General features: G+C 40.4%; 12 protein-coding genes and 1 long non-coding RNA gene across 15 annotated transcripts in view; 4 read left to right on the forward strand and 9 right to left on the reverse strand.

Moving 5' to 3' along the window:
- The window catches only part of pde11al (phosphodiesterase 11a, like), a 12,447-nt gene extending 5,796 nt beyond the window's left edge, over positions 1–6,651 (forward strand). The window contains exons 10-20 of the mRNA XM_041044704.1: positions 1,145–1,195; positions 1,377–1,523; positions 1,618–1,725; positions 2,657–2,766; positions 2,851–2,941; positions 3,696–3,796; positions 3,974–4,051; positions 4,153–4,216; positions 5,918–5,992; positions 6,117–6,200; positions 6,319–6,651. Coding sequence (XP_040900638.1) covers positions 1,145–1,195; positions 1,377–1,523; positions 1,618–1,725; positions 2,657–2,766; positions 2,851–2,941; positions 3,696–3,796; positions 3,974–4,051; positions 4,153–4,216; positions 5,918–5,992; positions 6,117–6,200; positions 6,319–6,651 — 1,242 coding nt within the window. The remainder of the gene's footprint in view (positions 1–1,144; positions 1,196–1,376; positions 1,524–1,617; positions 1,726–2,656; positions 2,767–2,850; positions 2,942–3,695; positions 3,797–3,973; positions 4,052–4,152; positions 4,217–5,917; positions 5,993–6,116; positions 6,201–6,318) is intronic.
- A 16,310-nt stretch (positions 6,652–22,961) lies between these two features.
- On the reverse strand, positions 22,962–24,939 carry LOC121186522. Its single transcript, XR_005894486.1, has 4 exons — positions 24,865–24,939; positions 24,477–24,528; positions 24,294–24,371; positions 22,962–23,442 (listed from the first exon to the last, which is right to left on the reverse strand). It is a non-coding gene; the product is annotated as an uncharacterized LOC121186522 (long non-coding RNA).
- Positions 23,403–27,639, forward strand: cbx3b (chromobox homolog 3b). Of its 2 annotated transcripts, XM_041045274.1 has the most exons (6): positions 23,403–23,625; positions 24,068–24,208; positions 24,296–24,452; positions 24,876–25,042; positions 26,315–26,436; positions 26,503–27,639. In XM_041045274.1, the coding sequence occupies exons 2-5, from the start codon at positions 24,069–24,071 to the stop codon at positions 26,433–26,435; spliced, it is 585 nt and encodes a 194-aa protein (XP_040901208.1). In that variant the 5' UTR covers positions 23,403–23,625; position 24,068; the 3' UTR covers position 26,436; positions 26,503–27,639. The 2 variants fall into 2 exon arrangements, with proteins under 2 accessions (XP_040901208.1, XP_040901207.1); XM_041045273.1 differs by having other exon boundaries at positions 23,404–23,625; positions 26,315–27,639.
- Positions 27,640–27,833: 194 nt separating this feature from the next.
- Positions 27,834–29,934, forward strand: snx10b (sorting nexin 10b). The gene is given in 7 exon segments (XM_041044721.1): positions 27,834–27,964; positions 28,283–28,369; positions 28,458–28,558; positions 28,677–28,778; positions 28,970–29,179; positions 29,409–29,511; positions 29,513–29,934. Coding segments are annotated over 7 exon segments (711 nt in total). The 5' UTR covers positions 27,834–27,931; the 3' UTR covers positions 29,588–29,934.
- A 9,121-nt stretch (positions 29,935–39,055) lies between these two features.
- skap2 (src kinase associated phosphoprotein 2) lies at positions 39,056–48,263 on the reverse strand. Of its 2 annotated transcripts, none has more exons than XM_041045232.1 (13): positions 48,126–48,263; positions 47,636–47,741; positions 47,466–47,491; positions 47,022–47,123; positions 46,157–46,237; positions 45,749–45,832; positions 45,471–45,595; positions 45,051–45,114; positions 44,760–44,876; positions 44,500–44,574; positions 43,006–43,118; positions 39,395–39,497; positions 39,056–39,269 (listed from the first exon to the last, which is right to left on the reverse strand). In XM_041045232.1, the coding sequence occupies exons 1-12, from the start codon at positions 48,163–48,165 to the stop codon at positions 39,408–39,410; spliced, it is 1,023 nt and encodes a 340-aa protein (XP_040901166.1). In that variant the 5' UTR covers positions 48,166–48,263; the 3' UTR covers positions 39,056–39,269; positions 39,395–39,407. The 2 variants fall into 2 exon arrangements, with proteins under 2 accessions (XP_040901166.1, XP_040901167.1); XM_041045233.1 differs by having other exon boundaries at positions 47,022–47,120; positions 48,126–48,180.
- A 3,517-nt stretch (positions 48,264–51,780) lies between these two features.
- Positions 51,781–53,674, reverse strand: hoxa2b (homeobox A2b). The gene is made up of 2 exons (XM_041044579.1): positions 53,157–53,674; positions 51,781–52,672 (listed from the first exon to the last, which is right to left on the reverse strand). The coding sequence occupies exons 1-2, from the start codon at positions 53,644–53,646 to the stop codon at positions 51,984–51,986; spliced, it is 1,179 nt and encodes a 392-aa protein (XP_040900513.1). The 5' UTR covers positions 53,647–53,674; the 3' UTR covers positions 51,781–51,983.
- Positions 53,675–60,080: 6,406 nt separating this feature from the next.
- Positions 60,081–61,341, reverse strand: hoxa9b (homeobox A9b). The gene is made up of 2 exons (XM_041044823.1): positions 60,825–61,341; positions 60,081–60,319 (listed from the first exon to the last, which is right to left on the reverse strand). Exons 1-2 carry the CDS (start codon positions 61,339–61,341, stop codon positions 60,081–60,083), a joined length of 756 nt encoding a protein of 251 aa, XP_040900757.1.
- Positions 61,342–63,940: 2,599 nt separating this feature from the next.
- hoxa10b (homeobox A10b) lies at positions 63,941–65,977 on the reverse strand. Its single transcript, XM_041044841.1, has 2 exons — positions 65,203–65,977; positions 63,941–64,215 (listed from the first exon to the last, which is right to left on the reverse strand). Exons 1-2 carry the CDS (start codon positions 65,975–65,977, stop codon positions 63,941–63,943), a joined length of 1,050 nt encoding a protein of 349 aa, XP_040900775.1.
- A 4,649-nt stretch (positions 65,978–70,626) lies between these two features.
- Positions 70,627–72,457, reverse strand: hoxa11b (homeobox A11b). The gene is made up of 2 exons (XM_041044815.1): positions 71,854–72,457; positions 70,627–70,859 (listed from the first exon to the last, which is right to left on the reverse strand). The coding sequence occupies exons 1-2, from the start codon at positions 72,455–72,457 to the stop codon at positions 70,627–70,629; spliced, it is 837 nt and encodes a 278-aa protein (XP_040900749.1).
- A 6,873-nt stretch (positions 72,458–79,330) lies between these two features.
- hoxa13b (homeobox A13b) lies at positions 79,331–80,648 on the reverse strand. Its single transcript, XM_041044785.1, has 2 exons — positions 79,810–80,648; positions 79,331–79,569 (listed from the first exon to the last, which is right to left on the reverse strand). Exons 1-2 carry the CDS (start codon positions 80,441–80,443, stop codon positions 79,331–79,333), a joined length of 873 nt encoding a protein of 290 aa, XP_040900719.1. The 5' UTR covers positions 80,444–80,648.
- A 3,676-nt stretch (positions 80,649–84,324) lies between these two features.
- Positions 84,325–91,587, reverse strand: hibadhb (3-hydroxyisobutyrate dehydrogenase b). The gene is made up of 8 exons (XM_041045409.1): positions 91,493–91,587; positions 90,340–90,500; positions 90,120–90,229; positions 89,909–90,030; positions 86,262–86,395; positions 85,942–86,018; positions 85,672–85,828; positions 84,325–85,102 (listed from the first exon to the last, which is right to left on the reverse strand). Exons 1-8 carry the CDS (start codon positions 91,560–91,562, stop codon positions 84,944–84,946), a joined length of 990 nt encoding a protein of 329 aa, XP_040901343.1. The 5' UTR covers positions 91,563–91,587; the 3' UTR covers positions 84,325–84,943.
- Positions 91,588–92,185: 598 nt separating this feature from the next.
- Positions 92,186–107,439, forward strand: tax1bp1b (Tax1 (human T-cell leukemia virus type I) binding protein 1b). Its single transcript, XM_041043527.1, has 18 exons — positions 92,186–92,292; positions 94,682–94,875; positions 97,988–98,090; positions 98,597–98,787; positions 98,901–99,059; positions 99,976–100,124; positions 100,487–100,577; positions 101,316–101,501; positions 101,668–101,919; positions 102,753–102,923; positions 103,490–103,562; positions 103,874–103,992; positions 104,131–104,256; positions 104,795–104,881; positions 105,391–105,592; positions 105,700–105,857; positions 105,990–106,075; positions 106,356–107,439. Exons 2-18 carry the CDS (start codon positions 94,699–94,701, stop codon positions 106,552–106,554), a joined length of 2,529 nt encoding a protein of 842 aa, XP_040899461.1. The 5' UTR covers positions 92,186–92,292; positions 94,682–94,698; the 3' UTR covers positions 106,555–107,439.
- Positions 107,440–107,502: 63 nt separating this feature from the next.
- On the reverse strand, positions 107,503–121,629 carry jazf1b (JAZF zinc finger 1b). The gene is made up of 5 exons (XM_041043533.1): positions 121,458–121,629; positions 112,628–112,700; positions 111,712–111,908; positions 110,431–110,600; positions 107,503–109,454 (listed from the first exon to the last, which is right to left on the reverse strand). Exons 1-5 carry the CDS (start codon positions 121,570–121,572, stop codon positions 109,278–109,280), a joined length of 732 nt encoding a protein of 243 aa, XP_040899467.1. The 5' UTR covers positions 121,573–121,629; the 3' UTR covers positions 107,503–109,277.
- Between the last annotated feature and the right edge of the window lie 267 nt (positions 121,630–121,896).

The following is a 121,896-nucleotide window of genomic DNA, read 5'->3' on the forward strand; positions in this document are numbered from 1 at the left end:
TAAACCAAACCAGGAACAGGTACATAAGTAGCAGGACTTCACACTAACACAGGAAATACAGAACTCAAGAAACCAAAACAAGAGGAATATGACTTCAACATTAAAAAAAAACAGGAATCCCAAAGCAAAACGCAGGAAACCAAACAAGAGTCCCCAAAAGTCCAAAATGAAAAAAAAAAAACAAAACCTCACCCAGGGGTTGATCATGCCAGAAATGTGAGTCCAAATTACCACAAGACTCCAACAAAGAGTCCAACAGAAGTTCAAGAAAGCTCAAAAGGAGTTTGACCAGTCCAGAAGGAATTCAAAACAGCTGCCCCATTGGCTGATCACAACACAATGACCATGTCATGTTGTGTGTATGCATGTATGTTGAAGTTTGGTATAAGCAAACCTATTTCTGCAAAAAAGTAAACTTAATAAATTCTTAATGAAACAGTCAGTGAGCCACAGATTAAGTTTGAATGAGATGTGCTGTTAAATGGACCCGTGATCCTGACACTGATATGAATGAACAGATGAATTTTCATAGCCTGGTGTATAGAAAATATTAGGTTTCCATTCTGTTTCATCTAAAACAAATTAAGACAACCTAAATTACTCTAAATCCAATACTCTAAACTTTTTATCACATCTATTCAAAATGAGTGTATAAGAAAATCTCAGTCGGAGAAGAGCGTGTTGTCACTGATTAATGCTAATCGTAACGGAGCCTCTTCACATTCATTAATGTCTGAGTCTGCGTTCTGCTCCACTGCCCGGTATCTAACCTGAGCAGTTATATTATCCTCAGCAAACATGGTTCTGCTTCTCCACCATAAATATTTCAGCTGCTTTCAATAATTCACGATAAATACATGTGCCAGTCTGCTCACCTCTCATCAAAGGCAACACACACACTCCTGTATTTCTGTCACATAATCTCTGCTGTTTCTTTAAACACCTGATGGATTTTTCTGTCAGGAGACCCAAAATGTAGCAACAAATTGATTTTAAGAGCAGATATGTACTTTGTTTGATCTTGATTACATAACAAATAGGAAAGATAGATTGCATAGAAATTCTCTGCAAATATTGATCACCTTCTGCTGAAATCTGGAGTTTTTGTTCGTCTCACGGTTTTGCGTGATTTCTGCTTTTTTAGATGTTGTCCTACCATGCTACCTGCTCCAAGGTAGAAGTTGACAGACTCAAGGTAGGAAGATTAAGAAAACAACATTCATAAATTCACATTATGACATTTTTATATTAGATGCATGTAGTCTGATGTCTGTAAATGGTCGACAGTGAAGTATAATCTGTTTGCAAAATTTCTTATTGCTCCACTTCTTTTTGCTGGCACTGTATGATTGACAGCACTGTCCTGTCCCCCTAAGGCAGCCAAGATCCCCCTGGGCAGTGAGTTGGGCATTGACGAGTTTCACTTCAACGACTTCTCTTTGGACAATGATGCCATGATCACAGCATCACTCCGAATGTTTCTGGAACTTGGTGTTGTGCAAAAGTTTAAAATTGACTATGAGGTTAGTTATGTCCTGTAATATGTGTGTGTGTATGTATATATGTATGTATGTATGTATGTATGTATGTATGTCACCTGTATGTGTCTCCTTGTAGGTTTTGTGCCGCTGGCTTCTGACTGTGAGGAAGAACTATCGAACTGTGGCGTATCATAACTGGAGGCATGCTTTCAATGTGTCCCAGTGCATGTTTGTTATGATCACAGTAAGTTTCAACATACATCAAGTCAAGTCAGATTTATGTGTACTGCTGTCAGTTAGGGTCTTTGTTCCTGCCCACAGAATTTCATTTTAAATCCTAGTAAATATCCCAAAAGTTTGAAAGATACCAAACATGTCAGGTTCAATTTTAGTGAATTGTGTTTAAAACAATGAATAAGCAATGTGGAATATTTCCTCTGGAGGAAAAGATCGAGTCCTGGGTTTGAATATTTCAGTCAGTATAAGCATCATAGAACAAGCTGATACAGAATATATACTATATACATGATGTTGAGAGACAGTGGCATGAGATGGTTTTTCTATCTTTAAAGCTACTTGAGTGGAAATAGAAGGGGTTAAAGTAACAGTCTAATTTGGTGCTCTCCATGCACCAAATTAGGCGGATATAAAATTAAAATGACCCGGCTTTCTAAAATGCGTATCTCCAGATTCCCTCAAACCAGAGTTTGGTGTCACATGTGGCCCCCTTCAATTTCTCTTCATGTTTGTTTTCAGTCTAATACGGTAAAAGCAAAATTCCACCAAAAGACGCCATCAAAACGTAGACCCTCAAAGAGGATGACACATCGTCTGGGTTATTTTTAAAACTGTCATGAGAAAAGTAGGTCTCAGTGGACTTAGCATTAAAGAAATAACAACAACAATGAGACACCAAACAAAACATTAAGAGAAAATGTCACTGGAGAAACATTCAGAGAAAATTCAAAGGAGGTAAAATTATTTGGGTAAAGCTTTAGAGAGATTGACCAACTTTCCATGGTGATCAGGTGTGTTGAGAGCTCGCAAACATCGAAAAACAAATTTCACTCTGTCAAAAATTTTCTTTCCTATCCTATCAAATGGTAATAGGTAATACATTATAAATAGAAATGAACAGAGATGGATGAGATGTCCATCTGCTTCGCTCTCGGCAGACAGCCAGTTTCCAGGACGTCCTGTCAGATGCAGAGATATTGGCCCTGATGGTCGGCTGTCTGTGTCATGATTTGGACCACCGAGGCACCAACAACGCATTTCAAGCCAAGTAAGTGACTCAGGCCTGAAGTATGATGATAAACAGGTATCCTAAAGGTGACTGAAAGTTTCCCTTCTCGGTTTTTCCCTGCAGGACAGGTTCTGCTCTGGCTTTGCTCTACGGGACGTCAGCCACTCTGGAGCATCATCACTTCAACCATGCAGTCATGATCCTACAAAGTGAGGTGAGGAGCTGCAAGTATTGGATTTGTTGTGATGTAACAAAATTGTTTGTAGTTGCTCCTGAATGAGATTTGAGTGAATGTTTGGAATAATCAATGAATTTGATCCTTTTTTACTGTCAGAGAAGCATCGACCACAACGTTGCCTGTTACAAATGCCACATGGTGTCAGCTACATAGCTTTCAGGGTTTTTGTAAGATTTTCTTCCTCCGTTCCTTCCTTTCTATTTATTGGGCATATGAAAATGACTTGAAAATATAGTGGTGGAGTCTGCAACATCTGTCCCTTAGATTGACCAAATACACAGAACTCAACAAGAAAACACATACAAAACAACACAAAACACAAATGAATACTATAAAAATGCCATGAAAGGCAAATAAAAAGCAGCTGAACATCCACTGTTTCACCATGCCATGTGTCTCAGGGGACAAGTCCACCAGACTGAGCTTTGGGACGGTACTGACCACAAACTCTCTGCTGGTAGGCGGCAGCAATGGTTACTGGTGATGCTATGAGTCTGCTTTATTTGATCATCAGGAACTGTGTTCTCTATTGATTTCTTAGAGGACAGAGAAAGTCTATACACATTGCTAATTAACATTGCTAATGGGAGCTTTATTTGACAGTGAGCGATGACTTTACCAATGCACTGGCTTAGAGGAGACATTTTAGTCACTATTACTCATCCCTGCTTGCTTTTGTGTGTGTGCCTACTGTATTCTATTGTTGTTTCTTTCTTTTTTTTTTACACAGGGTCACAATATCTTTGCAAACCTCTGCTCTAAAGAGTATAGCAACATGATGCAGCTACTGAAGCAGGCTATTCTGTCCACAGACCTTACTTTGCATTTTGAGTAAGTGATCAGTGATGACTTTTAAATAGCTTCATACAGATAATTGGATAAATTCTTACTAGTAATTAGAAGAGTTATCATTTAAATTTAACCAAATCCTTGTGTGGTAAAAACTGTCATGGAGTGTTTTTCCTTTTAAAATTTTGTGCATCCTTGACTGTCTCTTTGCATTGTAAGGCGCAGAACCAAGTTCTTTGAGTGTGTACTATCTGGAGAGTTCAGCTGGACAGATGAAGGACACAGAGAAGTTCTCAGGTTTCTAACTTCAAGAAAAATAAAATTGTTCTGAGCCAAAATCGCTTTAAATGTGAAGACCAAAACAAGCTGCTAGAAATGAGCTTTGATATCATCTGCAGGTCTATGCTGATGACAGCATGTGATCTGGGCGCCGTCACACGTCCTTGGAAGATTTCCAAACAGGTTAGAGTCCCAGTGACAAAGTTTCTCAAATCTGTGCTTTCATGTTGAGGGTTTGGAGGTTTAGAGATAGTTTTATGGTCCAGAAATTAGCATGTGCCACAGGATAATTTCCTGCCTTTCCCACAACGCATGCTTGGATAAGTACCTATTTCCTTGTGGCCATGAACCATAGATGTATTAATAAAGCCCTCATACATTCATGCTGTTTATATTAGGGATGCACCAAAATGAAAATTCTTGGCTGAAACCGAAAACCGAAAATGAGGAAACCAAGGCCAAAAACCGAAAACCGAAACACAGAAAGAAATTATTATGCCAATTATTAGTACCATTGCATTTATGGCTATGACTGTGTACTAACCTCACTAAAATTACAAGGCATTGCGATTACATAAATTAATATGAATGTTTCAAAGAATAAATCAATTTAAACAAGATTGTAAAATTAAATATGTTCTCTCAAAAAAACACAAAGTGCATATAAGTCAAGTGCATTTTAAAATTTTCGCTGTAGGACTACAACATAATAGTGTATCAAAACAAAGATTGCCATAGCCAATATGTTAACCGTAGGCCTTTAACAACAACAAATGCACCAAGAGTTGCAGCACTTTAAGTTTTAAACTTCCTTGCCTTTTCAAAAACGTCGGCCACAGACGGAGTGGGCGTGCTCGGAGGGATTTTCCTTTTCCGCGCTGCCTTCCTCTCATATTCAGCACAGCGATCGAGATGTTTGGATTTCAGGTGATAAATTAAACCCGGCGTGGAGAAATTCTTTGCAGTGTCTTTGTGTCTTTCTCAGATTTACTGAAATACGTCCACACCGCGGACATGTTGGCCTTTCCAGACACGCTCGTACTGACCGCGGTTTCCGCTTGCGTCATCACAACATCCTGTTTCGGCCATGTTGTTTCGGTGATAAAAGTCTTTCGGCCGGAAACCGAAAATGCCAATTTTGGACCATTTTCGGCCGAAGATTTTCGGTGGCCGAATATTCGGTGCAACCCTAGTCTCTCTCTCTCTCTCTCTCTCTCTCTCTCTCTCTCTCTCTCTCTCTCTCTCTCTCTAAAATCCAATAATCAAACAGAAAATATAATAAAGTAGAAAAATAGAATAAATAAATAAATAAATAAATAAATATCCATGCTGTGATATAATAAACACGTTTAGAAAATTCATCCATCAATCAAAGGCATCCAAGTTTGTGTCATAAACGTTGTTGTGGTTTTGTTAGAACTTATCTGCAGCCAAAAAGGAATAAAATTGCATGTCAAACAAAGATAAATACAAGAGGCAAGTGTTTAAAAATGTACTCGATTAAGTTCTCCCGTGCATGCCGAGGAGGCAAGCCTTCTAAAACTTTCAAAATAAACTTCAAATAAGCCAGTTTGGTTTGTTAGGAAGTGTTTGATTTATGTAAAATTGTGGTTTAGCTGCAAAGCTTTAAGAGGCATGTGCTGCTTTTTATGGTCTTTTGCCACAGTGTTTCCTGAATTACTACAGTGGAGGAGTTAGCATGACCCACAGTCAGAATGGCCACAAATATGAGAGCAATACCACAAAAATACCAGAACATCCTTTGCTAAATCCCTAAAACCAAATTTTGCACTAAAATATGACAAAATGCATGCAGCCTGTAGCTCAGAGCCCATGTTTTGAGTAAAATAATGAAATAATGGTAGTTTACGCTGATGTCTCAAGGTTGCAGAGCTGGTGACGAGTGAATTCTTTGAACAAGGTGACAGGGAGAGGTCTGAACTTAAGATGATCCCTGCGGTAAGTAGGCAAGCTTTCAAACTCTTTTCTATGGGCTGGATTTTTTTTTCTAGCGCACAGATGTCATATTGAGTTACCATCATGTATTGTTACAACAATTTGTTTTTTAATCACCACTCTGTAGGCCATATTTGACCGTAATCGGAAAGATGAACTACCTGCCCTGCAGCTGGAGTGGATAGATGGGATCTGTAAACCGCTCTATCAGGTAGGTAACCCTTAATATCTGAAGTTAAACTTTTACTGCGGGTTTCAATTTAAGTAAATGTAAATAAAAGCATTATTTGAGTTTGAATATCAACTATACTCCCCTGTGTGTCTTACAGACACTGCTAAAGCTTAACAGGAAGTTGCAGCCGATGGTCGATGGGATTGATGCTAATCGAAAGAAGTGGCAGGAACTCTGCTCGTCCTATCAGCAGACACGCAGGGTCTCAGTGTCCAATCAGAGTTCTGAGTCGGATCAGAGTCCCGAGTCCCATGAGGATGCAGAAACTGACCAACACCTCGAGTCCACAGAGACTGTAAAGCCAGTCGAAAAAGGCAAGTTTGGATCAAAGTCTAAGTGCAGTCAGAATCTGAAGTGCAGAGTGAACAAAGATCCCTGTGACAACCAACCAGCATCAGCTGGCAACACAACACCAGCAGGAAAGAAGTGAAACAAGTGTTAAGTATAGGCTTGTCCACTAAATGGCTCAAATGGGACTCTTCTAAGATGTACCCTGTGATTTTCTAACACATGCACTACCCTAAAATGATTTTTAAAGATCTGGGTAAATTCAATGCAGTTTTCATCTGCCGAACATATTGCTTCTCCCAAGTGTCACTGTGTTAAACTCAGGAGCAGGAATAATTCCTGTTTTAGCAAACTCTATTTAAAGGGCAGTTTCCCATTTCTTTCTTTCTTTCTTTCTTTCTTTCTTTCTAAAAGCTTTTCTTTGCTGAGATGTATAAGAATGAAAAAGAGAACTGTTGAAACCAAAGAGGGGCCACTTATTACTGTACTGTTTTGTAATGGGAACTGCCTCAAAAACACAAGCCCATTGGAATGCCTTTACAAAACAAAAAGGAATCACTGTGATTTCTCTCTGTCACATAGATTGTCATCATGAATGTAGACCGGAGCCTTGATCTCGTTCCTGAATGTTTCTTTCTGATAGGCTGTCTTACCTCAGTTGCAAATCTTTGGCTGCATGGCATTGTTTTCAGCGTTTGTAGGTTAACTGAACCTTCGGCCGTCGACTTGTTTTGTGATTTGCATGTTTGTATCATGTGTAGTAACCTCCTTGAAATTCCTTGAAAAATGACATGGAGGAATGCACATAGTTTTGTCTTATGGTCCTGAAAGTAACTTACTGTGAAGGAATAGTTGAACTTTTTTGGAATATTTATAGATTTTAATTATAGCAATTCTTTATTTTTCACCTGAGTGAGACAAATACATAACAATATGTCTGTCCATTAAAAAAAAAAAAGAAATTTGTATCAGATTTCTGATCTACTTTCTCTTTACATGTTTCCATGACTCCATAAATATGCATTAGCTGAGCAAAAATTGGCTAATTTCACTGTTCAGTATAATTGTTATTTGAGATATATCATCACTGTGTTTTGTAGTCCAGACTGAACAGCATGCTGATTATGTTGAAACTGCATGTATCATGTTTGATGTTGACAATGGACAGTATCTCGATGCCTTTGACTGCCCTATGAGATTTGCTTTGCATGAAGTTACTATAGGGGAAATACTAGGTGTTGTTTCGTAAGAACATTGTTTCTGCACTGTTGTTGTTGAGAACAGATAAAGATTTCTATTTTCGATCACAGACTGTACCAAAATTATACATTCATTATTTTTCATACACCGGACTCTATATTTATGCAAGATGTAGAATTGGCATTTTCTCCTGCTATTTATACACTGTCCTCTAAAAATAAATTCTTAGACAAGACAAGCAAGTGTTGCATTTCAGATAAATGGGAGTGAAATGAACTCTGGCTGGTTTTGTGAATAAAATGCTGTGTCATGGAAACTTGTTGCTTGGATTATTTTGTGGTTTTGCATTAATGTGTAACCAAAGTCATGTAACATTGCTGTGCTATTGTTCACAGTAACTGTGAACAATAGCCATGGAACACATAGTAGATTACAGTAAAATCTACTAACAAAACTGTGATACTCATACCGATGCACAAGGGAGGCATATACAATAGACTGTGACTTTAATCCACAATGGTGTTTATACACTGTAACTGTTACAAAATGACTGACCAAATTAATAAAATGCATGAATGAATATGATAATTAAGTACACAGAGAAAGCTACAGAATAATGGAACTGCACTATAAAGGACACAACCAAAGTTCACAGGAGGATTTCCTGGTACTTTACATACCAACAACATTGTTCATAATGTCAGATCCTTATTTCGTCATGTATGATCATGGCTGTTTGTAGTTTACTAATTACCACACACTGAAGTTGACATGTCAGTGTGAAAGTTTCTATTTCTAGCTTTTTGTGAGTGAGATAGATGAAGTATTTGCACTTCTGATGCTCCACAGTCCAGTGACTGCACCATCTGCTTGGAGAAGCTGAAGAACAGAGTGCAGAGCAAAAAAAAAAAAAATCTTTTCATCCTTTCTATTAGACAATGACCATTAAATTGTTAACTAGTACTTTTCAAAGCATCTCATCATGTCGCTCAAAGAACAAAGCTCATCTGTGAATAAAAGATTACCAGTGAGAAGAACGCTTGTACCCTGAAAAGTGATGCTAAAGGTTAAATCATCCACAAAGCAGAGAGTCCAACAAAACACAGCCACAGCCTCACAGAGAGCATATTGTGGAGAGAACTTTTACATATTCATACAGTCTCTTTTAAATCCTGTTATTCATCTGTGGAGAGCGTTTGATGTTGATTTTAATAAGGCAGCGAGGTGAGGCAACAGCAGCAGCAGCAGGAGTGTGTAAAACTCAGTGCAGCTCGAAGCACATGCAGCCGCCAGCTGCCAAGCCATAGCCAGAGCCGGGCCTTAATCTATAATTTAACATGGATTGAGTTTATTCTCCTCAGGGTCGATGATCAGGGGAGAGCCGGATGGAGAGAGGTGGGAGAGCCTTCCAACCTCATTTCTGATACAGGGCCTGGCTCTGCCATAGTCTTTGATCTCTCTTCTTCCCTCTCTTTCTCTTCTCCACTGCTTTTTTCCCCCTGTTTTATCTCCTTCACACACAGACACAATGTCTTTTACTCCCATTCAGTCTGACATACTGTACTATATGTACACGCTGACAAGCAGATGCAGAGCAGTAAAAGACTGGGTAAGAAAAAAAAAACACCCTGGAGAGACTTGTGTAATGTTTAATAACCTCTAAGATATTCATACACCTAGTTTGTATCTTGAGTCACTTCACATCAGACGGAGGCTGAGAATAGAAAGCAAACAACCTGCGATAACCTCAGAGAATGAGTTACAGTGAAGGTATTAAACACTGCATGTGTAAACATAATCACAGTAATGAAATCACTCCTTACTGCTGCTTTGTAAATCTAGAGGAAATGTCCTATATCCATTTTTAGAAACTAGATGGTAGCAAGCAAAGCCATACAAATGTAATAGTGTGAAGTAGACTATAAATATTAATACACACTCTCAATACTAATGGCAATGTACCAGGAATAGCTTTGTTTGCCTCATGATTATTTATTTTATTATATGCATGTATTTTTTATGATACGATTCTGAAATTCTATCATGAGCTTTAAAAAAAAAAGATACACTGGCACTGGCATGACACTGCTTGTATTAATCATGCAAGCAAACTTGAAAGCAGGAGTAGCTACTATTAGTAAAATTTAGTTAGTACTGACCTTGGAAACAGCGGCTGACAAAACAGTCTGATCTAAAGGCCCATTTTATAGCTGTTCTTATGGAGTTTGGACAGTTGTTATCAAACCGTACAAATTTCTTTTTTTTTTTTTTTCTGAACACTTTAAGGGCTTGGACTTGTCCATGTTGGCATATTAAGTGTAGTTTCATAGTTCACTTTTGATCTTGGAAACAATAGTGAAATGGAAAAAAAAAAAACAATCCAACTCTCATTTAGTGGTTGTTCTGAAGCTTCTCATCTTACATTTGATTTGAGCCTCACCACACTAGCAAAATTGTTCTTGCTATAAGTAAATTACTTGTGTGGTAAGACGTATGAAAAATATCTGCACAGTATGCAAACTAATTCTGTCTGTGCTATGTTTTGCTCATGCAAGATGTATGTGTATACATGGAGGAACAGATGATTTCCCATTGGCCTAATGAGGATCCACCATAGATCAAATCGTCAGTTTTTGTGCAATAAAACAGGTACATTAAGAGACTAAGGTGTGCAGGATGTACTGTTTGAAACAAGCCAGAACCAGCAGGGGGTTTTAATCATAGCTCCAGTGACAGAGGAATTAACCACTGTACCATCACTGGGACCCAGATGGTGTTTTGCAGAGCTCAGACTTAACACAAAATGGGGAAAATAAGTGAAGGACACAGTGTCACTGTGAAGAATGGAGAGTTGTAACCTCATGATTTACTGTGGACACAAATAGAGCTGTTCTTCATCTCTGCGTGCAGAGAGAAAGTCAGAACCATCCTAAAAACAAGCCTTTGAACATTTATAGCTCATCATTATTTCACTCTTTCTCTGACTTTGTGTCACTAGATAAGTTGTCCGGACCAGATGCTCACGGCTGATTATCCTGACAGATAAATTAAGACGTACTGAACTGTTTAACCTCTGAACTCATGACCATAGTCAACAGCACCTGTGATGATGAGGGTTAAAGGACGAGATGAAACACTTTGAACGAAAGAACATGCAGTATCTGTCCCCCTCTGTCCACCGTGTGGGGGGGACTTGACAGACATTCACTTGTGCCAAATAGGCTTATGCTGATATCCCCAACAGCCAAGGGCTGTTTTTAAAATCAAGCATTCACGCAGCCTTTGAGCGCAATGGAGAAACATGTCTCATTTGAAGGTGCTCTCTCTCTGCAGTCACATGACGAAGCCACAGACTCACAGCGGAGATTGGTGCGTGTTTTCTCTCTGCCATGTACTGCACTGCCTTGTCTGGCTGTCTGTCACAATCAAAGCATCCTCAGTCTTATGACATAGAGATGAATAATTGATTCATGCAGGCGGCTCACTGGTTATGTAATGGTATACCCACTGAAGCATCAGACAAGGTCCTAGTCTGACACTGTACTGCCAGTAAAGACAGAAATGTTACAGCAGCTTTTTGATATTTGTTATGCATGTGTATTTAAATGAGCAGAATTCACCACCTATATTGCAATCATAACACAGACTTAAAGGGATGTTAAAGACAGACCACCACAGCTTTTCTTTTGTTAGTGCAGCAACATCAGATATAACATCATGGTATATTTTTTCAGAACGCATAATGGAAGAGATTTAAGCAAACAACTGCCCAGCAACGGCACATCTCTCAGAAAAGAATTTGCTCAGGCATCTGATTGGAACTAGTGCTTTTTAAATTAACATTCCAAGAGCATTACTACTATAATACTGAAATGATCATTGATCAATCAAATAGCACAATTAATCTGCAATGATCTATTCATTTTTCCAAACAAAAATACCGCACACACTCTCATATTTATCTCCTCCTTTGCCATCATTTGCTGATTTTCTCTTCTTTTAAAACACTGTGAACTGAATATCTTTGGATTTCAACTGCTGGGACATTTGAAGACATCACCTCGGGCTCTGAAACATGTTTCATCATTTTCTGCCGTTTAATGGATCAGACAATTAATCAAAGCAGAAGAAATAATTTACAGTGAAGACGATTACTGTTAACTGTTGCTGCCATAAAAAAAAAAATCCTTATCACTTTTTAGGAGCTTCAATGAGTAAAGCTATCTGACTCTAGGAAATGGTAATGTGAAGAATTAACTAAGAAAATTAACTAAGTAAGATGATTAATAGGAAATTTCATGTCTGCTGACAAAGATCACTATCTGTACACAAAAAGACTTTGAACCTTAACCTATTTGATGGTTCAGTATTGTCAGGAGTGACACGTAATAACTTGAAAGTATAAAAATACAATATTTCTGAATAGACTTTTCAACAATGCTGCTCCTTGGCATTTTGTTTAGTTTTGCCTCCCTCAAGTGGTGAATAAGAGCACTGACATTACTGAGGAGCAAGTGAAGAGTATTTTCAGTCAAAGCACACGAGGAAATCAAAGAGAAATGGGAACTGACAATGATAAAGTCTTTCATGTAAACAGCAAAAGTTCAAAAAGCTGCGTGAGCCCTACAGCACAACTGAACTGCAAAGCTGACAACGACTGAATTAGATGACAAAGTGACTTTTCAGGGAAAAGAGAGGGAGAGAGAGAGAGAGAGAGAGAGAGAGAGGGAGGAGAAAGAGAGAGGGAGGAGCATGTGGTCTTGACCAATGCCATGGATTTGACCAGGGATTTCAAAAAAAAAAAAAAAAAGAAGAACATCGAGGGGAGGTACCCAGAGTATCCCCCGGTCCTGCTGACAGCTGGGACCGCCCCTCCCTGATGACAGGCCAGAGCTGGATTCCTTCATTGAAAAGCCCTTTGATTGTTGGCAGGAACTCCTCTGGTTTGGCTGAATGGCTGTCAGCTCTGTCAGGGTGATGGACGGGCTGGTGTTTCACCCCTGATAGAAACAAGCCCCCTCCAGCCAGCCTCTAACTCTCAGAGAGCAGGACCTCTGCCAGTCAACTTCTAACCTCTCCTCAAACAGATGGAAACAACCACAGCTGAGTTGGAGGAGTGCAAAAGTGATGCAAAGTCAGCCAATAATTACTAGTTACAGAAGCAAAAAAGAAAAAAATGGATCCCGCTCAGTTGAGAATTATATCAATGGCGTTTTCCTGAACTTTCTAATTTAGGTTTAAACTTTTGTAAACCTTTTAAACTTTAGCATTAAACTTTTGTATGTGTGTTTCTAGATCAGTATCATCAAATCAAATCAAGCCACAGGGATAGAGTTCTTTGGATTTCATTTGCAAACACTCGAAGTTACTTGTCGACTTTCCTACAGGCGATCCCTCCATTATTCATCATGGCTTAAAAATATTTATATGCTTGATTTTTTGAGTGTTTGAAGTTTTTCCTGAAAGGATGAGAAGCTGTTTCGTGGTTATAAGTAAGGGTAAAACAGTTTCTGTCTGACTCTGGCGTCACTCGTCTCTCAGAGCCCTATTGCTACTGCAGTGTTTAGCTTGAACCGCAGCCTCTTAATGCACCATTATCAATATGTGTTCCATGACCAGACACGTAAGTGCCAAAGCAGAGCAGAGCTCATGTTCTCCCAGCACTCACTCACCACTGTTTGCCTGGGAAAAGAAATTGTAAACACTGCAAAAACATGTACACCAGGTTCAAATCCCTGCTCAGTCAGACAGCAGTATTTCTCTTCTTGCTCTCTTCGTCCCACTGCAACTCCCATACACACACTCTGAATACATCAACTCAAGCTGTAATTGTTTACACTGACTCCAACTCAGCCCTGAGTTCCACACCATGAATCACTGCTCACCACCACTGGAGCAGGCCTTCACAATGGGGTGGTCCTTTACAGGAGAGAGGCAGCTCGGAGTTTGTGTGGGCATGCAGCCAGCTCTGACCTTCCAGCATGTGAACTCACACATGAAATCTCCGTCCACATGAGCCTCAGTCACCTGTCATATTCACTCCTCTCCGAGCAAATTGTTACTCTTAGATGTTCTGGCTTTTGAAAATGTGCTACTGTGGTTCCACATTGTGTGTAATTAAAGGATTTGTGTTTACATGTGCGTTGCTGGTTGGGCCACCACTTTGGTCTAGACTCGAATATGTCTCAGCAGCCTTTGGGTGGACACCACTGAGACTTTTACTCCAGCTGCATCATGAGGTTGACATTTGTGGTTTTTCTTAAGATTATATTTTAGCAGCTTTGCCCTCATTTGACAATTAAAGCTGCAGAGGCAGACAAGAAACTTAATTACAAAGGCTGTCATGAAAATTTGTACAATCATTTAAAGTTATTTATGAATTCTAATAATTTGGTGGCCTCCTGACTTGGTTTATGACCAAATAATTGCAAAACTGATGACACTCCCATCAGCCTCAGCTATGCTTTGTGTTTATTGCCATCATGGTAAACATTATACCTACTGAGCATCAGCGTGTTATTTTTATATTATCATTGCATTACCATTCTAACATTAGCATTTAGCTCTAAGCACCACTGTGCCTAAGTACTCTGAGCCACTAGCATGGCTGTGGACTCTTATTACATACATTCAGGTCCTATCACACTAACAGAGTGTGCACACATGTTTGAGCTTATGTATTCACAAAGGATTTCTAGAGAAGTCATTTTACCAGTTCTGAAAAAGAACATACCTCTGACTAATTTGCAGATAAAAGAAAGCATATTTTTCCCTGTAGATCGTCTTCACAGCAGACAGTGTGGTTTGTCATAGGAAGAGAAGCACAGGTCTAATTGATGACATTAAAAACAACTGAATTACGTTTCGGTGAGGTGCTGTGATTTTGCCGCGCTGGGACGCTTCATGGAGCTGAGCCGTCATTAACAAAATTTGTCTCACCTGTTCTTTCCCCACAATGACAAGTGAAAATGGCTGCTGTGGAAAAGGTCTATTGATTCTGAGTTCTCTAACCTGGCTTCTCTGTTTTCAGAAATCAACCCTTACATGAGCTCTGCTCTGTTTCAAAGCTGAAAATTCGGTGGAATGAACCTCAAACCAATGGTTTCTCCTCAGGTTTTCCATGTGACGTAATGAATACAGAAATTCTAATTTGTTGTAAAGCTTGCTCTAAGCTTGCACCATTCAAGCCTCAAATTTGACAACACAGACTGATTTTTCTGTGGTATGAGGATTATCTGATGTCAGAATTTCATACTCTTAAAGAATTCGGGTTCAGCCCAGGCTTGTCCAAAAATATGCGTTTTTGCTCTCTTTTTCCTGGCAGCTGTGCCAGCTTATTCATCGCTCTGAGTCCAGGTGACCATGACGCACACTGTCAGGGTACCAGCGTAACACTAGCCTTCATCCTTCAGCTCTTTGTAAAATATACACATTATCGCCTGTTTATTTTGCCTTCTTGGTTCTTCATGCAAGTGATTTATGTTTCGTGTCTGTCAGGAGCATATCTGGTGAACTGTGTGGGAGACTGTGCAATGCCAACTATTTTTTAAGAAAGAAAAAAGGATTCAGAGTATTTGTATACAAAATCATTCCATCATAAGCTGACAAAGTAACAGTATTCAAGAATTTAGACATTTTATCTAAAGGACATCTCCTCATTATGAGCAGAGCATGATTCACCCGTTCACCCGTTCCTCAGTTAATTCATCTAGAATCGTCCTTGGATAATAGTGAGCATCTCCAAATCCTGTTTTTAGTTTTAAAAGTACCCTGGTTATTGGTATCTTTCTTATTTGTGGGTTTTTAAAAAAATAGCAGGAGTCTGTGAGGGAGGGTAAAGAATGCACCATATGTGTGGTCAAAAATGTAAAATCTATTCTAAAGATATTTTTGAAATACTGCTAACATGCAGCCACACATTTGATCAGTAAAACACAAGTCAAGTGAAGTTTTTTCCCTCACTTGCACATAACGTCAAGCTCTTTCACATCATGAGCATTGACTCAGCTCCCCTTCAGAGACAGGGGGGAAGGTGGGAGGGAATCTGGAGGTCTGAGAAACTCAAGACCTCATGGCAACATACCACTCAGCCATCACAAGCACTTAAGGTCTTTTAAAAACGCTGCAGAGATGTTTACTATTGGCTCTGTGCGGACAAAAACTGGAGCCCTGGTGTCTCAGCGCTAACAAGGCCCTTCTGAAAGCAGGAGGGGAAATATAAGCCTGTCTGTGCTTGCCACTTCATTTCCTGGCTGGTAAGAGCTTGTTTCCTGTGCATCAGCCTAAACATGGCATTTCACCGGAGGGACTTTGCCACTTGTTCCCCTCCATGAGTCCCAGTCCACCTCCTCCATTTTTTGACTCTCAGCTGCAAACAATTTATTTTCAAGACACAGTGACTAACAGTTTCCAGATTAGCCCCTGATAGGATTCAAATTGGAAACGACATTTTGGAGGATGGACAATGTAAATCAGCTTCATGTTTTGTCAGGTCCAGGCAGTGCTTCAAACCAAAGGAGCGGTTGTGGTTTTTCAGCGCTCTATACCGATGTGTGGAAAACAACAAATTTTCACACCCAGCAACTATTTCATGGCAAGTATAAAGCTGTCTGCTTGAGGAAGAGCTGTCTTGCCTACAAACAGTGGTGGCTTTGATTTAAATGATCTCAGACTTGTGTGCTGCAAATGTGGGACAAATTTTACATTTTGTTTTTTTCCCCTGTAAATGCAAAAGGATTAAAGGAACAGTTTGACATTTTGGGAACTATACTCATGCTCTTTCTTGCCAAGAGTTTAATGAGAAGATAGATAATCAATCTCATTTCTGTGCACTAAATGTGCAGCCACAGCCAACAGCCACTTAAGGTTGGGGAATTGTTGAAAATAACTAACTTGTATGATGGAAGGCAAAAATGTAAAAAAGTATGGAAATGGAAAAAGCTATTATTATATTTACTGAACAGATATCAGTCTTCTCATCCAACTCTAACTGAGAAAAGCAAACAACAATTAAAATTTAAAAACAAAAGTCAAACTATTAATCTCGGTTTTACTTTCTGAGTAAGTATGAATGCGTTCCCTGTCTTATGAACCTGAAAATCAAAGCTCATACTGTGCATATAATTGTTACTCATAATACATATCATCAGAAGTGCTGGAGTTCAGATGTAGCCATGTGGCCACGTATCACTTTCAAGCCAAAAACAACAAACAAAGACACTAACTTTTGTATTTTTCCAGCTTTGGATCTTATTTCTCATTTTTCTTATTTTCAACTGTACCCCATCAAAAACAAATTTTCAAACCTGAAGTCATCGTCTTAAGCCAAAACTAGACTTTTCGATGCTTGAAATCAGTTGTTGTGACCTGTCTCCATCAATTATCCAGATTTCACCACAGTGTGTTCTGAGCCTTTGTTCAGAGTTTGCAGGGTAATTACTGGCAGGACCTGCTTAAAGCTGTTATTTTCCAGATGGTAGGCAGGCAAGACTGAAGAGCTGGTTAGTCCCAGCATGTGCTCACTCTGGAGCCTATACAGAGAGCACTTAGCCTTCAGATGGCACGGAGCTGCTATAGGCCTGGCTGAGCTGAAATGGGTCATGGTCAAAGTACTTTTGGCTGAAGAAGAAAAGCTTCAGATTCCCAGGACCCAGAAAGCAAATGCTCTTTATTCGAGGGAAAAGCCTTGCATCCAGACCCGTGCACATCAGACACGGGCTTTGATTGCAGATGGGCCGGTTCCCTGCAGCCAGAGCGGGGAAATATGGGGTTTTAGGGGTTGAATCCTGATTGGATGTGGAGCAAATTTAAAGTTAAAAGCATACAGCTGTGAGAGAGAGAGAAAGAGCAAAAGGTCAACAGACTGTATTCGGTGGTTTGCAGAGCTGGCCTCAATGAGAGTAGACAGTCAGCAGCTGCACAGTGACAAGGAGATTTACCAAGGCAAAGGTCTTCTCTCCACTCAAGGTTGTTCAGCTGTCTGCTTGCTGAAAAGTGCACTAAGAGTGTAGCCATTGTTTATAGCCCTCATATTTATGTGATAAATACATGGAAGAGATATTACATATTGTCAATCTGCATCCAGATCTAGACATGAGAGTGGTATCAATCTTCTCATCGAGTTCTGGATAAGAAAGCAAAGTCTGGAACTTATCCTTTGAGGCAGCTCCGTTGATGACTCCGTATGGTAACTATGAGGATTCAAATGAAGCTTTGACTTCACCCCTCCCATCAAGTTGAGCCAAGTCAAGGGAGAGTTCCTTGTTTGGGTTCATTGGCTGGTGATGGGCAGCTGTGAAAGGGAACACTTAACATCGGGAGAGATCGAGATGGAAGGGGATGTGTGACAAAGGCAGGCCACAAGAAAGCAAACAATCTCCTTGTAGACAGCAGCAGTCATTGCTTTGTGAGTAACCAGTGGAGAGCAATCCATCAAAAGTCAGTTAATGTGAGTGTTTGTCTCAAATTACATCACAAAAATAAATCATTATTATTATCCCCTATTTAAAAAATGAAATGAAATGATAACTTTTATGAAAAACAGCCTACCCGAAATTTGATCACAAGTAGGGAATCTTGGCCCTTGGGGGTCATGTTAACTGAATGTTAGCATACTGAAAGTTATCAATACTGGAGTTATACAATATTTGCTGAACAATATTAATTTCATGACATTCAAAGCAGTGAATAATAACTTTGTCTTTGTAAAAACTCCAGACAAAAGCTGACTGACACGTTCTCCTGTGTCGTTCTAAAAGGACTCATTTAGCTTTACTCGGTTTTTACTCTGCCCCGAGTCAACTTGCTCCATCAGCCACAAAACTAAGAAGAACAAAACACTGAGAAAAGAAAGAAAAGTCAGAAGAATGGCACATGGAGAGACTGGGAGAAAAGAAGATGCAGAGGTCTTTTTAGGTTCAAAGGCAATCTTTCTCCCTTCCACTTATCCATTCACTTTGTTGGGCCCTGAGGGAATTGGAGTTGCTTGTCATTGGTTACCATTCACCTGCCAATCAGACCGTTACAGGATACTATGGTCTCCATGTTGTGGAGCGGAAACCCCCAGCCAAGAGGGACATGAGATGAAGTCAGCACCCTGTTTATGCTGGTAACAAAACCGCCTCCACTGTCTGGCTAATACTAAAATTTCTCAGTAATATTTATCAGTAATAATAATAACAATAACAAAAAATAATACAGTTTTAAATAGTATAGAACATTCACAGGATCATTTTTGTGCATTACGAGTACATTTATTTAAGACAATTGATTAATCAATCTAATCTGTGCTTTTATGTTAGTAATGCAGTACTATATAGTACTTTGGTGATGCCAGCTAATTGTCACAGGCTTGATCAGTGTGTTTAGTTATCACGGAGGTGGATCTGTTGGCATGTGAGCTCAGTAGCAGTTCATATTTCATACATAGCACCTTTAGGACTTCTTGTTAGTGTTGGGTAAAAGGTTAATCATACACATTCATTCTTTACATTGGAAAATCTTCTAATGACATATAGTGAAATGAATACTCTGAGGATACTTTCCTACTGTATTCATTCCCTGTAACTCTATAGACACGAAGCATATAACTACTCCCCTCCAGCCCCCCTATGTCAGAACAAGGTATAGAATAACACAGAAAAAAGTATGTGGGGGTACTATAAGTGTTCTGAAACAAGAGACAGATTTCCGCAAGCAAATCCAGGTGGTCTGCTGTCCCATGTCCCCTGTTACTCATGAAAAGTCATTTTTCTGTCTGCCACTGCGGCATGCACACAGCGGACATAAACTGTGCCGGAGCCTGTCACACCAGAGCCAGATTGATTCAGTATGTGACTCTGAATATGATCTGAAGACAGCCTGTGGAGCTGATGAAGGTGCTGAGGGCTCCTGCGGTGGTGACAGAGTTGGTGACAGTAAAGCATTTCAGCTCTCATACAGCTGCCCTTACTCCTTGTGTGCTGTCATGTGTATGTCTGCATTAAATGTGGGAACGATCTCAAAGAAAGCACTTTGTAAATATGCAGTCAATCAATCAATCAATTGGTCCATAATTAGCTCACGTAAATCGCTTTCCCACCAGGCCAGCCATCAATATTACTGTTTCACTGAACACTACTCCCTATACAACCAGATTAACGCTCTGTAAGAATAACAGGACCGACGTCAATGTCCTTGCCCCGGCTGTAACCCGAGAGCTGCGGGGTGGTGCTGAGGGAACGCCAGAGGCCCTCCGTGTGAAAAGGGTCCAGTCAGGCTTGGCCTGAGCCACACAGACCACTACTCACTCCATCCACAGCCCCTCACAGCAGGATCCAGCCATCTGGACTCATTTCTGCTCTGACAGGGTGGCTCTCAAGGCCCATCTGTATGAGGGCTACGCACACAGTGGGCCCCTGGAATGTGCCTGTCTGGGAAGGAACTGAGCAGATTTAAGGGATGAGAGCACACCGCAATATATCTTTTCACCCTGCACTCTGGAGCATGTCATTTCATCAACATCTGTATTTCATTTTTAGTGCCCTGGTCAATCTTGGGTTCAGTCAGTTTGGTTTTAGGAACAAAAAGAGGCTTCAAATCATTTCATTATTGCCTGTTGTTGAGTCATTAAGACAACAAACACATGAAAGACATGTCAAATATTTCTCTAATTCCTTTCAACTCCATCTCCTAAAATCAAGGTTGTCATAAAAATGTTTCCATTGTTCTTTAATAGTTTTCAGAACGCAATTTAGAGTTTCTTGTGGAGTTGTTTGTGTTTGTAGAAATGGTTAGTTTTGGTTGTTGTAGTGATTAAGACCTATAACATATAACTTCAGTGTCCGAGGTTCAATTTCAGTTGCATGTCTTACCTCTCTCTCTTTCTCTGTTTACTGTTCATACCTTCATTGTCAGTTCATCCAATAAAGGTGATTTTGGTTAAAACACCAAAAAAAAATTAATCCTAAAAATAGTTTTGAATGTAGAAATTACTGGTTGGTGTTTCTGATCTTTGTCATGTTGTGCCCCCCGAGCCAAAATAATTCCTGGGTTTGGTTAAGAGAATCCAAACTGATCCATACTGTAGCAAGGCAATAAATCCAGACAGGACCTCACTGCATGCATTACTGCCATTCCTGTGCCTACACCGACAGCTCAACCCTATTAGCTGTTGGGTTACTATGGCAACTAGTACTAAAACCCCAAAAGAGCCGATGGGAAGGGGTTAGAGGGCAACAGCAGGTCACACAGCAGATAACCAGCACATGTCTTGCTTTGGTTTCTGGGTCTACTCATCCAGATAAAGATGTAATATAAGGTAGATGTTCCTGTTTGAAAACTGGAAAATAAAAATGCTACAACTTTCTAAAGACACTCTTTGCACACAGTTTCTAAGTTCTAACAGCAGCTTTATTAATGGTTATATAACAGGTTATTAATCATTTACTAGCAGATATATTTATCTATAACTACATACAAAGCTTGAGTCTATAATTTAATACCAATTAACAAAGACAACTTGTAAAGTTTTTATAAAGGCTGCCTTATTTCCAAACCTGTAGTTCTGGCACTGGCTGAAAATGTGTAGAAATTTTAATCCTAGAATGCAACAAAAAAAAAATAGACAGTTATCAAGTTTTTAATAAACCTGGGCAAACTAATCAGTGTTCAGGAGACAAGAAGCGAAAGCATCTGTAATGACTTATAAGGTGGTGTGGAAGGAGATGCACATTTGAAGTGAGAGCTGCTGCGAGCAAAGAAAGAAAGCAGTGTTTAGATGAGAGATCGTCTTCAACACAGAGTTAATAATTGATCACACATGAAAACAGCAACTCGGCTTTATCAATCGAGAACCTGCAATTCCTGTGGATCATACAACAGTCTGCCTCCATGCGTGAAGTTCCCACTGCACGCGGGAGTTGAATGGAACATATGTGGCAGGTCCAAATGACCAAACATTGATTTGCAACCTGCGTAGGACCTGTGTCCCATCTCCACTGAGACTGTGATCAATACGTTTTTTTTCTGGTAACGATGTACACCACATTCATCTTCTTTGCAGGCGCCTGGCAGCCTTTTTTTTCACTGAAACCACTTTTAATCACATCCCCGGGGGCCTCCCCAGTGTTTTCTCATTGAAAATGAAACTGAAGTACTAATTCTCAGGACTGTGACAGATCACTATGTCTTGCTTTTACTGTAGGCATCCCTGTATCTGTGCTATGTTCTTATAATGTTGCTGTGGTGCTCCATAAGTAAATTTCATGAACAAATGTGCCCGGTGTTACATAACCCTGCCTTGGGGATGAAATGGTATCAGACACAACAGTGCATCAGAGGTAGTTCCAATGTGAATCCACCTTCTGGTAAAACCTTTTGTTCTGCTGCCTTGTGCTACCAGCCTCCCAGCATAAATCCATTCTCATTAGTTAACTGGGTCGCAGGAGCACTGAGCTTTTGGCCCGCTGAACCTGGTAGTCCAATACAAGTGAGCAGCGTCTCCCAGTGGTGGGTTACAAAACAGTGTGGAATAACTGATGGGAAAAAAAAGGCAAACTTGGTCAAGTGGGAAGGCCTGTTAGTGGTGCTCATTTGGCCAATCAGCAGCTTTGGGGTTTCTCATTGGCTAAAAGGGAGCTGTCAATCAAATCCTCCAGAGGGTATTTTTCTGTGATCTCCTCAGTGTGGTTTAGGAGGTCCAGGAGAACAGATCCACTCCGTGAGAACACATGTTCCTGCAGGAGCATTTAGATCTTTGACTTAACATAGCCAGACCATAGTACGGAAATATCATTAGGACTGCAAGTATAAAAACAGACTAAAGTGAAAGTATTAGCAGCAAACTGTATTTGTACTGAGTATTAAAAGTAAAACTTCCCAGTAACATTATGGAAAATTGCACTATTTTGCAAAACACTATTTTCATAATATATTTATAGTTTTGGAATGTTGCCATAGTTGAGATGATTTAACTACAATATGGGGTTAGATAGATCTATAGCAATGAACGATATTTTATGATAATCATATGTTTCACATGTAAAACACTCAACTGGAAGGTTAATAGTGACTCAATATAGTTAATATATAGTTAATAGTGACAAAATAAATGTAGTTGACTAAAAAGTAAGAGAATAATATTTGCCACTGAAATATGGTGGAATAAAAGAATAAAATAGCATAACATGGAAATATTCAAGGAAAGTTAAAGTACGGTTTTAAGTACCTTAAAACTGTACTTTTAATATAATAATATAATACAAATAGTGAAGTCCATGCATTTAATATTTTTTTTTACAATTACAACGGCAATTTATCAATGATATTTCAAAATGCAGATTTCTGATAAGGTTTAGCTTTGGTTTGTTGGTTTAGTTTTTGGACATACGTGAATCTGCTTACACTCTGTTTAGCTTTTATTTATTTATTTATTTATATTCTCTAGTATTAAGCTTCCAAATGCACATGCAGCTCCGTATTTGCTTCCAATGACAACGATCCAAAAGATCAAAGAATCAAAAATCTGGAACAGTTTTTTTTTAATTCCAGCGAGATCCGCCAAGTGCACACTGTCCCCTGTCATAACCAGCTGACGCCCATGGGTGGCAGGGCTGTTCCGGACCACTGGACGGGGACGGACGAGCGGACTGCTCTCTGATTGGTCGGCGGCGTGCGCGTCCCCGTCGTCTCCTCCCGGTTTTCCTGGCATGACCTTTTCCCTTGGCAACCACTTCCTCCGAGCATCCACGGCCATCTTTAATTTTAAGTCATTCATGAAAAGTTGTTTCGCTCATGTAAACACGCCGAACGACACGTTTGCGCACAAAGCAGCATCGACGGCGCTGTGTGCATGTAGTTTTCAGCGACAAGCTCCAAAACAGAGCAGAGCAGCGCAGCGCAGCAGGCTGTCCGCCGAGATTAAGTAAACACCGAGAGCGTACGTGCATATTGTTCATTACAGCGTCTTGTGCATCAGTCGGACACGTTATTACTCATGTTTACAAGCCGCTGTCTGCACAATATCCTCTTAACTAAACTGTCTGAGTGCATAGTACGTGTGTGTGGACACTAACGTGTTGCGTTTTAGACTGAAGGAACAGTATGTTGTGCTCCCGAAACAAACAGCAGGTGGAGCGCTATAATAAGCGTACGGATCATTGTCTGAAGGGCACAGCAGAGTACTCACCACTGCCATGTTGTTCTGCAAATGTCCCAGCAGCAGGGAGATCAAAGGGTTTTATTTCTGACCTAAGTGTGGAGTTTCTAACCAAAAAAAAAAAAAAAATTCTGTTCTCATATGTTTTCGTTTTGCTTGTAAACGGCCTGAGACTGACATAGGGTGGCTGTCATTCATTTGCTGCTTCTTTTTAACATGGCAGAATGAGAAAGAAGCAGACTGCCAAACAGAGGAAGACTGAGGAGACCACAGTTGTCCAGGAGTTTGTGGTGGAAAAAATAATTCGCCGCAGAATCAATAATGGAAGAGTGGAGTACTTTCTGAAGTGGAAAGGCTTCACTGAGTGAGTGAGATGTTGCAGAATCGTACATTTGGTTGCTTATTTTGTTTAAGTGTGACATTAAAATGTATGTTATGATATAACTTACAGTGCAGAAAACACATGGGAACCTGAGGACAATCTGGACTGTCCTGAGCTCATTGAAGAGTTCCTGAGAACCACCCATCTGTCAGAGGAGAATGAGGAAGAGCAAACTGAACAAGAGTTTATTCCCAAAGAAGAAATGGCAGAGCAAGAGACGGAAATTGTGAGTATGTGAGAAGTGCAGTACCGGAATGTCTGGAAGGTTAGTTGTTTCCACGTTATTTACAGAACTTCTGCACCTAAATAAGTAAAAAGGAAAAAAACACATCATTAGTATCATATTCATATAGTGCATCGTGGTAGGTTAATAGTTACACTCAGAAAATTCAGGAAACTTTTTCTCTTCAAGCAAAAAGAAGCTGCTCTAGAGTCAAAGCATCTGGCCATGTTCGTAAATTTTGTCACTTCTTCAAACTAAATGGCATGCGAAGGTGGTTGGTTTTGCAATGCACCTGAAAGTGAAACCAATTATATTTCCTTATTTCACTATGGGCATATACAGTTAAAAAAAAAGCCACATCTAGACTGTCCTCTGATGCAGATGTTCCCTGAGCAGTTTCTTCTAACCACTGTACCTTTATCCTAGTCCTGTATGCAGTCTCAGCGGCAGGCTCACGCTTTGCAGAGCAACGTCCTCAAGCCAAATGATGAGCAGTCAACCGACGCCCCCGCTAACCTCAGCACTTACCTCGAGCCTGAATGCATCATCGGCTCCACAGACAGACAGGGAGAGCTCATGTTCCTCGTCAAATGGTAACTCCACTGCTTCCCTCTTTTCTGTCCTTCAGTGAATGCCAGTGGTTTGGTAAATGTGTGCATGGCAGTAAAAGTCACATAACGTGACTTTAAACGTGACTTTTACATAACGTGAATATATAATTTACTGAGGAGGCTAAGTTAAGACAACATTGGCATTTACAACCTGACAAGACATTTCCTGGATTAGTAACAGATTAGGAAGAGCATCTCTGACCACAGTAAATGTGCTCAAGGCTATTATCTTACTAAAACACATTCTTACAGGTCCATGTAATAACACTGTTTAGTTAGAAAAAAAAAAAAAACAGAACTGAATGGAGGATTGTAACTTTCAAATTTACCAGTCATGCAGAGTACTACACACCCTGTGAAAACAAGTCAGATGACGTGTTCTGTGGTTTTGGTGGAGCTTTGTTAAGTAAGTCTGAAAAAAATTACATCACTTGCGTAATAGTGGCTTGGCCTTGGAAACCAAAACCTTTAAACAGAGAGTCTGCATCACAAAGATGGAGTTTCTGCCAAAAACACTCAGGGTCATGTGGGAAAAAGAAATTGAACTTGGCTCAACTTTTGCCACAACGTAATTGTGACGCTATCTGCCAATCAAATACGTGCATCTTATAAATGTCTTTGTAACATGCATAGCAGTATTTCTACTGTTCAATTGGGAATCATTGCAAAGAAACTTAATATGACTGCACTGTGATAACTTTACAGCTATGTAAAAACCTCCCCTCATTATATTATAAACCACTGTGCAGTGTTTTGGTGTCTGATAAGCCTTCTGATCTGTTACTCACCCAGCACTAGAAACAACGTGTCCTCACCAACACAACACTTTGCCTTTTTTAAAAATTTATCACAGGGCTGTTTTTGTTCTGAACTCCCACAACTAAAAATGTGAGCTTTAGAGCTTGAGCCACACAAGCAGCTAAAAGTCAATGGAAATTTTCCTCTGCTCCTTCTGTTTTGAATATTCTTTCTTCAACATCCATCACGAGTCCCCAGACTTTATGGAAATAGAATACTGAATAGCTGTATTACCCCTTTACGTCAGAATAACTGTGATTAGATATTTCAGAACAGCAGTGCTGAGAGACTCGCTGTGCTTAAAAATATTTCTGTGAGTCAGTCCCCTCAGCCATTCCTTCACAATAACCTATTCAACCTGACAGGAGTGTGTGTTGCTGCAAAAACATTTTACATACATCAGAAGTGGGAGGCAGCCATTTTAATGTTTTCCTTCTGATGTGTGTTTCCCCACAGGAAGAACTCCGATGACGTGGCCCTACTGCCTGCCCGCGAAGCGAGCGCCAGGTGTCCCCAGGTGGTCATCGACTTCTACGAGCAGAAGCTAACCTGGCACTGTGGAGACGAGGAGCAGTGAAGTGTGTGTGTGTGTGTGTGTGTGTGTGTGTGTGTGTGTGTGTGTGTGTGTGTGTGTGTGTGTGTGTGTGTGTGTGTGTGTGTGTGTACCGAGGAGAACTGGTAAACAGCTGCGCTCTCACTTGAAGCTTAGTTTAACCTCCATCAAGTGTCCTCCTTCAGCTGACATTAGAGGCACACTGTGTGAAATTGCATCCCACTGCAGGTAGAGTTTCAGACTCTGGCAGGTGCAGGAACCTCAGCGGGGATGGATTTTAAGGGCTCTCAGTCCCGTGGTGCTCAATAAGGTCACTGTGCCTTTGTGGAGGCTGCGATGGAGACTAAAACTAACCTTTGTGTAGAGCAGCCGATCTGAGGTCAAACTTGTAGCAGCTTTGGTCCTGTGTCATCATGTAGCTGACACAATCACTGTGGACATGTGTTTTGTTTTTAAGATTTATTGTTATATAGTAATTTAGTATTAATTATCCTGTTTAGCCACAAGGGTCTTCCACTGGGAGGAGCCCTTGCTTGTTTTGTGTGTGGTTTATATCTTGTATAGCGACACTATGTCGGCAGAGTGAACTAACTTCTGTCCAGTCTGTACCTCCAGGCCATCTAGCTTTTGGTTAGAGCTGAAGATTGTAGAGATGTTGTTTGAACGTTTGTAGTTGTGTGAGGTGCTTATAGCCACAGCTTTCACTGTGTCTCACTGTGTCTCTGTATGGCCCTTGTGGTTGGTGTAAAATATTTAAAAAATGTGTAGCCCACCTGAAATTTCCCCAATCAGCTGCTATGTAAACCAAATGTTCTCATCTCATCTGTATTGAATTGTAATACATTTTTAAAAGAATAATTTGGTGCTTTTAAACAAAGTGGAGTCCTGGCAGAAAAACTCAAAAGATAATAGCATATTAAGTAAATCTATAAGATTTACACACATTGAAATATAACTTTTGTGCACCTAATGATGACTAACAAGATTGTTAAATGTAGCACTTTAGATATGAGACTGTCCAATTATGGAGGGCATTGTCTTCCAGAAATTATACAGGCCCATGTATATGATACCTGTATCCTGATGGCACTGTCCTGACTCGACATATCTCCCGTGACTGTTATGGGACACTGAGCTGAACCTTCAACCTCCTAAAACACACCTGCTACTGAACTACTGTAACTGTTGACCATTGATCTGTGAAGTCTCTGTGAATAAAAGAAGCCTTTTGTGACACTTTTCTCTTGATTTTCTTTTTTCATAATCATAATAATAATAATTGTAAATCATCAATCAATAAATGAGGTGGGAACATCAGTGAAAGACATGATCAGTTCCGACTTGGTAATTGCTGATTTAAAAATGGGGAGGAGCTTATCTCAGTCTTGTGACTTTATTTTGAAACACTTTGCTCCTGGACAATAAAACTGGAAATAAAAAGGCTCTGGCAAAATGCTAAGTACAGCATTATCTGGCTGACTCTCCACTACAGAGATTCAAACTTTAAGGAAATCTGAATTATGAGAGAAGAAACTGACAACTCTGTGAAACAGGTAGGTCTGAAGTTATGCTGTTTTTTTTTTTTTTTTTTTTTTTTTTTAAGTTTGACATTTCATAAAAAAAAAAAGCTGACCTTTTAAAATCTCATGTATTAGGTTCAGAAGATTTAAATCTGGTACAGTCTTGAACAATGAGCTGCTACTTTTTTTTTTTTGTCCTGAGCAACAAAGGATAGTTGGTGGGATTTTCCTGTCCTGATTCTAGTCGTGCTGGTCATAGCACTTCCTCTATCTGCCAATAAAAACTTCCCCTTTTTCATAACAGTGCATTCAGTTCAGTGTTTCAGTGTCTCTCCTGTCTTCTCCATGCAGCAGGTCATCAGTGTCTGGGTGCGGGACCCGCGGATACAAAAGAATGACTTTTGGCATGCCTACATAGACTATGAAATTTGTTTGCATGTAAGTAAAATGATAAGTTGTTTTAATTTCTACAATCAAATATTGGAGCTTACTGTAATCTGTATGTCATACTCATGTCCTGTTTTAGACCGACAGTGTGTGCTTCACCAAAAAGATCTCCAGTGTGAGAAGGAGATATAGTGAGTTTGTGTGGCTCAGGCAAAAACTACAAGCAAACTCACTGCTAATGTAAGTTCTGTATACTCTGTATTAAGAAATACTTTGAGTGAAAACAACAGAACACATCTACTTTCAGTGCTCATGTTAAAAGCAAAACATTTTTAGGGTGCATCTCTGTCTTTCTCAGGGTTCAACTACCAGGGCTTCCCCCAAAGAATCCCTTCTTCAGCCTGAACAATGCCCAGCAGATCACCGAGCGGATGAAAGGGCTCCAGAAGTTTTTGGAACAGTAAGAGTGATCTCACAGATCAATACACCTATGAACTTTGACATACTACAACAGAGGCAAAACAAAACTGGTGAATCAGAGTTTCCATAAACTCCAGGCTTCCTGAGCTCTAGTTTCACATCAACAAGAAATATAATATACAATTTTCTACATACAGTAACTTTAATTTGCTTACGGTCCCAATTCTCCAGGATCCTCCAGAGCCCTCTGCTGCTGTCCGACAGTTGCTTGCACCTTTTCTTGCAATCGGACCTCACTGTGTCCAAAATAGAGGCCTGTGCTGCTGGAAGGACCCACTACTCTGTGGCCCAGGCGGTCCAAGCCTGCGGCCTGAGAAGATTCCACTCCGAAGAAGATCTGCAAAAGGACCTCAGAATGTGCTGTGACTCTGACTCAGACAGGTACTGTAATGTCATGCTTTTGAGTCTTTCTCCACTCTAGAAATTTAGCAGTTTCCTAAAAAAAAAACATCAGTAGTGCTGAATGTCTTTTACCTCTAAGGACAGAGTTCTTTTAAGTCAACACTCAGTGATGTATTTTCAAGGACAGATCATATGAGAATTTGTTCCCTGAATTATAACACTGATTTTTTTTTCCTTTCCATACCTTATGTTCTCTTTGTCGTTCCAGCTCAGAGTGTAGAGATCCAGATCCTCAGATTAAAGATTTGGCAATAAACAAAACAGAGAGTACAGCTTCACTTGATCTCATGGGAACCAGCCAGGAGGAAACCCTCAGCTGCTCATCTGGTTCGACATGAAAACATTGTCTTCATGCTCAGCATCCCATTCAACCTTTCGGACCTGTGAAGAGGAAAATTGCCTGTTACCTACTCACACTGCACTTTTGGCTGCGTATTTGCTCCTAATTATTATGTTCTCATTCAGGCATTTCAGTTTGGAACATGTACAGTAAATACAGTAACAGTAACATAGTACCAAACATGAATGTGTCTATACAGTGATGTTTAACAGTATGTTCTGTCTGCAAAGCTATACAGTGGTAGCAACAATTTGCCTGAAGATGGCAGTGTTGTTACATCCATCTGTTTGTGTCTGCTGTGACTGTCTATATTTACTTTATAAACAAACTCAACAGAAGCATCACGAATTGTGGTCATTTATAATGTGAAATAGGCCAGACGCGCAGGTAACAATGTGATATCTTAAGCAGTGACAGCATGATGTCTCTCTGTGGCTTAGCTTCCCTTCTTAATAAAGTGTAAGGTGTGGGAAGCTTGTCATCCGGTGGCCACTGCAGTGCTTAGCAGTATGACATGTGTAATAGGGTCTCTGCAGAGTTTTCAGACAGCCCCCATGTCAGGTGTGTGGCTGGTAGGAAGTCCTGTGGGATCCCCGATGGACCCGCTCCTGTCTGAGGGGGCTATCAGACAGACAGGCTACATTGCTCCCTGTTGAACAAAATGCCAGCTGCACTGACAAGCCACCTTTTCTATCTGTCACTTTCTCTTTGTGTTTGTGTGAGCCTTTTCACTGCAGTCACCTATCTATGTGTGTCTGTGTGTGTGTGTGTGTGTGTGCTATGAACACATACATGTGCTCCCACAGTGAGTAGCACTGTGCATATGGTTCTTATATAAAGGTAATGACCACTAAAGAGAGTGACGGCAAATTCACATATCTGCACAGCTAATTAGATTAGCTTTGTCTCTCTGCAGCCTTTGTGATATTCATTATAAATTCAGCCCAGGAACAGACAAAAGGAGGATGGGGGGAGGGGGGTGACGTCACCTTGGATCTGCTCTGCTCTGAGCAGCAGAACAGTTTGGACAGTGAGAAAGCCCACAAACTCAAATTGGAGGGGTGGAACGTCTTTCCTGAAGATGTGTGGGTGTATATTTGAGCTCATGCGCATCCACGTATGTTAATCCCGTAAATGCATCTGTCTTCTCTGTCAGTGCTTAACGATGTGGGGCAGCATTACCCTGCACCTTCAAACACGTGCACCAAGGCTGTCAGTACTGCAGATGTTTGCTTTGGGTGGATATTCGGAGGGGTTTATGCCTCTAATACCCAAGCAAGTACCTTTACACCAATGTGTGTACATTGAAAGCCGTATTTCTCTCTCATTCTGTCTAATAATGTTCCAATAATTTCCATCATTAATGTGGTTTCTTGAATTCACATTTCTAGTCTTGTACAAAGATATTTGTCCTCCTGCATGAAACATTCTGAGAGTTTAGCAGTTGTGTCATCAGAGAAGCAACTCAGATTTGATCTATTCAGTCCAAACTGTTAGATTTCACTTTGCACTGGAACTGCAACACTGAGATGCTAAAAATGTACAGTCTGCAGAAAGTGATCTCACTGGGCTTTGAGATCAACATTTACATTGTTACACACATGAAGTAAATCACACTGTTTCTGCCATTAGGCCCAGCCCTTGTTAGCAGGTCTCTGTAACAGTGAAGTGTTGTTTGTTGTGTACAGTCCTGTGGACTGAAACGTTTACATTGCTAGTTTTAGTCTGACCTGTCCAGCAGTATTGACTCCTCTTTTAATGGTCTGTGACTCTAGTCCGCTGGCTTTTAACCTTGAGTCGCTGTAGCCTAGCCTGTCAGTGCGGCTCTGCTGCCATGACACCGACCATTTAAACCCATTGGATCGATTGGCTAACAGCTCTCTGCTCCATGTAGTGTGACCCCACAGAGGTCAAATGGAGTGAAAACACAGGGAGCAAGTAAAATCACTCCGATTTTAAAGTGGAGTTTAGGTGGAAAAGAAAAAAGTAGAAGAAAAAAAAATCAATTTTCATTATTTCCACAAATGCTTTAGCTCAGTTTAATCTAATTAGTATGCTTATTGTTTGACACATAAAACAGTAGAAGATAAGATGAAAGAAGATGACCCCTCTGGGAGATCCCCCCCATCTGCCTCAGATCAAGTCAGCATGTCTTTCTGCCACGACAGATCAAATAAACCCCACCTCATGTCTGTGAATGCCTGCTTGACGTATTATTCCCTCTGTTGTGTAATTAACAGAATCACGAAAAAAAAAGAAAAAAATCCACTTCGTGTGGTGGAAAGAATCAAACTGTCAAATTCAAATCTAACAATATGAAATCCCAATCAGGGTTCCTCGACTGAGCCAAAAACAAATGAAAGTATTGAGGGAGATATGCTCCAGTGGAGGCAAATTACAGATAAATCAGAGGCTTCTAATGCATTTTAAGTGCCACATTATACAGAATCCATTAGTAGCTAGAGGAGTTCAGCACCAGTTGAGATATTAAATCTCTGCGACTGCAACTATGTGGAACCAGGATGAGTCGATATCAGAGAGGCCCAGCTGCACTGCCAATAGATAGGGGATGAGAGCTACAGCAATGATGCCAGAGTTATATACCAACAACAGTCATACGATAATGGCACAGGCTGGTGATACTGATGTGCAGCTTGTTAAAAAGCAAGACAATCAGATTCACTAGGGGCAGATGAGGGAGCAAGGTAAACGACCTGGAAGCCTGGGATTAATTGAATTGTTAATAACATACGCCTCGGCTCTGAACATTTTTCAAGGTCTCCCACATTTCATGCCAATACTGAGTGCTGATTTACTGAGGGCCACAAAAATTCTGCAACCTGACAGCCAAAAAGGGATTTTTCAGACGCTACATCTGTCCTTGTAGCTGTCTGTGTCTCTCTTTCTGTGTGTGTGTATCCTAACACCTTCTTCAGTCTGGTGAAAAATACTTTTTCTCAAGGCTGAAATACTTTTCTCTGTCACTCATTTGTAGCAGATGGAAATGAGCTGAATTAAGAGCTATCCATCATTCATCAAACCTAACAGCCCCGGTACCTTTCCTCGGTTCTGCATGGCTTCTACCTGATATTTCCCCTCCACATGCTGTCGCCTTTTGGTGCATGGATGTAGCAATTACTGGGAATGGGCGTGATCATTGTACCAAGACGAGCAACAGCTTTTCCTCTCCTGGAATCAGGGCTGATCAGCGTGAAAGCAGCTTCTCTGCCTCGAACACATGGGCCTGAGGGGGGAGAAAGGAAGTTGAGATCACTGCTTCATAATTTCCTGTAATAATATGGTGTGTAAAATCAGACATGTTCCATTTGGAACATGCAGTCGAAAACAGATGGATGAGAGGGAAGGGTCTAGAGTTAAGATAACATGTCTGTATTCACTGGACATATTTATACGTATTCGCAGGGTTAGCAGGGTTCATTAATCAAAGCTAAAATAAATTTCTTCATAAAAAAGGAGTGTACACGTTTTACAAAAGTCCTAATGGCTGTAATGAACTCAGATGATGGAGCCCTGAAATGAAAGATGAGTGTTGCAAGATGCCTTCAGTGTCCATGATGCCTTAATTCTCATCCTTGTATGAATTTGTGCCTTGGCACAGGGGAACAGCCCCTCGGTGTGTCACAAGATCATGTGTGAATAACAACCCCTCTGGACTAATGTCTTGTTAGAGATGAGGAATGAGTAGAGGGGGAGCTTTTTGGTCAGACACCAGTTCGGCGAGTGGAGAGATGGCTGGTGGTGGCAGCGAGAGGAGAAACAAGAGGAGAAAAAAATAGAGGGGTAGAGGGCACCGTCTCTTGAGGCCTCTGTGCTTCGCTGCCAGTGTGTGTAAATCAGCAGGCAGCTCACGGCTGCAATGAGGTAGAAAATAAAAAAAACATAAAAATGTCCGAGTGAAATAAGAGGCAAGGAGAAATCTTTTATGATGAGCCTAAATTCTCCTTACTCTGCAGTAGATCCACTGGCCGGCTCAGCTTGTCTTCTCCAGACACCGTCCATCATCCCAGTGTCTGCATACAGCCACAAATTACTCAAATTACCCCACCTGCTATTCATTTAATACATATGTAATGAGTATCCTAAATTCACATGATTATCATTCATGGTATGTTAATAGGCCTAAGTCAAACTCATTAATATTCACACAAAATGATGTGAACTGCCAAAACCAGAAAGTTCTGCAGATCTGGTTTAACACACACAAAGTCCTGAACAGAAGTTTAAACTTTGGGTTTTGAATGTATGTTGCTATTTGAGCAGGGGAATTCATTCTTGACCTTTAGAAGTAGTATATCTAAGCAAAATACACTCAACTCAAAGGTCTACTTACAAGCTTTTGGAGCTTTCAAACTTCCTCTCATGGCCTTCTTCAGTGAATAGGGCTGGGTTAGATGCCATCATGTGTCCTAAATGTGGAAGTTTCCCTGCTGAAAGCTCAAAATGCTATGGCTCCCTTGAAATTAAATTAGCTTATGTACATGTACATCATCATATTTATCTTATTGCTCTCTTCTCACTCTTAAGCTCTCATAACATAAGTAAGGCAAGAAAAGTTTATTTTCAGTGCCTGTAAAAACATATTCGGTCTCCTCCTCAATTTTATTGTTTTACGACACTGGATCACAGATTTATTGCAGGTTTTTTTCTTGAGGTTTTTTTTTTTTTTTTTTGACTCTGTTCAATGGAGAAAGACCATTTAATGTCAAAGTGAGAGTAGGTCTCCACTAAGGGATCTGAACTGATTAAAAATTTAAAATACAAACTATATGTTGGCCTAAGTATTTTGCCCCCTTAAACAGCACACTTGTAAATCATTACTGGTGCAGCCACTTGGCTTTAGAAGTGACATAACTACATTGAATCCACCGGTCTGTGGTCAGGGACTTTCAGCTGATTGTAATATAAATACACCTGCATTTGGAAACTGGAGCTCGCCAAACAACTGTGAGAAAAGGTGATTGAAAATCAGAAGGGTGATAATACATTTCACATTTTGTGCACTAAAGTAATATAAGGTAATCTATAAACAGTGGGTATGGAAAGTATTCAGACCCCCTTAAATTTTTCACTCTTTGTTATATTGCAGCCATTTGCTAGAATCATTTAAGTTCATTTTTTCCTCATTAATGCACACACAGCACCCCATATTGACAGAGAAACATGAAATTGTGGAAATTTTTGCAGATTTATTTTGTGTTTCTCTGTCAATATGGGGCACTGTGTGTACATTAATGAGGAAAACAATGAACTTAAATGATTTTAGCAAATGGCTGCAATATAACAAAGAGTGAAACATTGAAGGGGGTGTAAATACTTTCCGTACCCACTGTATAATGCCACATAGTGTGTAGCTCTCTGCATTTTTGAAAAAATGTACATTCCCAATTTCCAAGTATGCTTGATTTGAGTATCATGTTGACAGGGGGGTGGACAAAATTGTGTAATTGCCTCAATTTCTGCAGCAACAGATGCAAACAGAACAAACGTTGGTCATATTTTTAGTCAGCTGAGGGTCAGTCAGCGGTCGTCAGTGGTAAAACTTTGCTCACCATACACACTTAGGGTAATTTCTTAAAATAACATGAGACTGTGGTTTCCCCAAAGAAGCCAAATCATCTGTGACCAAACTGAAACTGCATCGATCAAAACTTTAAAATCTGTACATTAATTTAATAAATTTAGGAATTTGGACTCTAAAGCAAATCTGGATCAGGATTTAGAGACTCAGCTTGTGTAATTTGTTTGCAGTTCTCAGGTTGTTTAAAAACTCCCTGAAAAATTCCCTGAAAAAATACAAGACATGAGTCTTTATCCTCAAGCCACGGCTCAGTTCATGTAGTTATGTTTTTCTGTGTACCCATGTGATGGCCGCTCTGGATTGATGAGCAGCTCCATGTGCACTGAGGCCACTAAATTAGCGTAGGTTAGCTTGACAGGACCTGTGGCTGGATATATACCAAAGCTGACACTAAATGGGAGTAATGGCAGCAATCTGCTATCCAGTGACTCAGTTAGCTCAGCAAGCTCCAGTAACTCAACTCTCATACCTTTACGTCTGCTGTCAGGGTGCTGTCTTTCAAAGAAGCTGCTACATTATGAGCTGACACTGAGATGGCACCTCAGCCTGAATGTGGGGTCATTACAACCTGGGGCATCTGACTCTGTGGGGTCGGGGGTAAAAGAGGTAAAGATAAGGAGAGAAGGATGATCAGTTTGCAGTCAGCTGCAGTGAGGTGTGAGCTGTAGAGCATGGAGAGGGCTCTAATTACAGTTAGAGCATCTCTCGCATCTCTGACCTCCTCTGATTACAAACTATCCTCCCAGACCATCCAGGGTCATTACTCACCTCACTAACTAGTAGAGTAAATCAGCAGCGGGGCGCTAACCTGATATTAGAGCCACAGCCAGAGAGTAAACAGGGCCAGAGTACAGAGGCTGCAGCCTTGTAAATAATCTGCGGGGAGATGGAGCAGGAGCGAGGCGTGGGAGATGTTTATAGCAGGTGGACAAACACCTGTCACTTTGATAAGCCTGATTTATCCTAAGTGACATGTCAGCACATAGCTCTACCCTGCCTGACAGCCTGGATCGCCAACCCCACACCCTGGAACGTGAGACCTGTTTGTAACGCTGAGGCATACAGTAAGTGAGAGAGATGACAAGCACCCGTGCAGCAATAACAGCTCCACCAGCGACAAAAGTCAGCTCGGATATGATGAAGTGATGGTAAGGTGGTCGATGGTGATGTTTTTGAGGGCAGAAACTGGACTTTCAGACGCTGGAGCCACTTGTGTCTCCCCTCCTGGTCCTGAGAAATATACAGGTCTTCCCTCCACATCACTGTCTGCAGCTCCCACAAGGCAATTAAAAAAAGAGGAACAGACACTGATAACGTGAAAGAAGTGGGTGTGGTGCTTGCAATAAATGACCTGTCTAGACCCATATTTACTGGCTTGCCACTAACCCTGCTCTGCAGCCTATAATATTACGAATTAGATATTGAAAAAACACTGAAAGAAATAAAAATCTGAGCCTCAAATTCCAGAAATATGAATTTTCAAAGCCACCTGTCCTGATCTTCCTTTTGCTTTCACTTTAAATACACCATGTCTCCTTGCAATGTCATAAGCCAGCTGAGGAAACCTTAATTTGTCAGTTGCCATGAGTTATGTTAACAGAAACTGACCTCAATTAAGAGTGACTTGCATTTAAAAAGTGTCTATTTCAGATTTTAAGATTTAGACGAGGGGGAGAGGCTTTAATGGAATGCTGACAGTGAGCCAGTTGGAGAGGTAATACATTTCCTGCAAAATGCCAGGGGATACCACATAAATAAAGCAGTGTTATTCCTGACAGAAACTCTCTATGAAGCCGTGGTGTGATCTATGGCTGAGTGACCTGGTTAAAGAGCAGAAGAAACAGCTGACAGCTTGATCAAGATTACCTCTCTAAAGTGGTATAGATCAAAGCTTTAGCCTTCTCACCAACCCCAGGGGTAATGGTATGAAGCGATGATGGTACATTATATTTCCTAACAAAGATAAGCAGGTATCACTCTCAGCACAGGGATATTTGTGTACTGGTATGCCCTGGGCCTTATTTACCCAGAAGGCATGCAGAAAAAGGGGAAGGATGACAAAGTACTGCTTTAAAAAAGCAAAACATACATGTTATAGTTGGCAGGGTTAAGAGAAAAAAATCAATGCATGAACTCTAAACCATCAGTAACCATCAGACTATAAATGAATTCTGTCCTGAATGGAAATTTGTTTTATATTTCCAACATCTTTCTCAGCAAATCTAAATTTATTTATTATTACTCAGCAGCTCAATCTATATATATTTGGCTGGTAAAAGTGTATCTTTATGGTTGCAAGTATTAATTAGTGATATTCTGGTATCATTAGTGTAATTTAGTGCTCAGTAGATTAATGGCAGAGTGGCATTTATCTATGAAACATTATATCTTGATGTTAAATTGCAATAAAAGAACCTGTATATTCTGAGGATATGGCTGTCCAAATCTAATGTGGGGGATGGGGGTGTAGTTGACATCCATTAAGGAAATCCTTTATTGGCACATAAAAATGAGAGGCAATATTTAGCCTTACTTGCCTTTGGCAACCTAACCCATAGCCTAATAGTAAAAGAAGGACCCATAGGTGGAAATACTAAGCTATATCAGCACAAGAAATATTTGTGTTGTTGCATTAAATCCACAGTTCAGCATCAGTACCAAGTAAGTATTTCATAATCTACTTCAATGACTGAATTACGCACATTGACATTGTCAGAAATTATATTTAGCCTCCACAGGCTGAACATTACGTTGTTTCATTACATTCCTTCCATACTCAAAAACAAAGCATTTCCTTTCTATATCCAATGTAGTATATTCAATAACTAATTATGGTAATTCATTACATCTCCAATTAGCAGAGAGGCTTTATCGCTGCACTGTACCGTAAAGAGCAGGATTTATGTTGGCTTTGAATGTCACCCAGAGGACAGAGGACCAGCTCATCACTCAAGAGGAACAAAACAGTGAGACAGGAGCAAGGAAAAAAATAGAGGGAAGAGGGAAAAAAAAAAGATACAGTGAGTTATTGGTTAATGAACGCATTTTCCTTCCCATTTTCTCACAACCTTGAGAAAACCTTGACAAGGCCTCTTTTGTGTGCAGCAAACCGAAAAGGAGTGTATTAGCCCGACAGGAAAAAAAAAAAGTTGTATAACTGTTGGTTTTTCAGTGAGAGCACTGTAAAAAGATATGTACAGTATATATGTAACCTCAGTGGGACATGCCCAGCGAACGCAACCTCGCCTGCTGTCAAACAGCCCCTCAGAGGGCGATAAGCATCCCTGCTATCTGTGTGGGTGGCTGTCTTATTAGTGCACCTCAGCCGTTTCACTCAGGCACGCAGCACAGCCAACCATCTGCCACGCTGTGATCCTCTGCCCAGCAAAGTCTCTCAGGTCCCATAAAACACACAGTGTCCCTTTGAAGCTCTGAACAAAAGTGCTGACCAGATGAATAAACTCCGTTTTAAAAATAAATAAATAATTTATAATTTCTCCGGGAGGTTGTGTACATGTGTTTAGTGTGCACACAGGATTTGATTTTGCCAGTGGTGTTAACTACACAACATTATAGAGGGCCAGTGATGTGATTCAGAAGGCTGTGATATTACTGATAAATGCACTCTTTCCTTATGCCTGATGTTTCAACAAATCTCCATCACACTTTTTTTTGGATTTAATTTTCAGCTGTTAATCCTCCTCCTCTTGTCTCTGTCTGGTCACTGTCATTGTTAAGTTCAATCTGTAAACATCATATGAAAAATTGTGCTTCAAGGTGAAAAAAAAAAACTGACGGGGTATTTCTGCCTTAAGCATCTTTGTTCCTATGACCTTTGAAGAGTCTCTATTGCCACCTTGTGGCTTAAGTAACAATAAAAAAATATGCACACAATAGATTGTGATAGATTGTGATAGATAGTTTAAGTTCTTATTTATTGTGCCATTTCAAATACCAAATTTGCCAAAAGCAGAGGATGAAATGCTGATGTGGAAAAAAATGTAACTTGTATAGAAAATAAATATAAACAAGCAGTGCAAACTAGAAAGCCACTCCTAAACATGTACTTCAGTCATATGATAATCTATCCAATCATCAGCCTCTTATAGTGGATGTGGGAGGGAATGATCCTGAAAAGTGACACAATGTACCAGTTAAAATAAAGTGGATTTATTCCATTTGTATATCATAATCGTTTAGTTTTGAACTCAGCAAACAAATGAAAAGGAAAAAAAAACAAAACAACAGAACTTACATGGGGGGTATTTTTAAGCGTAAAGCTCCATCAGGTAGTCTTTGGGGACAATTCCTATATTTCCGTTCTTCTCTCCAACCCACCAGCCAAAGCTCTGGTACTCCTGGATACAGGACAAAGTGGAGACACTGAGACGATGACAAGAGTGGGCTGAAAAAACAGATCTAGTAATGACTGATTATCAGCTGGTTATCACACAATACAAAGCTGAAGTGAGTCTAAATGTTAAAATTAGAGCTTCAACAATTATTCAATTAATCCACTGACAGTATAATCTACTGCTTTGATCATCGGTGAAGTCATTTTTCAAGCAATAACATTTGCTCCTTCCATCTTCTCCAGAGTGATGATATGCTGCTGCTTTATTGTTGGACCAATATGAAAATCCATGAGACTGGAAAGAATATCTGAGAAATCAGGTCAGAATTAGCAATAATAAGCAGCAGAACAAACAAAATCCAACATGTCACCACAAACTGCCATTTGTTTACAAAATCTTAACTGTTTTCCTTTCAGTTCAACATCCAAAACATCCCACAACATCCCCATCAACAGCTTTACATTTCCTGTTCCCTGTCCTGCGTCACAGCCCGGTGCAGGTTTTGAGATTGAGCACCCTTTCCTCCACTCCACACAAAAAAAACCTCAGTCTGCACAGAGCACATCGCACATAAATCTGTCAGAGCACGACAAGTAATAGCTCAAAATGGCTGTCAGCATGCTGAGATGTGAGGAGGACACTGTGAGGAGAGATCTGAGACAAGAGGGGAATATCCCCCTCTCTCTCTCTTTGGCCAAGAGCCTGACCTCACATCAAAGTCTTCCTGGGACATGAATCAACGCTGGAGATCACGTTCTGACAAGGCTAAAGGAAAAGGAACCTGCACAGTGTTTCAAATCCAAGGCAGAACTCAGGGACAAGGAGGGGACCACATATGTGTCCAGTTATTCCCAGGAGAGAGTAATGGATGTAAGTGATCATGTGGTGGTATTAGACACAGGAAGATTACAATAGCAACAGTAATGGCTTGCACTGACAGTTGAGTGGTGATGGGTCATTCATCACGTCAGATAAAAAGGTCCTTGACTTACTGTCCATGTCACAGAGTCAGATGATGAAATGAATGCAGTATAAAGTGACTAGTACATTTAAATGATTAAAAACAAATTAAATGACCCAAGAAACAAATAGGAAAACGTCACATCCATTTCATTAATATGTGGCATCACGAAAATGCCACTTCATTACAAGCCCCTGGGGGATAATACAGCAGAGTGGCATGAGGTGTGTGTAAAAAAAAAAAAAAAAAAAAAGTGTGAAACCGTGTGTGTGTGTGTGTGCGTGCACATGTTATGACTTCCTGCAGCCAGCCTTTGAAAACAGCAACACCTCATTGTGTAGTTCTGGCTGACAAATAAGTCATGCTTGACTGAGTGCGGGACACAACATGAGAACATATATACAGAGCTGTGGAAGACTAATGACACCACACACTGCGACAACACAAATACCCGAAGCTGGCTGATACCTCTGTCCTGTAATTTTATGACTTCTACCAAATGAGAGGCTCCTGATGCATCGGTTTAAAAGCACAAATTGTACAAAAAGTGATAAGTGTGAAAAGATCTGCAGAGACAACAACACCAGTAGCAGCAGCAGTATCATGTTTGGACACATCTGGCCACTTTTGTTGAGTGAGACGTCACATTTCTCTTTTATGTGCAGTGACTTTCACCGGTGTTGGTGGTGGTGCTTTGGGGTGGGGGGTGCTGCTGCAGCATATCCGGACAACACACTCTCCCCTCACTCCCAGTCAGACCCTATAATCAACACCCAGGTCCTGACTGGGGGGTCTCAGCTATAACACTACAGCTATTTCTGGGCTGTGGAATGGGGGAGGGCCACAGAGAAGAGGGAGAAAGGAGAATGGGAGAGGAGGGAGGAGGGAACGGTGGAGGTGGGGAAGGAGTCGGCTGTCCACTTTAGCTGCAGCTGGCCGCTGCAGTCCAGACAGGTTTTATGGTCATTGCCCTCGCAGCAGGCCACAACCCCCAACACCAAGGTTTCAGCTAATGGCACTTCCAGTCTGAGTGAAAGGGCAACTTGATTCTTGGTCCTTTTCCACACACGAAGGAGGAGTAATAAACAGGCATTTGGCCAATGAGCATTGACGGGTCTGTCTGCTGCATTGTGCATTTGTTTTCTTCCATTAGTGCGGAATCAATTAATCAATTAGCCGATCAACAAAAAAATTAACAATTCTGGCAATACATTATTTGCTTAGAGTCATTTATCAAACAAAAATGCTTGTTTCTGCCTCTTAAACGTGAATACTAGATGCCTTTGTATTGCAAAGTTGTCCTGTTTGTCAAAAAAAAAACAAAAAAATAACAGAAAAAGCATTTCAACTCTTCATCTTTCTCTGCAAATTTTTGATGAACATTTTTGGATGGACACTATTTTCTGATATTTTACAAACTGAGCATTTCATCGGATAATCAGAGTAGAAAAGTAGTTAATAATGAAAACAGCTTGTAGTTGCAGATTACTTCCTATGCTCCTGACTGATAAAGAAACTGAACTATTAGTCACAATTATAACTCAGGTTTTTACAAATAAATAATATTTGGAGCTCATCAGCCACAAAATGTTTTTAACTCTTTATGCCACTAGATGGCAGACTTGAATTTGAAAAAAGGCCCTGGCCAGTTGACAAGAGTATGTCTCCTTTGACTACATGCTCCATAGAAACCAAACCAGACAGGAAATATGGCTGGTCAAGATGGTGGACTTCACACTTTTTTTTTAAACACACAAACCACAGGGTTGACATACATCTGTAAAAAGTGTAGAATTCCTTGACTTGTTTTCTGTACGTTCAAAAACAAGCTTGTGAAACGTATCACAACAAAATCCAATTGAGCGTTCACATGAGCCAGTTAAGCACAAAAGGCCTCCTGTTTGGTTACATAATAAAGGTAAAGAGCCGGCCCTCAGTTCTCCACACCTGGCACCCACGCCTGGTCGACAAGCCTCGGAAATTGTGCGTCCACTACACGTCCTCACCTGCTCTGAATAGAGTGGCGGACTGATCCTGGGTTTCCTGAGAACACACATTCCTATTTGGCGAGGTGAGAGAGATGTCTGAAGGGTGTGTGGGCTGAGGGCTGCTCACCGCCTGGCATGGCAGCAGTGTCAGCGTGCTGAAACTGTCCAGATGGAAGTGATGGAATGGCGCCGTGTGCCAGCTAAGTCCAGCCTCCGCCAACAACACTAAAACAGTTTCCGTTGTGACACAACTAATCCCCATCATAGTGCCAGAGAGAGAACCTAGCTCAGTCTGCCTCTTACCATGAGCTGTCCACCTCTAGGCGGTGGGCCAGGTGCTGCCAGTAAAGAATGTGAACAGTCAGTTCCTCTGAGGGCCTAGAAATAACTCACTTTAGGTGGTCTGGGACCAGCAGAACCACTCCGACTACAAACCTCATCTCAAACTTTCACATTAAAGTTGGGTTTGAGCTAATTCTGGCTTTATCACGCATCAAGAAAACTCTCATCTAGGGACAAATGAACGTTCTACCTCTGACAAGCAGGACTCCAATAATCATACCTTGCTCAGGATGTAGATGGCATCTCCACGTTTGAAGGACAGCTCATCTGGGTGGTCTGCTATACAGTCCCATAAGCCCTGGTAGTAGTTCTGGTAGTCTGTGCTCTTATCAACTGGATGGAAAAAAATAGGAAACTGTTTAAGGGTCTGACACAGCAGTGACTGCTAGTGTGGAGTAGAACCAACAGGAGGCGGTGGAGAGCTTAAAGCAGAATTCAGAGGCACCATGTGCAAAGGCAAAACAGTGGATGTGTCAAAAAGTGACAAAAATATACTTAAACCTGACAGAGAGCATAATAAATAAGGTTCATTTCTGAGTGTCCTGTTAATGGATACGATTCTCTCACAATGCAAAGCACAAAGGAAATAGAGAAGGACACATCAGTTTAAAAAAAAAATGGTGCGTGTAACACTTGGAAAACAACAAATAAGTATTAAGTCTTACAATAAAAAAAAGTGATGTCTATTTTAACTAAGAACAGTATACTGTGACAATTAGTATGTACATATTCTGTATAGAATTAGTATGTAGTATAGATTTGGGCCATAATAAATATGTGAGACAGTAGCTCAATGCTATACGAATTCTAAGCAGGTTTTGAGGATGCAGTACTCTATGTTCACACTGACAAAGTGATGAAATTATGTGTACTCCAAAAAGTCAGAATGCGTGGATAAAAAAAGATTTTGAAAAAATTACAACCCATGGTGGATGGAGGTGGAAAAGAACAAGGAACATGTCAGCACATCAAAAGTTTACTTTGCTGTATCATTGTACAGAAGAGCTGCAATGATTTGTCAGTTATTCAGTGGAGAATCAATCTAATCTAGATTCTTCATTTAATTGATGTTTTAAGGAAAAATTTCAGACGTTCTCTGGTTTGACTTTTTACATTGTGAGGATTTTCTCTGTTTTATATCATTGTAAACTGAATCTTTTGGGGTTTTGAACTGATGGCCAGAAAAAATGTGGCTACTTTCTTGGCAGTTAGTGTTTCCACAACTCAATTTATTGATCTGAGGTGGAAGCACAAAAGCTCATAAAGCTGGTCATCTCCTGTCTGATGGCGATCCTCAGTGGAATAATTTATAAATGTTGTAATTTTTTTTAGGAATGCTTAACTAGAGACAGCAGATAAAGACTGATGTTCTTAGCAAAGTATTTTTGAATCTACAAAAATATAACACATCACTGATCGTAAAAAGGAAGTTGTCTAACTTGGCTAAAAGTTATTTCCAGCATTGTGCTAACTTTCTGTTGCATATGCTTACAGGAACTTCCTCTGTAAATGTCACTTCTTCTTAACTGTGGCAGAAGGTTTAGTTTGCTCACAAACAAAAACAAAGTGTGACATTTGCTGATCACAGTCACACCCTGTGTTCTGTCCATGTGTATATATGTAGTGAAAGTTCCTACTCGCTAATCCACAAACTAAAAATAGCACCCAAATATAAGCAGTCTTGAAACCAGAGACAAATTTCAGTGCTGTGTACCTGCAGCAGGAGGAGCTGGTTTACTGGATGTGTTCATCTTTGGAGGAGCCTTTGCTGGAGTGGGCACATCATCCTCTGCAGAAACAAGACAATGTTGTCGGATCAGTGCGCTGTGAATTAAAGGTCACGATTCTCTGTCTAATTAGTGGACTCAGAAACGTGCAATGGCAGAAAAAAGCCTTTGAATTAAAAAACAAAAATTAAAGGGATACATTCAATTTGTTCATGTTCCGTAAGACAATACAGATTGTCAGTGTGACCTGGGAGCTCTTCGTAGATGTCTTCATCAATTGGCCCAGCTGTATCAGTGATCGCTCCAACATCATCGTACATTTCCTGCTCCTCGTCGTCTTCTTCTGGGATAATTCCTGTCATATCTACAAACAGTGAAACATAATATGTTAGACTTATGCACACACAATAACTGCTGCTTTGTACACCAATGTATGCAGAGTATCTGTTGCTGATAATTTTACATTCCTGAAGAAACAAATGTTGCTGACATTATTAAGCATAATCATTTTTGCTCTTATGATTGAAGCAGTTCAAACCTCTCAAAACAAAGTCTATCTGTTTCACCCATTCCTCCGCCTCTTTCACGGATGACGCACAAAACTGCGATGAAAGACGAGAGAAATGAAAACTGCAGTCAGTGCAATATGCAGCTCTACATATATTAATTAACATAAACAAATAATACTGCATTTATGCATAGTAAAATTTTCCGCATGGACGAGCTTGAATGTTAGAAACACTCATTTGGACTTTTTAAATATGCGCGTCAGGTTGAGCTATTGAAAAGGCAGCAGTGTCAAATGAATGAAAAGGTTTTAAAATAAATAAAGATTTAATGAAGTGCAAGTACACACATGGCTTGCCAAGTTTTAAACATGGCCCATCTCAAGTCCACCTTTGTTTTTCAATTTAGGAGGCACATTCACACTCACTCCCTCTCCAAGAGACGAGCGTACCTGATAGACTCGCTTGTCTGGAGCCGAAATCTCAAAGCAACAGTCTTTCTTTGAGTCTTTCCGTAAGGTGTTGTTCATTTTGACAGTGTACCCATCGATACTGAACTCGCCCTTCTGCTGCTTGTCTGTTAACAGAAAATTAAAACATCATCGTTCGTGGCTCAGACACAACAACTGCATTTGCCACAATGAACATCTGGAAAACAGTCCACCCGTTTATGTGAATCATAATTGACAGGAAAACTGGGATGAAATGAGAAAAAAAAAAACTGAAGTACCTTTCTCACTGCCATAATAGTAGAAGGTATGATGGCTCAGAGCACACCATCTCTTCTGCCACTCAGTGCCAAAGAAGCTGTGATCTGTGGAGGGAAAACCAAAAAGTACCTCAGTGTTAAAGAGATGTGTTATTTAATAGTTCATTCTGAGAGCCATTAGAGCTGTGTCTGCGTATTTCAAAAAATATGAAAATGCCAAAGAATGTATATCACATATGACATGCACAGGCTACCGTACTTTTTATGTGTTCTAAAAACAAATAGGGATTTTTGTGTCACGCAATCCCCTAACTGACGTTTTCCTGACAAAGGCAGAACACTGCAACAATACATTATTTTGAGACCTTGCAAATTTCATTAAAGCTCTCTATCACCAAAAAATATGCATCTCATTGACAGAGCACCCACCCTTCCTGCGTTTCTCAAGGTATCCTGCTTTGAAGACAGACACCAGGTCCTGAGCTGCCACAGGTGGGGACTGCTGGGCACCTGGAAAACAGTTAAGGAAACCCATTATCATTACCATTGAGTCCTTTAAAAGTGTTTTTAATATGTTGAAAACAACGTTTTGGGATTTTTTTTTTAAGGTTAAATACGACCAGATGGGTTTGTGACTAACTTTGCTATCATGTATTCAGCTGATGGAGGTTAAAATGAAAAACAAAGGTAATGCAGGCTCCACTAAGCAATGTTTTGCTTCCCACTAGAGTAGATCCCCCTTGCAGAATGCAACTTCAATGCAAATGTTCAACTCCTGTGTCAAAGTTGCTTTGTGTGAAAGAGCAGCCATAAAACTGGCAGCTGCTTCCAGCCCATAAAACCCTGGCTCTCTAATCGGCATTTCACAAGGATTTCCCTGATACTCTGTTTAAAAAAAATAAACAGAAAATCGTGCATGCATCACCAGAATGAGACACACAGGGTTAAAGCTACTGTATATTGAGGAATGTTTTTTCTCAAACTACAGCCATGGCAGTAATTTTCAGTCCCCCTGTGTCTGAGAGCAATAAAGCATGCTCGGGCTGTCAAAGGGGTGGGGTGAAAGAGGAGGTGGGAGTAGCAGCAGTGCCTCCAAATTGCTTCCCAAGTATGTTGCCAAGTTACAGTTGGAATGTCTCTTTCATTGTGCCACTCAAAGTCACTCTCTCCAAGGAGCAGATGCAAAGATTTGTGTTTATCTTCATGCCAAGATGTAATTTTCAATACTTTAATCCAAAGTTTGTTAGCAGTTAGCGAATCAGCTTTTGATGTCTGCTAAGTGCTTGTGGCTTGCCTTCGCAAGTGTCCTCATCCTTGTCTGTGCGCTCGGACTGCAGCGACCCTCCATCGTTGTTGCTGTCAACGTCCTCCTCCTCCTCTGAGTCATCTCCACCTACTGAAGTAAACACAAGGAGCTGTGTAGCAATGACACGTTATGGTGTAAGTCAGTGGTTCCCAACTGGTTTTGTATGCCGTAAGGTTTGAAGGGTTGAATTTGCTCATTTCACACTGTTAAACATAATTTCTCAAGAAATAAAGTAAGTATTAAAGTATTTAAGTCTGAAAAAGAAACATAATTGGATTTTTCTTATTTTTTATTATGGTGACCACCTTGTCTCAGTTTATATTCATGTTGACCTCTTATGTGGGTCTAGACCACCAGGTTGGGAATCACTGGTGTAACAGATCTAAAAGTGGAGCTCAGGATTAGTAAACAAAGAGTGGGACCAGCACTCACTTTTGTCCTTGAAATCATGTGGAAACCTGTTGGAGAGACAGTAAGAGAATGTCAGATTTTTGTGGCAATATTAAATATTTATATATATATATATATATATATATATATATATATATATATATATATATATATATATATATATATAACAACAACAAGGCAAACGGACATACCCCAATTTGACCTCTTTGATCCGTTTGATGAAGGCCTCCCTCTTCTCTTTTGCTTTCTTGCTTAAAGTTTCTCCTTTTAACCCCTCATTGAGGAAATGTTCTAGTTCTTTAAAAAAAAAAAAAAAAAAAGCCAGGTAAATCTTTCATACAACCTGATATCACTTACAGATCTTAATGCGTTATTTGACATTCAAATGTCCCAGAGCTGCTGCAGATTAAAAGCAAAACAAACCACACAAAGCAGCTGTTTTACAGCTTTGGCTCAAACTGTGTGTTGTTTGATACTTATCATCAACAGAAAACAGCGTTTGTGAATGAAAACAAAAGCACAGAGCCTCTGACAAAAACGCAGTCATCCATATTGAGCATGTACTTCCTCTTTTAAACAACGGTTGGACAAAGTTGGACGTAGTGAAACAAGCCTTAAAAGAACGCGCAAATCAGCCCAGCGTGTGCAAATAAATAACTTTCTTTTTAAATGATGTATTACCTGAAATAAGGGTCGTTAGCTCCTCGGGAATCGCACGCATTGTAGGTCAGAGTTTGTTGCTGGCAGCGATGGACCGTCCGGCGGTGGGGGGGAAACTTTCCGTGACACGGAAGCAGCAGCAGCAGCAGCAGGGCTCAGACACACGGAAGTTAATCTGCCAATTATTTATCACTGACCACTCAGTTCCGCTGCAGGACTAATACCCAAAACAAGACTGTTGTTTGGGTATTGTCAAACTGTGTTCAACATGCACAGTGATGTTTATTATTCTATCAGCGTTTGTGTGTGTGTGTGTGTGTGTACATATATATATTTTAAAAGTGCTACTGATGACAGGAGGCTGATGCTTTAATGGACCAACGGGTCTTTACAGGCTAATAAAGTCAGAGCATAATGGGATGATCATATTTTTGATTGATTCCAGATTATATTTCTCTGGCTTGTCTGCTCACAGTGACTGACTCACCGGACACATTGGGAGTGTCTTTCTTTTACAATGATGCAAGCACTTCCAGTTTATGAATATGTCAACACTGTAAATCTAAACAGGGATTATTAATTGATGAAAAGGCAATTATGTAAAACTGTTCCGGAGTGGGTCTCTGCCAGGTCTTTTAGTCTCGGAGCGGCAGTGAATATGTTTCAGGGAGTCTGTGCTTCTTCTTCTGCTGCTCTGGTTTATGCTTGAATGACATTTTAAATATTTGCATCATCATTTTGTTGGACTGCTCTGATCAGATTCTGTTTTACGATCAATGACAAGCACAATTTTCCATCAGTCTGATGCAACCAATGCACCAATGCTGGCAAGAGTCGGGGGGCAACAGCTCACTTCTTACAAACCTGTGTCTCCTGTTGTTGTCAAGGAAAGCAGCCTGTTGTCATATTGTTTACAAAGGTGTCACTCATTCATTAGTCATCATTTGACAGGCAGTATCACCCAATCCTGGTTAAAAGACTGAGCCTTTGAACTGTATAGCCTGTTGTGGAGAAACAAGACAAGAAATGTCAGAGCAGCTCTGGAGGGGCTGTGTGGTGAAGAGCTTCAGCTTTTACCATAGCTGCAGGTGGTGGACAGTGGTTTTTTTTGTTTTTTTTTTCTGAGCTGCCAGACGCACACACAGACTCTCCCCACAAACACTTTATTCATCTCTGTTTCAGTCCTGCGGCTAAGACATCTATACAGTAGCTCTCTCATTTGTCTTAAACAGAGAGGGAAAGATGTGTTTTGATGATTAGGATCCAAAGATACTGGATACAAGATGACAAATTATATATGCTGCAATAATCCATTTTACTTTTGATATATTTGTTTAGTGTTAAAATATTATGGGTTTGCATTTATAATCATACCCAGAAGAGGAGCACCACGCATTATAGAGCTTGAGGTTATTGCCCCTTGATGTACAATCTTATCCCTCACTTCTTCGTAAAATTAAACCTCAGATCATATTCTTCTTTTCTAAGGTTGTTTAGACATGTATTCAACAATTTGTGATATCACTGTTCAGATTCGTTTTTGGTCGCCAATAAATTCTTTATGAGCCACAAACCCGCTGTGGTCATTCAAAACCTGACCCCCTCCTGACCTGGCAGTAGTTCCTCCCAGTTTGGAGGGGAGAGGAGAGCCAGCTTGACCTTTGACCTGTGTGTGTGGTGTGTGTGTGTGTGTGTGTGAGTGTGTGTGTGTGTGTGTGTGTGTGTGTGTGTGTGTGTGTGTGTGTGTGTGTGTGTGTGTGTGTGTGTGTGGAGGGAGGGATCTGCTGGCACAGTGTTGTATCTGGTTTCCCATAAAGCTTCATCTACTTGCCAGTCATCTCACAAACCCTTCCCTTTGAATCCCTGCATGTTGTCCAAGCTGCACAGTTCAAACCCAGCAAAGTCACTCATGCAGTCAGACAAACATTATACAGAAAATGCATCACTTAATCTGTTATGCTGTAGAGATATGAAGAGCCTGAATGTAGAAAACAAGATGCAGCAGATGTCTGCTAAACAAGTCAGACCTAAACAAGTTTTTTAAACTAATAAACATTAAGGAGAAGGTGTATTTGTGTTTAGTCTAGTCTGCCAACACTGGTCCTGGTGACACTGTGTGGTTTTAATATAAAAAAAACAACAACACAACAACAACTCAGTGGCTGCAGCACCAAATCCAATCTGACTGCTTCTATGTTTTCTAGAATTAGCCTTCTCAGCCCTTGTTTTCAAATTGTGCGCAATTAGCCATCACTTAAAACCGCGTCTCAGTAAGAATGGCAGTCCACCACCTCAGCTCACCTTTTAATTATTGCAATGAGGCTCTGAGCCCAACCGCACAGTCCTGAGAGCAGCACGAAGAGTGCAGACATATACACAGCCCGTAAATGAAGCCAACCGCCTGCAGGCTCCGGTCAGAATAATTGATCAGCGTGATTGTTCCGTTTGTGAGTCCTGGAACAATTTATGGCTTTAGCTTTTCATCAAGTATTTTCCCTAAACATTTAATAACAGTATCATAAAAAAAAAAAGAAAGAAAACTGCAACCAAGGCTGTTGCATTGTGGCAAACGCTTCTGTATGTGCGCCATCGAGCCGAGGTTCAACTGGTCGGAGTGAAGATTTTCTTAAGCATTAGATGAGACGGAGAACAGGCTAAAGATCCGTTTGGTCCAAATTAACATATGTTTAATTTCATTAATATTTGATTTACTACAAATGATTAGAATCGTCCAATCCTGCTATTTGACTGGAATCTGTCCATGGTCTATTTTTGCACCAATATATAGAACCTGGTTAAATTATAGTTTATATCAATTTGAAAAAAAGAGAAAAAAAGTTCTCCTGCTTTGAATTAAGCCTAAATGATTTTAAATCATAAAAAAAAGTTTGAAGATTACAATGGTGCAAAGTGCGATTCTTAATTCAAAGAGATTGCATTACATTGCAGATCAGGCTATAAACAAGCACCCTCAGTGCTGTGAGTTTTATAGGCAATAAAATTTAATTTGAGAGCCAAGACAAGTCATAGCTTTTGGCCTGGGACTCCTAGCAGTCAATTTTCACCGCAAATGTTCTTTTTCTGGACTTTAACATGCAGAGACGATGAATCTCCCATTTTTTCCCCCTGTCCGGATAAAACTACAACAGAACCACAGTCACGTTGATTACCAAAAAAAAAAAAAAAAAAAAACTTAAAAAAAAAATAAAATTAATGGAATGCAAACATATCCAGCACCATTAACATTTCTTCTTTTTTTATTTGTATTTTCTAGTGCTGTGCTATTTGGCTAATTGTTTTTGGAAAGTTTGAGGTGATAAAATCACCGGTGTCTTTTATGTGAGAGTGAAAACACGACGTCTTTGATGATGATTTAGAAAATACCCCCTGGCTTTTAAATGAACCCCGTTTATATTCTCCTCATTTAAATACTGAGAGAAACTACGTAGCCTCCAGCATAGTTCATTTTTCTTCTAAAACATATTTTTGCGTTTTATGCATGGACCTCAAATCAATCATCAAAACAATTGAATTTCCCCGTTGTGGGATGAATAAAGTCTATCTTATCTTATCTTATCTTATCAGTGATCTCTCCAAACTTGTGAAATAAGACAAGTAGCGCATCTGATTCCAACCAATGGAAAGTTTTTATTTCAAGGAAAATATTCTGCTCAGTTAGAGTCGAAATCCATATAAAAATAAATGTGAAATGTCATTTAGCCGCCTAATGGAATAAAGACTCCATGTAGGCAAAATAGTAGCTTTGTATTTGCTTTAACTTACCTTATTTGTGAGATCTATTAAATACCCCCCCACACACACTAAAACTGAGTACACTGACTGAACACATGTGTCTGAATTAAAATAAAAACAAATATTTTAGTAACTTAAGTTCTGAAGGTCGATTGTTGTGAGTGTTTCAGAGAAAAGGTCAAACGTTTCGGATGATAAAGGCAGGGGACTTTGTGTCGACTCTGACAAACTTGGTGAGAAAGAGGAGGAGGATGAGAAAACTTGGAAATCCTGCAAAGAGACGTCCAGGCCCGGGGAATGATCATTGTCCGGGCCTATTGTTGACACGCAGATAGGAACAGTGGGTGCCGGGTTTGGAAAATGTTTCAGATTTTTCTCATTGCTGTTCAAAGGCGTAACAGTCGGGCTTTGGCTCTCCCCATTGTTCCCGTTCTGACACTGTTGTGAAGTCAAGGTATTCTGGTGGAAATACCTCTCCCTCTCCAGGAGTGTCCCGGCTGAGCTGCTGTCCGCCGCCTGTTCGAACTCGTCCTCCGGCCCGTCGTCCAGGCACGCGTATTTCCCCTCACTGTCCCGGTTTTCCTTGCAGTGGGTCTGCCTCTTGTGTTTCATCCTCCTGTTCTGAAACCACACTTTCACCTGCTTCTCCGTTAAATCCAGCAAAGCCGCTATTTCCACTCGCCTCGGTCTGCACAGGTATTTGTTAAAATGAAACTCCTTCTCCAGCTCCAGGAGCTGGGTGTTGGTGTAGGCAGTCCTCAGCCTCCTGGATGCTCCTCCACCGCCAACACCACCCTCTGGTATCTCTGGTGAACCTAATAAAATAAAACCAAAGATTTATTTATTTGTTTATTTTTTTTTAATCACAGGAAGGGTGGTGATCAAAAAAAAAAATAAAAAAAAAATAAAACAGCAACACAGTTGGGAAACTGGCTCTGTGGGGTGAAACTTGTGGCAAGCAAGCACCGGGACTGGGAAGATTTATGGGCCCCAGGAAGAATATGATGGGTCTGCGTGGACAGGACAGGACGGAGGGTGAAGATTAATGAACATGCCAGCTGTTGGCCCGTGTAAGAATAATCTATCACTCTCCATTACTGTCAAACATTAACACTCTTACACTGCATCACAAGTCAGTGCGTTACTTGATGAGATTAAGCATGCTTAAATCAAAATCCTATACTGGCTTAAAGGGGACGCCCACGTTGCACATAGGCCCGGGATGCAGCTCCATGCAGAGGGGAATCCTCAGACAATGAGGAGCCTTTTACATGGAGGTTATTAATCATCGTGTCTTGCCTTGGGGGGAGAAGTAGAGTGGTGAGGAGTCAGTCGTTGTCGCAGCAGCAGAGGCAGAAGAAGCAGCAGCAGTCTGGCTCCTCTTGATGCTTTTCTTCTCCTTCATCCACGGGTATTCCGGGGGTAAGGATGCGGTCTGCAGCGGGCTGCAGCCCTTCAGAGCCTGCTTTGAGCGGCTGTGGCGTGGGTGGACGCCCGGGTTCAGGCCGGGGATGGTCTGCTCAAAAGGAGGAGGAATCAGTGTCGACTGTGAAAGCGCCGAGCTCTTGATTGATGAACTCTGAAATGCATCACCGACAGGGTTAGTGAGAGATGTCAGGCACTCGGCGAGCGACGGCTGGCTGTTGATAAAACCACTTTCTCGCCCAAATTCGTAATTCATCTCCTCCTTCTTGTCCTGAAAACTTGCTGATGTCAGAGGTTGGGCAGAAATAATGATGATGATAATAATAACAATAATAATAAAAAATAATGAACAGTTTATTTTCATAAACGACTAAACTGGATATAGTCGTATGGAGACCTCTACGCCATAAACTATTGCTTTCATGAGGACATGGTTGGAATTAGACCGTGCTGCTTGTCACATGATTGCATCTGCCCAATGACAATTTGGGGTTTTTATCAAAAGAAGCCACTGTCCCCTGTGATTGATCGAAAAACTCGGAGGGGTAACGCCTCATTCCGGGGGTAGGGGTTGCTTTATTTACACATTTTTTTTAGCTCAGTTTGTTCACGGCTGCCGCCCTCCACCTCCACCTCCAACCCCCGAAAATGCACCCAGAAGTCGTGTCTTCTTTTGCGCGCCCCCGTAGTCTGCCGTGCAGGGTGTGCGCGCGCGCGCGTGTGTGTGAGAGAGAGAGTCCTACGTGCATTTATTTGCAGCATGGCACTCCACAAATCATTTCAACAGTCACATTTGTGTCTCATAAAGCCACGACGCCCGCAGTCGTTATCAGTGCCAAGGCGTTAATCTTGAGACTTTCTTGAAGGTTTGCTTTGCTTGGAGAGGAAAGCCTGCACCAGACATCCAGCAACATGTTCACCCCTCCCCCACCACACACACACACACACACACACACACACACACACACACACACACACACACACACACACACACACACACACACACACACACACACACACACACACCATATACACATGCGAGAGACTGAGAGATTATTTTGATTTCGATTTTGCGTTCATCAGATTTTGGCTCTCTATCTCTTGTTATCTGCGCAGCTCGATTGATCTTATGTTATTTTTGGTAACTTTAGCATGTAATTCAACATAACATGTTCTAATTTGCTGAAAACACAATGTTCTCTGTGCAGGAAAGAAAGCAGTTGGGTTATTTGACGGGTATTTGTCATCATTTTACAGTTTATAGCTCCCTGCCCCACATCCCATTTCATTTATTTTATTTCACCTATAAGGATAATATTGACCTAAGCCATCATCCATACACTTCAGCATTATTGGTTACAACATAGCGGAGAGCAGACATGATTTGCCACTGTAGTGTGAAGCAGAGGAAAGGCTGTTTATTGCTCAGGCTCTAAACAAAGAGCCCTGGTAGCCCGTGTGTGATCAATCTTTCTCGCCAAAAGGTCTGACAGCTCCCTGCCCTAAGAACACATTTAAACCATCTAACATTCCCTTAGATCATATATGGCCAGGAAGAGGACAACCACTCTCTGGGTAGGCTGTGGGAGAAGTTTTCAATTTAGCAATGTGGGGATTTCTTTAACAGCACGGATGAGACGCACGGCCATTACGCACCAAGGTCCTGTTTTTGCGCGCTCGCTCGATAATAAATCAGAAATCCGGCAAAAGACACAAATACACTTTGTCGCTTCTGTTTTTCGTTTGCAAAAAAATAGAAGGACTATACGGGCACAGAGAAAGAAAGAAGAAAGGAATGGACTTGGTTGGTGGTAGAGAAACGAACGGAGCAGCTTTTACATAGGATCAATTGTTTGCTGAGGTGAGTGGGTGTGGGCATTCAGCAGAAATCCCATTCAGTCTCATACCTTTCTCTCTGTCAGGGACCCTGTGGACAAAGTGTCTCCTCTCTGGCCTGTTCGGTTTCTAACATAATTCAGCTTTAATATATGTGTTTAAATTATTTAATGTGACTTCATATAGAACCCTTCTGATAAGGTTTTATTTGTAAAGAAACACTTTGAACATTGGACAGATCTTGTGAAGGAATAATACGCTGATCTATGTTGCAATAACAGGCTGTAAGAAAATTTTAAAATAAATACTATCTGTTGTTCTATCATGACGGGGGTTTAGAAATTAACGTAACAATTATATCTTATTTTAATCGAATTTCTTCACAGGGTAGCCCACAGTCCAGCATTTATGGTTATTTCTGCAAAATGGTATCCAAATTAACCACATTTGTTTGTTTATTTATTTTTTATTCTCATTAAAATTTGCACTCAAATGGTGTTTTTTTAACAGCATTTACCTGCCGGAGAGGAAAGATTTCAATCCACACAGGTGTAACAGAACAATGATACATAGAGAACAAAGAGCCCTGTGGAAAATAAATGATCCTCCACAGTATTTGGTTCACAAGAACCTAAACTCTGCGTCCTGAGACTTGAACATATTTCACATTTCGTATTGCAGTAAACCTTTGATTTATATGCTCCTCTCGTTCAGAGCTGTACAGACATAAAGCCACGTATTTAGTGCTTGTTTTCGAACGAATGCAGACAAGAGAACAGTGTCTGGATGAGATGTGAGCAGCAGCGGCACGTTTCCCGTCTGTTCTGAAACAAGAGACATCTGGGAGGCAAGCAGGCCAAACCGACGACGACGGACGAACTGTTTTTAGTTAAAAAAAAATCTATTACCATAATGGTCTGTACTGTGCTGTGGAATTATTATATTAATATATGTGGTAAGTGTGCAAATGCAAAATGTTTTAAACCAAACTAAAAAATAAACGAGTGAACAATCACCAAATGTTCGTCTGTTTTTTTTTTGTTTGTTTGTTTTGTTTTTCTTTGTGTAAAACATGGTTCTTTTTAATCAGAAATCGCAGCTTTTATTATGCATGTGTAACACATACACCGAGATTGTGTAATATTTTTGAAATGTTGTTTGGTGAAATAATTAAAAGTGTTTATAAAAGTGTTTACTGCATGTTGTTTCCGTCATTAACGCTGCATTTTATCACATATCACATCATATTCTGCTTGTGGGGGCAAAATGGAAAAAAAAAAAAAAAACAAGGGTACATTGAAGCCGCGTGGTAGACCTTCTGGAAAACACATTTAGCGTGGAGCCGTGTGTGTGTGTGTGTGTGATTGTGTCCCGGAAACAAAGCAGGATTTTCACATTACTGTTTTATTTATAGAGCCCTCGTGATTCACAGGAAGATTTGACAGATCCTTCGGGCGCCTTATAGACCCGCAAATCAAATTGTTTAGCACCTCCACATGTGCAGAAATATCATGAACACATACACAAAAAAACAAAACAACTCACTAAGGTAGTCATTACTGTAGTTGTTGTGTCTATTTAATTTATTTTTTTGTTGTTTTTGCCTCTCAGAAAAGTTGAAAATTAAGATTTGGGGAGAAAAGCAAGGGAATAAATTATGTTAATGAATAAAACTGTTGATGGTTATAGCAAATGTTGTGTCATGTTTAAACATGTCTTGTTTAAACAATGTGCTCTGCTTCCAAATACTGTACCACCTACCTCTCCCACCCAGAGCCCACCTTTATGAGACAACCAGCCTGTCTGTCAGTTTGGTTCCTGTTTGATTCAAGTGTCCTTTCTCAGTTGCTCTGTGGGTGAAGGCAAAAACATGCATACACATTCAAACTGATGTGAGGTTGATAAAAGAAATAATACAGGAATTGGGGGCTGTGTGTGCCTGAAAAAGAAAACAAACTCCAAACTCAAAGAGTGTGTTTCCCCATGGAAACTGCATTAATCTGGTGTGTTATTGGGATGGGCTTATTAATAACACACACATTTCACAGAAGTAGCCACACTGGGATTCTTCAAAAACAACAGACTATTGTCAGTGAGGGTAAGTGAATCAAACAGACTCTCATGTGCTCGTGACTTTACTCTCCTGAACTTCTTCAGAGTTCTCCTATGGCCTCCTCTGCCACCAGAGGTGTCATGAGGTTTGATGTATGGGGGTCAGGGGAGGTTAAGCAACATCCAAGTAACTTTCCGTTTTTCTGCAGCACAGCTCCTCAAATTGCTGGGAGAAATCCATTCACGGGGGTCAAACTGGAATGCTGTCTATGTACAACACTGTTTGAAGAAAGTTTGAACACAGTTTAACATCTGTATTTTATCTTTTTTTTTTTAAACAATGTCTTTAATATCCTTACAGATATTATTCCAGAAAGGAATAAGAGAGTTAATGAGCTGCATGTGGGTGACCTTTGGGGGTGTGGGAGGGGGGGGGGGGGGAGGGAAGTTTGGAGGTATCTCCCACTTTTTAGGACCTCAAGTTCATCTCAGCTGGGGCCCAGCTAATTCCTGGAAACAAAAAAAGATGGTGCTGACCTGCATCTGAAAATGGGTGTGTGCTGACAAGCAAGATCAAGTGTTCACCTTAATAACAATCAGTGGAGTCGAATTACCTGTAAGTATACACGTAAGTATTCACATGGCTGCACATTAACTGATCATTTATATTAGTTTAATCTCAGATTTGCTGTGGGAGAATGTATTGGATCATGTCTGCAGCTAAGAGTGATTATCACAGCTGCAGATATATTTTTCTAAACTCTCCAAAAAGCACAAGGTGGAATCATTCCATGACCTATTTTGTGCTTTTTACTCACAAAGGACAATAAAAAGTGAAGGAGCCCCTGGTCCAACAAAACCCCACTTTAATTAAATAAGGATCTTTAGGCAGCAATTTAGGCCACAATTACATGACTATAAAACGAAACAGAACACGTAGCAGGATTAGATGTTCCACGATGGAAACGACACAAGTGGTGCAGGTCTCTAATAAAAGGGGAGTGGCGTTTGTGTGCCGTGAACGCATCACGCGGTTTGAACACTGTTCCTCAGATGAGCCGCTGCCTCCACCTGCTGGTGATCAGAGCACAGCAGCACCCAGGACTGCACGGAGCTCCTACACCATCACCAGGAAAGTGGTGCTTGTCCTAATTTAAGTTTTTTTTTTTTTTAACAGCTCTTTTCTTTTAACTGTATCATTTGCTAGTAATAAAGTGATGCATGTTGTGGGTTTTCATTTGGAATCTGTCTCAGTGAGTGAAACATGTTTGTGTGTGTGTTGTGTGTGTGTGTTGTGTGTGTGTTGTCCTGGGAGCTCTGCTACGACGAAACAACAAACGGATGTTTCTGCACCGAGACAGTCTAATTGTTGGTAGACGGTTGTAAAGTAATTAGACGTTTTAAGACAGACCCATCTGCAATCCTGCCATAACCCTCCAGCCCTCCTCTCTCTCTCTCTCTCTGTACGTACGTGTGTCTGTGTGTATTTGTGTGTGTGTGTTAACCCTCTGCTTGAGGCCTATCTTACAGCAATATTACATATTTGATTATTTGCCTTTGCCTCGACACGCTTTGCTGTTCTCGCACCTTATAAACAGCTGAAGCTGTGATTTTGGTTTATCGTAGACGGGCATCTAGTCTGGTTTGTAAGGTCCTATAAGGCTGAGATCGTCCCACAAAGAATAGTAAAACATCGTTGATGTGACTCATGCAAAATAATCTGTAAACACTAAAATGTGTTTGGCTGTCTCTTTAATTTTTCTCTCACTTTTTCGTGACTTTGTATTTTAAATTGTTACATTGCTGCTTGTTGTTAGTTTGCAATCGACAGTGCGGCTGTTATTTCTGTAAATTCTTTCTTTTAAATCTATGGATCCAGTGATTAGTCATAATTGTGGTCATGTTTTCCATCTTCATATTCAGTTTTTTGGCTGAACACGCAGCCTCGACTCTTTAAAAAAATACTGACCATGTTTCAGTCAAATAAATCCCTCTCTCAGTTCCACGATAGTATTATTGTTTTGTAGAAATATTATAAATATTACTATTAGAAATGCAGCTTTTTGCCAAAAGAGATATGCCTGAGGGAAGAACATCTGGACAGGCCTTGGGAAGTTTTTGTGGCTCGTTTGGTTTGTTTGCGCCATAAAGCTCAATGGTTACAAACCAGAGGACGTAGTAAAAGTCTTTTTTCCTGCAATAAAAACTTTTTTTTTTTTTAGTTTAATTCATTTTTAATGTCAGAAGTAAAAATTCTAATCTTGTCGCAACAGTGCTTTTTTTAAGGTTAACGAGAGCAGTATATTAAGTTGTTGCTATTTTACAAATTTGCAGTGTATATATTTTGTTGTAATACACCAGAAATACGCGCCTTAATATTAAGCAAAGTGATAACAAATTAATAAGACATAATAATTTTCTCATGTGCTAAAGAAACTACTCTTTATTTTGGATGAACTCAAGAACGACGAGGTATTCTCAGTGTGCACAGTGTTTTCACAAATGGATCAAAACCTAACGGTAAAAAAAAAAACACCTAAAGTTGCAAAAATAATAACTTAAACAATGCAAATAGGTAGCTGAAAGACATTCAGGTAGTCAAGGATCATTTCATGCAAATAACAAATGGACTATAGTTTAACTATGTGTGTGCGCCAAATACAACATCTACATTCTGACGAGACACTTTGTCCTCTCACAAACAGGAAACACTGGATATCATAGGGGGGGAAAATACACCATCCAGCATCGTTTTAACAACACAAACTTTACAACAATATGTGTAACAGCTCAGGAATATTAGGGACAGAACCACCCCCCCATACACACACCCCCACCCAACCAACCACCCCCACTCCCTCCCCCTCCTCACCCCCCTCAGGCTCTAATCCACCTTCAGTTCAAAACCAGTTAACTGTCTCTCCGCCGGTCTTTGTTTTCTTTCTTCATCTTCATCCTGCGGTTCTGAAACCAGATTTTCACCTGCCTCTCGGTCAAATTCAGGAGTCTGGCTACTTCGTATCTACGATCCCGGGGGAGGTACATGTTAAACAGAAACTCCTTTTCCAGTTCGAGGATTTGATGCTTTGTGTACGGACAACGCTTTTTTCTGGTGGGCTTTGCGTGAAGCCAGTTGGATGATGGGTTATCTGGAAACAGGGGGTCAAAACCATGAGAGAAGAGAGTTAATGCTCCCAGAGCAGGATTCAAACACAAGACTGGTCTATATGATTTTAGAGATAAGGGGGAGGGAGGAGGAGTAGGGGGGGTGGCATGCTACTCCTGGCAAAATTATATATTTGTAAAGGAATAATTTTGGTTTTATTTTCACTCTGCACTGATCAGTTTGAGACATGATGATAGAAGAATCCTAACCAAATTAATTTCAGTATTTTATATAATTACGGTGGAGCATGTCATCCACCTTGAAGAACATGCATCTTATTATTTTTATTTTTATTTGTTTCTTTACAGATTATGGCTTTGAGCTACATGACTACTGTGTCCCTATGAGCCTAAACAATGCTGGTCATAACACGATAACGCCCACTTTTAAAATACTAATCGAGGCCTGTGACACCCAAGACAATCCCCCGACATCTAAATTGCTCCACGAAGTGACCAGAGAAAAAAGTACAACACTGCATTGCTTACTTGCATCTACCTCCCTCTTGTCCTCTGCTGACGGGCTGTCGTCAGGGGTTTTAGACGTGGATGTGGTTTCACAGGGAATCTCCGCAAGGGACGCTCCGTTTTCAATGTCAGACAAAAGAGGTGTGTGCGTCTCCAAAGTTGTACATTCAGCACTCCCAATCAGAGGCTCGGGTTTTATTTCATAATGCATGGCTGTCGATGGTAATCCCGTCAAACACAGGGACGCAGAGACCGGGTCCAAAGCCCAGGAGCGCGTAAACATGCCATCGCTGTCCCCGCTTGTGTAATGGTGATGTATATAGGTCGGAGTGGCTGTGTTTGGAGGGTGGGCCGAGATGGGACTCCAAGATCCGCCAAAAATAGAAGATTTCGCCTGGAAAGGACAAGACTCCTGTCCGCCATATTCGGTGAGCATCGCCTGCTCCACCCCTGCAGCTGATGAGTACCTCGGTGCCATATCTTCCTGCTCGGGAAGAACACGCGAGTCAACATAATAACTCGTTCCCAACGTCGACATTGCAAAACATGCAAAAGCTTAAAAAATATAAAAATAACGCGTTACAGTCCTGCAATCTTTAGAAAATACGGATTCATTGCATGATATAAAGAGCTGCTTTCCTGCACCAGCTTGGAGCTCAATGCGTCCAGTAAGTTGAACCTTGCCCAAGACTGGATAGGGTGCCTCAAACACGTGACCGTGGGACAGAACAATAAATAATAAATCAGCCTGCTGCTCAACTAAATGGCCACCATTTTCCCCACCATATTTTAATAGCAAATCCCCGCGCCTTTATTGGGAAATATTTCGTTTTATAAGCAATAAACGTTAAGATTTTTGTCAAGAGATCTCATGTTAGAGTAATCGAACAGAGTTTGATGGGGGAGGGCAGGGGTAATACTACTTGAAAGCTTCCATTTATGAAAAAAAAAATCACCAAATAACATCTTCCCTTTAAAAAAGTGCATATTCATAAAAACCTAATGGGATTATTTATTCTCCAAAATAAAAAATCTTATAAGAATTTAATAACCTCCCTCTATAAAACTCTTACTTTGGAAAGAAAATAGTGGTTCTTGTGAGAGGCTGTTGTGTACAAGATTTTCAAGACTTTCTAAACGAGATTTAAAAAAAACAAACAAACAAACAAGCAAAGATGTGTTTAAAGGACCATTGGATTTTACAATATCTAAACATATTAAAGGGAGAGTTTCCAAGATGCACATTGCTGCGTCTGCTGGACTGTGGGTCCACTTTGAAGGCAATCTAAAACGGAAAGCGGGGTGAGGTTATTTGGGTGCTATATAACAGTCCTTTTTTATCACGGGCAATTGGGTTGTTTTTCTTAAGGTTACAACCTGGCTGTCTAAGCTAAATATCACCAATAAAGCTCAGCCTTTGTGTCCATTCTCTGGCGCAAGCAGACGCATCCGGCATTTCCTACGGCGAGGCAACTGGCAGACTGCAATGATCATAACCGAGGCCTTGTCTGTCCTTTCCTCCTCTCCCTGGACGTATACAAGCCTTAATGCTTTCATTCCCCAGCCTGCATCTTCACTTCCTGCCGTTTAGATCACACACAAGCGTTCAAACCCCTTTACGGTGTCAGTTTTAAATTATCAAGACATGGTGAAAACTCTGTATCTCTGTAAATAAACTTAACCATTTCCAGATACATACATTACAGTGTTATGGTCTCATGGAGAAAAAATGATCCACAGAGAGATAGAAAAAACCCTCTCTCGTATTCCTTTTACACACAACAATAAAATACATTATTGTACTTTTTGGAATAATAAATTTTGATGGAGACTGCGCTAAATTATGAAGAAATTCAATCAGTAATTAATAGTGATTCGCTTTTCATGATGCGACGAGTTTTACTGAGGTAATCAAGGCAGTTTCGTGTTGTGGGAGAAATAATTAAGCCCAACAACATGAGACTACCTAAACCACTCAACAGTCCGCTCTTCTCTTCAGGAAAATCTGCTGTAACGTGTTTTTTTTTTTTTTTTTGAGTTTGTTCAAGGTGGGGAAATTGTGTAGTTGCTCGGTATAAGATGTGTTTGTAACAGTTTTAGAGGCCTGCAAAGGCGCAACAGACAATAACGAGACATATTCTATTAAAGATCTATTTTCAAATAGAAGCTGCACAGACTAATATTATTTACGATAATTCTCAAACTATTTTGCAACGTTGTGGACTGATTTTGTCCGGATAGTCCAGGCGCGTCGTTAGTTTAGCATCAAAATTCAGCATTTCTATCTTTAAAAAAAAGTTTAATTAGTATTTGTATTTATATTTGCAAATGGGACCCACTTATTTATAATTTTAAAACGCCTGTAAAATGACAGTGAGAAAAAAAAAATCATAGTTTCTTCACTTCATGTGTGGTTTTCATTTAAATATTATGTCAAGGACAAAAGAAGCAACGGGGCTGCCAGACATCTATTACAGGCCTGAACTATGAAGATCATCTCCCTCTACTACTATAAAAATATTTAATGTGGACAAAGCGGATCCAGTCCAAAACACAAAGGCAGTAGCACCACGCAATGTGCCTGTGCCAGCTTTAAGGTGAGAACAGCGCGCAGCTCCTACAGTCTGTCTTTCTGAATGAAATAAGAAGTCTGCAGTTGCAGGGATGGTTTTATTAATTTGACCAGCAAAATGTGCAAATAGTCACCAAACCTCTTGGGTTCTTCAGCAGTCACATAAAGGCCTACATGTAACTGTAACACAAGTACCCCAAGGGTTAGTCCAGCATGCAAATTCCAATGGTTCACTCAGGTTGAATATACAATATGTACAAGCCTGAAGCTCTGAAACATTGTGGTCACATTCTGAACATTTTAAACACAATGGATCAACGTTACAAATGTAGCCATTTATAAATACATATCCACGACAAATTAAAACAGACGTGAAAATAACACCTTCGAAAGAACAACAATCAATAAGTTAGCAGTAAGGTCCTATTTTTCATGGACATTCTCACAGTTGGGTGAGGGGGTGGGGTGGGGTGTGTGTGTGTGGGGGGGGGGGGGGGGGGGGGGGGGCGCTCTGCACAGGCGCCCTTGCCATGGATGAAGGAGGGCGCCAAAGACGCAGGCAGTCTCATGAGAAACTGAAGTTGCTGGAGAGCTCTCGGATCCTATTCTCCCGGCTCATTTTTTTCAGTTTCATCCTCCTGTTTTGGAACCAGATTTTGACTTGCCTGTCAGTGAGGTGCACACTGCGGCTGATCTCCAGACGACGCTCTCTAGTCAAGTACATGTTGAAGAGAAACTCCTTCTCCAGCTCCAGAGTCTGGTGCTTGGTGTAGGGGCAGCGCTTCTTTCGGCCACTCTTAGCTGTGAGCCAATTAGCCGTACTTTCCATTTTTCCATCTCCTACAATGAGAGTGAGACATTAGACGTTAGAAGTGTTAGGCAACAGGTGTGACAAATCCATTATACCCAAGGGGATCATATCTTTCTTTAAAGAAATTATTGACTAGTAAAATTCTAAATCCAAAATAATCCAAATCCAAACTTTGACCAGTTGATAAAAAAGTGGTCCCAAGCTGTTGAATGTAAAACTATAAAGTTCTGTGGATATATTCTACAATTTGTCCTGGCACTTACTACACAACCATAGAGTGTATAGACGCATCTAATGACTGATTCCTGTGTTTTATTTGATGTCTACTACGGTTTTTACGCACAACCAGAAAGCTCTGTGAATAACCCTACTGATGCAATTCATGCCTTTTTACCAGACACTGCTATTTGCTACCGTTAAACAGCCTTAACCACAGCAGCCTGTAGCCAACTGCATCTTTATTAAGACATAAAACACAGCCTGCACAGTGTGCTGAAAATATAGCCAGGCCTGTGCCTTTGATGAGAGGTCAAAAAGAAATCAGAGTCTTGTACATGGACAGATGGACTGGATTGGTCCTGTTGTCCCTTTAAATGAAATAATAATGAAACTGATATTTTAAAAGCACACGAATAATTCGTGTGCTTAATCACAGTTATCACAACTTCCTACTGTTGCCTGTTAAAAATAAATCACTGAAGCCTGTTTAAATAATAGCGTTGAAATATAGCAAAAAAAAAAAAAGCTACTAAAACACAATAGCTCTGATCCTCGGCTCTGATTGGCTAAGTCACGTTCAATTTCGCCTCATGCTTGATAAACCGGTAACTACCCGGTTAACAAACACACCTATGAATGGCTGACTGTTGACCTAAATATAAAAGCTGTGGTCCTTTGTGGTTAGAAATCAGTTGTTTAAAAAATGGACGCCTAAAAAAATCACACATGTGCATGTCCTTTATGCCGTGTGTGCTATTTTTTTTTTTTTTTTCACACAACACACGTCGTCTCTTCACCTTTGACTGACTTTTCTGGACACTCCGCACTGCACGTTTCAGCGGGCTCGGGGGAGGATGAGCTTTCCGAGGAGAGGCGGCTGTCCTCCTCTCTGGCCGGGGCGCAGGGCGCAGGGATAGGCGCCTCCTCGTGGCCCTCCGTCCGCTCGGGCTCCGCAGAGGCAGCCGGCGGCTGGGAGGACTGGCTGTCCAAGCGGGCAGGTCGTTGCAGAGTAAAGTGATTCATGTTTGGCTGGACATCATGGTAAAGCCTGGAGGACGTGTATGTCTGAGACAGGCGGAAGTAGCCGGGGACTGGCACGGTGCTGCCGGTAACCGGGCACGATGCAGTGGAGTAGGAAATGTCATCCACTGTCGCTCCTTTAGGACATTTGTCAGACTCATAAAGGCAATATGCGCTCTCCTCTTTTATACTCGGTGAGAAGGAACACTGAGCCATGTGTTGGCCGCTGGACTGATCCACCCGGCAGGATCTCGACGTTTCCAACCACGTTTCCATGCCTTGAACATACGGAGCAGAGGACGGGATCACGCTTTGGGTGCTTGGCTCGTTGCGCTTACCGATCCCCGGGAAACAAGAGCCACCGGAGAGTCCATATGAATATTCCGACGCCGGTGGCAAATACACGCCGTTACTCTGGTAATATGAACCACTGTCGGTTCTCACGTTGATTAAGGAGTCCACGAAAAACGAATTTCCAGCTTGGTTGTTGGGGCATGTCATCGTTGTGGTGTAATTTGACGGAGGATGAAGATAGCCCTTTCTGGCTGACATTTCTTGTGCAAAACATTGCTGAATAATTACTGATACTCACGCTTCTCACTGTAGCCTGCAGCCAATTAAAACACCAGGCGACTACAGACTCCTCCCAGTCCGACCAGGCTGCTCCACTGTGTCATATATTTTGTTTTAGGCTAAGTAAAGAGAAAACTGTGTGGGGAAAGTGGTGCATCAGAGGGGTTTAAGTACAATCTTTAAATCTCATCTGAATAAAAAAAAACAAAACAGTCTGAGCCTCGATCGCCACATATGAGCCTGGAACCGCCTACGTAAATTTAGCATCAAGCCCTGTTTGACAACTCAGTTGCTGAAAGCTGTCCCTAACAATTATGCACAATGCATAGCTTTATGGCCAGTTTTACAGCACTGTAAAAATGAAGGGTTCTAGAGGTGCCTCTGAGAAGCTCGGGGTGCACCAAAGATCTAAAAGGTCGAGGGACTCTCAACCTTTCTTATGCTGATCTGAAGATTATTATTAGGCTTTTTTTTTTTAAATCCTCATGGAGCGTTCAGTAGCTGTGTACACACAGTTTCATTTTGCCACACTGCTGGAGAGACCAGTACAAAGTCACTTCCTTTGGAGTCCCCTCCAGCTTAATATGATTGTGGTGTGAATATTTTGGATGCAAATGCCTCGACTGCGTCCAGCCACCTTTTACTGCAAAGACTGTGTCGAGTATTTATGAAGGTGACACGCAGACACAGTGGAACAGAGGTACCAACGCCCTGGAGCCACACTTTTCTTAATGATCACCAAACACCAAATACAAGACTGCAAAGCGTAGTTCGTTACAGAATAGATTGCATTAGAACTTGTTAACGTTGCTATTATCTCCTTAAAGTACCACTGGGGAATTTGTAAGAGTTTCTCCACGTATTTACTCACTATCCACACACATACACTCATTCCAAGGCTTATTCACACATAATCCCCATTCTTTTAAATTTAATTTGAATCTCGAATAGCACCCCCTACCATCATCTCTACGCACGAATAAAATGCTCACCGAGCATTTTTAAGTTGTTTTAAAAATTTAAAACACATTAAAGAGCGTCTCGCTTTATGTACTTTGTCTTTTTCATTAATTTTTTTAAAAAGACAGTTGGAGCTGGAGGTAATGGGGAAAAAAATGTAAAATCTAGTGACCGTGATTCAGCCGGTAAACAAAACAAAGGCAAATAAATAAAAATGTGCTTGCGTAGCATGTTAAAAACGTACAAAATGTATAAACTAATGTTGTACGCTGCCTTTGAGTCTTAAAGTAAATTAACCAAGATCGAAAATCTGACATGGATTATTTTGTAGTACAAGTTCGTTGTGCAAGTAAATAAAAAAATGTGGCTAGCTCATCATATAACAACCATAGACTTGACTTGAACCATTAAACAAGAGACAAGACTACTATAGTATTCTATAGAATTATACACACACACACACACACACACATATATATATACATGTATATACATACATACATACATACACACACACACACACACACACACACACACACACACACACACACACACACACACACATATATACATATATATACATACATACATACATACACACACACACACACACACACACACACACACACACATATGTGTATATATAAATATATAGGAGCTGCTTCCTTAAAAGACCATCAGTGGGGTTAGGCGTTTATAACACAGGTCTACAGATTTAGGTCAGCCTATAATGTCTCCAAAGATGGGTTTACCCTGAAATACAACATTGGTTACCTCCATTTTCCTATAAGTCTGGAGCCAATAAGTCTAGAAATGAGAGCTACAGTTTATGTACAGCCATTTTATATGGCGTCAAACGTGCAGCAGTCTGGCTGCAGTGAATGATAATATTCATTAACCCTATTAATTATCTCCTGTGATGTTTCAGTGTGCGCAGTGGGAGAGCTGTTCTTATTTTATTATTCCCATAAAACTTTTCTTTTTAATTCATACAATTATTTTATTTAATTTTTTTTTTATGTTAGAAAAATGAATAAAAATCCCAGGCTCACTGTTTTGTATCAAAATGTCTCTGTTCGCCTCTATCTGTATCAGCGCGCACGCGCACGCACTCACAGCGAAAAACACACACGCACGCATACATGGATGCAACGAGCTGCAGCAAAAAAAAAAAAAAATATATCAAAGTGAACCAATGGTCTGTATGGGACAATTCAAAGTTTCTAATTTTCACGCTTATAATGTCCACAGAACATCTAAAGAACATAAATCCAATATAGGATTTATAAAATAACCTATAATTTACATTTTAAAACGTATAGAGAATATAAAAGTTAGTGAGCCACAAAATGCTTGGAATATAGGCCCTTGTGATCTTAGTGCGCATTAGTCACTCCAGGCCCATAACTTTTGCAAAACTGCAACCTGAGATTTGATGTTCAGAAACAAACATCTTTTAATGCACTATTTACTTCCAGCCATTTTTACAGTGATGCTTTCATTACATCATAACATCTGCACCTAAAATGAACAACAGCGTCTTCACTTCAGTGCCTTTCAGATGGAGATGAAGTGGGATAAAGCAGAAACGCAGACATACTTCCTTAAACTGCATCGAGAACCCCGGCTGTGGTCATAAAATGCATACGATAATATTTCTGTGCCTACCTTAACAACGAAATCCTGAGGTGGCGACATATTTTAAAGCAGCTGAGGCAAACTTCTTTTATATCTCAATTCACGGCAATGACATTGATCTGAGGAGCGCCACCCAGTGGGCGAAGACAGCAGGGCCTGCACTGCAACCCGATCACAAATGCAGAATATTCCTACCACGGTAAGATGCTGAAACAAATGACGCCGGAAAGGTCCGTGAACACAAGCTTTCAATGCTCCCAGCCGTTGTTTTTCAGCCCCTTAGTCACAGTTAATAACCTTGGTCTCAGACGCTTTATTGCACTACACTCCAAATGCTCCAGACGAATCCGCGTTTTATGGCCAAGTTACTGGAGCAACTGGGAGGATGTGCAGCAATCAAAGCGGAATTCCTGGGAGCCTCACAGGATGCACAGTATAAGGAAGGCACCAGGGCCCTTATTAGCTTATGGCAGGCCATTTAAGTTGTTTTCAGGGGGCCTTGTGGTGGACATAAAGCCACCTCAACCAAACTTTTACCCGTCTTTTTCCGTACGCGTGCGTCATTTTCCCTTCCTTCTCACGTTAACATAAATCTTCACGAGCTAAATCCATAACTTGATTGTTTAGAATCAAATGTGATGTATACTCACGGGAATTAAACCACTCCAGATACTAAATAAATAAATACAGCTAGTGATGATCACAATAGTGATCTGGAGTTTGTCATCTCTCTATTTAGTCGAATGCCGCCGCCTACATGGGTCAAAACAGTCTGACTATTAGTGGATAAAATGAATGTGGTCTTTAGATCTCACAACAGCTACTTTGATGGAAGCATAACCACACAAATAGATTCACATTCTTTGAGAGGAGGCAGTCAGTTAGATCTGTCTGCATTCAAACAAGTGTCAAGATTGTTTCAGAAAAGCCCTAAAAGGCAGGTTAGGTCAAAACTCAGCCTTTCCACATCACCACAGAAATGAATGAACCCTTTGTAACGGATATCAAATAATAACTGCAGCGGATCTTATTTCCAGCCATGGGGGGATAAAAAAAAAACATCAGACCTACATATCGTGCATCTGATACGATCCACGTGCTGGCATATAAAACAAAATATGGGATTATGTTTCATTTGGGGGTTTTGCTCTTTTATCAGCGGCTTGCCCTTTGGGTGAAGTTGGAGATTAATCCAACTTTACGGCCAAGAGCTCAACAAAGCGCCTGCACTGAGGGTCAAGCGCAGATGTTGAATATCAGACTTAAAATGCATGAAATCAATGAGCTGGTATCCGATTATAACTTAACTCATGCTCTAACTATGCAGTATCGAGCAGTCACTTTGGGCCGCCAATAATGTCAGGTGTTGTCTTTTAGTAATGCCAAAACACACAAAACCAGTTTCCAGTTATCGGAGTTGTATTTGTACAGTAAAGATAGGAGATTTAAGAGAAAGAGGGAAACACGAACAGTAGTTTAATGTCAAGATTTCTGGCCATAAAAGTTGCGTATGCGTGCAGAAATTTGTAAGAAAGAAAATCAGTTTCAGCTAAAGGAGAAAAAAAGATTTTGAGAATACAGTACCGCACATGTGCGTGCGTATGTTGGGGAAATTAAGTTTCATTTAAAAATAAAATACAAGATAATTTTTTTTGAAAATATAGTACGGTAATCTTCGTGTGTATTATTAAATAGGCTATTATAAAAGGGAATTGAGACACTTCTGGTTTTCCGCGTACACACACCAAACACGCAACCACGAAAATTGTTGTTTGATCAGTCAATGAGAATAATAGGCCTAATAATAATAATAATAATAATAATAATAATAATAATAATAATAATAATAATAATAATAATAATAATAATATAGACCCAATGGTGTTTAATGACAAAATAGTGTATAAATAGTAGAATTCTTTTTGAAGACTGGTACATTTAAAAAAAATACTCGTCTTGTCTTGTCCAGGTAATGATGTAGATGAGAGGGTGCATGGCTGCGTGCCAGTGACAGAGTCTTTGTTCAGTTTTTATAGCAGGGGGTTTGTGGTGTAGTACTGTAAACGGTCTCTGTTCAGTTTCTTCTCCTTCATCCTCCTGTTCTGAAACCAGATTTTGACCTGGCGATCTGTCAGATTGAGCATCCGTGAGAGCTGCAGACGCTTCTCTTTGTTGATGTAAACGCTGAAAAAGAATTCCCTCTCTAGTTCCCTGATCTGATACTTTGAATATGGACACCTCTTCTTGCGCGTCCTCTGGCCACCTGGAACACAATAAAGGGCAAAGGTCAGCGCATTGGATATCTCAGGAACATTGCAACAACGTGAAATCATGAGTCTATTTCTCTATTTCACTCCTGCTTTGAAGCAGGAGCGGTGGTCTGCATGAGCTTTGGAGTTCAAGTGTTTCCTTCCTGTCAGGCCTAAAGCACCGGGATTTGTAAACAAAGACTGGACTTGATAGTGGAACATGTTGGGCATGAGGGATTGCAAGTCGGAAGTTGTGAAAACGTATCGAAATCAGTAAAAAACCATATTGGCTGGCTTTTAAGAGTGAGGGCGTGGGCCTGTGCCAAACATACTGGAGTATCATGTATCTGATGTGCTTTTAATGTCCGCATTTGCTTTCAGTGCGCGCAAAAGAAAGCTGTTGTTTTAGTATTAGTGAAGCAAATTCCTTCATGGAAAGCAGTTGTTGTATTAAATCCTCCCAAATCCAGTGAATTTATAAATGTTTATCTTTAAATAAGGAGCAGGATCAGTCTGGTCTAAAGTCAGATTAAATGCCCCCAGTAGGCTGACTTTAGTCACCACAGAATAAAACAAACTGTAGATCCAAAAAAATATGCATGCATGCTAAACATAAATAAAAAGGTAGACAAATTAATTCTAATCACATGGACACAGATGTGGAAGAATTAAAGTGTATCTAAAAGGTTTGGATTGTTATTTTAGTAGGGTATGAGAAAAAAAATACTTAGCATATAAATGAAGTTTTACTGGCTAATTATACAAGGACATTTAAGCACACAAATAGAGACAAAAAAAAGTGGAGATCTTGTTTGAAATCTTGAAAGACAAGCTTCACGGCCAATTTCAATCCCAAGCACGTGATCTTGTCGTTTATAACATAGTTTTGTTATAGGGTAAATCTGCAGGGCCTCCATAAACCTTACGTGCTTATAAAACAGCATATAAAAAGCTTTAAGAGCAACGCGTTAGATTTTTCTCCTTCTTGCATTAAGCGGGGCTACTCACTGCTGCTTTTGCTCTGCTTCTCCTCGCTGTGGCCGGGGGACGACTTGGGGCTGCAGCTCTCCGCCGTGTCCGAGCCCGGGTGAGCCGGAGCGGGACTTGTTTTGGCTGCGTGTCGGTCCGAGTCCGCCGCTTGTGCTGTCGGTGTTGTGCTGTTTTCTACGCTCCCGTAGGCTGTGTCGAAGAACTGGTCAAACGCCTGCGGCAGGACGCCGTTCCTGCCAACGCTGCCATAGAAGCCGGGCGCCGGGTTGGAGGAGCTGGAGTGGCTGGCGCCGGAGCTGCCTTTCACCAGGATCTCTCCCCCCCGTGAGGTCGGGCTTGTCCAGCCGTCCCTGTGCATGATGTCCTCAGTGTAGCAGTGTGATAGGCTCCCCCTGCTGTGGTGCCATTTACTGGAAGTATCAATGCCATAGTCTCTGAAAGCCACATCTCTCACGGACGGGACCTGTGGCAGGGCTGAGGACGGGTAAGAATATGTCATGGGGCAAGAAGACTGGCTTTGGGTTAAATAATGAGGGAGACCCGAGAAGTCTGCTCCGGAGACGTAGTAAGTGCAGCTCGGTAAATACATATTAGAGCCAGAGATCCGCTCATCAAAATCCATATTCTGCTGTTGGAGACGCCCTATAATAATCCTCGCATAGTTCCTCCGCGGCGCTGCGCTCCAGTCACTTTGAGGCAGACTGGTGGAGCAGAAATCCTTAGACTTACAAGCTGACGTGGGGATCCATCTCTATCCATTCCTGAGGGCCAAAGCCATGTGACCACTGGCACAAAATGACAGATAGCCTACGCCTCAACGTGTAGGCTATATGAGTCAATGAGTTTATAAAGAAGACCTTTGGCTGTATGGGAAAGGAAAAATACTGAGAGAGGGAATTGTGTATCGACCCAATTTAGGCTATTTTGAAGGAGCCAAGTATCTTAAACACGGGTTCTTCCTCTACCATGGATTGGCAGGGCCACTTATAGCTGTCCGTAGACTACTGTGGTTAAATTACCACCTTACAAGGAAGAAAAAAAACAACGGAGAATAACATCCAATTTCACGCCAAGCTGTTTAACCTGCCTTTTTTTTTTTTAAATCTTAAATTTAATTTGTAAACGTAGCCCTCACCTTAACCCTAACCTTAACCTCTGCGCAGGAGCCTGAAAGCTTTTAAAGATGAAGATCACATTTTCGACCATCAAGGCGAAAAGACTTTAGAAGGCATGTAAGGCTTAATCCTTGATGCACAAATGGCAACATTTAGTCTGATTTGTTTGTTTGATCTGACAAGGAAATTTGGGCCTGTTATGTTTTGAAAGCCAGCCTCTATGTTTATTGATCATATATCTATTTTTAATGATTTTCATCACTGAGCCACCGGCAAGTATGGATTCGTGGTCTCTCTGTGTGAATCTAATACAGCTCCTCTGGCTATATATATAGACTAATCTGGTCGACAAGTGGCAGAGCAATGCGAGTCACGCTGTGCATTTGCCAGGCATCAGTCCAGTTTGTCACGGAGGGGGTGGAGGTTGGTGGGGGGGCTAAAAGACAATAGACAGTAAAGTCCGGCTGGGTTATCTTACTTATGGTTGCTATTGTTTGGAGCAGTATTTTCATGATCATTAAAGCGTGTAAGCTCGACTCCGTTGCAAACTGCTCCGCACGCCCCCACCCCCACCCCCACCTCCCAAAAATATGTTTACTTACTGTTTGTTTGGGTGAAAGCTGACGAGTCTCTGTTTTTATAATGTCTGTATGTGTATTTACCTCGTGTGCTTGCACTGAACCGTCAGAACTGTTCAAATTGTGTTCAAAGAGTTGTTGTATTAGAGGATTCATCTTATGTAAAAATAAATATCCAATAAAAGTGTTGAGATAAAAACAAGGACACAGTAAGAGGCAGCTTGGGTGAAGTTGGATATGAGGGTAATCAGCTGACATACAGGTAAACGCAGCGACGACAGAACGTGCGTTGAAGGTTTAATGTAAACATACAGATGTTGTTCATGGGCTATGAATAATAAAGGTATTTGCCGAGGGGGGCTCCAGTCTTTACATCGCCTGCTCTCTCTTTGCAACGCCCAATATAAACCCGTTGGACACGGGCTATTTCCCCAACACTCCAATCCATTTTCATTTGTCATCACTGCTCAGTAAGTGGGCACATGTGTCACATATCACTAATCCTGTTATGCGGCCAATTTTAGAATTTAGTCCAAATTCACTTTTCATACATCAAAGACTGTGAATTTGTCGTCATCTGCAGGGAAGCATTAGGAGACTGTGTAATATTTCATTCCGCCCAGGTGGTTTGCTGCTCGACTTCAACTGATTGAGCTTCGTTCAAACGGAGTGTGTGTGTGTTATTACCGTGTGAGACTGTTATTCACGGGGTGATTAGAATTGTCTTACATAATAAATTTGACGACAATTTCTGTTTTAATTCTCTGGTGAATTATTCAGTCGCTCATAGGCAGCGTCAGTGCTTAGGCCGGGGCTGCAGGCAGGAGTGGCCCAGTTTGCCACTTTAAACCTTCTTCCTTCCTCCGTCCTAAAGCACGGATTTCGAAAGGCTTTAACCCACAAAAAAACACGAGCCAGTAAATGTATATTAATCCACTAATCTAACAGAGATTGTTGTTGTAGTAAGCAGTAACTAATTGGCTGTATGTAAACAAAAAGCTGGTAAACCTTGACCTCCAGATGGTTATCTAATAAGGAAAACAAAAACATACAAAACATCTTTCCATTAAATGGTATTTTAAATTTCTATTTTCCGTAGATGGAAAAAAAAGTTTCAAAACAAAGTGAGCTTAAAAGTTTGGTTAATACAATAAATGATAATAAAAATGATTAATTAAACTCAATATACAAACGTTTTTCTTGGTGTAATTTTTTTTTGTAACTCTTTTTTCCCCCTTTGACAATCACATGAAAGTCAAGGCTGGCTGAGTGAGTTGCCCTGAAAGGTTTAGATGCAATAAAGTTGAAAAGAGGAAATAACCCGCCCCCTGCAGCACGAGATCTCTGAGGAATAAATATATGATTTTCATTCATTCAAATCAATGATGTAGAAAATGCTATGTGCTGATAGGCTGATATGGCTGTTAGGGGATTTTCTTAAAAAAAAAAAAAAAAAAAAGCAGTTTTCTTGGTTTCCCTGAATTTTCCATCGACACTTTAACAGGAATGAGGTTTGGTTTAAGTGCCTCAACAAAAAAAAACAAAAACAAAAAAAAAACCGTGTGCGCCTCCTGCCTTTCCTGGTTCCTGAGTTCATTTCACAAATTGCTCATTTGGTAATTTACTTTTATTTATTCACTATAGCGAAAACATGCCAGTTAGAATTTCACACTTTTAGGGGCCAGTTTTCTATGAAATTATAGATATATAAAATATAGATATATAACCAAAACGTTTGAGCAATCGATGGAAATAGCATTTTGTGTGTGGCTTAGTCTGTCCTGGTGTTTGCCTAATTTATTCCAGTGTTTGTGAGCACTTCTGGTGTAAAGATAACAGAAACACGAGTAAATTAAATTTAGTTTGTCTTTGCATTAAAGGATTTGTAAATCAATAAAAACAGTGACAGGATAGCTTCAATCCTGTGTTTTGAATTTTGGCGGTGGGGGACACTCTTTGTTTACATTGCATTGGCTTTACATTCGCCCTCAAAGAAAACTGTTGAAGAGGAGACCAAAGAACAAAAATATTTCTAAATCCCTTCACTTATATGATATTGATGAGGATTTGGAAGCGTAAATAAAGATGAACCGTGCCAATTTATTTGGTACTCAGAATGAAATTTGTTTTTTTTTTTACTGGTCGCCCAGTTTAATAGCTGCAAGGAATTTATATTAATCATGAAAAAAAAACCCAGAGGAAAATATGGAATTAAAAATGACAGAACGACAGAGGGATTTGGAAGACCATATGAATTTCAAGCTGCAATCACCCCAAGTTTACTTTACTGATAAAAGAATGTTAGTTCACCAGTTTTTCATGTAACCACAGACGACATGGTTTCTAAAATAACACACAGGAGTCTTATTATTTAAAGTGAACTACAGTGAAACATGAGAAAAGAAGCACATGTATGACAATACTAATAAAGCAACAGTAATTCAGGATGAACATACAATAGATGTCAGTGAAATAAAGATAAAATTATAGAAGTTCTGTTGCTGTCTGAAGTTCACTGCACAACGTCCAACGCCACACACACGCACACGCACACGCACACACACACACACACACACACACACACACACACTCCAGTTTCCTCCTTCGCAAATGACAACGCTTAAATTCAACGTCAGGGTAAATTCTCTCTATTTCTATTACTTGCTGCTGGATAAAGACTTTGAGCGCTAGTTTAGATGTTATTATCATAACTCTCGTTATGTTAGTGATTCATACGGTGGCACGTTTCAGGGCCCGCAGCATGAAGCCTATATACGGGACATTTTGGAGTCAGATGCATTAACCGGTTCAGCTGTTAGGGGGAGCAATGACACTGAAATCCTGTGCAGGAGGGGGACACCACATCTGCACAGGATCCACAGAGGAAGGCTTCTGACTCCATCTGAACAAGATAAAAGAATATTTACACCAACAACACTGCCAAAAAAGTGGATCAGTTAAAAGCAGTCCAAATGCTTGGCAAACCATTTCAAGTTTCTGTCTTAAAAGGTCCATGTAGCCAATCCATCAGCAGCCTGGCCTCTCTATAGTGCTTCTGAGCAACGATAAAACCTGCCTGGTATTGTTAGTCAAATCGTCCTGCTTGTACATGCGAGACTGAGCTGAGAGGGTGACACTCACCAGAGGGTGCTGCCTCGTTACTGGAACAAATGCTCCTCTTTATGGTCCAAACCAATGCTTCAAATCCAAGTTTAGAGATCAGCGCCACGTCCTGGTTCTAGTGTTCGGTGTTTTAATTTGATAGAAGTCAACGTTAATGTGGCCTGCACGCTGATACTGTAGTCGATTAGTTGGTCTTATTGTAAATGCGATTGGATAATGTGGATCATGTTAACGCCACAATCCAATCACGATACAGGATTTCACTGGAGGTTTCAGGCCTGATATAAATACTGCGAACCACAGAGGAGAATTGTGCATAACAGCCAAAGGGTGTTAGTTGGACCGGCGGGAAAACATTTCAGTCTGAGCTGAATATTTTCATAACTAAAGATTTTGTTTGCATCCAGCTGTATGAGTCCAGTGTCTTTGTCTTTTCGCATTTATTTTTTTTTCCCAAACTGAAATGGACATGATCACTATTTGTTATTAAACACAAGATGAGGAAACATACCACGGAAACGCACGGGACATATGAAGACTTGATGAATTTACAGGGGAAAAAAAAACAGACTGAATGTTTTGTATTTTCAATTCTGATTCTAGGTATTAATGAATAACTATGCGCGTGGACTGTGAATAGTGTTTTCTTTTCAGATTTTTTGAACAGGAATTTTAGGAACGAAATTTTAAAACTGCACTCAAAAAAAAAGTACAAGAACCACGAGTCAGTTAGTCGCTCGTTGCTTTGGTATTTCAAATGTATTTTAGGAACTGAAACGCTGATGAAACATGGCCGGAAACTGAATGATTGAACAGATTTTTCATTCTGCATTTCTTTCTTTTTTTTTTTTTTAACCAAATCAGTCAAGCCCATATTTTGTAGACTGTAGAATGTGAATGCATATAAGGTAGTAGTAAACATTATTAATTTACAGTAATAATAATGATAATACTAATAGTGAGAAAAAGAAGCAGAAGAAAAAGAACGTAGTTAGCTTTGTGCCAAGACTTCATAAAGGCTTCACCTATTACATTTGTCAAATGGGTAATTATTTCAGTGTCCTAATAATAATGTATGGTTTTCTGTGGTTCTACAATAGTTGTTTAACAGCACAACTACAGATATGGTTATTATTAGTGAACAAATGAGGTTTTGAGTTCTTACTGTAATTGACAAAGTTGATATGATACATTTTATCAATACCAGGTAATTAGGTATGAAGTAACAGGTAATCTCTCTCTCTCTCTCTCTCTCTCACACACACACACACACACACACACACACACACACACACACACACACACACACACACACACACACACACGCAATGCTTCTGTGAGGATGGACACGGACATACAGACAGACTACATTGACTACAGTTAATGGACAGAGTCTGTGCTGACAGAGCTTCGCCACTAGATGGCGACATAAACTCTTACTGGCTGAGACTCTGAGCTCAACGAAGGCCTGTTGGCCTGAGCGCCCAGTCCCCAGTTAAGGGAATTCACTGGAACCATTTATATATGATATTATTTTACCACGACAGGAACCGGTAGAGCCTATTCTTAATCGATCAATCGCCCATATTCAATTTGGGCTAAAAAAAAAAAAAAAAAAAGATGAATGAAAATGACAAGATCACAATGCGTCTCTCAAACATTTATTGTCAAAAAAACTTTGGCTATTGCAGTCGAAAAAGGGAGAATAGATAGTTGCAGTCAGATAGTATTTACATGTCTAAATATGCCCACTAAGTTTTTTTTTTTTCTTCTGCAAAATCGTAATTGAATGACAAGCAGAAGTTGCATAGATCAGCCTGTTGACAGGCGAGTTATTCTGAGTGAAAACCCTGTGTATGGAAGAAAAAGAAACAAAGTGTGGGCAAACTTACGGAAGTGCTCAGACTGTCTCTCGTTTGATAACGTTTCATCAGATACTGGCTGATTCACGGATAAATAGATAGATGAAACGAAGTGACTCAATTTCAAAAGGCAGAAATGTAATATAAACTCTATTTTTTCTAATTTTTTCTTAAGAATTCAACTATGTATAAACCAAAGAAGCGTTGTAGCAGAGGTGTTTTGTTTCTCTCTCTCTCCCTCTTCAGTGTGAATGAATGCTGAAAATATAATTCGTTTTTTCGTCTTTTTTTTTTTATTATTGACCTATTTATTTAACTTTGTCCGTTTGAACTGCCATGATCACAGAATAAAGGTGACAGTTTAGCCTCCTTTTTGTTCACCGCTGCATTACTGCATTACTGTCTGAGGAGGAAAGCTGGAACTGACTGGGAGCTTCAGCTTTCATCTCTCTATTGATTAAGTGGGGAAGGCAAAAAAGGCGCAGGATTTCTCGGGGCCATCAAAGCAAACTGTCTTATCGCTTGGTGATTTTTTCTTATTTTTTTTTCTTTTCATTTTTTTTTTAGGAGATCATACATCCCTCGCAGAAAAAAAAAATCGCGTTGGTCAACATGTTGCAAACCATTTCCGATCTCCTGTCAACAGGCCGCATCGACTGGTTCCAATTAAAAATGGGAGGAAGGAAACGTGTAGGTCAAAACAGAGCCGCTCTGGCGACAAAGGAACAGTTCATAATGTAATAAATTATAGCACAGTTTTTTTGGATGAAAGCGCATCCGTGTCCGCCTTTCACCTCCTGTTGCAGTGTCTCCAGAGCTAACTGGAACTCTTGAATTTATTAACGATTTTCTTCTCCTTTACGCGCCTGTTCTGAAACCAGATAGTCACTTGTCTCTCTGTCAGATTTGTCTGCGCGGATATCCTTCTCCTTTTGTCCTTGGTGATGAATTTATTGGTGGCGTACTCCCTCTCCAGTTCTTTCAGCTGCACCTTGGTGTATGGCACACGCTTCTTTCTCCCACGGCGGATAGAGCTGTCTCCACCAGAGATAGTGTCTGTGGGGAAATGGGGTGGGGGGGGGAAAAAAACATGTCACATTTTAATCTGTTCGACTGAATCATTCAGAAAACGATTTTCTCTCTTTCTTTTTTAACAAACACTTAATTCTCTGATTTTTATTTCGATTCTTCCAGGCGCATTAAAAAAAATCAAGACATTACATACACGCAAGTCTAAGTACACATTCCCACGAACACTGCATATTTCCATGTAAATAAAACAGCATAGAAACGTACCTTGTAACGAGGATTTCCACAGAGGATTTGACTGTGGCTGCTCCTTGGTGCAGTAAACTTGACCACTCCAGCCATTAGTGATGGCCCATGGCTGGTAGGGCTCCATGGGCAACAGGGACTCGTGTCTTGGCTCAGATGGAGCACTGAGCGCAGGTACGACGGGCACATCCAAGTAGCTGGGTTGGTAGGGAGCCGAGGAATAGCCCTGATAAAAAGCAAATTCTTTCGCCCTGTTCGAGAACTCCTCACCAGAGACCGATGAGTCCATGTATTTATCGCCATAGCCAGAGGGTTGCGCGCAAGCCTTGACGCTGCCGTGTGACATCCTGCATGGATAATAACTGCTGCCAAAATATCCATAGGGCAAAGATGCATTGGGTGAGCTCTGAGTGGCAGAACAGGGGCTACATTGTTTGCCAGGCTCCCCCATGCCAGAGACTGGCACCTCACTCGCAGTGTAGGTGGTGCTGGGAGCCAGCGAGGTTGGATGCGCTAACAAATTCCTGCACTGGTTTGCAGCAAAATTACCTCCGGTAAATCCTTCCATGTTCTTGTTTCTTTCATCCAAGCCGTTGTCGTAGAGGAACATCACCGGGTCAATCCAGTGCGAATGGAGGAGCAATGAAGCGGTCATAGCATGCCCTACATCGAGACGACCAACTCTTTTTCAAAATCCCCTCGACTGAACAGAGACAGGGACTCAAGCAGAGTAACGATACCAGCACGCCTGAGTACATAAAGATCGCAAGGTTATTGGCCAGGGCCAAACACGTGATAGGCTATGCAAAGGAGATGATAAACGTCTAGACATCAGATAATGCAGATCAAGCTGTATGTTTGTGTGGATATGTTGTACATCAGCACATCCATGGTTTTTTTTTTAATGCAAAGAAGCACTGTATGGGTATTTTTCCCAAATCTCAAGTGATCTCTAAGCCTTGAACAGAGTGAGTCTGTGATTTGGAGACAACCCTGCCTGTCAAATAGTGCAACCACAACAGGCTTGTATGACGAATTGTGTAATACATAGCGTGAGAAAAGCTGTAAGTGATATCTTTTTTTTTTTTTTTTGGCGGAATTCATCCGCATGATTACGTGTGTCATAGCAGTTACACACGCTTTTGCTTTATGGTGTAAAGCAAAAAGAGGATTTAGAATATTTGATTCAAAAATGATTTTGGTTTCACATCGAAAGATTGTAACTTTTTATGCGCTTTCAGTCAAAAGTGCAGAGTTTTCCAAATCACGTCCTCAAATTATCTGATTGACTGACTGACTTTGAGTCATTCCTTTAAGCACACAGGCGGATTTTAAGGGAAAATAAATACACATCTCCTACAGATACCGACATTAATAAACTTTATCATCCTCACATTTGGCACTGAGAGGTGTCACTGTAAACACAAGTTCGGTGTCCACAAAAAAAACAACAAAAAAAACCCCCACAAGCATACCACATTTGGCTGCACCCTTCCTCATACCGGTTGGACACGGCTGGAGACCAAGGTCAAGTTGAAAGTTGCAGTCTGGCCAAATAGGCACCTCACGCCAGGAAGCCTGAAGAGAAAACACCGCAAAGTGCCGAAGAGGAAATTTCATCCACAGAATGTGCTCCCCCCCCTTTTTTGGGAAATGTAACCTCAACGTTTTTTTTCTCTATCTCTTTAATCCTTCACATCGGCAGACTTTGGAAAAAAGATTTTTTTTTTTTTAAATTCTACTGACACTAAATAGTCAAAATCAGATCGGATTATTTTATAATCCAAAATTGGATTATTTTATTCGTCTAATAGAGTAAAAAGAAAGAAAGAAAGAAAGAAAGAAAAAACTGACACAAGAAAATAAACAAGTCTTTCCCAACCTTCTGCATAAAATGCCTCCATAGGTGGGCTTTTATTTTCTTAAGCAGAACGCAGAGCTAAAAACAGTTTACGGTCCACATTGTTTACGGTTTAGCTTATATATATGGCACTAAAACGTTCAGTTGTGTAGGTGTACTGTGATACACGGGTTAAGATTAGTGTCAAACGAAACAGTTTCAGAATTCAGTTTTATTTTAAGCTACATTCCTATTTTGAAGTGAGGCCACAGACGCAGAGGAATGTATACCCATCTAAATCTGAGCACTTTTTTTTTTTTTTTTAAATAGAGTTTTCCCACCTTTTGAAGCTGTAAATCTTTATGGCCCAAGTTCATAGCTTGTAGGCAAGAGTCAGTATTGCTCTACGTTTCAGGGGGGGAAAAAGCATAATATTTTATGTTCCTGAATAAGGTCATGTCTCATTTTTTTTGTTTTAATTGCATTGTCCTGACAACCGACCTCAGGGCAGACTAATCGGCTTTTTATTTAGGGCCTGCTGCTCCAGCACACCCGCATCTGAACAGAAAAAAAAATGCCTACTTTGTCAAATGGCCGAGCTAGAATAAGTGAGTGTTGTCTGGACAGGAATCATCTCAGGCACGTTGTTCACACATTAGTGGGCGTCTGTCTTTCTAAACTGCATATAGCAGCTGGTAGGAATTTTCATATGAACAGTTAAACCAGTTAAATAGCAAATAGTTTGGGTCACGGGCTGTTGATAGAGAAGCATTTTTTCCATCTCATTTGTTCATTTAATTCTCATTTCAATATGCCGTCAAAACACACACGTGCACACACAGCCTACATGCAAATGTTCAAAAATAACAATATGCAAATGAAGCAGTTTTGTGTCAGTCGAAAAAAGCACGCGATAAGCGAAATATTATTAGTGACGGTGGATGATGTGGTTAGGACGAATGCAAATGAGGTGTTATATCTTTAGTTAATTTTCACACGCAAAAAGCCTCATTTTCAATCAAAGTCAAAACGCGCCTGATGTCAGTTTACAACTAAAACACAACCATTTGTATATTAAGCAGTAAGTACATCAATAGAATATGAAATAAAGAGTCTAATTGTAAGCAGCAGAATTAAAGTTCACCTCTTGAAGAGAGACGGCTTCACAGACCCGAGCCTAATAAAGAGAATTACGCGATATATTTTGTATTTTGACAATGTTTTGATGCGCACGATGGGTGTAATAAGGTTGCAAATCGTGTTTTGCAGTTCTTAAAACGCAGGATTGTGTTTCCATTTTACATTATACTCTCACTGTAAACTAGGCTTTATACACTGGAAAAGCAAAAAAAAAGTAATTGATAAAATGTTTTTGTTTAAAAAAAAACACTCGGGTTATTGCAAGTGGCCACAATATGGATTAAAAACAATCCGGAACAAGACAACAGCAGAAAAAAAATTGTGGTACGATAAAACGTCCGCAGTGTTTTTTCCCCCCCACAGTCAAGTCTAACTAGGCACAACCTGAACTGTACGCGCATCAATTTGCTAATACAAATCTCGTTCTCGCACAATACAGATCTACAAAGAATGCACAAAATAGCCTACATAACATCACCGGATTTGAAAATAAAAGCACAAATAAACTGCTGAATGCAAAGCGCACTGAAAAGTGTTGAGCGGGACTGACGTGCGCGCGCTGCAGCGGATGAGGTGTCACAGTCCGCTGGAGGCCTGAGACCAAAGCTGCTCTGTTTGCAGCACCTATCAAGCAGATGACAACACAGCTCTTAGCCTACAGTGCTTAATGGACTTTTTATGGGTTTGTCTTGTGATCGCATGACCTATGGCACCTTGGCCCCTCAGTGGCTCTTGGCAAACCACATCAGAAACATGCCGCCCTCTTGCTCTGGTCCTAAGTGGGGATAGAAAAGAAGTCCAGGTCCCCAAATTACTGAGGCGGTCCGCATGATGCAACAGTCGATGGCAACTTTTCTTTCATAGTTGTGGAGAAGGCAACATGAAATAAATCTCAAAAAGCACTCAAGCCTTCATTAAAAGAGGATTTTCTTTTCTTGTTTTGGATAATTTAACTGTAATTGAAAAAAGTTGGCGTGTCTTTGTTATTTGGAACAGTATGTGCAGTTCTGGTCTTGTGTTTTCTCTGATCGGGGGATCAGCATCACGCCACTGCATCTGCTCTGCAGTCAGGGCTGCTAAAGTTTGTTCATCCTTCTATCGTGACTATTGAACTGGTGGGACATATGATGCAAACGAGAACATTTGGCAGCCATTTAACTGAGCAGCGCTCAGAGTCATGGAGGACAGTTGTTCAGTGCGTGCCCGAATACGAGGCATTTAGAATTTAAATTCGCAGTTTCACAGTGAGAATTAGCATCTGTCTTCCTCTGAGTCTGATGTTTGGCTGCGTTTAAATTCCATTTCGCATAAGTTCGGTTATTTATTTATTTAACAGTGTCCACGCAAAGCTTTTCCCACTGAACCTGTGTAATAATTATTCCAACAAAAACACAATTTGACTTTACTGCAACAAATCAGCAGCAGTCACTGAGCAATCATGGCACCGAGTGTTGTTTAAAAATAATCTGTTAATTCTGTTAATTTCTGTCATTTGTTAAGTTACCATCCAAATCCAGAAATGAATAACATAAACCGTAAAATAACAATGGTAAATTAGTTTTTCACAAAGTTTAAGACTTCACAATTTCTCTTTATTTCCTAACAGGATATGATATCACACTCTTATCCCAAAGTAACATTTCCAATGTCAAGAGAAATGACCCCCATGAACAGGGAAAAAAAATACGGCAACATAAAGAAATGATCACAAACAATAGATAAATATGTGGAGACTAAACTGTTTGCAGATGTTTAGCTTTGACAAACAGAGCTAATGAGTTGCCTTCTTAACACCACAGATTCCCACCACACACTCTTTGCATTTTAAGTAATGTGATGTGCAGAGCTGCCACTGCCTGACACTCTACTAATCTTCTGGATCCACATCTGCATATGTGAAAATTCACTTTCTTCTAAAATTGAAAGGAGTGCTTTATTTAAAAAAAAAGGCTAGATCACACAGGAAACATGATTTCCAATAGTAGAGAAGTGCTCACATGATCTGTCAAGCTGTGATGGAGCTTACTGGGCTTCATGTCTTTCACAACTTTGAAAAAAAAAAACCAAACAAAAAAAAAAAAAAGGTCCTTGGGGGCAAAATGCACCCTGACTAAGCTATGTTAGTCCTGTGCAGGGCCAGGCCTGGCAAGGCTATGGACGGGGTGGAGGCAGACATTACTGGCCCTCCTCCTCACGCAGGAACTGGAATACGGAGGAGAAATCTTTATTGGCATAACCGCGAGCACACATCATACGGTAGATCTGATGGGCTAAGGAGCCGAGGGGAACAGGGGTCTTTGTGTTGGTGGCTGTGTTCTGTGCAAGGCCTAAGTCCTAAAAAAAAAAAAAAAAAAAAAAAGAAAGTAAAGCAAACATACATTAGAAAAACCAGTGGAGCCGAAAATTAAACTCTAAACCCAAAACCACCAGTCCACACACCACAGAGAAACTTTTCTTTATGTTGCAGCAATATGGACTTGATTCCTTTTTAGAGGGATGTAAACTGCAGCTGAACAGTTCACTGCATTATTTTAAGTTATGTGACCAAAGACAGAGCAATCACTTAAGTCCCATGCACGACATTTAACACAGAAATTAGTCCCTGAATGACTTATGATAACTCTCATACATATATGTGGTATGAATGGAAAAAAAGCAAATGATTAACATCTTTTTAGCTCCAAAAATATTGGGGCTAACAGGAACAAATAAGTTCTCTACAATAATTAGAGGAAACATAACTATTATGGCCATAAAATATACTTTATTATCGCATATTTGTGATGGCAAGGGCAACATGTATGAACCTAAAGATACAATTTCTGTAGAAACACTAATACCCAGGGTGAAATGCAGGCCTAGGAAATGGATTCCTGCAGAGTGTAACATGGCTTCAAACTGACCTTAGCCATCAGCTGGGTGCCAAAGCCTCCCTGGTAGTTATTCCCCGAGGGGACTCCCTCCATGACTCCAGGCACAGGGTTGTAGGTGTCACTAGACCAGCACCGGCCTGAACTCATGTTCAGGATTTTGGCCAACAGTTTGGGATCAAGACCAAGTCTGTGAGTGAGGACAAATTTCATGTTTCAGAAAATATACAGTGGCTGCACACACTGACATGATTTATTATCAGTTTCCAGCTTCCTGTTATTTGTGACGAAGTGGGCATTCACCTGATTCCCAAGTTCATTGTCTCTGAAGTACCGATCATTCCAATGGCTAAAAGCATGTTGTTACATATTTTAGCAGCCTGTAAGAGATAACAGAGTATTAGCATTCAATAACCTCAACACCAACTTAACTACTCATATTTTAGGACTATTACAGTTTTTATTCATATAAAACTGAAAAATATGTACATACACACACCCATGAGAACAACTACAATCTTTACACAGATAATGTAAAAAAACAAAAAAACAAAACACACACTTTATCTGAATCACAAATACATCCTGACATTTCCATGTTAATGTGAAATATCTGTTCATACCTGTCCAGTTCCAACTTGACCACAGTACACCACATTGGCTCCCATGCAGCTGAGGAGCTCTTTGGCTGCAGTAAATTCCTCCTCTGCTCCACCGACCATAAAAGTGAGTTTACCCGAACTAGCGGCACCCACACCTGGGAATGGGAAATCGTGCTTATATACAACAAACCATGTGCAAGCATGCAGGGATGGTTGGTATATAGCACGCGCTTTTCTGAAAGTTTCATCAGTTTAAATAAAAGCAGATTGACGGCAACCATAGGATTTAGTTACAAGTAAACATGTTAATCAAAGCAGCATTCTCAAAGTAGCTGAAATAGCAGCTATGAACCCTTATGATACATGTTTAACACATTATGAAAAAGTTTGCTTCATGTAGTAACTAAGAAAAACTTCAGTTTTCACACTTTCCACTGAAGTTCATACCATCTTTTTAAAGCTCTAGAAACAGCATGAAAGTCCATCAAACCTCCCCAAGAAGCCAAGTGTTTTGTTGCCTGACAACAACCACATTGTGTGAGTCCACATATTCTACCTCACAACTTTCATTCTGTCCTGAGGGACAAGGCTTTCTTTGGAACACAGAGTTGCAGTCCGACCAGAAAACTTTCACCGAGATACAATAGGGAGATGATGAAATAAATATAAGTTGTTAAATGTCTTTGCTGCACATTGATCCCCTTCTCGCTCTCTCTCTCGCTTCTCATTTCCTGTCAGTTCTGTGGCTCGGTAGTGCCGGCTCTCTTGCAAAGACATAAAACACTTTAAATAATAGCTATCATTTGGCTACAGAATATAATTGGAAAAGTATCTGAGAATAATCTAGATAAATAAACAATTTTCTGGACATGTCTTAAGGAGCTAAAAAAAAAAAAAAAAAAAACAGGTCTCTTTCCTTCAGTGGTTTGGAAGTCCAGGCCTAACCTACTATGCTACAATGCTACAATGTGCCTCACATTAAAAAAAATCAATATGAGGCACAAACGAGAGTAATATTGCGTGCAAGGTTAAATGCTAGATAAAATAAGAAAATAAATAAAAGCAGGAGAATTCATGTGGTGTACAACAAATGGGAAAGAATCACAGCCAAGTATTAAAAGCAAATACAAGATTTCATTGAGGAGAATAAGCTATTTAGCCTGTTGTCACTCTGCATGTCAGTGCAAAGCCTCGGGACTTTGTTGGAAAAACTTTGGTCAGCCTTTGCCTAAACTTCAGAACAGCTGTTACTGGATGTATTGGTACATTTGACGGTGCATTCAGTTTCACGTGGTGTTAAAAGCAATAACCAGGTGGAAGCCACATGGGTGCTAAGAAATTAACCAAGGCAGTCTCATTATTAATCTTTAAGTTTACAGGAAGCTAATGGAGAGAGTCCAAAATGAGTGTAATACGTTTCCCCCTCCCCAGTCTATGTGAACAGTCTGCCAGCAGCATATTGGATTAAGTGGAACTTGAAAAGACTGAACTGGTGGAGACAGGTGGGAGTTACAACAGACAAGCCAACAAAATAACAAAAGCATGGGTAATGGATTAAAAATAAAAAAAAAAGAGGTATTTAAAAAAAAAAAAGTTGTATTGAGATGGATAAACAACTGAATTAAAACAGCAAAGCTGACACAGAATTCTGATGTTCACACTAAAAATGGAGAAAGAAACCCAAAGTAAAAATAGGATAAGTAGCTGTATTAGAATGGATAACTACTACAACTCACGAGGCTTGCATACATCCAGTTCTGGTGCATTTGAATAACACCAAAAACTGATGGTGAATAACTTGTCCAAGAGGTGCCACACAGTCTAGATGGGAAATAAATCTGTGATTCATTTGCTTAAGTAATTAACTACATACAAGAGTGAGCATTTAACTATTTTAAACAACTTCTCATGGTGTTGAATATATGACTGATTATTTGAATTATTTACAAATTATTACAAATTGTGTCCCAATCTAGTTATTAGTTTCTAAAGTAAAAACTTACAACATGCCCCGAAAGGACACAAATGTAAAGATCAGTAAAAAAAACTCCAGTCCATGATCAAAAGAAGAGAAAATGTGCATTTCTCTCTTGAGCGGGACAATCGCAGTAAGTCTGCTACACATGTAACACACCCTTGGGTTATAACAACAAAACCATCCGAAAACAGGTTTGTGGATTTTCTCTGCTCAACAGTGCAACTGCTAAAACTTCACTGATGCATTTATACAAGAGCTGAGACCTGCACTCTTGTTTACCATCTGCAGCACAAACGACAATCTAATTGTTTAGAGTATTTTGGAGGAATGAAAACTCTGCTAAAAAAAATACCTGACCAGCAGACATTTTTTGTCAAACATGATCTATTTATTGTTTAGAAATGTTTACTGGAAAACTGCGTGGTCACTCCCTGTCAGAGATTTATTTAGTCATCTCTGAGCGTTCCAGTCTGAGGAAAAATGAAAGATGGCAGTTACCTCATCTGGTCCTTACAGTTATTTCACACGAAGAAACAACTATCAGACACATGCTGACTCAATTACGTCCCCCGCCACCATGTGTGCTTTTATGTTTAAGATTTAACCACACTGGGTTAAACAGTCACTACCATGCCACTGTACTTCTTTTGATTTCTGTCTGACCACTGGAGATGTTCAAAAAGTTTGATTTAGGAGCAAAAGCCTGGTGATTGACATGACATATGAAAGTATGACATACACTTAAGTTTGCACGAGTTAAACTGCCGCTGCCACATGCACACCCATGCACGCACACATACACACTGAAGTTCAAGACAGAAAGCAGGACAACTTTAATCCATGTGCACTACCACAGGACGGAAGCATATAAATCATTACTAATCTTTAGGGCCAGACCATAAAATGGACCAGCTTCAATTCAAAGAAAGTGGCTGCCCTGACGTTGACGAGGCCAAGTTCAAACAAACTGTGTTTCTGTGTGGACCCCCAAGAAAGTCAGAGAGCACACACGTTACAGTGAGAAGGATTTGAGCAGGCAGGAGCTGCTCCTCTTCTTCTTGCTCAGAGAACATGCTGTTGTTGATGCACTTTATTAACCAGCACTTTAGCGAAAAGCAGCATAAGTGAATTTGACACCAGAGAGATAGTAAGTGCTTACATGTTTTTTAAGTTCAGAGTGATATACCATTACGGCAGCTGGGGAATACAGTTAGTATGTTGTCCAATGCCATGTAAATAAGAACCCCCTTCCCTACATTTATCACACAGAACACATGAAGTGCACTGTAATAAATATAGAGAGCCATGGCATCACAAGGTAGATTGCTGATTCTACATTTTTAATATTCTAAAGTCAGAGGAATGCTTGATTCGCTGGAACGACGATTTGGCAAATAACACAGATAAATACATATTTTAATAGACCTTCTATTTGTTGAAACCCTCTGTTTTTGCTCACCTATTTATTTCAGTGATTGGTGACAGAAGCACCTTAGTATCACGCAGTATAGCTCACCAATACGACCATAAAGTTTAATAGACACCTATCGCCTTCATGATATTGCTGCATCATTAGTTTAAGCTAGAGGAAGACAACCTGATAAACTCACAACTGCGTGTATGTGTTTCAAGATCAGACATCGAACTGTAATCACACGACCTATGTCCTAATCACAAATGTAAAATTTACCTCCTGATACAGGTGCATCCATGAAAACTGCGCCCATCTTCTCTGCAGCAGCCGCCATCTCTTTTGAAACAGCTGGGTCGATGGTGCTGGAGTCAATGAGGAGGGAGCCTTTCTTTACCTTTCTGTTAAGAAAAATAAATAATGGTTAAGAGAATCTGAAATAAATGTGTGAGGTTATCTTGCACAAATTAAAAGAGAAACCAAAGCATACTTGAGAATGCCGTTGGTTCCAGTGTACACATCTCTGACATTGGGACTAGAGGGGAGCATGGTGATAATGCGGTCAGCCTTGTCTGCTACCTCAGCAGGATTATCCACAATCTGAGAAAACACACAAAATGACGGGGTTTGATGAGAACAAATAGGAGAAAATGAAATAAAATCAAATAAATAAATAGATAAAAAGACTGATGTGCATTTTACTGTCCCACCTGAGCACCCAGCTCCTGCACTTCTTTGCAAGACTCCGGGAACACATCTGTAGCAATGACTGGGTATCCGTGCTTCAGCAAGTTCTTTGCCATTGGGTTTCCCATATTGCCCAGACCAATAAACCCCACCTGTGTCTTCGAGGCCATAGACCTTGTGGAAACTGCAACATAATGACCAAATGGATCAGTGACAAGACATATTATCTGTGTCACATATTCAGGGACAAACAAACAAAAAAAAAAATGTTATCATTTTCCAAGAGGCCTAATTTTAACCAGACATGTTCCTGTAGCAATCCAGTTTGAATATTAGATTTTACTTAGATCATTTTAGGCAGAACATTTTATCTGGCCTTAATAATGAAAAGCAATACTCAGCTGTGACCATGGGCAAGGGTGCCATTTATGTTTAATTTACATTTAAACCCAATGTAGTCGACCTTCAATGTCAAAGTCATCTGATTTAATGATACCAAGACTTTTTCAGTGCTTACTTAAGTATGCCTTGATAAAAGGTCATTCTTTTATAAGACAAGCAAAACTTATTTCAATGTTATAAGAAACAAGACAAAGAAATGTTTTGGTCCTTAACTTTATCTTAAAACTAAAAAGACCAAAATACAAGATAATGCCACCAACATATTGTTATCTAAATAATACCACAACGTTAAACAACCTGAAACAGCACTTACAACAGGCTAAATAAGAGACGCTTTGAGTAAAACGTTTGGATTTTCTCTCCAAGAGGCTCCTGTTTAAAATGTTACAAAGAGCCACCTACCATCTTTCTACAAGGTGCAGGGTGACAGACATTACATAATGTGCCTCACATAAAAAGACAGGGTACAGTTAGACCCCCTCCAGCGTTTTGAAATATTGCAGTGGACACGAATTGTTTGTTTGTAGCACTGGCAAACGCCCCGGCGTGCAATTTTAACAGAAAAGCTCCTTAATCAGTAAACTATGAACTGGAGGTCCTGCAGCAGCCAACACAGCAAACCCAGTTTAGCCAAAATGAGCTCAAACTTCTCTTCCCACATTTCAGGTATAGTATTTTTCATGCTACAAAGAGCCTTCAAGTAACAGCCTGAGCTTCAAAAGTTAGCGCGGCGACGTGCACATTGCGTACACAGTCTCCGTTTGTCCTCCTTACCAAGTGCAAAGTCAACATGCTTACAGCCCCTTCCAACTAGGTACCGAGACCCTCTCAACACAGCGGCCATGCTTCTTTCCTCTTGACCTTACGCGTGATGTAAGAGTACGTACGTTAATGATGGCACCTCTGTCCAATCAAATAACAGAGCTGCGCAGCACGGCCTCCCAAATTCAGCCACTGAGCTGTGGGGGGCGGGCCTAAGAAATGTGCAGGTTTTCACATTAAGATTTGCTAAGTTTGTTTTATAGTGCGCATTATGTATGACTTTACATTGGTGTAAAACTAAATCTTACTGAGAGAGGCTTTGTGTGTTTTAAGTAGCAATACCATCGTGTGATAATACTTAAACTAGATGCCTATATTTTTTCTTTTTGAAATTATTTTTATTTTTTATTTTTTTTATTTACAAAGAAATACAGTCTGTCAGGAATCTTTTGAATGAGACAAAAGAAAAGACAAAGTTCTTTGCAATGCAATGAAATTGATCTTGGCATGTAGAGCCAAGCCAAATTGATCTTGGCATGTAAAGCCTTTATATATAAAGTATATTGTTATAACTCTAGTTCGAACTCGGAACGGTGTTTCTTCATATTTAATTAATTGCGACATTATTTTTCAGTTGTCATTGATGTATTTATGCATTTCAGCCTGGTGGGATTCCCGAGTATGTCCCCTTTCCGGAAATGACGTAATGTTGTTATTATTCCAGGAAGAGGGCAGGGGAAAGCACTGAACTGCGTCAACAATTGTTTTTATGATACACTCGGATTTCAGCGTCTGTTCAGCATGGCAGTTGGGTATGTTTAAGATTTATTTTATAAATGTGACTTATAAAGCCACTTGACACGATTAGAGGCTACCCCGAGTTAGATTTGCTAGATGTTTACGTTAGCTAACCTTGTCCTCCAGCTGATAGCAGTACTGTTTTTTTCCGTTAAGGGCGTTGTAACGTTTCTAACTTATCGCTGTGTAATTTACCAGTTAGAGTGAATATTTTGCTAGGTAGTTTATACATTTCAAAGGAACATATATATTTGTGCCTTGATTTCAACACGTATTATTGTCCTGTAAAGTATGTGGCTAACGATAGCTAGTTAGCCACATAGCTAACTTAGCCAGATATGATCACTGTTTTCACATTAGGCCTCGCCACGTTGTGTGTCGTTGCCAGTTTGTCAGTTTCAGCCATTACCGTGGACTTTTGACAAATTATACATCCGATCGAGAACTTCGGTGACTGCTGTAGACGACAGTATGGTTCACTTCAGAGTTTCCGATAGTCATCGAGGACATGTGTAGACCGTCACAGGCCTCATTACGTCGGGCAAAATAATATCAGCTGAGGCCCAAATAGAAAATGCACCTTTCCACGATTGCCCTTTATATTGTTAAGTTTAGTTACAGACCAGTTGTATCAAGAAGAGTTTTTCTCTACTCTCATTTAAATTAGTTGGCACTATCACAGAATTTAATATAATATATTTAATATACTTGAATATAGAAAATTGAAAGTAATGTTGTCTTGCCAATCTGTGAATCAGTATCAGTATCATCCATTTTAATATAAATAAAAGTCTTAATGTGTGAGGTGTAAAGCATGCCAAAACATCGAAAGTAAAACCTGAAGCTGTGCTTCATCATTGTTTACAAATTGGTTTTCTTACTACCTTAAAAGACACAAACATAGATAAAGAGAGCTAAAAAGATAAATAGATAAGAGCTAAAAAGAAGAGAGAACATAAAAACTTTCCAATAGGAAAACATTGGCAAGGACAGTTTACTTTTGCATTTTAGGAAGGAAGTTGTTGCCAAAATCATGAGGACACAGTGTCACATAATCCTTTGCTTGCCTGTCAGCAGTATCAGTGAAACTGTGCTTCAACAGTCAGCATTCATTCTCAAAAATGTCAAGTATTACATGACTGTGTTGTATTTATCAGGAATTTGTCTTCAATCATTGGATAAATACATCACTTGAACAGGACTAATGGGCAGTGAAAGGTGTGATTGGCTAAAGACAGGCACTAGTGCTACTTTAGGGTGTTATGGACAAATTAAGGTTGTATGGATGTAACTACCGTATCATTAACCTGTTACATTTTTTGTCCATCATGTGTTAGATGTGAAATAGCATAATTTGTAATGTGAACTTCAGTGTCATGGAATTTGCCTGGGTTTCACAATAACTTTTGCTGGTCATCTGAGAATAGTTTCCTGATGACAAACTTGGAGGGGTTTTTTTTCTTAGCTTAACATCTTGACAAGGGCTCCTGAGCAGTCTCTGTGAGCCTGTGTGTGAACTGTCTTAAACAGGGAGGAGGCCGTTTGCCCTCTGGTGTACAGTCCTACACCTATATCTGAGCAAATGCACGCTTTTGTTGAAAATCCAGATTTGCACTTTTCATAGACAATTTCCTTCAAATCAGACATTGTCTAACTTTGGACACTGATTCCAAGCGTGTCAAACTTGTCATCTGCTCTTGCTGACTGAGCATTGAACACTTCACCAAAAAAAAAATGTAATCACTGGTACTACCCTTGGCACATTGTCACTTGCAGACATTTGTCTACTGTATATGATTTATACTTAAAAATTACAGGTTAATTGCATTTTTCATTTGATGCAAGTTTGAACAGAGGAAAACACATCCCATAAACAAACACTGCGTGACTCAAAATTTAAGGTAGAAATGTCCATGTTCTGGGTGACGTTCCTTGAATGCTTGAGTGATTGTTTGAGAGGCCCATCTTTGAGTCTTATGGGAATCTGCCATAGACTGGGGTCACAAAATAATGGAACAAACATTTTAATGTGGTTCTGGATTGAAAAGCAATCATTCCAGCTCCTTAAATAAGTATTGTATTTGCTGTCTAAAGCTGACAATGGCCCTGTGAGTATCAGAATCATCAGGCTTAGCAAAAATGGCAACATGTTCTCACTGTAAAATGTCTATAATCTTAAAAGATATGATTCAAATTGCTTTTATTGTGAACTAGACTATTGATAGGATAGATGACACATTATTCAGTAACAACATAGATTCATTGTAATAATGTCAGAATTAATTAAAGTTCCTTTCATGGAGCTGATTTGTCTCTTCAGTTAGTCATATGTTATTGTAGTTGTTTCTGTGGTTACTGTAGGTTTCTAATCACATATTTTGTTGCTTGTCTCCTCCTGTGTAGCCCCTACTGAGTGATTTATGGCACTATTCCTGGATGGGACTTTATTAGGCAACAACATGGACACATCAAACTTTGCCCACGTCATCTTCCAAAATGTGGGGAAGAGTTACCTGCCACATGCTGCACTGGAGTGTCACTATACCCTGACGCAGTTCATCAAACCACATCCAAAGGACTGGGTTGGCATATTCAAGGTGAACATCCCTGTTCAATGTATTATAAAATCATTGGAAGAAAACACAAGATGTGAACAAATATAAGTAGTAGGAGTAGAAGTAGTGGCAGTAGTCTTACTACTTGTAGTTGTGTATATGTGTTTTGATGGCTAGAACATACTGTGTAGGATGTATTGAATGACATCTCTTATATATTGGCTATCTTAGTGACTTAACTTTCAATGGATGAATCTATGCCAGTCGACATTTAGCAGCCAGGCCTCACAATTATTATTTAGAAGAAAATACATTACTGGGATTTTACGAAAAAAAGTGGGAATAAAGTATTAATTCAGTGGTGAGAAAAATTAAGAAAGTGTGAGTCAGCCATTGTTATGTTTGCTTGAAAAATGAGCTTGGCAGAGTTAATGGTGCATTTTGACCCCCACCACACGCTTGAATATCCCACATGGATCTTGTTAGAGAAGCACATAAAATCAAAAACAGTGGCAGTAATTTATTTTAGCCTCATCTGTAGTGAATCGTGGATGTAGAAAGAAGCATGTGGCTCCAGGTTTTTCGAGACCAACATGGAACCTTGGGTTAAATCAAACTAGATTAAAAAGTGTTTGCCTGTTGATGACTGTGGTTGCAACAGTTGCTTTTTGCTCATAGGTTCATATTATACAGTAATGACATGAAGCCACCCAAGGCATATTGTTGCAGTTTTGATTAACATCAGAGATTTAAATTGTTGATGTCTTTATAAATTTAATGAAAACCTGCCAAAATTCTGCCTGAAAATGAATTATTGATTATTCATATCTTTAGTGTTTGCAATTCGTGAGAGTTTTGTAGATTTTAGAAATAGAGGTATGCAGAGGTTATTGCCAAGTGCACTGAAAAATGAGGTCATGTCAGGCTAATGTCTGGAGGCTATTTAAATACAGCACTCTGTTGTAGCTGGATGCCACATCACATTGTGTTTAGCCTCAAGGTAGGCACCAACTGGCAGTGCGGATCTTAAAATCACTAATTTCTTGAGCTTCTAAAAAACAGAGCTGGGCTGGAAAAGGCTGAGTGCAGGATCTTAAATCAAGTAAAGGTTCTTGGCAGTGCTGACAGATGAAACGTTTGGTGCCAAGTTCTTGCGTTTGTATGCATCGATACCTGGATACGCTTGTGTTAGCTCCTTCACACATTTAGTTGCTATTGACTCCCAGACAAGCAGAGCAGCTTCTGCTTTAGGTCGCCGGGAGTGCGACCATTTTCCCAAGGATTTTTATCTATTTAGTATGCTTCTGATGTGAAGACAGTGCATACTCCAAATATGTCTAGTTAAGCGATGCACTGTAGGTAAAACTGGAAAATGTGTTACCTTTCAGTCAGTTGTAATGTGACTTGTCAGCACAACTGTCAGTAAGATTGTTCAAAAAAACAAATGCCTTTGAAGAATTATGACTACATTGAAAATGAATTGTCTTCAGACTTTTTCATTTATGCATTCACATGTCAGCCTAAAATAATTTACAAATGGTTAAATTACACACTTTTACTTGGCAAGTCAAACAAAAACTAAATATTCTATTGACGATAAATATATGGGAGACAGGTTATTATTTGCTCATGGACAAAAGCAGCCTTTGGCCCTTTGATGTTGGAACGTTTACCATAGTGCCTGATGGGAGCTGTTCTCAGCTTCTTGGAGGAATGTTGTTGGGACAGGTCGTCAGAGTGGCCCAGCACAAAGCAAGAACAGCTTTATAATTAACCTGTCTCTGAGCACAGCCTCTCTGTGTGATTCATGAGCAACTTGCTCCTGACTTTACACAGTCTGACTGACAATCCATTACCTCCTGCAGCAACATTGCCACCAGCTCCCGTCAGCTTTCTTGCAGAAGCTCGACTTTGCTGGAATGCTGGTGAAATGCTGTGTTTGAACTGAAATACGTGTCGCTTTGGTAGGCCTCATGATCATTTTGTAACTTCTCGTCTTGTTTTTGGAGACTGCAGTGTTGCATGTGTTGTCGCTTGAGTCATTAGTCCAGTTTTTACTGGTAGCTCTGCCCAACCTCTTCCTCCTCTAGCCTTATTTATAAACTTTGCAGGCCAGTCTGTTGTAAGTGAATGAGTTCCTCTCAGAGTTTTCACCCTCCACCACCTCTGCAGCTCTAATGAGTGGACTGGTGAATGCTAGCCTTCAGTAATGACACTTACTAACTAGGTGCATGTTTTAATTGCTTCCTGTTCTTTACTGCTGGGGGCTGGAAGTGCGCTGGTAACAATTGGGGGTTTTGGAGCACCACCAGGGCCTTCTATCTCTGGCTCTGATGTACACTCGCTGTATTGTAGCTGTAGGCTGTTTGTACACAGGTGAGAGAATAAACTGCCCAGATTTTTGGAAAGAAAAAGTCTGCTGACATCAAAAGCAACATCTGCTGCGACTGTTTATGTTTAAGCATCATCTGCCTGCATTGATATTCAGAATATATATAAATTTGGACAAAACTTTGAAAAGTCACTTCACACCCTAATCTATGTTTTGTGGTATAGGCTGGTGTAATAAGCTGGTTTGACTGGGCTTGTTGTAGATGCATGTGTGTGCCTGTGTGTGCACACTGAAAGCCAGCCCACTCGATGTGACTCTGATTTTGTTTGACAGTTTTATGGCACCGGGCTGAAGTTATGGATGTATTTTCTACACTCCCCCCTCATCAGCCATCAGTTAACAACACATAAAATACATATAATTACATTTTGGTTTTTATTTTCAAGTTGCCTATGTATAAAATTTTCACCTATTTCCCTCTTCCTGTTGGAAGTGAGTTGTAGCTACATTTCCACAGTCAGGCTTGTTCATGACAAGGGCCGGTCCACATGCACATGGTGACGAGGAGTTGGAGTGGTTTACAGAAATTATATTTTTTCTTCTGAGGGGGAAAAAAAAAAAGTCACAGCAGGCATCGTCTTGCACTATCGTAACTATGTAGACCGAAAACCCCACGATTACTGTAATAAACCGGTTTGAGATATTTTGGAGGTGGCACTGTGTGGATTCTAGGAAGTCTCCCTGTTAATCCTCCATTGTTATTATCTTACACTGATGTGGTGAGAGCGCTTGGTTGAATGGATTCCCCACAATGTCTCACAGGTTGGTTGGAGCACAGCGAGGGACTATTACACATTCTTGTGGTCACCTCTTCCTGAAAACTATGTGGAAGGCACCGCAGTCAACAGAACAGTGGTCTTTCAGGGTAAGATCATACCATAGTTTTAAATAACTTTGACACCTTTTAATAACCACATGTCAGAGGGCTGTTCAGAGGATTGTTAAAACTTTAATACCAAATCAGTGGCCAGAGTTAAATAAGAAACGTTTTCCCACAGATCTCTGATCTGGTGTTAAGGACGTTTTAGTTTAGGTGGATATTTTTACTTTTATACTGCTTTTTATTAAGTAATGGAAACTGACACGAAAGGGGGGAAAGACGTGTCTTACTCGCTTTTTAGATTCAAACCCACAATATCACACATGCATGTTGTTTGCTCCAGATCTCTGAACCACTACAGCACACCACTTCCCTCACTTACACACTTATGTCACAGTTATAATTACACTTTTTCTTTATAAATTTGGGTTAACTGTGCAATTAGAATTAAATTAAAGACTGAAATGAATTTAAGATTTGTCAGGAATATCTTTTGTTTTGCTACTCTGTACTTCAGTACACTGAATTCACTGGGTGTCATTCTTCCCCAGGATATTATGTGCCCAATGACGACGGGGAGTTCTATCAGTTCTGTTACGTGACCCACAAAGGTGAGATCCGCGGAGCCAGCACACCATTCCAGTTTCGTGCCAACAGCCCCTCAGAGGAAGAGCTGCTGACTGTGGAGGATGAATGCAACTCTGACATCCTGGTGGTCACCACCAAGGCTGGCTTCCTCGAGGTAGCGTGTTCCTCAGCAGAGATAGTTCATAAATCAGTGTTCACGGGTCTTGTTTGGATGTTATTGTTATGTGAATGGACCGTATATCTTGAACAATTTATCTCTCTCTGCAGCAAAAGGTGGAAGAAGCCCAGAGAGAGAAGGACGAGCTGGTAAAAAACATGGCCCTCCTGCAGCAGGAGAAGGAGCAGCTGGAGGCTGAGAAGGAGAAGCTTCAGAAGGAGTATGAGCAAGAAAAAGAGACCTGTGCCCAACTGAGAAGAGAGAACCAAGTAAGCAAAGAGGGCTAGTAGTAAAGGGGAAAGGAAGGGATAAGTCACGTCACTGCAGATCTGGTAAATGAAACAAAAGGCCTTCTTTCCTTTTTGTTAAATAATGTATTTGTATTTCAGCACATGCTGAAATTATTAATTTACATGATTCATGTTTTTGTCTACTTCTTGTAGTTATTCCAAGTACAGATGTACATTTGGCCAAACAGTCTCTTAGCACCCCCTAGCGAAAGACTGCAAATATGCATAGCTATCCAAACTCCTGATCCACTAAAAGTATAAATCACACTCTGACAGATATGAATGTCTGTATTATCAAAGTTGTAATTCAGCTTTTTATAGCATAGTATTAAGTCTTAAAAGCAGTGTCAGTAATAATTCATATTACTGTCCTCTGCCATAAATCTGCTGGTATTAAAACGACTTTCAGATGAAAACACGATTACAGATTTTGTGGCTGTTAATTTTATGACTATACTTTTATATGATTTTTTTTATGTGGTGTGAATATAAAGATTCCAAAATTCTGCCTATAAACAAACTGTAAAAAAATAATTTCCTTTTGCTTTTTTGATGTCATTTAAGTTCAAAACTCAAGACGTAACGTTCATTTTGATTTAGACTTGACAATAATTTTTTTTATGTTCTGCACACGTTTTCCACAAGCTTACAGTCAAATGCAGAGATGGAAAGCAACATGCAAGGGAGCTAGCATTATTATATCATGTTAGTTTTTATCCCTGTCTTAAGTTATGCAGGTCTTGGCACAGATAATTTACTTTAAGAATGACAATGACAATGCCTTCATTAGATCATGCACATTACCAAACTCTGTATTTGATTTGGTCTTCACAGTTTTTTTTTTGTTTTTTTTTTTAATTGCACATTAAAACTTGATTATATTTTATTGTCTTAGGAGGTGCAGAATTCTTCCCAGGCCCTGCTAGAGGAGAAAGAAGAAGTAAAAAGGAGACTGGAGGAAGCCACAGCCAGAGTCATACAGTTGGAGGAGGACCTGATTGGTGTCACTCAAAAGGGCCTACAAAAGGAAACCGAGCTGGACAGGTGAATTCAGGATGGAAGGCTTTCACTGGTTTGCTGGTTTTGGTTACATGCACAGAAAATGATATTCTCTGATCATTAGAATAACCCGAGTAAACTCACTCAGAATTGTTTTTGTCATTTGAGCAAACAGCCTTGCGAGAATTGTCTGTCAATGAGTGTATTTATATATCATCTTGAAAGTATGTTTAGCTCTAACATCATCTCAGGAGGAATCCCAGCTTTCTCTTGTGATCATCAAATGTCTTCGTTTTTTATGTGCAACTTATTTCTTGAGTGTATTCCAAACACTGAATGTGAACATAGACACTGTGATGGGTGATACAATCTGTGACTAACCATTTTTTTCCTGACCTTTTCTTTAGTCTCAAAGATAGAGTGAAGAAACTTAATTCAGAGAAGGAGGCTCTTGAATCTCATCTCAAGAATGAGAAAGATGAGAAGGAACTCTATAAGGTATAATGTACTAGAAGTATTAATATGTTTCCTGTATGTATTTCCTCAAAAGCATTGGATTCTGATCAGATAAAGATTAATAACAAAACAGGGATGTCTCAGTTCGGGTAGGTGGCATCTATGTAGCTCATGTCACGATTATGTCAGTGGGGTTGGCGCAGCAGTGGTTCGGTTGACTGCTGAGTTAGTGACAGCTTTATAGTCCTGTATAATTTACAATATTTTTGTTGCATTAGATTCCTGAATATTAGAGGTCCCGGTCATTGACGTTTCCTGTTTCCTTCCTGTTTTCTACTTTTTACAACTGGGATTAGTTAGCATATTCTTGCCCAAACATTTAGTCTAAACAGGGCATGCCTTTTTCTGTCTTCCTCTGGTCTGTCTGGTGTTTGTGCGTCTTTGTTGTGGTGGGCACTGCACAGGAACTGGGAGTGCCACATACTGTACTGTTGCCATGGAAATGGAGCCAAAAACCTATTCCTAATTTAACTTGCACCATCACACTGGGGTCGCTGTACAAGGAAAACTTTATGGGCCTATTTCAATTTCTGTTTTGTAATTGAGGTCACGCAACATTTATTTTAATAGTCATATGCTCTTTGGTAAATGATTGTGATTGGTGTTATATAAATGAGGCAAAAGCCAACAACTTTATGTTTTATAACTTCTCTTGTGTTTTATAACCTCATCTGTGTGTGTGTGTGTGTGTGTGTGTGTGTGGGCATGTGTGTGCACCAGATTCACCTGAAAAACCGGGAGCTAGAGAACACTAAACTGAGCGCAGAGCTGCAGATGCTGAAGTCTGTGGATGTAAACAAGGAAAACACCATTGCCCAGTTTAAAGAGGAGGTGGGACGCCTGCAGGCGTGCCTCGCCGAGAATGAGAAACAGTACAGAGAGATCCTGGCCAAAGTTCCCCCCTTGGTACCCAGAATTTTGTTTTCAAAACTTAATAAAGTCACAACACCTCTTTAGCTTTGTCATGTGCAGTATTTAACTTGATTCATCATATGATAATTTGAAGATAAGAATTAAAAATACATTTATAGGAAATTAAAAACGTTCACTTAAAATGTGTTTGTGTTGGCAGGGAGATATAAAGGCCCTGAAGGAGCAGCTGCGGCAGAAGGAGGAGCAGCTCCAGGCCAACCAGCAGCAGTCCTCCCTGTTAGCAGCTGAGTTGAGGGACACCGCTAGGAACCGTGACCGCACCATGTCTGAACTCTACCACGTGAAGCTGGAGGCCGATGCCCTTCGTCAGGCAAAGGCTGAAGCTCAGGCCAAGTGTGCCCACCTGGAGCACGTGGTAGAGCAGATGAAGACAGAGGCCAAGCAGGAAGCAGTAAGGATGATGGTCAATCTAAGTACCAGGCTTCATGTAATGAATTAGCATCATATGAAACATAACATTATTAGACATGTTTGACACCATGGTAGGCAGGAGTAGGTGATGTGTTGTATCTATCAGAGTAGTCATGAGTTAAAAAGTTTTGGTAGCGTATTCAAATTCAGTTTTCATTGAAGTGTTTGGAGATAATTTTCAAATAATATCCCAAAAATTAACAATATGTTAAATCTAATTTTTTAATAATAACATAGAAACAAGAAATTGATTTTGTATTTTTTTGTGTGTGTTACATATTCAGATCCAAAATGCATATATATTTCACCACAAAACAATCATACCGCAAGATTAGAAATCAGGATAGTTCTATTTTTTTTCTGGTCCCTCCATATTCAACAAATGCAGTGTTTTGGTGCAGTCAGTGAGAAAGTAATGGGTATGGAGAGAATGGAAGAAGAAATAATGGAAACAGAAATAAAAGGTCTCTCCCACAGGTGGTTTTACAGCTTCTGTTGTTAAAGGAGGCTGTAATTCTTTCCATTGTTCAGACTTAGTCAGATGTAAACTAAATAATAGTTATGTTATATGTTATAATGTTATAATGATAGCTACTTACTGATCACCACACTTTTGCCATAGAATCATTTGACAGCACCCCTTTATCATAAAAAGGCTGTTAGACATCGTAGACTATTTCTCATAGTCATAAAGGCACTATTAATACGGGTCCCATTTTTATCATTACATCTTCATAGAGGGGTCTTTGCAGTCACTCCATTACTGTGTTTAATGTGTCTGATCTGTCCTGTTGTAATGTTTTTCGTCACAAGGCCAAAGCAGAAGAGGAGGCTGCTGCAGACCCAGCTGTTGTAGCAGAGCTGCAGAGAGAGGTGGAGGACCTGAAGATGCGGCTGCACATGGCCGCAGAACACTACAAGGAGAAATACAAGGAATGTCAGCGACTGCAAAAACAAGTGCTTAAGCTCTCTGAGCAGCAAGGGGTAGGTCCCACCAGATACAAGACAACATACTGTGTACATGCCCCTGACAAGTTAAAGCATGGAACTTGCATTAGATTCCTGTAACCCTATGCCTGCCCATCACATGGCATTAAATACCCTCAGAGTTAGAAAGGCTCTTCGACCACTCCAGCCTCTCAGTGACTCACACACAGCACAGGTAGCTGCAGTAATTCTAGCCAGATTTACTGAGGTGAATCAGTCTGCACTACTGCAGAGCTAGAGTCACCAGAGCCACCTGTAACCATGGTAACTGTACACAAAGATAGTGACACTTGTAGCCTAAAGGTGTATTGAAGACATGGAAATAAAAAAATGTGTAATGAAAATGAGACTAGAATGCCACTGTTTAATTTTTTATCAAATGACTAAAACTTGACTAAAACCACTACACATTTTGGTCACAAGACTTCAGACTGAATCAAAACCAGCTGCCAGAAGTAACCATTTCTTTCACTGTTTTGTTGTTCTTTTGTTACGTTCTCATTTGTTTGTCTTCTTGTTGCATCTAGAGCAAATTTTCACCTCTTATTTTTTCCTGTCTGTAGGAGCTGAAGAGGAGCTCAGCACAAGAGACCACAACAATCCCTGCATCAGCGAGTCCAGACACATCAGTGCCAGGTACGTTACATCTAACTGTGCCAAAGAGTAGGTTAAAACTGCAATCAATTATCAGAAGTACTGATAAAGTTTAGAATCTTGTATGAGTCTACCAACACTGTAATCTCCTTGGTTGCTGCCTCAGAAATCAGTCAATCAGTTTTTTTTGGACTCTGGTCTTTAAGTGGTTTATACGTGGGTTGTTATAACATGTCATATTAAAGTATAATAGGGTATTAATTTGTCATTTTAATTATCAACAGATGAACCAATAGAGAAATAACTATGTACCGTTGCTTTGCCTCAGCTCACTGTCTGACTTGTCTTCACAGGAAGTCCAGGCTCTGCTGATCCCATGCTGGAAGCCATCATCCAGGAGAAGCTAAAAGGCATCAGCAGAGAGGCGTCTGACAGAAATGACAAGTACAGAAAATGCAAGCAGATGCTGGCGGTAAGAAAACAATTTTTTTTTTTTTTTTTTTTTTTTTGCATCGTGTTACTGGTCATTTATCCCAGAATTAGGTGCTGAAACCCTGTTGAGGAGGACTTCTGTTGTACAATGGTATGATATGCTGTGACTGCTCTTTAGGAGGAGAAGGAGCGTAGCTGCATGTTTGCTGATGAGCTGGCCAAAATGGAGGTGAAATTTAAGGAGCAGCTGAAGACCAATGAAAACCTGAAGCTGCAGCTGGCAGCAGAGGAAGATCGCTACAAGGTTAGTATAGCCGGAGTTCAGACAGCTCAGGCATCGTCAGCCGCCATCGATACTCTGCTGCTTTCGAAGCAGGTCCGCCTTTTGACTCTTCTGTGTATGGCTGGTTTAGCTCAGGGATCAAGCCTTTGATGCTCTCCCCTTGAACACAGTCGCTCTGTCAGTGTTGTTTATGAGCAGGCCTATCTGTGAGACGACGTTTTACTGCTGTTTATGTCAGGCTCTGGTGACAAGCGAAGCTTGGCTCGGAGTAGTCCTCTCCTGTTGCCTGGCTAATGCTTCACTTGGCTCAGATCAGACGGATATTTGCTTAGTGTCTCAGAGGAATTCAAACAGGTTGTTTTGCTTTGTGCGGTATTGTACATAAATCATTCCTCAGCAAATGGAAAGGGCCTTTTATGGGTGTGATCAATTAATGCCATGCACTGAGGTCTGACTGTATTTCAGTGATGCATTTTTCAATCAGCAGCGCACATCAAAAGTTTGAGAAGAAGAAAATGTCCCTTCATTCCTCTGTTTTTGTGTTTTTTCTTTATAACAGAGCCAGGTCGCTGAGAAAGGACGGGAGCTGAAGGAACTGAAGGACACACTAGCACTTGTTGTGAAGGAGAAGGAAAAACTGGAAGGGGTTAGTGACAGCTTTCATTTTCTCTTTTATAGACTTATTCTGCTCTAAAAATTCCCTGAAAAGTGCCATTCCCCTGCCATTTTCCCTCTCCCAATCTGGTCTGTCTTTAATATGCCTCTAATTGTAGAAGTAAGTAAATGAGTTCTTATTTTCCATTCCATTACTTTGGACCACAGCAAGGTCCTCACTGACCTAAAATATTGCTTTGGGGTAATGCTGTTACAGCTAAGAGAAGCAGAATGACCCAATTTGAGGTTTAGACTGTAAATTACATTGGCGTCTGCAACTAGCATCAATAAAACAGAGCGTCCCATTCCCTTTGAAAAGGAGAAGCGTTTCTTTTTTAATGAAGGCGCTAATTAAACTGTGTGAGCGACACAAAAAGCAAGAACTCACAGCTCAGGAGCTGCTGTGTGAATGTAAGAAAAAATGTTGCCCATGGTGGCATTTAATTTTACCAGTGGTCTTTGTTGTAGTGAAAAACTATTCTGCTACTGCATCACCCCCAGGAGCTCCAGAAGGCCAACAGCAGCAGGAAGGGAGATCAGGGGGCCAGTGAGAAAACCAGCCTGGAGAGTGTCCAGTCCAGTGTGCCTTTATTCCTGCAGTACCCGGTCCCTTACACCCAGGATGCCCCCACACCTCTGCTGGTCTCTCAGAGCCCCAGCAAGCTGCAGTTTGGGAACCCTTACTCCATCTCAGATGCAAAAGGTTGGTTTTCTTTTTAGAAAATAGCAAATACCTTTCTACCCTCAACAAATGCAGACATGATTGGCATTTATTTACAGTAGCTATGTCTCTGAATTCTCTCCCTGCAGATGAGGCAGATGAGGAGTTCTCAGATGACCAGCTGCTTAGGCTTCCCCCTGCGGGCCCACCCTCTTGGGACAGCAATGTGGTGTGCATCCAACCCACCCGCAACCACAGCCGGCCAGAAGGCCACGAGGAGTCTGAGGAAAAGCAAAACAACAACAATGTAAGCCTCTCTCCCATGGGCTGTGTGCAGTTAAATGCTGCTAAATTGACTCTGTGTCTCTCTGTCTTGCTAAATAGTTACAATAAACTAGTGGACAGATTTTGTAAATGCTGTGTTACCTTTCTTTCTCAGGGTAATACCAGTGAACAGCCTGCAGCAACTGAAACACACAGCCCTTTTGTGAACGATGGACAAACAGCTTTCTGCTTTGATCCCAGGTAACATGCCCGAAACTCTCATAAATGCCACCTAAGTTCGCCGCACTCTACAGTTTCTAAACCTGTGCATTGTAACATGTGTCAAGTGTTTGTTCTGCCGCACAACCCCCTTTTGTTGGCATTAGCTGAGCAGCAGGCCACCCACATCGCATCAGACAGATGCCCTTTATTAGCCCGCGCTCCTGGTTTGCCCACATCATCACTTGACTGCTCATTAACGTGAGCTTTCTCTCCCCACCTTTCTCCTCTGCTGTCCTCCTGCTTCTCCCTCCTCGCGCAGCATGGACATGAAACGATGTCCACTGTGTGAGGTCATCTTCCCACCCAACTACGACCAGAGCAAGTTCGAGGAGCATGTGGAGAGCCACTGGAAAATCTGCCCGATGTGCAGCGAGCAGTTCCCGCTGGACTGCGACCAGAAGGTGTTTGAGAACCACGTGCTCACTCACTTCGACGGCCACCCGCTCAACTTTGACTAGAGAAACAGAACATCAGCACATCCGCTCTGCCTATTTCCTGTCAACCACTGAAATAACTCACTCTGCACTCTTTTCTGCATGTAATGGTGTGAAGATCCACTCTTTAGGACTATTCTGACTTTCGCTTTGTTACTTCAACTTAGAAACACTTTGAAGTGGTGTGACATTTTAAAAATGACATTCTGATTCAGTGTGTGTTGCAGGGCTACTAAATCTGTTTGCAAATTAGAGCATTTTTTTTTATAGGTGGAAGATTTCCCTTCACTTGGATTAGGAGAATAACTTAGGGGGATACGACTGTTGTACGTATATAAATATATATATATAAAATGACTTTAAATTGACTTGGCTCTCACAGATCTGTTAGGTTACAGGACGTAACGAATCAGGGAAAGAGATAAGTGTTTACCAAACTTACATTTAAAAACATCGAACCAAATGCTTCCCTCTCCCCCGTAAACATCACTGTACAAGTCATTCGCTCCGTCTTTTTAGAAAGCAGCCTTGGTGCACTATATGCAGTCAGGGAGAAATCTTCAGTGATTACATCCAGACATGATTATACAGTATATCGTCAGATCATCTATTTTAGAATAATTAAAGCCAATGATATTGTGAAAGCCTTGATACTTTGTGTATGATATAGATTTGTTTTACGTTAGGTTTCCTTTAGTTTAGACTTTTTGTCTATTTAATTGGTTTAATGTGTCTGAATCTTTACAAACCTTCATATCAGCTGATCAGTGCATGCTGAGCTTCTGTTAAACTTCCCTCTTTTGTTCTTCTCTTTTACGGTATTAAGTTATTCCATTCATAGAAATGTTTCATTTGTTAAGTGAGTTTCATGTATCTAATATTAACTAATAAAGTCTGTTTGAAACTGAACAGTCATCCAGCTGTTGTGTGGTGTCCAAACACAGTAAATGAAATACGAATCTATAGGCACACATTAGAGGAACTTTTATTCTAAATGTAACAAAAGTTTACATGAAGCAGCTTTTTGAAGAAATACAGTACATCACCATTAGTTTCTCCAAACGACCTCTGATTTTGCCTTTTTAAACACATTATACAATTGGGTTTTTTTTTCTCTAACTCCAGAAACATATGAAAATATAATTTAATGCACTTAACACATGACGATACATTCACTGTACACTATATCAAAGACTTTCCTCCATACTGGCAGTACAATACTGTCACAATAGTTCCTTAACATGAACATCCATGCAGTGAAGATGTTACCTAATGGCTCATTGTTGATAGATCCCCAATCCCGTGGCATCTGATGATCTGCAATTGATTATTTCAGGAATGACTGACATTATGGCACAAAGTAGGAGCCACATGTGTTTCTCTCACAGCAGGACTGTGAAAATGTAAATGTGCTAAATACATGGCTAACGCTAACCTCCCCCGCCTCCTTTTCTCCCATCCATGTCACGGGCAATCACGTGGTTTCATAAGAGCAGGGAGTCGGTGAACAGCAAACAGTCTGGACTGAGCTGTGTGCATTCAGCTGAATTTGCGTGGACTGTCAAAATGAAGCCATGTAAAGATTTATACTGGACTGGAATGGTTTACAATTCAAGGCAACTACTGTACATACAGAAATCTCACAAAACTGGAAACACTGGAGGTTTGGTGTACATCTTCCCTTGGAACAATGTAGAACTTGCACTTCTGCTCTGAAGGCCTTTTGCCTCGTTCTGGTAGATACCATACACACACCAGAAACGAGATATTGGCAAAAAAAAAAAAAGCTAATTTGTTGGCAACGTGTTACAAAAAGTGCTTCAATCCCTCACCGTAAAATAGCAAGGACGACTGCTTATGTCTTTTAGGAAAGTGATTAGGAACATTAGGAACAATGACACACAGAGTTCCCATGATCCCGCTGAACAGCATAAATACTGTGAGAACACTTGGGCAGGATTGTGGTGCTGAAATGCTTTCAATTGTCACCTGAGATCATCCTTTGGTGCTCACAGAAGTCACACAAATGTTTGCAGTAAAACAGATGAGAAAAAAAAGGTTTATAATACTTGTGATATGAAAGGAAAGAAACTAAATCCAATAAGTGATTAATAACATCAAATCTGATAAAGACTGAAACATGTACAAAAGTTTTCAGGTTGGATTTCTCCTGTTTATACCACACACATTCAGATTTTTGTCATTTGTCTCTGTCACATTTTTTTGGCTCATATGAGACAGAGACAAGCTAATGGTTGTCTCCTTTCTCGACAAACACGTCCAATTCTCGCCTCAGTTTCTTCTGACCTCACGCTGCCTTTAAAGCAGGATGCCCTCCTATACATGCAAGGCTACTCGTGACTTGGTGTGGCCATTCTCTAGACTACAAGCCCTCATCATCAACGAGCACCATTTATCAAAAAAACAAAAAAAAACAAAACAAAAAAATAAAACTTGACTGGATAAATGATAGCTTAAATGTGCAAAATACAAACCTGTGAACTACATAAAGATTCAATATTCTAAATAAAAATCAAGGATGAATAAGAATACATTTATTCCATGCAATCAAAAATAGTGTCATAGCAAAGTGGGGTAAGAGAGAGAAGAAGAGGAGGGGCAGGGGGTTGAGGCTGTCAGGAATAGAGGTGGAATGAGAAACAGCCATTGCTGGTGATGATGATGATGATGATGATGGGTTGGGGAAGTGTGGCCTGAAGGAGAGTGCTGGTCACTCACTCAAGTCTCTACTGCTGCATCTTACGGATGATGTCAGTAGAGATGGGTGGGTGGAAGTTAATGGTGTGGTGGCGGAGACCCTGAGATGTTTTGTAACTCTTCCCACACCGGCACTTGAAGGGTTTGCGCACCCTTATCTGGGTTCGGTGGCCGTTCTTGGCGTGATACTTGATCCCGTTCACATTCTGTAAAGAAGCAAGGAAAATGAGAAGAGCCATCACTTTGGACACTAAGCAGAGAATGTTGATAGAAAATATCTCATTGCAAAAGCATGAGTGTTGATATGCTGCTGTATCAGCCTTAAGATTTCTGGGAAGGCATTCCACAAGATTTTGAAACCTGCGGGGATTCGCTCCCATTTTAGCCACGAAAGCATTAGTGAAGTCAGGTGCTTTTGTTAGGTGGTAAGGCAGGGGTCTCGGCTTGCGTTTTGATTCATTCAGAGGTGTTGGATGGGGTTAAGGTGAGGGTTATGTGCAGGAGATTCGTGTTCTTCCTGACCTCAGTCAGAAAATCTTTTGCTTATAGACCTGGGTTTGTGCACAGGGGGCATTGTCATGCTAAAACATAAAAGGGCCTCCCCCAAATTGTTGCTATAAAGTTGTCTAAAATATTGTTATATAATGTAGTACAAAGATCAGTGTGTCCACAGAGTCTGTCTGTATAGTGTATCCCTGTAGTGTACCATTTTTGGACAGAAAAAAGACTGTAGAGAGGAGAAATAAAGCATTTTCTCGTTAAAAACCTATCTTGTTCTCCCCCTAAACAAATTCCTAACGCTGCCTCCTGCCTCAGACTAAGTCACCACCCATAACCCTGTCATTCACGTCAGCAATGCAATTTTCTCAGGCTGCACATAATTTATCCCAACCACCACACCAGATGTGAATGGAAAATCCTGTAAAACTCCACATCACTGGAGTGGACTAGATGTATGTATTTATGTTGTTGGAATGCTCGACTAAGAACCAGGTCCTGCATGTTCAACAGCAGGGAGTCCATTTTGACTTTACATTCTCATTTACGCGAGCAAAATAATCACGTATCTCGCACTTTGTGTGAACACAAATATCTCACTTCTTCTCTTGGCATAGTAAAAATACTTCACACGTGTTTACGCTGTAGTGTGTATTCTCAGAAGAGATGAGGAGTTAAACCTACCTTGTATCTCTTTTTACAGCCTGGGACAGGGCAGGCAAAAGGCTTCTCGTCTCCTCCGTTCATGCACATGGAACTGAGGATGGACTCAGAGCTGATGGCGCTCTCCGTAGTCCATGACTCATCACTGTCGGACTCCTCGAAGTCTACCTCCTCCTCATCACACTCGCTACCTGTGGGAGGGTGAAAAACAGAAAGTCAAACAGCAAATGATTTAAAGCATAACTACCAGAAATGTGATCATACACACTGGTCTCCAAGAAGCTCTGATTTATGCACACTTTATGACTCATCTCTGGCGATGGAAATCCTGGCCTTTGAGCCTGCAGGCTTACAAGCGCAGACCTTTCTCAGCATGTTTCGGGGCTGGGTTCCCATAATCTCTGCTTCATGTGTTACAGTGCCCAAGTTCTGGTAAAGACTGAAATATGCCAATCGTGGGAAAGAATTTATGCATTTCACTGATGTCTTGGGGCCAATGAGCTGCAATTGTTTTATCAATTATTTAAAGATGTCATGCTAGGAAAGGGCATACTTTACGAAACAAGGCCATGCATTCATGGGAAAACATAAGCAGGAAGAAACAAAAAAAATCCTGTTATAATGTACACTGGAGTGAATCAGACAAATCAGACTGTGAAAGCAGTCCCTGATTCGCTGTAGCTTGAACATGAGCTGTGTTACAAAGATGTATTCTTAATATCAGCATTCACACAAAACCATATAAGGATCAGTATTTACAGGCAAAAACATGATTTGCATTTCATTTAGTAAAACAAAAGGACGTTAAGCCATTACATCTGGAAATGTAATGTATATATTAGGATTTGAAAAATGAAAAAGCGATGACATTATGTGCTTTCTGCCAATATACCGACAGTAATTACAGCTACAGACAGTGCTTTTATCTTTACCTACCACAGTGAATGAGCCACCCATATCTTTTCTTATGATCTGAAAGGGGAGCAGCCTTGTAATTTTTTCTCTTTCTCTTTTTTTTTTATTTGATCCCTGAAGAGGACAATCACTCTTTCTTTGCCTGCCTCCATACAGAACACATAAGAAGGTGAGAGCACTTTGTAAACTGGCAGAGATTCAGACTGTCTACAGCAGAGTGGATGTTTGCTGTCATGCTGCCTTGAAAATGAGCCTCCTGGATGGAAAGTCAGTCTCCTTACTGTTGCACCACTCTGCTGCCACCCTAGCTGACAGTGATCAGTGTGTATTCCGCCGCAATTAAATTCTGGACATCTGACTAGAGCTGAGCGTGTTCAGGATTGTCACCTGTAGGCGTACTGCTGCGGAAGGAAGAGGAAGGGGTGATGGGTGGGGTGACTGGAGGGGTGAGGTTTCCACTGGTGTGGCGAGGCGGTGTGGAAACGCTGCTGCGAGACAGATTGCCTGTCAGAGAAAGAGACAACTTGGGCTGCACCTTCTTCTTCAGGGCATCGTGTTCTCGCCGCGCAGCATCTGTCATGAACCTGGCATTGTGGGATATAAGACTGGTCAGGTTTTGCGATGAAAAGAGGGTCATCTCATTGAGTGGCCTGCCCTGATGTTTAGAAAAAGCGTTGACATTAAAGGTTTGCTACTGTAGAACCTACACTTGGAAAAGAAAAAAAAGTATCACTGGCTTCATTCCCATCAAAAAAAAACTTTTTACCAGGGTTTATGATGGATAGTAAAGTCTTTGGTGAATGTGTATCATAAAAATGAAATGTTAACATAGACATTGTTAAAGCTAAAGTGGAATTAACAAATTAAGCAACAACCACATCAAGATGTGTTTGTGAAGGCAGGGAGACAGTGGCAGACCTTCTTGTACGTTGGTTTGTTGCATAAGGCTTTTAAAAACCACTGTTCAAGCACTATATCAAAGACGACTGGGATGAACTCAGTGCAATAAAAAAACACCCAGCCACCAAATACTGAAGCAGTTCATCTAAGCAGTCCACCAGATGACGTCTGTATTTGCTGGTAGAACCTCATAGGGGCCCTTCATGGGACACAGTGGTAATACTCACTCATGTGGAGGCCTTTTGTAGATAAATCTTTACGGGGCCAAGGACTAATAACACTGATGTCATACTAATGTTTTGGTAAATTTTGGTACATTTATGAAGTAGATTTACTTATAATTGAGTTACTGCATAAGTAAAAACTCAGCTGTTGTGTTTCCTGATCAGTGACATTTCTTTACCTGTTGATGTAGCTGAGGGCAACATATGTCGGCTGCTGCTGCTCCTGCTTCTCCAGCAGTCGGGGGTCTGTATCTGAGCAGCGGAGAGAGATGGAGAGTGGAAGAATTAGGCACACAGTGTACCACTAAACAATGGTACAATTCTGTAGATTCACAAAAAATTACATTTTGCCATATAAGGTGATTTACATTACCCACTCCCAAATCTCCAGACAAACGTCCCAATCAACTGGAAGTTTCTAGTGCAGTGACAAGGATCCCTCACTGGCTTCCCACCTACAAATTTTCCCAGCTTCATTAAATGAAGTACCTGGCCAAGGTGGAAGCTCTGCTGCCAGGTGGTGAAACCCTATTTTTCTACCAGCTTTTCAGGTAGGTTCACAGCAAATAGGCATGTGCAAAACTCTACAAGGTCTTTACATTTAAGTAAAACCTTTTCAAATCACCTGCATCACATTACCAATGAATGTGTCTGCGTGAATGTGAGGAGTTGTGCTGTCAAACAGCATGCATGCTCAGCTGACTGATGAATAAAGGATAATAAAAGCTATTCAGTGAAAGTAATCGAAGTGCAGCGTCGTGCAATGTGCAGTACAATTTGTTTGAACACGATGCCACGCACTGCCTACACTACAGTCAATACTGAGGAACGTCATGATGGAGAAGTTTAATAGTCTTTATTTACATGTAGTCATTTGGCAGCTTAGGGTTCAGTGTTTTGCCCAAGGCATGTGGACAGAAGGACCCGTGTATCGAACACCAACCCTGCTGTGGACCCTCAGTGGACAACCCGCGTTACCACCTGAGCCACAGCCGCCTCAGGCTGATGTTCCTTCCTTGACTTATTTCCTCGAGACCTCTGTAGGTTGGTTCCCTGGGAACGTAGGGTTCAACTTATCTTAAGTCTGATAGTGATACACTGTTACTTCTATTTAAAATAAAACAAGAAAGTAACATCTCAAGTGCCTTCTCCTTTGAATTTCCATTGCACTTTTTGAAAAGCTGCTCTGCAGACACCACATTGCTCATATATGACCACACTTGACACATACTGTGTTTTCCCATGCTGTGCTCCAGACATTCATCTTGCTCAGCGGTGCTAAATATACAACAATAGCCAATCTCCACACCCTGAGGTGAAGCGGGCCTGACTTCAAACACTCTTCCCACTGCCGTCCATGTGGGAGAAGAGAGATGCCCCATAAAACAACAGTGCCTGCCACTTAACCAGCTGAGCCTCCCTGTCTGCCTCTGACAGAGCTGTGAAAGACTGCTACCCCCAAGTGGTTAAAACTATCGCTTGTTTCCATCCACAAGCTCATTTGCGCACACAAGCACTTTTAGCCTTTGGCTATTCAGAAAATTTAAATTTAAATTATGCTTTTTCATAGCACAATGACTACAGTGCAGCTTTAACAAACTCTGTATATTCTGTAACCAAAAAAAAAAAAAAAAACAACTAAACAAAAAACAGCCCAGTTCTAGTTGATTTGATTTAAAAATGACAATTATGGCAATTATATAAAACATATGGAAAGAGTGTAATTAAAGTTTTTTTGGTTATAGGGGTAAGCAACACCTTTGCAAGGCTGTAATAAAACCCTGAGTCACACTCACTTATTACTTCCACAGCTTTGGGGTTTTACTCCTGTTTGGTTTTTTGTTTGTCCGGAACATAAAAACTAAAAGCAGGTTTCCATTAGATTTCATGCTGGACAGAAAGACCAAGTGCCAAAGAAGAACTGATTCGATTTTGGTAGTGCTCTCTGAGAGGGGTTTTCAGCTTTAGATGTTCATCTTTTTCACTCTGTAATGGGGACAGAAACTTTACACCTACTCTGTTTGTATCTACAGGGGCAAGACTATGGCTGGGCACTGAACATCGGTACTTTTTGACTACCAGCTGAAATATGTCCAAACCACTAAACATCAGCAACTGTTTAGTATTGAAATTTGGCATCAAATGCTTTTTCGTGTTCTTGTTTACTCATGTATACTTTGATAGGAAATTCCCCGAGTTACATTAGAAAACTTTACTTGATTTAGACTGCATTTTAGTTCTTGTGTTGAGAAGTTTGCATATAATAAAAAAAGGGTATTGTTTTGGTCAGGCATCATAATGATACCAAAACATCAAATGCTCAGTCCCCAGTCAAGACATTAAATACAAGTTTGGTATTTGTTTGGTGTGTTTTCAGAGGCTTATTCTTACTTCTAGTCCCTATGTTTTACAGATAAGCTATTGTTAATCTTTGGGTGGAGCGTATTACAAATACACCTTGTCATCTGGAAGCCATAATAATGACAATCAACAAAAGCTTGAACTGTTTCAAAGACACCAATGTGGTATATCAATTCAAAATGCAGACACACACATGTGCACACATAAGCTTGCATAAAGGAAACACACAGAAGAGACGGCACGCTGTATGTTAACAGCTTAATTCTGTCATGAAGAAGGTGAAAGGTGATGTTTACCAGATAAACTCAAACAAGAATCACATTTAAGTACACACGGGAAAGCACACATTTTGGAGGTCTGACAGAAATCTAAGTCAACAACCTAATGTCTGTCTCAGTTTGAGTACACATGGGTGTCAAAAGACACAGGGCATCATCCACTCAGTGGTTAAGGCCAAGCCACTTGGTTGACGATAAAATAGTGGCAGAGTTTTATGATATTGGCAGGTAGGCTCTAAGAACAGCTCAAGCCTCAGCGCCTAGCGCTCAGGAGGTTTCTCTGAAGGCCTCAGTCATAAGCAAGTGTTTCATTAACAGTGGATTTATCCCCAGTGAGAAGGACAGCACACCTCTCTCTACTCTCCAGCCAAAGTCATGGAAATACAGAGTAGGAAAGACACATTCATAGCAGCACTATTCCCCTGCCAAAAAGCAGTGCAGAGACTACTCTGAGCTCTGTGTGTTGGTATGTGTGTGCGTGAGTGTACCAGAAATCCCTCCTAAGATCCCTAATGAGCCTCCAGGAGTGGAATGGCGGCCTGCTCGCAGACCGCTCAAACAGCATGGATCAGTCTGTTCCCACACACTGTAAATCACACACACCTCAGGTGGGGACTGGGGAGAAGGAGGCCTGCAGGGGCCAGTTCCCTGCAGCCTCTGCTATTCTTCTGGGGCCACCAGCAGTCAAGGACCAGGACTAAGGCGCCTTAAGTAGAGATGGGAACCCCTCTAATCAAACTACACAGGTGGTCCACCTTGGTGGCCGACTATTAGAAGCCTTCTGAGAAACAAAAGAGGGTTTTTTTTATTCACCATCTCCAATTCCAGAGGCAAACAAAAAGTTCCTACGAGCCCCAAGGATTGTCCACAGACATGATGAAAAGTCAGGTATGGGATATGGATATATAGAAAGACAGACAAGCAGAACAGATCTGCTTTATATTAAAACATTTAATAAGTAATAAGTCTCTTTGTGTTTTGGCTTTTACTGAAATATGCTCAGATTTTTTTAATCTTACAAGATCTCTATATTTAGAAAATTCAATTTTCTGTAAATTGCAGTTAACAGTGAACAGAGGTCTCTCTTGGCAGAAAGTAGCGGGGAAAATCAGGATAAAATATAAAAAAGCTGCTGCTTTTGCTAAAAAAAAACAACAACTAATTAAAAACATATAGTGAAACTACACCCAGTCTTAGAAATGCGTCAAATTTCCATCGAGAGTTCTGCATCAGATTGTTGAAATGTGTTTCTTAACACCTTAACATGTGTTTCAATGAAACTGCTTAGCCTTACTATGACAGTGCACATTAACCTCGCTTTCTATAAGAAGCACTGACTAAGCCTATTGATAGTGTGTATGTGTAAAGCATGTGAATAGAAACCTATATCAAATGAGTCAGTGGCTGCAGTGTATCACTGCAGAAAACATGATGCAATAACATGTTCTCATTAGGGTCCCTATGACAGCCTTCCAGAGGAAAGCAAGGGACGATCACACAACAAACCTTCCTAAGGCCATAGGGGGAAGTGACGCCTGCTGCCCTCTCATAACGCCCTCCACGACCCCCTCTCTCTCTCTCTCACACACATACACACACACACACGCACACCAGACACACAGCTCGCTCTCTCATTTCCACCAGCGTCTGGCTCGCCCATCCACCCTCATGGCCAAATGCACTGTGGGGTAGAGCAGAGTGCTGAGCATTATGGTGACATGTTTATGGCGGCTCTGAGCAGTAGGGGACATTACCAGGAGTGGTGGCACTGGTAATTCATTACGATGTGACCTCTAAGGAGGAAATGAAAACGGAGTCAAGCTCCATGTGTAAGCTGCCTTTGCAGGTTACTGAAAAAACATGGGGCGGTTAAAATGATCGATTGTAAATATATTTAGCACAGACAGCGACTCTACACACATACACACGCACTAATTCATAGACACATTCACTAAGATGTTTGTACAAATGCAGAGATAAACACAAGGGGGCACATACAAAAAACACACACACTCACTGGTGCTCTTTGAATGTGAATGTTACTTGGTTTTGGTGACATGCATTATGGTCGCAACTAACAACTATATTCAGTTTCCTTTAATCCGACAATTGATTGTTTTATGTACAAAATGTCCAAAAATTGTATTTTTCTTCAGATCCCAAGATGAGTTGAGTTCAAGTTGCTTGTCTCATCCGACCCACAATCCCAAAGATATTCAGTTTATAATGATGTAAAGCAGAGGAACGCTGTCTAGCCAATGTCTGGTTCATTTGCAATAACTGAAAGACTTTAAGTTTAGCTTTTATAAACTGATTTACGCAGCTGGTGTACAGGAGAACTCCTCAAACCAGCAGCATTTGACATGGGATGACAGAATGAGCACATTTCATCAAAAATATATTTGTTCTGCATCAAGCTACACATCCATGTTGTGTATAGTAAGCATAGGCTGCGCATTATCTCCAATAAGAAATGCTTTATCAAGTACAGCAACTCCTCAGGTTGCAGTCATCAGACAGGAACAGGAGCACTGGTGTCAGAGAATGGGGAAATGTAATTAGGCCCACCAGGTGCACAGATCAGGAAACTAGTTACTGCTTCCCAAATTTATTACTTCCGCGCAGATTTTGGGGGTGCATACCAAAATCGTCTAAATGAGCCTCCAGTGAGGATTGGCAACAAACAGACCCGCTGTTACTGAGCCTGGACACTTAAGGATATCAGTGTGCCAGGCCGCAAGCGCTACACATATGCTCACAGGTCTAAATAACATGGTCGCTATTCTGCTTCTGGTCTACCGTGGCCTGCTCACTCAGTGACAAAGTAAACATCGCAGTAGCTCAGTGTGTGCAGTTTTACATGCCACATAAGAATACCAGGCCACAGAAGAGATCTTCCAGGCTTAACAACATGACTTTAACTCAGTGTTAAAACTTTGCTCTGGTCTTCTTTGGCTCACTGGCCTGTGTTCTCTTGAAGTTAGCTGAATTTGTTCACAAAGGTCTGAGTGGACCACCCAACACTCATTTTTTTTTTTAAAGATTCAATCCAAACTTTAACAAAAAGTCTAACTCTTCCAATACCTTGTCTTTGTTAATAAGTATTTTAAAGCAACATCACAGATCTTGGAACAGTTTACATTACTGTAAGTTACTGTAATAACCTCCTGATGTATAGTATGAAAAATACAAGTGACAGATTACAATATATTTAAGTATGAGAAGTATCCTTTAAAGTATCGATTACATCTCTCATTAGATGACTACATCTCTTTTCAGTGTGTTTTCATTTACAATGTGTTATTATCGAGTAAAGTCTGCTTTTGGTTTTGGTTATCTTTTCTTGTACAGACCAAGAATCTCAAGAAATCTCCCTCAACACACAGCAAAGCAGCGCCACCCCTTGTTCAGAGACTGGACCAGCAGGCTAGCTGGGGAAAAACAGGGACAAGAATGTGTGCTTGTTTTCCAGGCGCCTAATTATAAAGGAGAATGTGCTTTTAGCAGCAGGCCACCAGATGAGGAGGAAGACAGGCCAAATCAAGCACTCTCTCTGTAATTATGCTTCACAGGCACTTGGCACAACGCGCAAGATTTCGCACTCCTGAGAGTGGGCACAGGCCAGAGGACAAAAGAGGGGGGCAGCAAAGTTTTTCCACCCAGAGCCAACTAATTGCCTCATTATTCCCCAATAAGTCATTTGGAAGCATTTTTTTTTCTAAGGCTAACACCTCGGACACATGCACAGCACACAATCAGAGGGCAGAGGATATTAAAGCCAGTCAAGCAACAAACAAGAACAACAGAGACAGCTGGGCCTTGTCAGCTTCAATAATAAGAGTCTGAAATATTAGATTGGGAAACAGATGTAGGAACTGTCAATCTGTGAGGAGGAGAACTTTCTTCCCAGACAAGTTCAAAGTTACATAGCAAAGAATATAATGTGCAAAATAAATCAGTGGTTCTCAAACTTTTTCTGGCATGACCCCACTTCAGAGAGTTCACCCCACAAATTTTTATCAATTATTAACAATGATAGGGGAAGCAAATAATAAAAAAGAATCCAAGTCAAATTTGGGTGAAATAAAGGTCACCAGCAAATACTTGTGTCTTTTCACTACATAAATCATATTCATATACACCGTGGGGGCCCATCTCGTACCACTGTATTCTATAATGTTTAAGATAAAACTACTTTAATTAGTAATTTCTCACTGACTTCATGAAATATGTGGATATAGTAATATATGTATGGAGGACAAAAACAGGTAATAAATTACTAAATAAATAAAGTGATACACAAGTTTCTATATGTAGTGATTCAATGTTTTGATTAATTATGTATTAAATAAATAAAGTGACTAGTGGCCATAAATACATAAAATACTGAACGCACAACTGCTTGGAAATTAAATTAAAAATCCTTGGATGAAGTTCAAATATAAACAACATTATTTTTGCTTATCACTGAGTAAAGAAAAACATAATTTTCACCTGTACTCAGAGGTAACCAGAGACCAATATGAAAAGTATATAAAAGTGCCTTGTAAACAACTCGTAAACACATAAATTTGTTCATGTTCTCTTTGCTTAACACATGGAATACGTTCCACTAAATATCACTTAAATTACTTCATTAAAGACAATTTAGTCTTGCTCTGATTGAATCAGCGCTATCTGGCATTGACCATCAATTATTCAAACAGGAGTCTTAAATTTCAATTTATAGTGATGTAGCTGAGGCAAATAAACGTTTTCATAGCTTGATCCATAATGTTGTCTGATCTCACATGAACTAGAGATGGCGCTGATGATTGTGGTGGAACTTGATGTGCGGTCAGGGAGGCATCATCTATGTGCTGCTAGTATTTAGTGAGCGCTGATGGGGGTTTTTAATATTCCTTGAGCTAGTGCAGGTTAATGCAGATAAACGCTCATGTGGAATTGGGTATAGTTTAAATACATTAAAATATAAATACAATAAATTTTTTAATTTTATTACTTTTTTAACTGTTACACTTGTCCTAGTCACGAAGCAAGGTCAGAGTCCAAATCCATACATCACCATGGTAACCAAAACAGTCTCTAATGAACTGCTCTAAAAGTGTCTGTCATAATTTATGCCAGCCAGTGACACACGCTTGTCTTTTTTCAGTGTCTATGTAAATGTCTATGTCTATGTCTAATGTCTACATTCAGACTGTTTTCTTTTCAGAAACCAATATTGTACCTGATATTTCACATGACCTATGTAAGCTGACAGACACCAAATATGGTTAAGACTGATATGGGATCTATGGAGATTTATCCATGTATGTCTATAATCAGGCAATCACATGTCTAACTTTAAGTATGTTTCCAAGTTCAAATTTGTGTTGAAACCCAGTTCTGCCACTTGGGGGAAAAAAAACACCAACAAGCTTTTGTTCTTTAACTATTAAATATGGTTACTCATTATAATGACCTAGTATCTCATAAATATGAGAATATCAGATGCTAGATTATGAGATATCTAATTCGAATAAAGTTTTTCATTCTATATAGTAGTATATATACTCTGATAGAAACACCCAATGAAGAAAATAATCTTTTTTTTTTTTTTTTTTTTTTTTTAAGTAAAAGTAAACTATTATCAGACCATTAGTAACGCTGATTTTAAAAAGGGAAAAAAGTATTATAGGCACATGTATATGTATATATATGGATTATGATTGTGGCTCTGTTAAAGCTCTGGCGGAACCAGAAATCTATTAATTGAAATATACAGCAATACACATTAGCAAAGACGCCGTCGAGGTGTACAATGAAACAGCCTACCGCAAACCAAATTATTATTAGAGTCACCGATTGAAGTTGACAAGTGTTTGATTGGTTTGAAAGATTAACGCTTCTCAGCGTGATAAACAAACCATGTAAGAACGTGACTTGGTCTAAGGGTGCAGTAGTTCATATGAACTCTGTTGTGCTGATGAAATAAGCGGATGATTAATCAATGTATCTTCACTGGCTCGTGCAGACTGCAACTTAACTCACGACGCTTCCCGCACGCAGCTCTGCGCGCGGGCCTTGCGCTGCAATAATGTTGCACGAGCGACCCGCCGGAGCGTAAAGAAACGGTTTACCTGTCGGTTTTTCAGCGCGGCTTTGCTGGTGTTGCAGCTGTCTAAACAGTGATAAAGCGTCGATACAGATACACGGGCGCTGAACAGGAACTGTAATATCCACGCAGAAACATCAACAACCACCACACCTAGCAACAGGGTTGTCAGGACGCAGGAAGTAACTTGCTAGCTCGCTAACTTAGCCACTTCTGCTAACCACAAACCTCGGCCATTGCAGGCTGCGGTGCTCGTTACTTATCGGCTCTTACCGATGTGGTTGTCCTCGATGTGCACGATGAGCTCGGCAAGAGAGTCGAAGTGAAGTCCGCAGCCCCCGAACCTGCAAGCGTTGGAAAAGAAAGAAGCAGCGGCGATGCCTGTCATGGTCGCTGCTGCATTGGAAACGAGGGCAGGCAGACAGCAGCGGGCAAGCGGCGAACAGGCAGCGAGCAGCGGGGGAACAGCAGGCGGACAGCGGTGCGCGAACAGCTGGAGCGGCAGGGGCGGTACGGTGACTTCTCTGAGCTGCGTCAAACCGGCAGGAGAGACGACCACACCGGAAGTAAGACTTAGTAAGGTATGGCTTTCATTAGAAAAGCATACACTGTTTGTAAAGAAATTGAACGTAAATCGACAAGACATGGTCTAATAATTGTGAATTTATAGATTCAAATCAATATTTATCTTAAAGTGGCTATTTAGTAGTTA

The sequence above is a fragment of the Toxotes jaculatrix genome, chromosome 8 (genome assembly GCF_017976425.1).
Source record: "Toxotes jaculatrix isolate fToxJac2 chromosome 8, fToxJac2.pri, whole genome shotgun sequence".
In the NCBI taxonomy this organism is placed as follows: Eukaryota; Metazoa; Chordata; class Actinopteri; family Toxotidae; genus Toxotes; species Toxotes jaculatrix.

Bases quoted from the DNA above. Each gene is read 5' to 3' on its own strand.
- cbx3b (XM_041045274.1), top strand. From the start codon at position 24,069: ATGAGAAAGAAGCAGACTGCCAAACAGAGGAAGACTGAGGAGACCACA. The intron at 24,453-24,875 runs GTGAGTATGTGA...CCTTTATCCTAG, and splicing joins CAGAGCAAGAGACGGAAATT to TCCTGTATGCAGTCTCAGCG. The intron at 25,043-26,314 runs GTAACTCCACTG...GTTTCCCCACAG, and splicing joins CTCATGTTCCTCGTCAAATG to GAAGAACTCCGATGACGTGG.
- skap2 (XM_041045232.1), bottom strand. From the start codon at position 48,165: ATGCGTGCGATTCCCGAGGAGCTAACGACCCTTATTTCAG. The intron at 47,492-47,635 runs GTATGTCCGTTT...TCTCTCCAACAG, and splicing joins ATCAAAGAGGTCAAATTGGG to GTTTCCACATGATTTCAAGG. The intron at 47,124-47,465 runs GTGAGTGCTGGT...TGTTTACTTCAG, and splicing joins ACATGATTTCAAGGACAAAA to TAGGTGGAGATGACTCAGAG.
- hoxa2b (XM_041044579.1), bottom strand. From the start codon at position 53,646: ATGAAAATAAACTGTTCATTATTTTTTATTATTATTGTTATTATTATC. The intron at 52,673-53,156 runs GCAAGACACGAT...TTATTTTATTAG, and splicing joins ACTCTACTTCTCCCCCCAAG to GTTCACCAGAGATACCAGAG.
- hoxa9b (XM_041044823.1), bottom strand. From the start codon at position 61,341: ATGTCGACGTTGGGAACGAGTTATTATGTTGACTCGCGTGTTCTTCCC. The intron at 60,320-60,824 runs GTAAGCAATGCA...CCCTGTTTCCAG, and splicing joins CAAGAGGGAGGTAGATGCAA to ATAACCCATCATCCAACTGG.
- hoxa10b (XM_041044841.1), bottom strand. From the start codon at position 65,977: ATGTCAGCCAGAAAGGGCTATCTTCATCCTCCGTCAAATTACACCACA. The intron at 64,216-65,202 runs GTGAAGAGACGA...CTCTCATTGTAG, and splicing joins TCCAGAAAAGTCAGTCAAAG to GAGATGGAAAAATGGAAAGT.
- hoxa11b (XM_041044815.1), bottom strand. From the start codon at position 72,457: ATGGATTTTGATGAGCGGATCTCTGGCTCTAATATGTATTTACCGAGC. The intron at 70,860-71,853 runs GTGAGTAGCCCC...ATTGTGTTCCAG, and splicing joins GAAGCAGAGCAAAAGCAGCA to GTGGCCAGAGGACGCGCAAG.
- hoxa13b (XM_041044785.1), bottom strand. From the start codon at position 80,443: ATGACCGCTTCATTGCTCCTCCATTCGCACTGGATTGACCCGGTGATG. The intron at 79,570-79,809 runs GTACGTTTCTAT...ATTTCCCCACAG, and splicing joins GTGGAAATCCTCGTTACAAG to ACACTATCTCTGGTGGAGAC.
- hibadhb (XM_041045409.1), bottom strand. From the start codon at position 91,562: ATGGCCGCTGTGTTGAGAGGGTCTCGGTACCTAGTTGGAAGGGGCTGT. The intron at 86,396-89,908 runs GTAAATTTTACA...TCCCATTCCCAG, and splicing joins GGATGCACCTGTATCAGGAG to GTGTGGGTGCCGCTAGTTCG. The intron at 86,019-86,261 runs GTATGAACAGAT...TATCTCTTACAG, and splicing joins GTCAAGTTGGAACTGGACAG to GCTGCTAAAATATGTAACAA.
- tax1bp1b (XM_041043527.1), top strand. From the start codon at position 94,699: ATGGCACTATTCCTGGATGGGACTTTATTAGGCAACAACATGGACACA. The intron at 102,924-103,489 runs GTAGGTCCCACC...TCCTGTCTGTAG, and splicing joins AGCTCTCTGAGCAGCAAGGG to GAGCTGAAGAGGAGCTCAGC. The intron at 106,076-106,355 runs GTAACATGCCCG...CTCCTCGCGCAG, and splicing joins GCTTTCTGCTTTGATCCCAG to CATGGACATGAAACGATGTC.
- jazf1b (XM_041043533.1), bottom strand. From the start codon at position 121,572: ATGACAGGCATCGCCGCTGCTTCTTTCTTTTCCAACGCTTGCAGGTTC. The intron at 112,701-121,457 runs GTAAGAGCCGAT...TCCGCTGCTCAG, and splicing joins CATCGAGGACAACCACATCG to ATACAGACCCCCGACTGCTG. The intron at 110,601-111,711 runs GTGACAATCCTG...ACCCTCCCACAG, and splicing joins CCGCAGCAGTACGCCTACAG to GTAGCGAGTGTGATGAGGAG.